Source organism: Furipterus horrens, unplaced genomic scaffold (assembly GCF_987537825.1).
Source record: "Furipterus horrens unplaced genomic scaffold, mFurHor1.1.pri manual_scaffold_12, whole genome shotgun sequence".
In the NCBI taxonomy this organism is placed as follows: Eukaryota; Metazoa; Chordata; class Mammalia; order Chiroptera; family Furipteridae; genus Furipterus; species Furipterus horrens.
In genome coordinates, this window is record NW_028327182.1 from 78,448,594 (window position 1) to 78,592,772 (window position 144,179).

Below are 144,179 nucleotides of genomic sequence, written 5' to 3' on the forward strand. Positions count from 1 at the left end.
CAGTAAATGTTATTTTATTGGCATAGGAATTGATAAGATAGTTAATTTATCAAAGTTAATTCCAAAGGGATTTGGGTTTAAATGCTAATATAAAACATAGAAAAATGTTCTTTAACCATAGTGTAGGAGCAGATCTTCCTAAAGCTCTTCTGAAGAATCACATCAAAGCTTTACAAAATGGACAGATTTAATGACACAATAATTTTATACTTATTCACTTCAGAAGACATCTTTAACAAAGTTAATAGAGAAAAAAATGGAAAAATATATTATGTGAGTTAGGCAAAGATTTAATAATCATAATACACAAAGAATTCCTATATACCTATAAGAACAAAGTAAATAGCACCAACCAAATTGTGCTAATTAATGACTCACATAAAAAACAAATTCAAATTTCTGATAAGTGTAAGAAAATACCTTCCACTAATGAAAAAAAAATTCATATTAAATCTGTGAGATCCCACTTTGCACCTTTTAGAAACAATGGTAACCTTATGTTTTGAGAGTGTGTAGAGGTATAACTGGGTTGGTGCAATCATCTGGAAAGACAACTTATCCATGTGCATGAAATTTAAAATGGGCATTCCCTCTGACCTAGCAATTACACAGCTATATATTTATCCTATGAAAGTAATCTCACAAATTTGCAAAGAGCTGCATGCAATGTCAAATGATATATTATTTATAATAGTAAAGAATTTTAACTGACCAAAATGTCCACCAGTTAAGACTTTGTTTTAATACATTATGACTGATTCCAAGCAAGAATGAGCAATTCTGCATTGAATATTTTCAGAGCTGAAAGCAAGAGTACAAATAGAGAGTCACATATCTCAATGTACACAAGGTACAAATTAAATAAACGAACTGTTAAAATAAGCATATTCTATCTTCTCACTTTGATAAATATACCTTCAGACATGGGAAAAACTGTGGTTTAATTTGGCTGAAGGTAGGCAAATATCAAAGATGACCAGTTTAATTTTTCTTTTGCACATCTTGTTGCTCTCTTGATGGGCCATTGGTTTCTGGGTGGGTGACAAAAAAAAAGACATTCTTAATTCATGATAGTTATACATTTATTCCATAAAATTTATTTTCCTTGTCCTTATTTCAATGAAATCACTAATTATATTGGTATAATTGAGATTTCCACACAATTTGTATTGTATTAACAATGCCAAAACTGACAGACTTTCTTGAATCATTGTAGTTTTTATGTCATCTTTTATTAATTTCAATTTGGAGCAATTTTGCTCAGCTGAGTCAGTAGCAACTGCACTTGTCCATATAAGTCTTAAAACAATACATAGACTCAAAAAAGAACATGAATTTTACATATCCTGTTCAAACCATGCAGTGGATCACATATGATAAATTATCCTTAGTTCAGAGAATATTATGGAGTATATTACTTTCATCATAAATGTTGCAATTGCTTATATGTTGATTTTCACTGCCTTTAAAAGCAATATCTACATCCATTCACAAACATGAAGAGTTGGTATCACACTTTACCCATTTAAATTTAGATATAGATATATAAATCTAAAGTAATATGAATTGTTCAATAATGCAAAATATACCTCCACCTCTCTGTGCAGCTCTTACAAATATGGTACTTCATGAATACCTCTGAAACCATGGGTTAGAACATGAAAAGCGAGAAAATGGACATGTGCCTCTGCTGGAAACAATACTTCATTATGCAAAAAGCTGTAGGTCTATGCTCTTTGCGAGAAAGGATTAGACTGGTTAATTACTCTGTCCTCCCTCCTAAGCCCTTCTGACTCCCAGATCATCTCTATGCTCTAAAGCAATGACAGTCTCTGATAACAGCAGTGGCACAGACACAGACCCTTGTATTTGGAGGACAAGAGGTGGAGAGAAACTTACCCAGAGTCTGAACAGTGTTGGTGACAAGCATGGGTGTTTATGGTTGTAATGGGTTACTCTGTGCCAATGCTGAGGGCTGGGTCCTGAGCAACAAAAGCACCCATGCATTCTTGAACAAATGTAATTTTTTGTGGCTTTGTGATACAGAGAGCCTAAATCAGGCGTGCTGGCTTCACTGGCTGTGGCAGGGATGATGCCTATTTGAAGGTGGACTGTCAGGCCAGGAGCAGCAGTTCAGCCAGCAACTGGGGTAGGGGATGGGGCCAGCCCCTGGGCGGGTAGGTTGGCTGTGGCCAGATGACATGTGAATCAGTACCCAGGGAGAGAGTCACGTGGATGGGGCTGTTACATAAGGGTTGGGAAAGAGAACATCTTGGTAAGACTATAGCTCAAGAGCTTCAGAACCCTTCTTGAGAGTGAAGATTCTAGAACATCCTGATCTGTAGCAGAGTGGAGCCTGAAGGTACCTGAGAACTACCCAGGGAGGGTTTGCCTATGGAAAGGGACCTTTGGGGAGTCCTTGAGATGTAAAGACACAAAAGGGACAGGGAGAAGGATAAGGCACTGGAGTGTTTATTTAGTACTGAGAGAACCTCTTTATAGCATATTTAGCATCACATGGTAAACAGAGCTGGGACATAGATATATTAAAGTTACTTAGGTTTATTACTAAACCATAAACTCCTTCAAGACAGGTTCCATATTTATCTTCCATTATATTCCCAGCACCTGGTGCATAGTAAGTATTAACAAATATTTCTTCAATGAACACTTAAGTGATAGACGTAGGAAATGAACAAGAACCCTTGAACATGAACATGAACCACAAACATTTCAGTCGTAGAGGTAGAAAGGCTGGTTTTGCATTTTGAAGGGGATGGGGTGGAAAAGAAAATTCTAGACATAGGCGGTCAGAAGTGTTTTCTGCCTCTAAGAGTCAAACTCCCTATGTATTAAATCTCATTACGGAGATTTGCATACATGGAGAGACTGAGCAAACATCAGAGGGACAACTATAAGAACGGAAAGACCCATAAAGTAGATCCCACCAGCAGACAACTAGAATCTCTCTAGCTCCCCCACTCTGGAATACCCCAAGTGTTTCTCGCAGTCTAATCTCATTTACTCTCAGCATCATTTGAAGCTGGCTGGCCATGGGTATCATTAAAGCTACTCTATGTGATGGGAAATGAGGCAGATGAAGTTAGAGAGAGACTTAAGACAACACCATGAGCTCAGGCTGCATTTGAACAGCATCTTAGATCTCTGAGCTCCTAGCAGGAGTGTGCGCTGGCCACCACCTCTGGCTGCCCTGAGGCATCTCAGTGGTTTCCTTGGCTGTGCAGAGCCCTCAAGAACATGGGAAGGTAGCCGAGTTAATGACTTGACAAAGACCTGCAGCGGGCCACCTCTTGCTGCTTTCTCAATGACAAGGCGCATACTTCACCTCACATCCTCCAAGCACTTGGCTTTGTACACGGTGGAGCTTGCAGAGGGCTTGGTGCTCCCCGAGGGTGGCAGGTGCTAGATATTAACATAACATCAACTTCTGTTGAGCAGAACGTGCACTCGCGCTGCTGATGAGGCGCTCCCCAGAGCTTAGAAATATGCAAAACTGGCTCACCGGCATCTTTACACCTGGCCGAACCTCTTAATGGCGTTGCTCCCCCTCGCTGTGCCCAGCAGCAGGCCGCCTTGCACAGCTTGTGCGCTCTTGCTCTCCTCTCCTCTCCGCCTCTTCTCCCGTCAGCGCCTTCCTCCCAGGCTTTTATGCAGCGAGTCATTTTTCTGCAGTTGTCATTTACTGCTCCGCCTAACTGCTACATCTGAGCGTGGCCGAACTAATGATGCAGCAATTAAGAGTGATTAGGGTTATTGATAATAAAGAGGCTTCATAAACTTGATTAAATGCATTCATTAATGAACATGTTGTGGGTGCTTGTGTGGGGGGTGGGGTGGAGTGAAAGGTGGGAAAAGCAGGGAAAAGGAATAGGCTCCATAAATGTCCCAGAACGGATCTGAAGATGACTCGGAAGCTGAGTTATTTGGAAGGAAGATCGGGAGTCCCCAGGGGCTTGGACTTGAGGAAATTGCAACAAAATTGCTGTCCAGAGCTCATCAGTCATTTTCATACAGTGTCAGTGGGAGGGGGACAAAGGCAACAAGCTGCTGAAACAGAAGAGCCCCAAGAGTCACCTGAAATTGTCCATGCTGGAGATGTGTTTTGGTCCTCACCTTTCCTGGGGGTGAGCAGCAGAGGTTGTTACTAATTAACACAAGCAAAGCTCTTTCCCTTCTGTTTCCCTGCCACCTCCGCTCAGGGACCAAGGACAGCTGCGGCACTCAGGCTCCTTTGATCATCTCTCTGCTTGCTGGGGATGATAGTGCCACATTAATTACAGCCTTTCCGTCTCTCTCTTTTGTAAGGCTTTGGAGTGCTGGACATAGAGGACAGGGTCCTCCTCCTCCATGCCACAGCTAAGAACTGTGGAAATCCTTACAGCTTGTTCCCTTCAAAGGCTTAGGAAAACCACGTTAACTCTGACCTCAACTCAGAGCTCTGATGGTTCAGAGGGGACCGTCACGAGGTCTGCCTTCACTAAGCACATACAGGTTCTTATAAATAAATAGGAGTTTCAATAAATTAAAAGATTAACAAATAAGAATAACAAGCCTTTTGACCAGAGAATCCCCAACATATGTCCCCCACACCCACTTATCTAAGGGTGGCGCCTACTAACAATGGACTTCTGCCCCAGGGTGAGCTCTGCCAGGACCTGCTAGACTAAGAAGTCACTAACTTGGCTGTGGTTACCGGTCTTTCTAAGCAGTTATACTGAATTTCTCTTAAATCGGCCAATGATTTTAAAAATGAAGTGGTTATGTCCCCTCATTTGGCTCCAGTGAGTCTGAGTGAGTGACATTATGTTGTGTATCCTCGAACCATATTCTGTCCCCACCTGGGGTCCACACCTGTCCTCCATGCAATGCCCTTTGGCCCTTTGTGTCCTGAGTCTTCCGTGGGCACATTTTGGGGGTTCCCTGTGTGGAATTGAACATGTAGGAGGCATACCACTCACTCATCCCTGCAGCAGAGCCACAGCTGAAATGAAATATTAGAGTCGTTTTTAAAAGATTTACACAGCCATCGTGTAACTGATACTGTGAAGAAAGATTTAATAGGCATCTTCGGTTTGTGAACACCATTGATTTAGCCCTCAGCCCACTCCTGTCAGTTGTAAAGCTGGTCAGGGAGTCTGTCAGTTAGTCCTCAGAGTTTATTGAGAAAGCCCTGTGGTACCTCAGGGTTCTGAGAATTGATAATAATGAAAAGAATCCCTGCATCTCAGGACAGGATGGTCCTTAAATTTCATTTCATGTTGAATCCCTTTAGCACATCCCTGTCATGTAGTCCCCACTCACCATCTTTCAGGGAAGCTCATTTTGGGGGAACACAGACTGTCAGGAAGCTCTTCTTAGGCTGAGATGAAATCATCAGGACCTAAAAGTTATGGTGTGGGATTGCTTTGTAGGTGAGACCAAATAATAATGAAGTTTTCTTAATCCCTCGAGCGACTAAATTCCCTGGGATGGACATCAAAGCGAGTGCTATTTAATTCTCCTCTTGTGGGGTGAAGACTGACTGGTGGTTTTAATTTGCTCCCTCAACATTAAAGTTGTCCACTGTTCAAGGTGTCTTGAGTGGTGTCTGGTTCTTGCCTTAGAGGAACTTGGAGTCCAGTTGGGGTGACAAGACATCTCCTCATGAAGAGTCATTATAATAACAGCAATATCATATTACCGCATCAATAAAATGTAGAGCGTTCGTTATAAATGCCTAAAGCTCAGAAATAACCTTAATGTCCAAGGTTAGGAGAACAGTTAATTTATGGTTAAATCCTTTCAATGGATTATAATACAGTCATTAAAAACCATACTTTCAAATAACATTTTAAGGTAATGGGAAATTGCTTACAATAGAATATTAAATGAAAACAAACAAACAAAATGTCACGCTATCTATAAGTTTTGAATATCTATCTATTATCTATATTTAACACTGGTGATTATATATTTTTATGATTGTCTATATTTTCCAATGCATGTGAAACATTATTATTCTTTTTAATAAAAACTAAATTTATGTATTTTAATTTGTTTGTTTTTATAGTGGAAAAGAGAAGGCGAAACTGAGCTGGATGGGGAAAATGCAGCATTTATAATTCAAGCATGGAGGTAAGACTGGAGAGAACCTGGCCAGTGTTGATGGATTTCTGGTGTTCTACTCTTAAGCCTGCAGAGAAGGAAAACTCTGACTCCAAAAAACCTCCGCTGCCTTGCGGCATACCTCTTCAGGGGAAAGGCTAAGGGAGTAAACCCCGACAGAAAATCCGGAGCCGGAGTCCCTAAGGCGGTTTGACGTTGTAGTCAACACCGGCAACTCCTGCGGCGCACCTGAAGCCAAGCTGTATCGACTCCGTCTTTCCCTTGGACCCTTCAGCTGCGAAGAGAGGGGGGTCTGCTGCATGGGTAACAGCAGACCCTCCATATCACCCTGCCCAGGCTCTGTAGCTTCAGCTTCACTGGAGAGGACACTCCAGCGTCATCGCAAGATGTCGATTCAACACGGGAGGAGACAGATACCGTGTCACTCCTGAGTCGGACTGCACAGCCATTCTCGGCGGTGCAGATAGACTCTTAAGAAGCTACACCATCGTCTCTCGAGACGGACAGCTGCCGACGACTCTTAAGCCTGGAGGGAAAGCTGGGAGAGGGAAGGAACAGCATGTGACAAAGACTGTAGAGGTGATGGAGAAGAGGTGAGAAGGTCAGAAGTTCTAGGCTTTTGCCAGCATTGCAAGTGCCGGCCTGGCCAGGTGGAAGGCTTGAAGAATGTCAGAATGCCCACGTCAGGGGGTGGGGGGAACGTTCACTAAGCATTTCTGCTTTCAATATCTGAACCTCATATTCTAGAATTTGACTTCCTTTAATTTGATTTGAATTTAACTGAAATTTTAGGGAATGTAATCATTCTACACTGTGCTCTGCATTTCAGCACACCTTGCCCAGAATGCCATCACCCCTCTTGCTGCTAATATTATGCCATCTTTCCTCCAAGGTGCACACCTGGCCTCACTTCCTCCAACCACCAGCCCTCTGGTATGTTCTTTCTCTTCAGGATGCCCATCGCACCTACCCCTTATTTGCATTCCTTACCCATGGCCTTCAATTACCTTCATGCAGGACCATCTGACATATCTTGTTAACTACGTTTTAAGGCTTGGAAGAGCTGGAACTCCATCTTAAATCCTTTTGTGTCCCGACATGGTCCCACTCAATTAAGAGAGTATTAAAACTGGTTTGCTGCCTCAGATGATCCTGCCCAATCCTGCATTTTAGAGGCTGTGAAGTGAGAGATTTGGTGACTTGTCCGCACTTACCTAGTGATGGATGAGAAGCAATTCATTTATTCAACAAATATTTAGTGAACCTATGTCTTCTGGCTTTAAGATCAGGGCATTCAGTAAATACTTCTTTGTCTGTTGATTGAATGGATGATTGATTCATTGCATCCCTGAAGTGGAACCTCATATTTGACTATAATAAATGTTTTCAACATCAGTTATTTGCCCAGCACCTTAGATGCAATCAACATGTTTTTATTCTTCATATTCATCCTATGACATCCTCTAGTTTTATAGATGAGTAGATAAAAACTGAAGAGGATTCATAACTTGAGCACAGTACACACATAGAAAGTATCAGGACTAGAATTGGAATCCAGACCTTGTTCCTGCACATTGAGTGCTCTTGCCCCCATCCCATCTCCCAGACTGGCCCAGAACTGGAGGTTTGATGTGCAGATGGAGGTATACAGTGCAACTTGGCTTTCAAGGTCAAATACTGTTGTTCAGCCATTCAGAAAAGTTCTGACCAAAGATAACTACAACCTACTGTCCTGTTATGAGCTGCCCTTAGGGTTATTTTCCTCTCACACAGGGAGACCTGCCAATTTGTTCTGGGGAAAATAGGTGAGGCCAGTTTTCCTAGGTGGCTTTGAAACTTTAGCAATTAGGTTTGTAGCCTGGAAAACAATGGCAGGCAGCCTGCACTGGGAAAGAGAAAGGGAAAATTATATCATGTCAGAATAATGAGATCTGTGATTTCAGCAGTTACTGGGTCAAAGACACACACAATGTGTTATCTGTAATGCTTTACTCCTGACATCTGGGGAAATTGCATTTATGCAGAGGACACGGCTTGCTGGAACGTGGTACTCCACTGATGCCACTCAGAGCCGACAGAGTGCAGTCCCTCCTGCCAGAGCCTGGCCCTGACATTCACTAGGAGGATGGAGGCATGGCCCAGCCAGGTCACAGAAGGGTCCTTCCAGCTCCTGAGGCCCTGGCATGCCTGTTGTTCTGCTGCTGCTCCAGCAATAAGGGGACATCCCAGAATCCACACCCAGGACTGAGCAGACCCAAGCTCAGGGACCTCTTGGTGATCCTACCTGTGTGGAATGAGGTTCTCTTCCAAGCCAAGCTCTTACAGAGAGCTTTTTTTGTCCAGTCTTTCCCAGCACACTGAGGGCAGCCCCAGTTTAGATTTCTGTTGGGGACTTCCTTCTTCAGTCTCCAATTTCTGCACACAGAGGCCCATGAGCACCAAAGGAGTGAGTGTGGCTTGTGGCTCTGAGACTGATTCCGAGGCAGGGGGTTTATCGCTCTCTCATGTGCTCCTCCACCTTTCCTCCTGTCTCTCTGCTCTCTTTATCTGCCGTGCCATGATGAAGTGATTGATTACCCTGCCTCAGAGGTCTTGTGCAGTTTTAAATTCAATCCTGCCACACTACAATAAGCGGACAGAGTGTGGAGCACGCGCGTGCACACACACACACACACACACACACACACACTGAAACAAATTGGAGAGTGAGTCTTCCCTGGATATAACATTTCAAAAGATTCTTTTCTCTGACTGCAATGTGGGAACTGTTTTCTCATCTGGTTCTATCAGAGAGAACCAGCGGGTCATTAAATAGGCTTGACAGCACATCCCACATCAATCATTCTTCAGAGGCTGGCATTTTCTGTGTCAGTCAGATCTGGCACTCACACTGATGAGTAGCTTGTAAACATTTTTAGAGCAGAACTCCTTTTAGAAATGAAAATCTTACCTGGAACTCCAATGTAAAAAACATATTCGAGTGGAGAACTAATTTCCTGGACCAACTTGTCATTGTTTGGTCAGGTTCATGTCAATGTTCTCAGTGCTTCTAAAATACCTCTCAGAAGCCCAGGAGTCTGTAAACCTCATGGGAAACCTACTGGACCCATTGATGAGCCCTTAATGACCAACTGTAAAGATCAGAGAGGCTAAGTGATTGATCAAGGTTATACTGCAAGTTAGCAGATGAGCTGGGTCTATAAATTGGGTTTCTTTGCCCAGATATATTAACCATATATATGCCTGCATAAAGGGACATGGAGTAGCTTTCCCCCCTGTTTCTCTAGAATCAGCGATTAAAGTCCACAGCAGAAGATAGGAAGCACTAAACCCTGTATTTTAAAGAGAGCCACTAACAACTTGGGCTAGCACCTTCTCCCAGAGCTTCCTATGGAGTGGCAGCACTGATTCTCCTTCAGTCACCACCTCCATCCCTACCAGTGAACCTCAGGTCATATAAGGAGAGAACTGGGGACAGGAAAGGGATTGTGTACTTTGTGGGGAGTACGGTGTTAATAGTGAAGGAGGGAGGAAAGAGGAAATTCTACCCCTCTTCTCCCTACCAAATCAAGTGAGGAAGACCTGGTTATAAACATTAAAAAATTAGGATCTTATTCCTGGGTGTATGTCTTACCAAAGGACTCAGAGACCAATTCAGAGTAAGGGAAAGAGAACCAGAGATGGTGGGGCTTTCAGGAAGGGCAGCCATGCAGCAGCTTGTCGCCTCTGCACACCTTGGCAAATCCTTCTAAAATCAAGGAGACACAGTGGAGAGAGCCACCCTGGCTATATTGCCTGCATCTCACTTGAGACAGATATCCCTCAAAAAGGGACCTAGGAGCAAGAAATCTGGAAGGGAACCAAGGGTGTCAGGAGCTAAAGGGGATGGCGTGTAGCAGTGAGAGCAGTGGTGGGTCTCACCGATCAGAGAACGGTGTGGCGAGGAGGACCAATAGGATCTGCTAAAAACTCTAGCACATGCCATACTACAAAGAGTCACTCCTGGTCAGCGGCGACCAGAAGAGCAATATAATCCTGACATGGAGAGAATGATGCTCCCACAGTCGAGGCACAAGGATGTTTCCTCCTCTAGTAAAATGGGTTGCAAGTTCCTAAAGCCTTAAGTGTGCCAATGAATGGGGCAGAAGGATAACTTTAAAATGGATACAAAATTGAAGTTTAAAATGGACTTCAATTCTTTATTATGTAAATTAAAGATATGCAGAAATATTGAATAAAGAACACAATGAACACCCATCTAATTACCCCTGAGTTTCAGTAATTCTTAAAGATTAGTTGGTCTGCCTATCTGTCTATATCTATCTATCCACCTATAAATTTCAGAGTGAATTGTGCTGTCATAACACCTTTTTCCCTAAACATCTCTTACAAGTAAGGACACTCTTCTTCATAATCACAAAACCATGATCACACCTAAAGGAAATAATTCCCTAATGTCACCTTAACACACGGAAGCAGCCTATTTTAATCAGTGAACGTGACTAGAGTGTTGTGGAATCTGCTTGGGATGTCATTAAGTAATAGGAGACGAGGATTAAGCTTAGCACAGGTTTTAGGCTGGGAGTGGAAGAAATAAAAATGTTTCATGCTTTTATCCCAATGAGTTGAGACTCCCTAAGAAACTTGTTATATTTATCCTCTTTACTCTTTAAGGGAGATTAGAGTTGATGGTAGTTATTTGAGGATATTTCACAAAGGACATGGGCTTTCTGTTTCCCCCTTCCCATCGTCCTCATTCAGAGCTGGTCTCCAAGGATGGTCCCCAATGCATCACATCTCTTGGTGTTCCTGCCTTTGTCTACTCCCTCTCAAGTTTAATCTAGGATGGCCTGATGGCTCACTTTAACGGATCCTATATTAGTCTTGACAGCTTTCACTGTTGTACTTTTGTGGGTCCCTAGCCACCATGTAGCAAGTCCATATGCAGAAGCCACATGGAGAGACCACATGGAGAGGCCATGTGGAGAGCTGAGACTATGACGGAGAGAAAGGTCCAGCTGGTCACCTGCCCCGCTGAGTCCAGTCTTTCTGCCTTCTGTACCAGGCACCAGGCCTAGGACTGTGCCAGATGGGACCTTGCAGCCCAGTCCAGTCCCGAGATGACTGCAACCTCAGCTGACATCCATCACATGGAGAAAAGCAACCACCATAGCTGATCCCAGTCAACCCACAAAATTATAAGAAATAATCAAGTCACCAAGTTTTGGGCTGGTTTGTTATGTAGAAAAAGCATAGCTCTGAAAGCAAAGGGCTAGGTTTGAAAGAAGACTTTCTACAAAATACAGTCCTATGGGAATGGGAAGGCAAAGTACCCTGTTTAACCCCAGAGTTACATCTTCCTGCTTCTCCCTTCTCTTGGCCAAAGGCCCAGCTTCCATGAGCAGCAGAAATACACTTCCTTTAGTTAGCTCCAGATAACAGGCACCACATTTGGGCCTGGGCAGCCAATGACATTATGATCCAGCTGATGCAGGAGAATGATATTTGATGGTGGCAGTGATGACAGATCATGTTGTCTGTCTATAGACAACATTCCATCTTACCGGGAGCTGTCTCCAGAGAATGATGGAGGCACCTTTTCCTGCACAGCCAGGAGACCAATAGGAGCCAGCAACTGAGGGCTGAGCCCGCCCCAGGCTAAAACCAGCTCCCAGGGGCTCCTTTGATGATGATGAAATTGACTCATAGTGATGTAAAGTGGGCAGCCCTGTCCAGCAGCCGATCTTTTCGGGCAATTATTTGGAAGTAATGAAAGTGAATGCATGACATTTAAAAAGAAACTCCTCTGTCAGCAGGAAAGCTGCCACATTTTCCTGCACCTCTGAGAATACGCTTAGCTTGAAATAATGTTCATTTTAGCCAAGTTGTAAATTACAAGTGTGTTGGGGTCCGAGGGGATTTATTACCATTTGGAAGGAGGTTATTGGGCCTTGTGCATGGCTGCTGCATATGGTGCATGTTACAAAGTGGCTGTGTCGTGAAGTTTGCAGCCAGGAAAGTACGGTTCTCGCTTTCTTTTTCACTCTTGTTCTTTTTTTCCCTTCACAGCTTCTCTCTGGAGGCTTCTTGCTGCTAATGTTCCCCAGAAACACCAGCAATAAAGAGCACAATGCTGCAATCTGGTTTTCCAATTGTTGCTTGGATTTGACCGGTCGCCATTAATGACAAATGACAATGGGCCTGTTGATGAGTAGATTGGCTGGGCCCTCAGTCCCCCTGGGTCAGGGGAGGGCAGCAAAGCTGAGGGCCCTGACATGATGAGTGAGCAATGGGGCAGATCCAGACTTGGAGCCCGAGCGGCATGCCTCTGCTCACTGACTGGGTGGGAGGTGAGAAGACCACTGATAAGATGGTGGCACTCAGCTTCCTCCAACCATGCTGGCTTTCCTTTTCTTAGAGAGTCATAGACACTCAGGTCCCTGGGACTTGAATTTAAAACAACCTTATTCTCTTAGAGAAGACAGTGCAGGGATGTACTATCACTGGGCAACAAAGAGCATGCTCGCTGGCCTTGGAGTCAGCAGGCCTGAACTTGATCCTTGGTTCTTCCACAGACACTTTATATGACCCCAGAGCAATTTATTTCAGCTGCAATTTCTCCATCTGTGAAATAGAAATTAAAAAAAAAAGAAGAAAAAGAACTGCCCTCTCAGCCTCCCAGCATTGCCTTAAGTGTCACTATGAGATGATTTATTCTGTGAAGACTTCCTGGGCATTGTGTGAAGGTGTGGGTACTCAGTGGGCAGAGATAAGTAAGACGTGGGCTTCAGAAGCACTTTATAAACTGTATAGGGCATGCGCGTCCAATAGTTTTTATTTAATTGCATGTTACATTGTTTTCTATTGCTGCTTAACAAATTAAATTGCCACACCTTAGTGGCTTAATACAACACCCATTTATTATCTCTCAGTTTCTGTGCATCAGGAGTCCTGCTGTGGGGTATCTGGGTCCTTTGCTCAGAGTCTCACTGGGCTGAATCAAGGTCAGTCTGTGATCTCTTCTGAGGCTCCTGTCCTCTTGCAAACTCTTCCAGATTACTGGCAGAATTCAGTTCTTTGTGATTGTAGAATTGATGTCTCCTTTTTTGCTGACTGTTGGCTAGGCGTGACTCTCAGCAACTAAAGGACACCTGCAGGTTCTAGTCACAAAGATTCCATGATAGACACTCTTATAATATGGCAGCTTGCTGTGACAGGCCAGCAGAAGCCTGTCTCTTTGACTTGAACTTCTTTTAAAAGCTCACCTGATTTTGTCAGGCCCACCCAGGATCATTTTCTTTTAGATTAAATCAAAGTCAACTGATGAGTAACCTAATCATGAGAGATGTCCCATGCTATTCACCATTCCTGCCCGACCCCCAGGGGAGGGTGTTCCACAGGGTGTGTCCAATAGAGGGCAGGGATCCTGGGGCCATCTTGGAATCCTGTGTTGCATACATGTCCATGTCAAGACAGCCTGGATATTGCATGGGGGGCCTCAGTCTTTCTTTTGGAGGCAATGAGGACCCATGTCCTTCATTGACTTCAGTGATATGGGGGGAAAAGAACAAGGTTGAGAGCTGTGCTGCACATCAGGCCCAGCTCTTGTCCCTCTGTTTCTCTCCACTGAACAAGGTGACCCACCCGCTCCTTTGGTTACCAACAGCCCTACAAGGCAGACCTTCCCTCCACAGGCTTGGTTTAATGCTTTCCTTTGTCATCAGAGAATGTCAGAGTGGGAAGGGCCCCTGGCCTTCATTGAATCCAGCTCTTCCTATGAGACTGGAGATTTAACATAAGCTACTGACTCACAGAAGATTCCCAGTCAGTGGGTCTGCTTTGGGTCTAGGAATCTCTGTTTTTAACAAATGCCTTAGATGAATCTGTGGAACAACTAGGTTAAAAACAAACAAAACAAACCCATAAAAATCTTAAAATCTGAGGTTCAGAGAAATGAGCTGACCTGCTTACTCTGACTTGCCTGAGGTGTCCTGCTTCAGAACTAGACGTGGGGCTTTTGTAAGTCCATTTTCACATTTCCTTCCCCACAGTCCAATATTCTGTCTTAGTCCTTTGCTCTGAGGAGAGTGAAAGGGAGTCTGGGCTTGGGGCAACAGGTTGTAGCCTCAGCCCAAGCCCTGCCTCCCGCAGCCCCCTGTGGATGGCCTCAGGGGGCCCTGGTGCTTCGCCTCTACACTGTCATTGACACGCTCCAAAATCTCACAGCCATGCCAGCCCCAGTCACATCCAGAGTGGTTTGCAGGCCCAAATGGAGTTGTAGATGTGAATTATTTAGAGGCGCCGGTGGAATATTGTTGTATCGGTAACACAGACTATGAGCTTGTGGCCCTAGGGTGTCTCTTTTGAACACTCCATCACTATTTTCTCTCATAAATAATGGAGCAGCTGAATTACTCTGTGTGTGGAGGATTCATACCCTGAGAAAACAAGGTTTGCTCTGAAATTAATTTTCTGCACTAAAAGAGTGACAGAAAATCAATTAATCGCATATTATTCTATACGGAGACAGAGTAAAGGAAACAGTGGAAATGGCTCGAGCCAGACGTCAGCAAATGCCCAGAGTGGCTGAGAGCTTTGTCGGGTGCTCCCTTCAAGTGGGGGCACTTGGAGTCCACACAGCCTGCCAGGGGGTGGCTCCCAGGTCTGCCTCTGTGCTGAGCATTCTCCTGGCAACTGGGTGGTCACTCCTGTCCCTCCCAGACCCTTGTCGCCCCACCACCACCCTTGATCCACCTCCTAGGTAAGGAGATAGATGTGTGAAGAGGGTGAGGTTTCCCTCTGCTGGTGGCACCTGCCTTTGTCTGCATCCCTCAGGGGAGCTCCTTCTTCAGGTTTGCTTTCTATACTCCTACCAAAATTTCATCCCCGGTAAAAATCCCTGATGCTGCTTTTCTCTGAAGTTTGACATCCCAGGTGACTGGGTGGATTGTCTCTTGGGTGTTTGTAGCTGATCAGAGCCCCAAACAAAAGAAGGAGTCTTCAATGGTGGCGTTTCACATGATTAAGTCGTTTGGTTGAGGGAGATAGTTGTCAGGTCTGTGGGGCCTCAGGCAGCAAGGTGTCCGGGACCTTTGAGATACCTGGCCCAGGTAGGTAGCTGTCTATTCTGCTTACTTGTGACATTGGTACCTTTCTGAATAGATAAATGCTTTCTGCTCATAGCTGGGAAGGAGGCTGGACCCCTCTTCGTTGGTAGAATGTAGATGATAAAGAGGACAAAGACATTTAGGACTGTTGCTCCTGAGGAGAGCAAAGTTAACACTATTACTTAAAGTAGGCCCTGAGCAGCCAGCTGGCTCCTCTCCCTATTGTTCAGCAACTCTGGGGGGCCTACCACCGAGCTAAACACCTACTGTGCTTGCAAGGGGGCTGGTGGCCAGGAAAGGGATGAAGCTGTGATGACCTTGTGACCCACTACTCCTTCCCTGTGTCATCAGCTTGGGTAACAAAGCTACCTTCGTACGAGTAGAGGGGTCATCACAGAGGGACTCAGAGAGATGAGGCTGGACTGCAGGAAGGGTGCTTACATCAGCTCCCAGGAGGTGGGAGGATTTTTAGAATTCTAGTAAAATCTGTTTTTCCTCCCTGTACATTCCCCCCCCCCCATTTGACATGAATTGATAGGTTGAAGGCTAAGAAAGTTTTGAAGAAAACTTTTCTTGCTGGCTTGTGTTTTTTTTGCAGCTATTAGACTATATTCCCTTCCTTCATTAAAAAGAAACAAATAGCCCTGGGTGGTGTGGCTCAGATGGTTGGAGCATCGTTCTACAGACCGAAGAGTCGTGGGTATGATCCCGGTCAGGGTACATGCCCAGGTTAAGGGTTCAATCCCCAGTTAGGGTGCTTATGAGAAGGCAGCCAATCAATATTTCTCTCTCACATGGATGTTTCTCTCTCTGTCTCTCTTTTCCTCTAAAAACAATGGAAAAAAAAGTGAGGATAAAAAAATAATAAAAACATAAAAAAATAAAAGGAAACAAACGACCTGCATCCTGACATGCAGGTAGCCCCCCATGGCTGACATACAAGCAGATGTGTCACATCCTCAGATTCTGATGGGAGGCTTCAGTGTGCCAGCCACAGCTGCTGACAGGCAGTGGGTAGGGCATGCCCCTGCTTGGCTTCAGTAACTCTGAGTGTCCTGCTCCGCGGCGTCTGGGTGGTAGGCATGCTCCTGAAGTCTTGTGACAGGAGATGACAACCCTCCCCCATGTACAGTAGCAGCCAGGCTCAAATCAGACCCTGGGCCCTGAGTCGAGAGAGGCAGAGATGGGCTGAGGGAGCGCCTGGGGAACCTCCTACCCCTCTAGAAGAATACCTGCTTTTGACTACAGATTGCTTAGAAAGCCTTTTTTACCAAAAGAAATCATATTAATTGCACCATGGGAGTTCTCCACTTAAAGGAACTAGATGGGGGGAGGGGTCAATGCTCAATCTTTGGTGACGAAAAGTGCTCTTGGAGATGCAGAGTTTAGCTTCTCTTAACTTTGCTGAAATAACAAAACTCTTGTTTTATAAATATGCTTTTTAGCAAGAGCAGAGACGTAGCCTGCAGGATTCTTGAAGAACCGGTCTTCCTAAAGAGGTCACTGCTTCTAAAAGGGTTCTGCTGCCTTCTGTGCGTCTCTGAACCAGGACAGCAGCTCTGAGCCAGTGACACCTGGGGCTCCCATTCTGCTTCCTTTGCAGATGAGGACACGGAAGACCCCGTTCTTTTGTGGTAGGTTTTATGTTGAGGACCTCAAATCCCTATCCCGCAGCGCCATTTTGGTTTGGGTTCCCAGTCTCAGGTGATTTTCCATGGAAAAGATCTAGGGGAGCTAGAGATGTCCTCCCTTAGGGAGGGGACCACATACAGCGGGAATGGAGATTCAGCTCGGAGCCCCCTGCACGTGCTGCGCATGCCCCCTCCCTTGAAGCCTCCACTGGTAAGTTGCCAAAAGTGGGACTAACCCAGGTCTTCTCCGGTGGGGCAGTCGGACCCTGTTCTTTCAATCTGCCAGTGTTTAGACACCTGTAAATCTGCTCTGTTTAGCTGCTTGTTAGAAAGATGCGGCACCCAGGCCCGGGCCTCTCTCTCCCTCCTGCTGTCTTTCAGATCCCTTTGTCAGAACTCCAGGACTTTCCAAAACAGCTACCCAAAGTCATGCAGGGGGTGGAGCTAGTGAAGCGAGGATGGAGACATGTGACACACGGTGGATGCTCCGTGGGAAACAGAAAACAAACCTAGCCTTGTTAGTAGTATTGTACTTTTGAGACAGGTAAGTAAAACAGTATCCCATTTTCAGCTGAGCAAGCCAAGGTTTAGAGGAAGCAGATGGCCTGTGCGACGTTACACAGTCAACAACTGACAAGTCCACGTGGGACTCATCAAAAGGCAGCCTGACACGGGGGCCTCGTGTGGCTAATCTCTCCTGGCCTCTGAAGTGGTTCTCCTATAGGTTTTACTGAATCTTTTGATAATGCTGGTTTTGCAGTGGTGCTGACTCATGTTCAGGCCTCTCTTTACACCCACCACATCCCTTTCTGCAGGCTGGAGGGACTGACTGTGCAAAGGGGAGGAGATTTCAGGCCTTGTGACCAGCCTTGGCCTGTGAGAAGTCTCTCTGGCAAGCTGGTTTGACACTAACATGCAATTAGCGTTTAAATTCTGCAGGCTTGCCGCTCATGCTCCATCGACATTGCATTGTTCAAGACCATTTTATAATGTTTTATTTTTTTGCCAATTTTAAATAGTTTTATTTAAGACATTGCATTTTCTGCTTTACAACACAGTGCTTGTAGAATGTATTATTTCCTTTCCCTGTGCACATGTGCACAGCCAAGTATTAAGAATGCTTAGCTTTATTATAGAGCTGCTCAACTTTTAAAACTGCCATGGAATTTGTTACAAATTTGGGTCCTTCAATATTTTGTGTGGAACAATGTTAAGTCTATGCAAGAGGTTGACTTAATCAACTTTTTCAATGGTAGGCTCAGAGAAGGCACCCCCAGATGGAGAGGCTCCACCACCGGGCACTCCTGACATGCCTCCTGCACTCTGGTACAGCTTAGTGATGATTGTGTTGCAGACATTTTCCATCTCTTTCTGCTGATGTTCAAATTCTTCCTTTTCTGCAGTCAGATTCTTATCAAGCCAGTTGATGATTCCATTGCATTTGTCAAGAATCTTCTGTTTGTTCCCATCATTGATCCTGCCTTGAAGTTCTTCATCTTCGACAGTTGCTTTCATGTTGAATGCACAGGATTCAAGTGAGTTCTTGGAAGACACCTTGTCCTGCTGCTTCTCATCTTCAGCTTCATACTTCTCAGCTTCCTGGACCATGTGCTCAATGCCTTCCTTGCTCAGGTGACCCTTGTCATTAGTGATGGTAATCTTGTCCTCTTTTCCTGTACTCTTACCCACAGCAGAGACATTAAGCATGCCATTGGCATTGATATAAAAAGTGACTTCAATCTGAGGGACATCTTGAGGTACAGAAGGTATGCCTGTGATTTCATACTTGCCAGGCAGGTTGTTTTCCTTGGCCATGGCATGCTCATCTTCATAAACCTGAATGAGCACTCCAAGCCAGTTGTCAGAGTAGGTGGTGAAGGTCTGTGTCTGCTTGGTAAGAATGGTAGTATTGTGCTTGATGAAGACAGTTATGACTCCACCGGCCGTCTCAATGCTGAAGGAAAGAGGGGTGACATTCAACAGCAGCAAATCTTGAACATTTTCAGATTTGTCCCTGGAGAGGATGGCTGCCTGGACAGCTGCACCATAAGTAACAGCCTCATCAGGATTGATGCTCTTATTCAGCTCTTTTCTATTGGAGAAGTCCTGAAGGAGTTTCTGAGTTTTGGGGATATGTGTAGGACCCCCCACCAGGACAATATCATGGATATGGGACTTGTCAAGCTTGGCATTCTAAAGGGCTTACACTACAGGGTCCAGGGTACCATGGAAAAGTCAGCATTCAGCTCTTCAAATTCAGCATGTGTGATAGAAGTATAGAAGTTGATTTCTTCATAGAATGAATCTGTTTCAACACTGGTCTGGGTGCTGGAAGAGAGAGTACACTTAGCATGTTCACAAGCAGTACAAAGGAAATGAACATCCCTCTTATTCTCATTGATGTCTTTGTGCTTGAACTCTGCAATGAAACAGTTGACCATTTGGTTGTCAAGGTCTTCTTCACCTAAGTGGGTGTCACCAGCTGTAGGTTTGACCTCAAATATTCTATCTTCAATTGTGAGAATTGACATATCAAAGTACTACCTGCTGAGTCAAAGATCAGTACATGTCTTTCAGCTCCAACCTTTTTGTCTAAGCCGTAAGCAATAGCAGCAGCAGTTGGCTCACTGATGATTTTAAGTACGTCGAGACCAGCAATAGTTCCAGCATCTTTGGTAGCCTGCTGCTGTTGGATGTTACTCCTCTTTCCCTGGCTGGTTTGGCTCAGTGGATTGAGCGTCGGCCTGCAAGCTAAGTGTCGCTGGTTCGATCTTCCAGTCAGGGCACATCAGAGAAGGAAAACTCTGATTCCAAAAAACCTCCGCTGCCTTGCGGCATACCTCTTCAGGGGAAAGGCTAAGGGAGTAAACCCCGACAGAAAATCCGGAGCCGGAGTCCCTAAGGCGGTTTGACGTTGTAGTCAACACCGGCAACTCCTGCGGCGCACCTGAAGCCAAGCTGTATTGACTCCGTCTTTCCCTTGGACCCTTCAGCTGCGAAGAGAGGGGGTGTCTGCTGCATGGGCAACAGCAGACCCTCCATATCACCCTGCCCAGGCTCTGTAGCTTCAGCTTCACTGGAGAGGACACTCCAGCGTCATCGCAAGATGTCGATTCAACATGGGAGGAGACAGATACTGTGTCACTCCCGAGTCAGACTGCACAACCATTCTCGGCGGTGCAGATAGACTCTTAAGAAGCTACACCATCGTCTCTCTCGACACGGATGGCTGCTGATGACGATGATGAGACTGCTAGTGGAGTCATGACTGTCCTCATTGGCACGTGGTTCTTTGCAGCATCACCGTTCAATTGTTAGGTATCAGTAAAGGTGACATAGTTTCCCTGATCCTTGGCAATTATTTCCAGTTTTCCATGCTGGAAGACACCCATACAAGAGTAGGTGGTGCCAAAATCAATGCCAACTGCAGGTCCCTTAGGCATGGTTGCTTGAGTGTGTGCACAGCTCTCAAAGACTCAGATCAGAACACATTCCCCATGTTCAATGAGACCCTTATAATATAGCTTAAAAGAATATGACTTAATCTCAGGTTGAATAGAGGCACAGCTATATATGGAGGAAAGAACAATGCACTTGATATCTCAATGTGTAGATTTGAATCTTGAATCTGCACTCTAACCAATTGTGTGAAGGCAAAAAAATTAGCTATTCTCCGAGCTTCAATTTCTCCTACATTACTTAGCTTGTATGTATATTAAATAAGTAACACATGTGAAAACTGTCTCATGATTTGTAAAGTGTTAAATATGAGGGATACAGCTATGGAGAAAAAGAAATCAATGTAAGAAGGATAGGGAGTGTAGAGCTATTGACAGTTTTTTAGCAAGGTCATTGAAAGCCTCTCTTACAAAGTGACATTTGAGCAGACACTATAGAAAATGAGAGAGCAAGCCATGCAGATATCTGGTTGAGAATGTTTTCAGCAGATGGAACAGGTGAGAGACCTGGGTGGGAGCATGTGTGCTAGAGAAGAGAACAGTTACAGGATAGTGGCATATGCCTAGGTCAGGTAGGGCTTCATAGTCTATGGTTAGAAATTTGACTTCTTTTTTTTTCTTTAAGTATATATATTATTGATTATGTTGTTACAGTAGTTCCAATTTTTCCCCCCTTTGTTTGCCTCTGCCCAGTACTCCCCTTCCCTCCAGCAATCCCACCCCCCTTAGTTCATGTCCATGGGTCATGCATATAAGTTCTTTGGCTTCACCCTTTCCTATATTATTCTTAGCTTCCCCCAGTCTATTTTGTACCAACTGGTTATGCTTCTTAATCCCTGCACCATATCTCCCATTTCTCTCCCTCCCAGCTGATAACCCTCCAAATGATCCCCATATCTCTGATTCTGTTCCTATTCTGGTTTGCTTAGTTGGATTTTGTTTGTATTTTTTAGATTCAGTTGTTGATAGTTGTGAGTTATTTGTCATTTTAGTGTTCATAGTTTTGATCTTCTTTTTCTTAAGTAAATTCCTTTGACATTTCATATAATAATGGCTTGGTGATGATGAACTCCTTTAGCTTCACCTTGTCTGGGAAGCACTTCATTTGCCCTTCCATTCCAAATGATAGCCTTGCTGGATAGAGTAATCCTGGTTGCAAGTTGCCTTTCATCACATTGAATATTGCTTGCCAGTCCCTTCCTGCCTGCAAAGTGTCCTCTGAGAAGTCAGCTGATAGTCCCATAGGCACCCCCCTGTAGGCAACTCTCTGCCTCTCTCTTGCTGCCCCCAGGACTCTTTCTTTATCTTTCACCTTTGGCATCTCAATCATGATGTGTCCTGGTGTGGTCCCCTGTGGGTCCAGCTCATTAGGGACCCTCCATGCTTCTTGGACCTGTATGTTCATCTCCTTCGCAAAATTTGGGAAGTTTTCCTCATTTTTTTCAATTCTTGCTTCCTCATTCTGCACTGGTTGACTGTTTTTTTCCTTTTAGTTCCAAAACATTGAGCTGAACCCCAGTTTCCTTCCCTTCACCACTGGTTTTGTGTGGGTTTTCCTTCGTTTCACTTAGCATAGCCTTCACCTCTTCTCTTATGTGTTTGCCATACTCAAGCATATCTGTCAAGCCTGTGAGCATCTTTATCACCAGCGTTTTGAATTCTGCATCTGTTAGGTTGTCTATCTCTTCGTCGCTTAGTTCTCCCACTGGAACCTTGATCCGTTCCCCCTTTTGGGCCATACTTCTCTGTCTCCTCATTCTGACAGGCTCTTGTGTTTGTTTGCCTCTGCATCCCAGGTAGAGCTGTTGCTCCTGTTATGTTATAAGGAGCAGAGCCTTAGGGATTCAGCAGTACGGGGAGATCTGTTTCACCATGTTGTGGCACTGTATGTGGGGGAGGGGCCTAAGAGGGAACAATGCCACCCGCCCAGCACTTGCTCCTTTTCCAGGCACCTCTCCCACTTCTGCACTGGACTGGTGCCCCTCTACGTGCTGCCCTGGCCATTGTTCCCGGAGTGGGTGGGTCTGCAGACGTTCTAGGACCAGGGGGCCCCTTTAAACAAGTGGACTCTGCTGAGAGACTTGCAATTTCTGCCTTCACCCCAAACCCCACTGGCCTGCATAATCAGAAGCAATGAGGCTTGATTTTCCCCCAGTGCTGGGAATGTGAGCTGCGAGGTCTGGTGAGGAGCTGGGAATGCTCCCTAGGTGTCTCTCCTGACTTTTTAAAACATGTAACTGTGTTTTCTGCCAGCCTGCCACTGCGGTTGCTGCTGCTGCCACCTCACCGCATCCTCTCTGCCCCAGCTTCACCCCTCCTACCTGTCTGGATGAGTATTTATTCTTTATATCTTTGTTTGCTGGACTTCCATGCAGTTTGATTTTCTGGAACTTCTGGTTGTTTCTAATTTTGAGGTAGTTGTAGTCCTTCTTAGCTGTGGAGGGAGACACAGCAAGTCTGTCTATGCCTCCATTTTGGTCGGAACTTTGACTTCTTATTCCAAGTGATAAATAGCCTTTAGGTTCAAGACCTCACTGGACATTCCTATGATAATGAACTAGCATTTGACAGTGAGGCATGCATCAGAGGAACTAACAATCACATGAGAACTGGGACAACTCCTAAGGAAATAAAAGACTGTGGGGAACTGGTGTGTGTGTGTGTGTGTGTGTGTGTATGTGTGTGATGCTCACACAGGGAGAGACTGAAGCTTGGTGTGCGGGTGAGAAGAGAGACTGAGGAATCTATCTGCTCTTGCCTATCTCACATGCTGCCTGAGACAATCATCACCTGTCCCCCTGTAATAAATAAAGAGCCACAGTCTGGGTTTTTTTTCTTAGGGCAGTGTGAAATTAATGGAAATACACATGGGCTGACCAAAGTCTTTAGACCTTCACTTCTCTACAGGTGAAGTGGCAGCAAAGGGCACCTTCAGTGGTTCTGTGTGCTTGGGAATCTTCATTTGTGAGTTCATTTTTTTCTTTTTAAAAATATTCTGAGTGGAACGAAGACAAAAGCTTGACCCATGGCCCTTCACTAGTATCCATTACCAGGCAAAGTAGCTGAAATCCCTAGGAGTAAGAAAATGAGCTTACAGGTTAAAATAATGAAACATTTGAGAGACATAACCAATATAAAAGAAAGAAGCAAATTGAATTATACATACCCACTGAAGTAGAATTACTAGAACAGACTGACAAATATTTAAAACGAGTACACAGCAAGATAAAGAAAAATATTAGCAAAATGAAGCACAAAAAAGAAATTACACAAAAGAACCAAGTGAAAATATTAGGTATGACAAATGTATTATTGAAACAAAGATCATAATATACAGGATAAAATAACAATAATAGCAGTAAAATATAAGATTGAGAAATTCTCTCCCCAAATACTAAGGTATATGGAGAAGAGAATTAGAAATGTCAGTACCTATTTAAAGGCATTCAGAAATAAAGAACTTGATCTGCTCAATAGAAAAGCTGGAAAGGGGGGGTTATAAAACATTATAGGAAGTGAAAAATTAAAATAAGAAAGCAAATCATAATGTAACAATGCTTAAATAAATCTAAATGAGTTAAATTAAAAGGTAAATTCTCTGTCTCCTCACATCTATTAGGATGACTACTAAAATAAAAACAGAAAATGGCAAGTGTTGGCCAGAATGTGGAGAACTTAGAACCCTTGGGCCCTGTTGGTAGAATGTAAAACAGTGCATGCAGCTGCTATGGAAAACAGTATGAGGATTCCCCCCCAAATTAAAAATACAACCACCATATAATTCAGCAGTTCCACTTCTGGACATTTATCAAATAGAATTGAGAGCAGAAACTTGAAGAAATTTGTATGCCCATGTTCATAGCAGCATTATTCACAATAGTCAAAAGGTGTGGAAGCAATCCAGATGAATGGATAAACAAGATGTTCTATACACACATATAATGAACTATTATTCAACCTTAAATAGGAAGGAAATTCTGACATGTGCTACAACATGGATGAACCTTGAAGATATGCTAAGTAAAATACACCAGCTACATACCCACACGTGTACACACACACAAACAAATACTGTATGATTGCATCTATATGAGGTACCTGGAATAGGAAGTTCCTAGAGACAGAAAGTAGAATGGTGGTTATCAGGGGCTGGGTGTGGGAGGAAATGGGGAATTATTGTTTAATGGGTATAGAGCTTCAGTTTTTCAAGATAAAAGAAAGTTCTTGAGATCAATAGTGGCGATAATTACACAACAATGTGAATGTACTTAATGCCACTCAACTGCACACTTAAAAATGGCTAAAATGGCAAAATTTATGTTATGTATATTTTACCATAATTAGAAAAAAACACATTCTTGATTGGGTTCTAAAAGATCAATAATAGGTTGTTTACAAGAGATACATGTAAATGATACACGAGGGATGAAAATAAAAAAATAGATGAAAAACGTTATTCTGGGAAACATAAACAAAAGGAAAACTGGGATAGCAATCTTAATGTCTGACATTCAAGGCAAAAATATCGTGATACACCAAGAGGAACTTTATTAATTGCTAACAGGAAGAATTGAATAGAAGATATAACTCAAGATGAGAGAATTAGACTAAAGAGTTGGTTTCTAATCCTATGAAAAGGCACATGGAAGAAAGTTTCTGGGTCTGAAAACTGGCTGCAACTTGGAGCTTAGGGTGCTCTCTGGCAATGTTAGCCTGATATTAAAGTTTGACCCTAAATATTAAGCCAAAAAAACCTATTTATTTGAGGGCCTGGGGGCTAATTGAGAAGATCTGATTGGCCAAGAGGAGAAAGTGAACTAGAACTGGGCAAGAAGCCATCATGATGGGGTGAACTTGTCACCACTGGCTCCATAAACGTGCCATATGCTGATGATTTGGAAATCTGCAGGACTCTAACTGCTAGAGTCAAACAAACCTGACAATCAGAATTAGATAGATTTCTTGTGGAGGAGGAAAACAAAGTATCGCTTATCAAGCAGCTACTCTCAGGTCATGTGGAGGATGAAGGCTGAGATGACAGACAGGGTAATGGGCCCAGAGATACACATGGAGACCCAGACCCAATGTTCCTGGCTGTTTCATCCCATGACACACTCATTAAGAAAAGACCTCTCAGTAAAGGAGGAAGACGGTTTCACCTGCTGGCCAAGTGGCTGTAGGCATGGAATGAACATCAGTGGACATTCTTCCTTTAGAACAGCGGCCTAGGTATAGCCATGACAATGGATGAAGGAGGCGTCCAAGACCAGAATGGGTTGCGGAAACTCTCTAAATGGGCAGGAAGGGTGTTTCCTCTCCTAGTGACCATTGGAAGTGGGTTCACATCTGCTTATAAAATTAGAATATGGTTAAAAGAGTGAAGGAACAGACATAGTTCAGAAGGAGAGCTCATGTTGATGGTAGATAGTGTGAGACTGTCAGTCTGCCCAGGTTTTCCTAGGTTCTTTTGCAGTGCTCAGTCTGGTGCTGTAAGAAAGTTAATCAGTGGACTCATTAGGGTGGCCTTGTTTCAGAAGCAACATCTATGAGAAGGGGTGCTCCTGGGGCTAATTATACCATCAGATCTAGGATTTGCTTGTATCATTTTCAAGGAGAATGCAAATATAATAAGCTATGGATTTATTTCCCTAAACAAATAAAACAGGACACATAGTTTGATAATTTTGTTTTTCTATTTTAGGCACTTATTTGTATGAAAAAGTTTTGCAGAGAAAAAAAAAAGTCACACCTATGTGTATCTTTAATAAATTAGCCTCCTTTATAAGGTATAACACTGCTTTACATTGGGGCTGTACTGGATAACTGAATGTGTTCACTGCCAGATCTATGAGACAATGATGTCTCAAATGATGCAAAAAGCACCCACACTATAGAAATCCCCTCTCTCTTGCCTTCAGTTATGGCAAATAGGGGCCTTTGATAGGACAGGTGAAATGACTGGCCTGAAGTCACATAGCAGGCCATGGTAGGATATGGATTCAATTTTCCTTCCTCTCTAGGTGCCCTTGAGTTTTAACCGCTGCATTATTTTGTATTTCTCTATTTAAATTATGATCACCACATCATTTAAGACCTCCATTTATATATAATATCTTCATTTATAAAAAATAAACACAAGAAAACTCTTGTTTACACTGAGAAGTGGGTAAACCTACGAGACACATAGAATGTGTCTTGGGTTGGATAATGGGCTGAATAAAGGTAGATTTTGACAGGAAGCAGGCTGGCTTTGAATCACCCTGCTATCAACCCCTTGTGTCTATACCATGGAGCCCCCAGACGCTCTCTCTGACACTTACTAATTAGAGTGATTAATTAATATGTCATTGGCCTCTTATCATGAACCCAGACAAGATTAGTAATGATGGGACCATGGAAATTAATTTATAACCATGTACATAATTTTCCTTGACCTGGCAGCCTTCACAATTCCCTTTTGAAACTGGGAAACAGGAAGTCTGCAAGCAGGGCAACAAAGGACTTCAGGAAAAGGCCAAAGTTGAACTGGGAAGAATCCCCTGGATCAAACAATGGTCCCATAGATAGGGGGACTTGAAGGAGTTAGAAACTCAAAAATAAAGTCAGTCAAAAAACTAAAGGATTGCCCCACCTCAAACTGAGCAAACTGTATTCAGGGTTTTAAAACCAAATTAAAACCTAAATTATGTCACTCAAGGGTGCTGTGTATGAGTTAAAGGGACTGGGAGTCAGGAAACCCTGCCTCTAACTAGCTGTTTACTGTTGTTCTCTCCAAGCCTCAGGTCTATTCAAGAAGGGAAAAGGCAGTGGAGGGCATTCTTGAGAGTTATCCTCAATTCCTTGCTCTTCCTGACTCTCCTCTTCTATTCTCTAAATCACACAGATTCACTTTTGGCCACTTTTTTTCCAGTTCCCCACTCCCACTGTCCCACTGTCCCACTGTCACTGCCACTGCCCTACATCAGGCCCTTGTGGTTTTCTATTTGTACTCTTGTAACAGCTGCCCAATGAACTTTAAGCTTGTAGTTTTTCTCCAAGTCAGTCCATTCTCTACACTAAAATAAAAACAGAAACAATAATACTGATAATGATAATAAAATATGTTGCACTCTTTAGCAATCCAAGATCTCTTGGTTCTTAAGCTCCTACATATATCATTTTAGCAAGACTTGGCCATATATTTCCTTCCATATCACCACTGCCTTGAAGCATCTTAGGCTTTTTCAGGAGACAGGCTTCCCTGGATTCTGCTCCCAAACCAAATGTACTTTCCTTATTAATTTTTTAAAATTGGGTATATATAAAATAAAACATCCCCAAAACTTGCCATTTTAACCATTTTTAAAATTCAATTACATTTGTGCTGTTGTAAAATCATTACTATTATTTGTTTCCAAAATGTTTTCATTACTCCAAACAGAAACTCTATCCATGAAGCAATAACTCCCTATCCCGCCCCCCCCCTTGTCTATGGTAACCTCTCATCTGCTCTCTGTCTCTATGAATTTTCCTATTCTAGATATTTCATTTAAGTGGAATCATATAATATTTGTTCTTTGGTGTCTGGCTTACTTCAGTTAGCATAATGTTTGCAGAGTTTACCCATGTATTACAATTTCATTCCTTTTAGGGCTGAAAAATACTTCATTTTATGTATAGACCACATTTTGTTTATTCATTTATCTGTTGATGGACAAAAAGACTTTTCACCTTTTAGCTATTGTGAATAATGCTGCAATGAACATTAATATACAAGTATCTGTTTGAGTCCTTGTTTTCAGTTCTTTTGGTTACATCCCTAGGGGTGGAAAATCTGAGTCACATGGTAATTCTTTGTTTAACTTTTTGAGGAAAACCAACCTGTTTTCCACAGCACCTCCATCATTACATTCCCATCAGCAATGTATGGGTGTTCCAGCTTCTTCACATTCTAGTCAACACTTGCTATATTCCATTAAAAAAGATTACAGCTATCTGAGTAGCTGTGAAATGGTATATTGTTGTCCAAGTTTTGGTTTTCATTTCCCTAATGACTAATAATATTAAGCACCCTTTCATATATTTATTGGCCATTTTTATATCTTTTTTGGGAAATGTGTATTCAAGTCCTTTGCCCATTTTCTAATTAGGCTCTCTTTTTGTTGCTGAACTGTAGGAGAATTTTATATATTCTAGATTTTAAACCTTTATTACATATATAATTCATAACTATTTTATCCTGTTATGTAGGTTGTCTTTTCACTTTCTTGGTAGTGTTCTTTGATGCACAAAATTTTTAAGTTTTGAGGAAGTCCAATTTATCTCTGTTTTCTTTTGTTGTTCATGCTTTTGGTGTCATATCTAATCTATTGCCAAAACAAAGGTCCTGAAGATATACCCTTATGTTCTTCTAATAGTTTTATAGTTTTAGCATTTCTATTTAGGTTGTTGATCTATTTTAAGGTAAGTTTGTATATAATGTGAAGTATGATTCAACCTCATTGTCTTGCATGTGGAAATTCAGTTGTCCCAGCACCATTTGTTGAAGAGACTATTATTTCCCCATTATAGGGACTTGGCATCCTTGTCAAAATTCAGTTGGCTATAAATGTATGGGCTTATTTCTGGATTTACAATTCTATTCCATTGGGTTATATGTCTATTTTTATACAGTACCATGTTGTTTAGATTATTATATCTTAGTAGTAAGTTTGGAATTGGGAAGTGTGAGTCTTCTGACTTTGTTCTTCTTCAAGATTTTTTTTTTTTGGAATATTTAGGGACTTTTGCAATTTTATATTAATTTGAGGCGGCTTGTTATTTCTGCAAAAAAGGCTGTTGGAGTTTTGACAAAGATTGTATTAAATCTGTTGATCACTTTGATTAGTATTGACATTTTAACAATATTGTTTTAGAATTTATAAACATGGAATATCTCCCCATTTATTCACATCTTCTTTAATTTCTTTCATAAATTTTTTACAGTTTTTAGTGTAAAAAAATCTTGTGAATCTTTGGTCATATTTTCTTAGGTATTTTATTCTTTTAGATGCTATTGAAATGTAACAGCTTTCTTCATTTCTTTTTATATTGGTCATTGTTGGTATATAGAAAAACAACTTTTTCTTTGTGTTTGTCTTGTAACCTGCAACTTTACTGAATTTATTTATTAGTTCTAGTAGCTCTCTTTTGGACCACTTGGGATTTTCTATATATAGGATTAAGCCATCTTTGAATAGAGATAGTTTTACTTCTTTTTAAATTTTAATTTTTTTTTCTTGTCTAATTGCTCTGGTTAGAACTTCTAGTATTATGTTGAATAGTAGTTGTAAAGCTTGGCATACTTGTCTTGCTCCAAACACAGAGGAAAAAGCTTTCACTTTTTTTACTGTTAAATATGACTTTAGTTATGGGTTTTCAAAAATGCCCTTTATTATATTGAGAAAGTTCCCTTCTATTAGTGGTTTTCTGAGGTCCCTAGTGCAATTTTATGCTAATGATGAACTTACATTTTCCCTTCTGCTTAGAAATTTACCTGCCCTGATCTTCTGGATAAAGAAATCTTTCCTCAGGTCTAATCCAAATGTCACTTCCTCTGAGCCCCCATTAGCTGTCTGTAATTGAAATATTGTCTCATAAACATTTGCTTTTATGACTGTGCTCTCTGGTAACCTGTGATCTCCTTGAGTATGGAGATCACTCATTTTGTTATCCCAAGGATCCAGGACAGTGCTCAGGATATGTTTGCTTGGAGAATGTTGGGTGACTAACATTCTCTGGCTTAACATCTTCTGAGCATTCCTCAAGTCTCTGGCTTAGTTCCCCCCCATTGGCTCCTGCAGGGATAGTCATTCCCTTCCTTTGACATAAGACACTGCTGCAAAGGTTTTCTGAGAGCCAAGGTTAGCAGAGTAGAGATGGCCTTAGATGTTTATGATACATGAACACCACGGCAGAGAATAGCCTCTCATTCTGCTCCACAATTAACACATTAAGCAAGTGGGAGGTAACCACCAGGTGATCTCTCATTCCTCGATTCACTCTAATTCATATCTCCTCAAAAGCTTTGGCTATGCCAGGCCACCAAACCATTTTCCTCCCTCATTGTTGAATCAAATCAAGCCAGTGAGTACTACTAATTGGCAAACACATTTCTAGGAGTTCTGGAGGCACACAAAGAACTTCACTTGACCTTGTACCTTCCTTCCTTCATAGTATTTATAATAGGCCAAGAAAAGAAAGTGTTCAGGCCAGGTTATGTTTCAAGAGGACTATTAGTTTCTTTACTTTATTTATTTTTTAATCCACAGTTGAGGATGTATTTACTGATCTTAGAGAGAGAGAGAGGAGAGGGAGGGAGAGGAGAGAGAGAAACATATATGTGAGAGAGAAACATCGATCAGTTGCCTCTTGTATTGGGGAATGAACCTGCAACCTAGGTATGTGCCTTGACTGGGAATTGAACCTGCAGCCTTTTGGTGTATGGGATGATGCTCAAACCAACTGAGCCACTCTGCCAGTGCTGTATTAGTTTCTTATTGCTCTTATAACAAACATAAACTTAGTGGCTTACAATGATACAAATTTATCATCTTATGATTTTGGAGGTTATAAAGCCACAATACATTTCCCTTGGCTAAAATCATGGTATTCACAGGGCTGTGTTACTTCTGGAAACCCTAGGAGAGTGTTTCTTTGCCTTTCCAGTTTCTAGTGGTTGCCTAAGTTCCTCTACTTGTGCCAGCAATTGCATTATTCCAACCTCTGCTTCTATCATCACACCTTTTCCAACTCTGACCCTCCTTCCTCCTTCCTTACAAAGACACTTTTGATTATATTGTCCCCACCCAGATAACTCAGACTAATCTCCCCATCTCAAATCCTTAAGGTAATCACATCTGCAAAGTCCTTTCTGTTATGTAAGGTAATATATTCACAAGTTCTGGGCATTAGGACATGACACATTTGGAAGGAGGTTATTTACTCTATCACAAGGACAGACTGATCTTTTGACGACCAAAGAAGATGCCTTGCCACAACTCCCATGGTCGAGTTCCTATGGCAAGTCATCCCTTTATCTCAGGACCTCTACTTTTGATAAAGAGGAAACTGAAACCTTGGGAGAGAGAAACTTCCTCAGATCACTTAGCGAGAGGTTGGCAGAGCTCAGCCTAGGATCAGGCTCTCTGATCCAGAATTCAAAGATTTAGTGACTTAGTGATTGAGCAGAGAAAGCAGGACCAGAGAAGGAATGGTGAAAGAGCCATTGCCCACAACCCTCTTTCTCTGGATGCACAAAGCCTCAGCCATTCCCATGCCAATGAGCTTATCTTCAGACTCTGGATAAATTTAGCTCCTTCAATGAGAGGCTAATGCATTTTGTGATTCTGTGTCTTCTTAGTGTCCTTAAAGAATCTTTTATTTGCCCCTTCACCTTTAGTTCTATTTCAGCAGCAGAAAGAACTTCAAATCTATTATTCCATAAATCTTCATGAAGTTCAAACCCATGGGGATTTTCTTTTGGACAACAGAGGACCTTCAGGGATCTTGGAAGGGACCGGCACTCAGGAAACCCCTACTCCCAGCTTGCTGAAGCTGACAGATTGCATTTCCCGTTAGCTCAGCCATTAGCTCCCACCTTCTGTCACTTTGTGCCCACACACGGCCTCCCCACAGACATCCAGAAACCTGCCTCCTGCCCACCCTTGCCACTGCAGAGTTGCTCTCTGCTGGGAGTGACACCCCTCTCTGCTTGCCACGTCCCCCTGTTGTCTCACACTAACTCAGGAACTTGTGTCTGGGGCTGGAATTTTGTCGTTGCTATGGAAGTGGGAACCAGCTCAGCCTTCCAAGCTCACAGAGTGTCCAAAAACACACACGGCATCTCGCGCTGACACACCACTGACAGCCTGTGATGACGGGGATGTACTTTTGAGTGTCATCTTGACAAGGAGCAGGAGCCTCTATCTGCCGGCCCATCCGCCTGGCCATCTGTCTCCCAAGATTGTCTGCACTTGCCTGGCTCAGGTCCTGAGCCTCCCTTGCTGGGGGGTGGGGGGGGCCTTATCCTTTCAAGGCCTGGCTTCTTCCAGGGGGTGAAAAGGAGAGAGCCCCTTGTCAGTGGGCTGTTCTGCTGGGAGGAGGTGGGGAAAGGAGGGCTCTAGGGGAAGCTTAGGGTCACTTCTTGGCTTCAGCAACTCCAAGGCCATGGTAGGGCATTCAGCTGAGTGGCAGAGGGAGGGGAGCCAGATCTCCTGCCTTGTTTGCGGCCTGAAGCCACAGCTTTTGGGATTTCCTCGGCTCTTGGAAAGGCAGCCCTTTGGGGAGGCGCCAGTATTTCCAGGTGGTGCAGGGAGGGCTGCCCAAGACACGTGGATTCCTTTGCTTCCTATCTCCAGTTCTCTCTGTGAGGAAGGGATAGAGGAATTCCTGGCTTTGGTGGACTTCCAATCAGCTAATGTCACCAGCTTATCCACCCATCAAGGTAGGGAAGGGGAGTGGGAGTGTCAGGTGAGAAGAAGGCACGATGGGGAAAGGACAGAGAAGATAAAGATCTCTTAACATTTAGTGTTCATAGACTTACCAGATTCTGCCTTGCACCCTAGCTCTTGTCCCACTCCCCATTAGGACATGGAGCAAGGCTTTCTGTCTCCAATAATGCCTGCCACACCACTTCTGCTGGGAAAGGACAGACGAGCATTGATCACGGGGTCAACCCCCTCCTCAGCCAGGGCTTGCTAGTGCCCAGTTCTACACTCTTTCTCCCCAGTCTACCAAGAACTTTCAAGGCCAGATCCATCTGTGAGTGGCTTTGGGGGACCCTGTAGTCTTCTATATTTAGTCCACTTTGAGATAATTTATCCAGGATAATTTCTTCTCTCATATTCCTTTCTTTGACTCCTCTAACTCATGAATATGGGTACTAGGTTTCAGTTTTGTGCATCTTACTCTTGCACAGGTTGGCCAGTCATGAAACTTCCTTGCTGTGGTTGCGTGGCCCCTGGCTGGGAGGTGCTGGCTTCTGTGTGCCCTGGGGTCAGAGCCTGGAAATGCAGCCGTCAGCACTGCATCTCCAAGATGACAGCTCTCCTTCTGATGTGGGGAGGCTACCGGCTCCAGCAATTATTAGCTGATAAATATTTGGCTTGTGTCTCCTCCTAAAATAATCCTCACACACGATGACGGCTGTCAGCCCTGGCTCTGGGATCTAAATCCAGCCTCCTTGTCTACATCTGGTACCAAGACTCTCACATGATTGGTGGTCTCTCAGGGAGAAAATGAAATGTGTTAATAAGCTGATGGAATTTAAAGACTCGGATGTGGCAAAAGGTAGGAAACAATAATTGAGAGAAGCATTGCTAGGGCCCAAGCTATCACTGTACTGTTCAAGCCTTTGGGGCCATGGCCAGGTCCTCTTGTCATCCAGCTTTTGGACAATGCAGGATCATTCCCTCAACAAGAACAAAGCAAATCATAGCCCTAGCTCAGTGTTTCTTAAAGTCGACCCACAGAGCACTCCAGAAACTGTTCACAGGACCACCAGCCACAGCAAAACAGTGCCTCTAAACACCACATATACTGGGGAATAAAGAGTTAAATAGCAAAACCTCAGTAAGACAGCTAAAGACAGAAAGATAGTTGATTTAAAGAAACAGAAAAGGAAGAGCAGGCAGGAGTTTCTAAGTCTTCAGACATTGTCCACTTAACATTTCTTGTGTCTAAAAATTTTCCATCCTGATTTATTGGAAATTAACATAATATCTTATAATTTAAAGAAAATTTGAATAACCAGTTTTGGGACTTCCAAAACGACTTCAAGGAACTTCTATCCAAACCGTTAGTATTAAAATGACTTGATTCCAACTATTTTCAGTTTTTATATCTCTCTTCCAAATTTCAAAAATTTGGAAGAGAGAATTATGTTGGGCCTGTTTCATTTAATGTCTGCCTCTCACCAGTCAGCAATGGCTCAGGGTATATAATATTTCCCACAGAAGGGAAGGCCTTGTGGGCTGTCGGCTTCTTGAGAGGAAGCTATTAGAGTTAGAGGTCTAAATATCTCCCCCATGTGAGACAATAAGGCATTTCTACGAGGCAGCTGAGGTGTCCACAAGCATGCTGAGACAAGCACTTTTGCAGAAAGTGCTTTCAGATTATAGATACATGGGAGGAATTTCCTTTGACTGCAGAGATCTGTGTGCAACGGGGAGGAATAGAAAGAGCTGAGATTCTGCAAATATTTATTGAGCACCTACTATGACCCAGATGCTCTGTTGCAATGTATTAATGAAAAAAAAAGGGATTCCTGTCCTGTGGGGCTTGTATTCAGTACAGTGGAATTACATTGTTTGATGACTTACTAAAGGTCTTGAGAGCTTCCTAGTGCCTGTGTGAGGAAGAACTGCACTGAGTAACAAAAGAGAAACCTCTTTACCTCACCCCGCATACCCAACCCACCACCAAGTCTTATCAAGTCTAACAAGCCCTTGAATCCATGTCCACCACCACTAACTGAATCAAAGCTGCCATCATTCTCAACTCAGCTGTTTCACAATCCTTCTACCTGGTCTTTGAAAATCCTCTGTCTTCCCTTTGTTCATTGTTTACACTGTAGCCCAAGTGATTTTCTTTTATTCAAAATGAAAACCAGATTATTTTTACAACGTACCCTTGGTTTAAGCTCTCCAGTGATTCCCCGTTGGTCTTAGGATGAAGGCCAAATCATAGCTTGGAAGGCCCTTTGTAGTCCAGCCCCTGCTTAGCTTGCTAATCTCATCTTATACCACTGTCTCCACTTCTCTGGGCTGTGTTTGTGTGACCTCAGGACCCTTGCACAAACCCTTTCTCCTATCTTGGATCCTTCTCCCTCTCTACATTTATTAAACACTACTCAGTTCTTCATATAGTTAATTGCTTCTCAGCCAAAGGAAGAAATAAACCCCGATATAGTCCTCCTCCACATACCCCGCTTAGTCACATGCTTCCACAGAGTAGGAGAGGTTTGTAATTATCCATTTATTAGTGTGGTCATTGGGTTCACGTCAGATGTCAGTATCTCTTATCAGGTTGTGAGCTCCCTAAATGTGAGGACCTTGGCTATTTTCCTCACCATTGAATTTCCAATGCCTAACAAAGGAAAGAATGGCTGAATGAATTAATTTAAAATAATTTGTCCCCTATGAGAGATTCTGTCATCATCCTTCCCCCAAATTGCCACTTTTCCTTTCTAAAAAGAACTTTAGAGAAACCTAGAGGCCCACATTATTGGCATACTCCCCAATATAGCCATGTACTTTCTAACAACCAGGAGGAAATGGGGCAGTTTAGAAGACATAATTATAGACACCTAGTGGGTAACCAACAAACACTTGTTAAAGGAATTTTGTACTGAATTGCATTCTATCATCCCAAATAGGTGTTTGCTGAGGCCAAGAGTCCACTGAGGGATAAAACTGTCTTAAGTGTTGGGGCCTTCAAAGGACAGGGAATCTGTAATGCAAAATAGGGGGAAGATGATGAATGAAAGAGGCCTAACCATAAGCAAACATCTAGCAACTTTCAAATTAAAAGACCTCTGACCTCTTTGTGAATTCACCAAATTACCTTGTTGATGCATCTGTGCAGGGGAGAAATTCCAATGAGAAGAAATGCGCCACCCTGTATTTGGAGCTTCACTCACAGAACTGCCTGCAGAGGGGCTTGCTTCCCAGGTGGATGATGGGAGAAAGGGGGTTGAGGGAGTGGAGTCGGGGGATAGCAAGGTCCAGCACTCTATGGCCTCAGGCAAGTCATAGCACCTTTGAGCCCTGGGCTGTCTCCTCACGTCCATTTAGCATTTTGATTTAGCATTGTGCAGCTTTGCTGGGAATCTCTATTGCAGCATGTTGACTTATCGCTCATCCCAATAAGTTCCCATTCTCTCTCCTCCTGACAGCCTTGCCTAATGTACTTATTCATTCAATTTAAATAAATCGAACATGGGCCTATGACAGCCGATAAGTGAGTCACACAAGAACAAACAGAAGAGAAAGCTCTGCAAATAGTCAAATGTCAAGTAAGAATGGAAAACTGTCCCCACAGCTTCAACGAACCTTGGATGTCTAATATTTATGGCCAATTGATGTCATTAGAAAGTAAATAAGCCCTCTTATGCTGCATTACATAAGATTAACTGCAAGCAATGGAGTTTAAATAGCAGAGATAAGTGCAGATGGAAATAAACCTGTTTAAAGCTAGAAATATTTGATGGGCCTCCTTGCTGCTTTTAGGATAATTGATCTGTATATCTGTATTGAATCTCACCATAAAAGCTTTGAAAATACTTGTGGCAAAGCCTGTTCAGACCCAAAGCACATTTCTTTCTCTGGGGCCACCCAGCCACAGTTAGAACCTCTTCAAGAGCAACTCCAGGCCTGGGAAATTGCAAAAAGCTGGGGAGAAACAGGAGTCCTCTGGCTGCAACCCCCATCCAAATTTCCGGCATAGCAGCTAAAATTAAGTGGCCAGGGTGGTAGGGGTTTGAGCCTGTCATGGGCGAGATAACTGAAGGAACTATGAAGGTTTCTTTTGGAGAATAAAAGGGTGGAGTGGGGCAGGTGAGGTGGGAGGAGGCTAAGTTACTCCAAGTGCTACCTCAATGCTCAAATTATTCCTGGGAAAGGACCAAGTTTCACTTTTTTCCTCCTAAACTTCTAATCCTTAGATACATCGTCCTAGTGTTTATGACTAGCATGAAGCTCTCATCACAATTAACTTATTGCACAAGTTTAAAAACATCTGACTGGTCTATGTTGTGTGCAAGAAGACAAGCCTGCTGCTCATGAGCCTCATGTTGTGTCAGTGACCAATTGCTCTAACACTTTGTAAACTCTTACTTTCAATTTTGTTCTTGTTGAGGCCAGATAACAAAGGGTTTGTGGACCATCGCCAGTTTGCACATCACCCAGTGAGCTGCACTGCTGTGGAAGTCTTGTGCTATCTGTCCCCCAAGGATGGAGAATTAAGAGCAATACACAGAAGAAAAGAAGACCAATTTTATCCCAATAGGACAAAGGATTTCCCAACAGTTGTGACAGATACAAATCTCAACCCAGACATTCAAAGGTGCAAGAAATTTAAATTTTAAAACTTTGCTATAACAAAACAATGCTATCATATTATAATACCACATTGCTTGGGCTGAAGAAACTTAAGCATGGTCCATTGGAAGCTTTGCGTACCCACCTTGCCCCGGGCAGGTAGAAATTGTGGATAGTTTACAAAACAACAGAGGCTAGAGTGGGGCTGGAGGAGCTTTTGCCTGGATGACCATCATCTGTCCGCATTGGCATCTGTTGAGATGTCTTCATCCCCAACTGACTTTCGGTCTTTGGTCCAGGCAGCTTTCTGCAGTGTCTTCCTTGTCTCCACCACCATGTCTTGTCACATTTCCTGACTCCCTGTGTCATATTCCCATCACTGTGACTTGATGGAGAACTCTCTAATCTCTGGACTGGAAAATTTTATGAGGTCATCTGAGGCCTGTCTGCCTGCTCCCACCACCCCCACATTTCCCCCTGCATTGCCAGGAGTTAGAGAGATCTTGGGATCTTGCTGGGATTTTTGGTTCTATCATAAGGGTGGAGGGAGTTGGGATAGGGGCTGGGACACATGACTTTCTGCCCTCACTCTATTCTGATAGGCCTATCATCATTCCCAGAATTGGCCCCAGTGGGAGTCCCTTCTCAGTGACTCTCCAGCATCTACATGTTCTTTTTTTTCTTTTGGACTCATGGCTTCCTTCCTCTCAGTTTAAGAAAATGTATGTATGCATTTATTTTTTGGTGAGCATAACCTGGTTTGGACTTATATTCTTTTAAATCTTTGTCACATGACCTAGACATTGCCTTTGAAACTTTAAAGTCATAATTTGACTCTTTTATTTTGTCTTTTGTCTAGTCCCAGGAATTCTTGTCACCTTGAGGCAAAGGGTATACAATAGCCTTGGCTGCTATCTACTCGGGGGAAGAATCCCAAGGTGACAGGAACTCTTGGGACTAAACCACATTAGATAATATATCAAAAAATCTTCACACACCACAGTCAAAAGTTAAGAGTGGATAGACTGGGCTGCCTTGCTGAGAAAACACACTCACCATCTTTGAGACTTCTGCGCAGTAGCTGGGCCGTTAGTTTTTTGAGTCGATTCAGGCACTGGGTGGCTCTATAACTTCATGCCTTTGAGGTGGGTAAAACAGAGACTATGGGGGGAACCTAAGGCAAGAAACCACAAGAGGGTCCTTCTGACCAGACTGGGGCTTGTGAGCAACCAGTGCTGGTCAAACCACGGCTGAGGACTAGGGCTGGGGTCTGACCTCCTTCTCCAGGGGGACCATTTCTCCTCTGCATCCAATGTACCTATGTTTGGTTCCCCTTCAAATTACAGATTCCTAGTGTGGGTAGATTTAAGTGTATCTGTTTATTGTCCTGTGGTACCAGGCCTGCAATTGGCACTCAGTCAGTGTTAATTAGGGATGGAGATGGCACCCGATTTCCTTTTGTAGGGATGACAGTGATAGACACTCATCCTGATGGTATCATCTATATGACTCAGGTATCACTTAGAAAGATCGATAGCAGAACTGAGCCGCACCTGCTTTGAATGTGTTCTGTAGACAGAAGATTCTATTCCTCCTCTACCACCAGCATGTGGCACTGTGCCCTGCTCAGAGCAACTGTACAGGATGCAGCCACACATGTGAGACAAGATTTGAAGTAATGAAAATAGTTTCTTTCGTTGACTTGTAGGAAGTTCACTGGCTTGGACTGGTACCATGTCTGCAGACTGACACTGTCCTCTCTATTGGTTACAAACCTACTTCCCTGTTTCAGTTTAGTTATTGGCTGGTTATATTTGAAGATTAAATCAGTAGATTATCTTCTTTCTTTGTCATCTCTTCTCTGCCCTGATGGAAAAAGGAGGGGTAACTATGTTCCTTGCATATTATATCTGCAGAACACACTAGGGAGCAGGTATGTCCTTCCACAGAGGATCAACAAGGAAGCTTACTAACAACACAGGTTTCCAGATCCTATACCTGGAAATTCTGATTCACTCACCCTCGCTGTGTGCCCTAGAGTGTATATTTTTCAAACATCCCCCAGATGATTATGTTATGAAGTGAAATTTGGAGACAACTATTCTATGGGACTCAGAGGATTCTTGTTGAAACCTTTATTCAGGGGTTGTTTTCTTAGAAGCCCTATTTTCAGGATGAGAAATTCTGGGATATTTAGAGAATTTGAAATTTGTAAATAATAATACCCTAGATTAGGTGCCCTGACCAGAGGCAGGTAAGGATGTCTACCTGACCAGTGAGCTGTTGGTGCTCACTGCTGACCTGAGGGGAAGGGAAGCCTGTTACCTGGGGGGAAGCTGTGTACCCACACTGGGAATCCTTGTGCAGGTTTTGAAGGAGACAGGAAGAGGCAAAATGCAACCAGGCTCTGGGGACCATAGGGGATCTGGTTTAGTGTTTTAAATCCAGAGATAACCAGCCTACCTCTGACGAATTATTCCTGGGAATCTTATATCCTGACTACTCTATCTAGTGACAATTTCAGGGTACTTAGATTTTAAATATGTAAGAAATAGGTTGGGGTGTTTCTCTTTGGAAGCTTCCTCCCAAACAATTCAAATGCTCTGAAAAGCTCTGCAAGGCCCATTCCTCTTCCGATGTTCTAGTGCTCCAGAGGTTTTCTGGTGGCAGAGCAGTTGCGCCCGGGTTTCTGGAGTCTCTCCTGCATTTGACATGTGTAAGGTTTTAGTCTTTTGATGTGTTGGGGTACCCATCCCATCAAAGTAAGTTTTTCATAATTTTACGAACATGTTAGCATAATCGTGGCCCAGTTGTGTGTGTGCTACTGGCCCAGGGAGGCGTAGCCCTCTGCAGAGAAATGGGGTCCTAGGCAAGTTGTGGGGTGTGTCTGCAAATGACCAGAACTGTGTGTAAGCGCACATCGGAGGGACTCAGACAACTCTCAGAGCTCCACCTTGCCCCTGGTACCGTTTTGGCATGTCTACTGGGTAGCATCTGCAGACCAAGAACATGCCACGGCATCGTTTCTACCATGATTTCCATCATGAAAACATTTCTTTGATCTTCCACTGTTGCTTTTGAGATGATTAATCTCAGCGTGGCTGTGTGCTTAGGCTCTCGATAAAGGCAGGTGCACGTGTCCGTGCGTGGCTCTCTCAGGACTGCTAATGTAAGCGTCTGTTTTACAGCCCCAGTGACAGCTGTATTGTTCTGGCAGGGTTACAGCTCTGACATGTGGAATCAATCTTTTTAACCTGTCAATTAATCAGCGGGCAGCTGTCAGCCCAGCTGAAAGGCCTGAAGGACAGTGCCCTTTCAATGGATTATACTGGGGGCATGGCGAAGTAAAATTGAACACTTCAAGCTTCAAGGAACTCTTGCTGCATTCAAAGCCAGGCTTCACTCTCACTTAACGGAAACAGGCGATGCCTCCAGCGTGCGCCCCCTCCCAAGGAGGCTCTGTTGAGGAGATGGGTAAAGAGTGGGGAGCGTGTTCCGGTAGTTACCTTAGCAGGTTCAAGAGATGCTTAAAGGAGAGCCTCCAGGGTCCACCCGGTGACCCTCACTTATGCCTTGCTAGGTAGAGCTGATTTGTTTCTGGTGTCCCAAGCAAGCAGTGGATAATGGGGTACTTGGTCTGTAGGAGGATTTACAGAGTACCCTTTAGAAGGAACCTTGTTTGTCAAGCCAATGTTGATTAAGCCCTTCTTATAGTTGGCGTATTACCCTGAGTGCTCAGAGGGAAGACAGAGCAGAATAAAACAAGGTTTCCTTCCTCCATCATCTTATATATGATTGGAGAGACACCAGCAGAGAGCTGCATAAAAGGATAACTAGTAATTGCGTCCTCCATTGACAATAATTATTATTTGTCAAATACTTGAATAAACAGATGAGCATATGCTAATGAAACGAGGTGTCACTGAAATAAAGTTCTAAGCCATTTAGAAGAGGAAAAGGTGCTGAGAACTTGAGCTGCTGATGAAGATTTCTCCAAGAAAGGGAGATGAACCATTCTTTGAGCCTACCCTTTTTTTCCCTGCTGTTCTTGCTTGTCATTTCATAAATTACTATTTTTTTCTATTCTTCCATTTCTTTATATCTTCTACAGATATTTATTTAGCACCTAATTTTGGCAACACCCGGTGTTAAGGTGCTGTGGGGAATATAAAGATGATTCAGATAAAGTTTCCTTTAACAGGAAAACATCAAAACTGCCATCACTCTCAGTCCTGCAGAGAGGAAGACCTCTCCTCTTGCTCACCCAGTGAGTGAGTTTAGGAAGCAGCAAGGCTGTGAATTATTCAATTTCTTCTAGACCCAGGACCATTTATCTGGCCATTAGTATTTTGTTCTTCATAGATCCTGAAGTGAGAACTGGACTCCTTTTGCCCATGTGACAGGAGAGGGCTTGGTATTATAGGTCCATCAACTGTCTCCCATTATCACAACCTTCATCAGATAGTGAATATGATTTCTGTCTAACCCAGTATGCTTTTGAGCCAGACAGGTCTGGGTTGAACCCTAACTGTACTTGCTAATTGTGTTAACTTGGGCAAAACTCATTTTCTGTCTGAACCTTACATTTTTCATTTCTAAAATGTGGATAAATGATGTTCAGCTTTAAAGTGGTATTGGGAGAACTGACTAAGATGATGAATGCAAAAGACCTAGCAGACTGTTGACATAGTAGACACTGAGTGAATGATGGGTTCTTTCTATTTTTATATGTATTCTTTGAAGGGAAAAAAAATGGCCGATTTCATCAGTATCTCCTCTACTGCCTCTTTTGGTGATTGCTTCATAGTACATGCTCAGAAATGTTTCAAATTTGTATAATAGAGTGGTTTGCAACTCTAAAATCTCTGTGTGGTTGCAATCTCTCTAGGATTCAAAGAATGGGCCCCAATTGCAGGACATGCTCTAGCTCTAAGTCACGCTGTTGTTGATTGACTTAAATCTTCAACCAAGGTGTTGGCTAGAAGCCACACATTACCTTAGCTGTAGATAAGAGCAAAGTGGTCACAAGAGCACCCAGGCCCATTGTGGAGCATTTGAGAAAGGAGTTTAGATCCCACTAACCACCATGATAGGAACATGATCAGCCCGCACAGTGCTCAGCATCTGCTCCAAGGCAACACACCCCCGCCCGTGGAGACTGGCATCTGAAAGCTGTATTTCTGGTAGGATGTGTGTCTGCACAGTCCAGTGAAAAAGGAGCTGGACAAACCTTATACCTACCAGGGAAGCTTATATGCCATCCTGACTTGCAAAAATGAAGGTTCCTTTCAGAGGAGCACATCGCTAAATGATTTTGTCAAAATGATTACTTAAAAGCACAATGGAGTTTCTCGCCTGAAGGACAAGCAATCCATGGTGCTTCTGTTTTCTCCTCTTGCAGAGTAGGGTTGATGAGGGAACTCCCTCCCCTTCAGAATGTTTGATGATGTAACTGGATGTGTTGCTGGATCCAACCACTATAGGCCAGGTTTTTACACTTCTCAATTATACCATACATAGAATTTATGTAGTATACATAGAAGTATATTATAACTCTACAGTAATATTTTCATGAAGATTCACTTGTTGTGCCTAGGTAGATGTACTCACATGAATGAATGATGGCTGTTAACAGAAGCATAGTTATTAGATATAATATAGTATGTTATCAAAAGACTTGGGTTTAAGTCCAGAGTCTGCCATTTATTAGCTCCATGGTCTTGAGCAGTCATTAAGGCTTTCTGAGTCTCAATTTATTAATTTGTAAACTTGGAATTATTGTACAGAGTTAATATGAGGGTAAAATGAGATAATACATAAAAGTACATTGCAAATCTTAAACTGCTAAAATAATTAGAACAACTAATACCATTTTATTGTGCCATCTAGCTCTGTTGCCCTGAAATTGGATACAGTCAAGAAAGCATTCTGAAATGAGGCAAATTTCATATTTGGACTGAAGTGTAAAGCCATTTGCTGAGAAACAAGGGATTTAATGAGAGTAAAATTCTCAGCAATATCAAGATTTTCTCTCAAAAAAGTTGGAAAATTAAAAATAAATAAGGAAGAATTGAAGAAGTGTTGAAGGTAAATAGGGGAAGAGAGATGAGACTGGAGAGTAAGGGAAGAGAAAGATCGGCTGAGTTTTTACTGAGGCAGCTTGCAGAATTTTTCTCTGTGTGGGAGTGTGGTATCTGTTTTCATAATCTTAGTACAATGTACCTTCATACTATTTAAACCTCTAGCCTAAACTCCATTCTTAAAATTTGTATCAGAGCACATGAATGAGTTGTTACCTCCACAACAAAACATGAAGATGTTTTAAACATGCATGAGTACTCATGAAATGGTAGATATTGTGTTAGGTGCTAGATTTTGCAACAGCGAATATAACAGAGTCACATCCTCAGAAACCTCCTAGTGCAGTGGGTGAGACAGCCATACACACCCATTAATTCCATGTAGTATTATGTGTGTGCAATGACAGATGTATGCAGAAAATGTAGTGCAGGACAGCAATGCGTGTGACCTGGGATGGAGAGGAGTGGATGGCTAGGAAGGGTTTTGAAGAAGAGACAGGAAATTAACCAGGTGAGCAATGACTTTCCAGGAAAATGGTTGGAAATATCTGAAGGAAACATAATTTGATCAGTTTGGACCCTTTAAAGACCTTTGTATAAAAAAGAAACAACAAGAATTATGATCCACTTTAGGTGTACTGCAGGCCATTGTCATGGCTTCCAAATCTTGAGTTTCCATCCTTGTGTGTGAGACTTTCAGGGGAAGGGTGGGGCTTGGTTCCTCATACTGGTGACCATGGGAACAGTCTGAAAAGGTTGGCCAGTGAATGAAAATAGATCGTGAGTTTAAAATGAAAGGATTAAAAGATGATTGAGACTAAGATAGCTCACTCCTAATAGACCATGCTCAAAACAACCTTCTCAAAATTCAGCCCCAGTCTGGCTAGGGCACATTTTGATTTCAATTCAGTCTAACAGGTCAAAAGAAATAAAGGAAAAATCACGATCAAAAAACTAACACTCAAACAAAGTGTATTTTCTGGGAACCAATGTCTGTTTAGCCTGGGCCAGTTCAAGCCATACCAACCGAGATCCTGTGAAGATGTTGCAAATGAGATCCTTTTTCCTACTCCCCACTAAGAAAGGGATCTGCAGCTGGTGGTGAAAAAATGATACGCCTGTACCCAGTAATGAGTCAATGAGGCCCATGTTGCTGTACCAATTACAGAAAAACTCAGCAGTACTCCCTACCCAATCTTTCCTCATCCCCTGCTTACAAAATAACACTGGGCCAATAGGTTCTCCAGACAAAATAGGTGTGGGAAGTCAAATGTATGGAGGTCTTTTCCTTCCTTCCTCCCCTCCCTCCCTCCCTCTCTCCCTTCCTTCCTACCTTTCTTCCTTCTCCCCTCCCTTCCCCACTCCCCCTTCCTTCCTTCTTTCCTTTTCTCTTTTTTAAAACCACTCATACAATAATGATCATGTTCCTTCTTGCATTGTGAAACCCAACTCTTTAATGAAAGGGATTAATGATGGAGGGCCCCATGCTTAAAAAGCTTTCACTTCTATAAATATTGTTTTATACCTCAATCACCTTGGTGCTCTGTCTTTGAACTGCTGATTAGACATGTAGAGTCCAAATAGGCTCCCCTTTCTTTCTTTCTTTTTTTGGTTTTTATTCTTTCCCCTCAGAGTGTCCTTCATTTTTATTTTATTTGGTTTTCTTGTTCTTTTAATAATCTCAGGTACATAGAGCTGAATTAATTCTGCTTCTCATTGTGCTACTCAATACTGATTTTTGTTCTGTAAATTTTTTGAAATATAATGCACATACAGAAAATTGCACAACTTATAAGGGTACAGCTTAATGAATTTTCACAAAGTTAACAAAGTTAGCCAGTACCGGATAAAGAAACAGAACCTGATCTGAATCTGGGAAGACTCCCCTCCCATTCCTTGCAGTCACAGTCCTTCTCCTGCCAGAGAAACCATTGTTCCGCCTTTCAACACCCAATATTAATTTTGTATGCCTTTGAATTGTGCATATACTGAATTTTACATTGTTATCTTTTTCTGTTTGCCTTCTTTCCCTGAACATTATATTTGTGAGATTAATCCATGTTGTTCATTTTTTCTCATTGCAGTGTAGTATTCAATTGAAGGAATATAACAAAATGTATTTATTTATTCTACTCTTGATAGGTTTGGGGATGTTTCTAGGTTAGGGCTATTATAAGTAGTGCTATTATGAACATTCTTGTAAATCCTTATGATGAACAAATAATATGCATATCTAAGAGAGGAATTGTTGGGTCTTAGGGTATACATATGTTTAGTTTTTGTAAATACAGCCCAAGTGTTTCAAAAGGGTTGTATCACCAGCAATGTAGGAGACTTTAGGTTCTTTGCCAGCACTCAGTGCTGTCTTTGTCATTTTAGCTTACAGAGTTGTTCTGTGTGGGTGTGTTCTCTGCCCCTTGCTACTGTGCTCCATCCACCCAGAAGTAGAATTCAACACTTAAAAGAAGTCTATCTATATTAATGTATGTACATATAGTTAATTTCTTCTAACTGATGCATAGTGTTCCATAATATATATGCATTCACCATATTAGTCCATTTCCCTAGTGGTACTCTGGAAGCTGTCTCCAATTCCTTGCTACTTTAGTGAATTATGATTAAAATGCTTGAAAATTGCTAGATTTTCGAACATACATATTCTTACTTTTACTAAGTACTGTCATATTGTTTTTCAAAGCAGAAACATTACTGTACATGCCCACCAAAAATGCATGAGGGTTTCTGTTTCCCCACATCTTTCCAAATTTATTATCTGATTTTTAAGTTTTGAACATTTGGATGGCCAAGAAGTAATATCCTTCTGATACTTAAATTTACAGTTATTTAATTGCTAATAAAGTGGAATATCTCTTTATGTATGTTAACCATTTTGATTTTCCCTTTTGTGATTTGTCTGCCTACTTAAATACCTTTTCCATTGTTATATTGGGTTCCCATTTTACTGTGTTTGCTTGTGAAAATTGCTTATATATTCTAGACAATAATGCATTGTTAGTTTTAAGCATTGAAAACAACTTTATCTTATCTCCCTCCATTTGTCACTTTGTCTATAATGTTCATGGAATAAAAATACTGCATTTTAATTTGCAAAATATTTTTATATTATGATTTGTGTGTTTGAGGTCTTATTTAAAAAGTTCTTCTGCACCCCGTATCACAAAATCATTATTTTACATTTTAAAGTCATATTAGTAGTTCATCTTTCATATTTCAGAATTTAATACATCCAGAGATTTCATTGTACATAATCTAGATCAGATATTTAACAGGTTTGCCCTTCCTCTCCACATAGTCATGCAATTTCCAAAGAACATCTATTCTGTTTAAAACCCTACTGTTTTCCCACTGGGTTGTGGTAATATTCTACCATATGTCATGTCTCCATATGCACATAAACATATTTTTGAACTCCTTATTGTTTTCCAGAGTTCTGTTTGTCTGTTTCTTCTACTGTACCACCTATTGCAATTGCTCTTTTTGTTATCCACATTGACTTAGCTACTTATGAACCCTATTTTTTTATAGAGTGTTAAATAGTTACTAGTCTGTCAATTATTTTTTTGGAAGAAAATCACTTTATTTTAATTAATTCACAAACATTAACATCACAAAAGCTGGTTTAAGGAAGCCACAAAGCCATTTGCCCAGCCCCAAACTCAATACAACCTCAATGAACTTCTATGTAGTAAGTACACTCTCTTCCACTGCAATTCTGAGGCAAGAAAGCTATTAATAACAGGAGAGGTTTAACTGGTAGTTTTATACTTTCACCATCAATTATATCTTTATACTAAATTAACTTGGTCATGAGAGATGATTCTCCATTTCTTCATTATGAACTTCTTGATTAGGCTAATCCATCTGCAAGCTTGCACTGTTTCAGCACCTCGCTGAAACCCTCGCAAAGCTTAAGGTCACTCTGGTTCTGTGCACACTCCAAAAACTGTTTCGTCTCATAGTGGCACGGGCCAAACCACTGCTGCCGGTGTGGAGGCTGATTCCCTGAGGCTCCTGGTAAGTGATGTCGGGCCTTGAGGTCTCGGTATTACTCCCTCCGCTGAAGCCCCCAGTGATGGCATGACCTGTTGTGTGGCCGACAGCAGAGCCCACAGCCGCACCAGCTGCAGTGGTTGCCATCTGGGCCATGAGACCAGGCTGCCGGGGGGCAGCAGCAGGTGAGCCAACTGCAGATGGTGGAGCTGGTGCTGGCGGCCGAGCTGCTGTGCTGGCCTGGGCACGGCTCTCATCTGAGGTTCCCGGCTGGCCGGAGGGGCGTTGCGGGAGGTGCGGCTTCGGCTTCAACGCGGCATCGCAACTGCTCTATAGCTCTGCGTCTGCAAGTGCGAAACTCCGAGATGACCCCGGCGGCTTCTGGACTGGGAGAGCGGAAAACAGCAGGCGGGCTGTCCGCGCGCGACCAGTCAGCAAACAGGCGGAGATCTTCTAGTCTGTCAATTTTAAATTCTTCTGAAATATTATTTGAAAGTGCTTTGAATTTTACACTAATTTGCTTAAAATTTGCATCTTTATTATAATGAATACTTTGCCTGTGAAAAAGAGGTACACCTCTCCCTTATTCTTATTTTTCACTAATTCTTTATTTTTAAAAATAGTTCTAAGTTTTTTTTCTATAAGCTCTTGTGTGGTCTTTGCTAGTGTAAAACTGAGATATTTTGTTATTTCCATTGCTGTCATAGTTTTCTTTCTGTCTGAAATTTAATAATGCTGTGGCCAGTCTAAGCAAATAAGAGAGAATTATACAGAATCGAAAGGCAAAGAACTAGTTTTTTCTTTGGAGAATATATCTTGTTCATTGCTAAACAAAGATCGAATCAGGTATGATGGAATTTCCAGAGCAAGGAGAAGTGTGGGCTTCCTCCTACCCTGTAACTTTGAATTAGTCTGGAAAGCAACATTAATTTAAATTCAAGATTTCAGAGTCCTTTAACTGTTCAATAACAAATATTCAGAGAATAAAATGAAATTCATATTCTCCTGATAACAAGATATATTGTTCTCATTTTTTTTAGCTTTTCTCAACATACAAATGATTTGAGAAGATGTTACAACTTGTCAAGAGTTAGTATGACTCTTGGATGATTTTTCTTTTGTTACCATCTATTCTTGGTCTACAGTGAGAACTACTACAATACTGTTTTTCTCCACCCTCTTGTACTTTTCCAGGTTTTGAAAACTAACTTAGCCCACCATCCCCACCCCTCCATTTATTCATCCCTTGGGCTTCTCTCCCTCTATGTATATATGTCTTTCCCAGGACACCCCGCCCCCTCGGTACTGAGAGTCTTGGTTACCCAGCGCCCCATTGTTGTACTGTTCACAACAGTCTCTCACCTGTTTTCCTAATGGTCAGCTTGGGTCACTCTGTGATACTCAGCCTCTCCCTTTTAGGGTCCATTTCACAGGGCACATTGCACTTACTGTGCACCCGGTGAACTCAGGTCCTCCCTCACCTTTACTTACTGGATTCAGGAGAGAAGGGAAATTTCAGTGAGCTACTAGGTAACAAGCTGTTCACCCTTCCAGTCAATGTATGCTGAGTCTGACTACATTCTGGGTTTGTTGGTTATTATTCTAGCAGGGATAGTGGTGTGGGTGGCACGTCTGTATGGTGGGCATGAAGTGCTGAGGGGAAGGAACGCAAACATCACAGAACTATGACTTGAGTTCTTTGCTTAGATTTTACCTAGTGCTGAAGTACAGGAGTTAGAGTGTGGCCACTGATCTGACTTTGCTGCCTTTTAGTTCAGACATGGGATTCTGTCCTTTCATGCCCTTTCCTCCCCTTTGAGGGCTGTTTACAAACCTTTGTGGAGAGTCAGCAAGTTCTTTGAATGTGTTTGCACCCTCTTTGCTACATGTAGTTGCTATTCACCCCAGGAAGAGGGTGAAGGTCAGGCAGGGAGAGAGTGCCTTAAATCATTTTAGTCATCGGCGACTCAGCACACTTGCAGTTCTGAGATAGTTTAAATAGTCTTTCTTGGACATGAACTTAGGCTGGCAAACCTACTTCAACTGTGTTCTGTGGGCTGTGGGCTTGGGAACTGCTGAAGCTGTAGTTGGGCTATGAGAGAAAATGAGAGAGAGGGGGTGGGGGGTGGAATTGGGCAGAAATGATCTGTGTATAACATAGTTAGGGTGCCAAGTGTGCCCATTTGACCTGTGGCTCAGAGCCCTGTGAACAGCAGAGGCTTCTCTGGAATGTACTCCAACACTTCACATGGCTTGAGTAACTACCGACCAAGAGAACAAGTGTAAGGTTTCAGTTCAGATCAAGTTGGTCTTACTTGATGAGAGAAGTAGTGGGTAGCACTTATTACTCATGACTCTGATAATTACAACATAAAAGCAAGCTTGTGTGTTCTTGGACAAGTTACTTAACCTCTCCATATTTCAGTGTTCTTATCTGTAGGTTGGAAAGAACAATATTTGCCCTACATGGTTATTCTGAGGGTAAAATAATTCAATTACAACAGTAACTATTAAATGCTTATGGAAGTGCCTATCATTTGTCAGTTATGTAAAATACATGATCTGACTTATCAAGTTAATCACTTTGTAACTTATATAAATGTCTAATCAGTATGTTGTACACCTGAAACTAATATAATATTTAAATATAGTTTAAAAATAAAAAAATGAAATAAATGACATGATCTGAATTCCACAATGTCTTTGTGAAGTATCTTTAAGATTCGGGCTCAGAGAGGCTCAATTACTCGCATAGCCAATGAGGGGTATAGGTAGGATGTAGACTTGGGTTCTCAGCCTCAGCTCTTTCAACTTCGTTGCACATCCAGACTTTATGACTCTGGTGACTTTTGGTGGCAGCTGAGCCCGCACCTTCATTTCTAGGACAGTTCACACTTTCTGAGAATCTGCCCCAGGTCACTGTGCCTGAGGCTACATCTCTGAACATCTTGTCAGGCCAGCAGCAGGGAAGGTGTGAGAGGAGACCTAGCCTGCTGGTTCTTTTTTCTCATGCTGACAGTGCTCCCCCTTCCAGCAAGATTCTCTCTGCGGAGGGAGGGAAGTATCAGAGGCGAGTAGGGGCCAGTTTTCAGAAAGGCCAGGGCTCTGGGAAGTAGCTGTTGCTACAACAGCAGCAGTTTAAGAGCAGCCCCTAAACTCTGAGTACAAGGGAGGTGAAGTAGAGGGGGAGGAGGTGGTTATCAGCTTGAGACGCATAATCTTGAAAATTGTGACATTTCCCTAGTCCCTGCCCCCTAATGTGCTATAACACTGGTTGATCAGCTACTGATTTGCTTCATGTGAGAGATTGGATTTTACTCCACCAAACACTCTCTAGCCTGAATCTCTTATTTATACAGTATATGGGGCCTTTTACATTTTGTGCTCCTGTTTAGGAACTCAAATTTCTCTTTTCCTTTTGGTTCCTGGTGATGAAGGTCCCAAGGGCAGAGATCATCCCCACCCCACCATGCTGCCTACTCTATTAGTGTGCTAGTGCCGGCAGGAGACGAGGGGCAGGGGGTCCTTTATTTGATTGTCCTACCATTTATGTGGCTGTGTCTTCCAAGGCTATTATCTTTGTTTAGCACAAATGGAGAGCAGTTAGTGCTCCTGGTAATCTATCTCGGAATCAAAAAGCTATGGAGACAGAGACAGCCTCCTCTGCAAGCCTTTATCTCTCACTACCGTCGTTTTCCCAGCTGGGAGCAGGCGACAATCCTGCTTCCAATATGCTGCTCAATGATTTCAGATGATTGATCTTTCCGAAGTGCTTTTCTGTTTCTTGCCACACAGACACAGATAGATTAAGCAATTATGGATTATTTCAGCATCAGATGGCCCAAGACAATTAGTCACAAGAGAAGCAAAGAAGTGGCCCTGCTTGTTTTTGGTGAGAGGGAGGCTTTAGGAGGCATTAAAGGTGGGAGCGGGAATATATTCGCCCATTGGGATGGAAAGTGAGGACACAGCGCTCAGGGGCAAAAAGAGAAAAAAAAAATTTATACAGGGACAGCAGTTAGAATTTTTTATTGTACTGTGGAATAAAGAAACTTCACAATCTTTGAATCAAACTGGCACTTCTGAACAGCATTCCTTTAAGGGAGATTAGATTGCTGGTGGTTCTTGGAGGGAAAAAAAAAGTTGCGAGAGGGAGAGAGACTGAGTAGTGCATGCAATAAAAGACAATAGATTAGATAGTCTCTGAATGGATCCGGGGCTCTAAATCACTCCCGGGCCTGGCTGCCGAGGCGCAGACTTCCCGAGCGGGGCCTTCATGTTTTATGGTGTCGGCGGCACTCTGGGGAGTGAGTTACAACCTTCCAGTCAGTGGGCGGCTATCTGTTATCCTACATGTAAACAGGTATTCAAATCCGGACTCCGGAACCTTCGCCTCGGCATTTAATCATCCTGGTAATCTAACCCCCGCCCCGCCAAGGTCGCTGTTTGGATGGCGTGACTTTCAGACTCTTCTCTGGCACTGAAGGCAGGAGCAGCCGGGCTGACAGCCGCCCGACTCATCAACCGGGCTGACAGGCCCAAAAATTAACTTCGATATTTTGTGTGGAATAATTCAGTGGCAATTGGGCCAGATGATGGTCTGTAACCTAAATTCAATTTACATCAGAGGGAAGCATCAGAGCTAGTCACCTGCTTGCCAAGAGCACCTAGCAATCTAGTGAGTGTATATATATATACACACACATCCATCACTTCTATTAATATGTGCTAGTGTAATATGTATGCAATGTATTTGTCGAGGCACTCATTGATTATCCGGGGTCCTGTCCTTTCTTTCCACTTTCACTGCCTGTGTTTCATTCTCTCTAGCTGTGAGGGGCAGACGGGCAGGGGAGGGGTGTCGGAGAGGGAGGGGGAGTGTAAAACGTGCCATCGTGCTCCTTAGCAGTTCTTAAAAAAGCCTGGGGGTGAAAGGAGACGTAGCTCTCATGTTAACTTTGGGACTCTGATGACTTCTGTGTGATTCTGTGTCGGGCAGGGTAGAGCAATGGGCAGTGCATTGGCAGCAGAGACTGATTGGAGGAGAGTGGAATCCTGGCTGCATCTCTTTCCAGATGTGTGGCCTCATTGGCTCACTTTATCTCTTGCAGCCTCGATTTCTCTATTTGGGAAATGGGGACAATTGTTCTCCTGGTGCCTGCCCCTGAGTAGGTGTTGGAGAACGGAAGCTGTTGCTAGTCTGCGAGTCGTTGGAAAACAGAACCCTTTGGATCCTTCCTTGCTTGCCCTCATGGCTTTGGAAAGGCTCCCCCTGCTGACTTACCCTCCACGAGGCGGGCACTGTCACATCATTGGAGACCAGTGCTTCCTTGGAAGGAAGAAGTAGTGGGGTTAGAGAGAAGATGCCTCTAAATTAGTCACAAAATCATGATCATCAGGACTGGAGGGAACTTGGAGGTCAAGGACTCTCATGAGGGCATTTTCCAGAATAAGACCTGGAGACTCAGATCGCTCAAGTGGCTTGCTCAAACCCTCCCCTTGTAGAACCTGAGTGTCACCAACATGTCCTACCTGGGCCCATTTGCGGTGCAGAGCCATCACCCCGCTTATGCCCGGGGAGGGCGCTAGGGACTTGGCCTTGGGGCAAGGCCACAAGACTGGCAGTGGGGCTGTCTAATCATAAGGTCCTTTCAGAGGAGGGTTAAGCCAGAGCTTTTATACTAAATTCCCCTCATTTGAATGTGATGCTCTTGTGACCTAGTGACAACACTTCCATCAGCATTGACTTTGGTGCTGTAGGTGGAAAACTTTATAACTTGTTTGGGAATTGGGTGAAGTTGAGGGGAGAGGATTGGTTCCAGAAGAAAAGGAGAGAGAGATCAAGTATAAGCAATCACCTTCAGGTATCAGCATATAAAGTATCTTGTGTGACTTCCCGCTGTCCCTTCAGATGGTCTCACTATCCTCTTTGCATCCAAACCAGAGAATCTGAGAGGTTTAGGAACTTGTTCCAAGTCATGCAGCTAAGAAAGAAATGGTGGAGCTGGGCTGTAAATCCGTGTGTCACTCCAACTCCAGTGCTCTTGTCTGTGACATCTTGTTGCCACCAAAGGCAGATTCTGACTGGATTTACATTCATAATCCTGAGCCTAAGTCACCAATGAATGTCTTCCTGGTGAGGCCTAACACTGAAATGTTGGAATCCAGTGGACCTTGGCAGTGCATGGAGGGCTGTTTGCCAGACGTCTGGATCTTATTTGTTCCCTCCAGCCTCCTCAGGAAATGCTCTTGTTCATTTAAATACAGACGTGACTATATTTGTTGGGGACCACGTATTTTTTTCCTTTAAATAGGAACACCATGTGTGTAATTTTTTTTTTGAAAAGGAAAGCCCAGGGATTGTCTGCATCAGGTTATAAAATGATCCCAGGGTCCATTCCTGGCTCTAAGCAAGTTGAGTATACATCACCTCGTTTAATTTCAGCAATATCATCAATGTCAGTGCGTATCCACCGGCTGTTGGCTATTGGTCATCCGGACCTGACACAAACTCAATAAATACTCCATAACCCCTGACAGCCGCTAGCAGATTAGCCTGAAATGAGCGATTGCCCGGCCAACACCTGCTGAACCAAATCAGCCCCGTGACGGATGGGCCTGTACTGAGCTCTGACCACGAGTGAGATCAGTGGAAGAATGATTTTATACTTTAAGAAAAGAATTAGAGATGGTGGTGGCTGGAGTGATTGGAAAGCTTTCAGAGGGGGCCATTTTTCTTCTCTTTCTTCCTCTTCCCCGGACAGATCCCCGGCTGCAGCTCTCTTCCCACACCTGAGACCATTTTACCATCTATGCTTCTGGAGGAACAAAGATGTGGGAGCTGGAGGTGGCTCAGGCCCGAGCTGGGGGCTGCTTTTGGTTGCTTGCAGGCTGTGCCACACTCAGGGGAGGCAGGGAGCCACCTCAGAGCTATGAGGGCAAGGGCTGTCCATCTAACTTCACAGTGTAGAGGGACAGCCGTTCAGGACTGGGCAGGGGCCAGGGGACCCACCACCCAACTGAAGGGAAAGCTGAGGCTGAGGATCCAAGTTGGGCCCCCATTCAAGTATAAACTTTTGGGCTTCCTCTTCTCTTGGAGCAACAGGCCTTCTAATCTTAATAGGCTGCCCCCATTGTATTGTCTATATTAGAACACAGGCTTTGTGGAACAACATAAAAGCAAAGCAAAGCAATCCTTTGTTTGACTTCTTGCTCTTTTATTTAGTAAATTAAAGACTGTGACATATGAGTGACCTGGCAACATTTTAGCCTCAGTTTTCTTACATGTACAATGTGATGGTGATCCAGTTTATCCATTCTTCTAATTTCGTGAAAATCTGTGTTTTAATTAAGCCAGACTTTGGTGCTCAGAACATTTGTACCAATCTCCTTCAGAATTTTAAAAAATTGAATAACAGTTCAGCGTTATGACATCAGCTTACACTGAAGGATGTTTTTAAAAACAGACCTGTGAAACTCTTTGCCATGTTTACAGAAAGGCTGCTTTGAGGATGTTATTCACTAAATCACAGGGCCCTTTCCATGCGGATCTGAGGGAGGCATTTCTGTCTGGTTTCAGTTCCAGGAACTGTTATGTTTATCTTGAGCGAGTGTTTTGATTTTATGTTATGAACTCTGAATTGTGTAAAGGATCCTGTTTTCTTTTGTGTTGGAAACTAGAAGACTCAGAGCCAAATTGGTGGCCTATCTCTCACCAGTGTGTTGCATTCCAAGTGTGTCTGTGTTTTGGTATCAATTTTATTTGCTACTCATTTTTTCTTTTTGCCTCAATTTTCTTATTTTATATGTATTTTCTTATTTTATTTTATTTTTCAAGATTTTCTTTATTTATTTTGAGAGGGAGGGGAAGGGAGGGAGAAAGAAAGGGAGAGAAACATCGCACGTCCCCGACTGGAGCTCTGGCCTGCAATCCAGGCATTTGCTCTGACAGGGAATTGAACTGGTGACCTTTCAGTTCGCAGGCTGGCACTCAATCCACTGAGCCACACCACCCAGGGCTATTTTCTTATTTTAAATGTGGGGTTTTTTTCTAAGCTACCTTAAATTATTTGTTGGTCCCAGGTAGGGGTGTAAGGAAATCAGGAGACGGATATGGCTGAGAGACAGCGTCTGGACTTTTTACCCATGGGCTGGGGCAGCTGAGTTGAACACAAGGGATCTTCAGTAGCAGCCAGAATGCAAACACAGCTTTCTAATAGATGAACAGAAAGGGTAGCTTCCCCCCTATTAAGTAAGGGGCAGATGGTTCTGCTCCCCATCCGTCCAGGTAGCCTCTGCCAGGAGAGGGAGCTGCTGACAGCCCCTTGGCCCCTCTCACTCACACCAGAGGGCCCAGCCAGGTGAACCCAGCCCAGGTAGTGTGGAAGGGAAAGCTGCACAAAGGGCAGCTCACCTTCCTCCCTTCCCCAGCACAGGAGGAGCAGCAAGCCCACCAAGGGTCTAGCTGTTTCCGGCCAGATCACCAGGGAATTCGCAGTAATATAACCCACAATGGCTCCTTCACTATCTAATGGTGTCTTACCTGCCTGCTCATACTTGCCTGGGCTTCTCTTAGTGATTCTCTGGGAAGGACCCTAAGCCCCTCCCTTCTCAAGCCCCCAAACTCTTCTATTTCCCTCAAAGTTTATTCCTGACCCCAATGCCCTATTTCCCTTTCCTACATGAGTCACTTCAGCTCTGACACCAGGTCCACGTTCCTTTCCCTTTTTACTCCCTTTTTCTCAGCTTCTGAACATTTGAAAGGAGCCTTTGGGTTTTCTTTAGTTCAACAAAGTCAGCCTCAACAACAGTGGTGGGCTCGCCATGGCTCCCAGGTGGCTTCTAGCCTGATTTTGCTCCACAGTAGTCAGTGATTCTTAGCACTGGCTGCAGATTTGAATCGTGGGGAGAGCTTTTGAAAAATACTAGTGCCAGGGACAGCCCAGATCAACTGGAAGTGATTCCTGTGTGGCAGGGACGTGAAGGTGGGGAGAGGCACTGGGCAGCTGGGGCTTTTCTGGAAGGCTGTGAGCCATAGCGGAAGGGTACAAATGGGGAACTAGTAGAGGTTTAGTGAAACTTATAAGAATTTGGGGAGTTGCTTATCCCATGAGTGAGAGCTGAAGGCCTGTCAATAGTCCACAGCTGTCAGTACATCCATACCGCAGCTTTGGGTGCCCTGTTGTAACAGAACCCACGGGCTGTTCAGTTATTAGGGGTCCGATTGCCCGCTGCCAGGAGCATAACTCTCAATACCAGAGTTTGGTGAAAATAAAAAGAATTGTTTATTTAATGGTTATATAGATTTAGGTTATTTGCAGATTTCTGCCATTAAGTCTTATTTTCTTTAAAACACCCACAAACACCTAGTTCTGCCTCCCCCTACCAAACCAGGCTAGTTTTAGAAAAGTCAGAGATACAGTCTTCCTACTTCGCAGACACAGTTCAGTTTTACCAGCAGCTCCCAATCATTCGATCCTGATTGGGGAGGTTTTGCCTGTGTTGCGATGCCCTCCAGCTCTTAATGCAGAACCGTGTGGAGTTCCCAGCCTCCTTGTAAACTGCATGGAGTTCTCCCTTTCTTTTCACATGGTGTTCTCCCCTTCCTCTCAAAGCCACATGGTGTTCTCTCTTTCCTCTCAAAGCCGCATGGTGTTCCCCTCCAAAATACCTGCCGCCTTATTTTTAAACCCCTGACGGCATCCTGTGCTGCAGTGGACAGGGTGACTAATTGTAGCCACTTGTAGAATTTTACATAGGCCCCATAAGCTTTTCATCACTATTTTATGGTTAAAGTCCCTCCCATCTCTTCCGGGACCCTGCTCTGTAACACTGTGAAGAGGGAGGTAGAATGTGGAAGGGACAGCAGAAAAGAATGTAAAGATCTCTCCATGAACACTGATTCCCAAGATGCCTGACACACCTCTGTGCCCCAGGTAGTTCTTAAAGGAGAGGGGGTCGGCTCCATACTGCAGTGAGCACATAGCCATTTTTACAGCAAGGCACTGACTAGGTTGCTATTGGGGGAGGAGGAGGGGGAGATCTCAGAACATTATGAGCTTCTGGAAAGGTTACGGGGTCTATTTTCCTTCCTCAGTCCAGTCGCAGCAGCCTCTGCAGGCACAGTACTGCCTCATTTATCTTGCATTGTCAGGGGAGGATAGTGTTCCACTTACGTGAATTCTCCTGAATTCCCAAGCTTGTTCTTTCTAGGCCCACAGTTTCATTTACTTTAGGTGTTCTGCATGGAAGGCTTGCTAAAATGCATTATACACCTCCTTACCTTTTTAGAAACACAAGAGAGTTGAACCCCTTCTTGGTGACCCTGCCTACTTCTATGACCACCCAGCACCCACTCCTCTATGCACTTCCAGCTTTGTCCATTTGGTCTGCCACCAGGCTGTCCGCTGTCCATTCTCCCTGCTGTTATCGAGCTATTTCTAACGCGTCACTCTTTCCTCCTCCGTACATCTGATACATGCTGCACCCACTTTGCAGAGACAGGGAAACCACATCTCTGAGACTATTGGACTTTTATGTTAAGCAAGAGTGAAGAGGTTTGGAATGAGAAGTGCCTTGGTCATTCTAAGCAATGAAGCCCATGAATTTGGTGTAAGCCTGTGTAAGAGTTATTTTAGGTGTCCAGGCTTTCTCTGCTTGTACACAATGGAAGTTACTAAATGTCAGACTTCAAGATAAGTGGGAGTGATGCTATCGTGGGTCTGAAGAACAGTATAAGTATTTTCCCCTGACTGTTCTTTTTCAGGAACATCATGTGTCTTATCCCACTAGCCGGATCCCCACATGGTATGTGTTATTGCCTTCACCTGCCAGACTACCTGTCACTAGGTTTCTTGTCTATAGGTTTCATGAGCCTGGACTTTGTCTGACAAAGGACCCTCCCACCCAGAAAGAAATGAAGATCAAAAGCCCCTTCAGGAATATGTCCAGGTCTTCAGGCTCAGAGAAAGGGCTCTAGCGAAGAGCTGTCAGACTGAGACAGATGCAGTGACATTTGGAAAGTAATTTGAAGTACCAGAGGACCATGGATATTGGATGGTTGGCAAAAATGTCTCCTCCACACCTGCTGTCAGCACCAATCAACCACTGGTCTATCTTCCTCCAGAGAGAGTACTGCTCTCACCTACGATTTGGTGCCTTGTGGGGTTATATCATTTGGGCTGGCAGCTTGGGTGTGTTGCTGGTGAGAAATATTAGCCTGAAGGTGGGTTCATCTATAAGGATGATTCTGGGGGTTAGAAAGTCCAGCTCTGCTGTTTTTCTGTTTCCCAGAAAAGGTGGGGGCTTGAGTGCTTCATTTGTGACCATCACTGTCATTGGAAGTTACCTGTCACCACCATATGTAAGCACTATTTATTCTCCCAATCATCCTACTATGTTGGGGTTATCAGTCCTGTTTGAAAGATTCGAAGCTGAACTTAGGTAAGGTATTTTATCTGAGGTCAGTCAATTAAAAGCGGTGGAGCTGAGATTAGAACTCAGGTTTGCTGTTCAAATTCATAGTATTTGCCTCCTTTCTTGTGACTGGGCCTGGGTGCTGCTCTCTGTATCATCAGTCTACTTAGATGCTCTGGCCTCACACTCTTTTTCTTGAAGCACAAGCAGTGGTGTCTGGAGCCTATTGGGTTGATGGCAGGCCCTGAAAGACAGAGATCAAGGCCAGACTGTCACACAGATGGGTCAGGCAGACATTTCCATGGAGCTCAGGGACTCTGGTGACACTATTGTTCTAGAATTACTACTGCTCCTATCCTCTGGGATGCCTGAAATCTCCAAAGTAGAGTCGGAATCCTCTGAATTTAAGTTTCTTTCTTTAAATGCAAAGATATAAATCACTCTAGACAGGTACTACTTTAAGCTGTTACCACTTATTTGCATCCTAGGGAAAAGAAGTTTAAAATTTCTTTCTGGAGAGCAGATTTTTCTTAAAAAGGAGGGCACATGGAAAATGTGAGCAATGTGGGTTCAGGTTATCTGATGTGTGATGGAAAATGTACGGAGGAGCAGGCTGGGGGCACCAAAGGCAAATTTATTTCATTCAAAGCTTTATCAGGGACTCACTTGGGGACAATGGTGAGGTTAGTGATCAAAAGACACCATAGTAAGTACATACTTGGAGTGTCCCCCTCAAAGCCCAGAAGACATGGTGATAGACATTTGGCGGGGAGCCAAGTGGTAGACTGGTGATTTTGGAACCATAAACATTAATCATGACCATGGCATCTTGCTGAGCCCCCTGTTTCCTGGATCCATCACCTTCTATTCAAAATTTAAAGAAACCTTCCAGTACTGAGCTGCACCTAGAATAAGGAAAGGGTCAATGAATGTTCATTCATCATTCTACTCCAGCTATATACTCACATGGATGGACGAGTGAAAACCCATGAGGACAGAGGTGATCCCATGTGCGTTCAAGCACAACTGTCCCATACATATGGCTGATAGAAGAAAAATACTCCATGCTGACACATGTCCCTGTGAGAAGGTAGAATCACCTGGCCCCACTGACAGAGCTAAGAAGGCTTCTCTGGCATTCTTCAAGCCCCATATTAAGAAAGACCATCTCTCTCCACCTGGTAAATAAGAAGAAACAGAATGACTGGAAGGGGCTCAGGAAATCTTGTTGTCTAAAAATTATATGCTTTCTGCTTCACCACCTCGCCATACCTTGCCCTGCCATGGCCCAATGCCCCAACTCCTCCTCCTGATATCTTAGCCTTCTTTCCCAGTCAGAGCCCCACCTATGTTTTCTGCCTCATCTTCTCCTCCTCTCCTGCACCATACCCCTCACTTCTAGTCTCTCAGTTGTCTCTTGGCATACAACATGCATTTGCACCTCTTCCCCTTTGCTAAAGGAGTCTTCCTCTCTCGGTAACTCTTTCCCCTGGATGAGCCACACCCTTTGTTTGGGTCTGAGCCTGATGATGGAGTTTACTTGCTGAAATCTCAGAGCACTCATGGTCGGCACTAGTCACCTAACACTTGAGATTTGTTACCTTGGTTTGGTTACCTTGAGGGCAAGGTCCATGTCTTACATGTCTTATCTGAAGGACTTGGCACGGTGCCTGCACCCAGAAATTGCACACTAACAATATGATTATGACAGTCAATGAATCTTTAGCATTCCAGGACGTATTTTTTTCTACAGAATTTCTTAGAGGCTATATAATTGCAGAGTTTCCTACCTATTTACTGGAGCAGGGGCCCTTTCCTATAGACCTATTAGCCTCTGAACACGCCATCAGTGTTGTGTTGAAATCACCTTGTACCAGCTGGTAAGAACCCATTGTTAAATTATCAGGAGTGTTGAAATCTGATAGATGTCATATTGGTACCTTGAAATTGGCCCAGAGTGGGAATATTTACACCACAGAATTGCGAAATGCTACAAACCAGGGCTTTTTACCCCACAGAACCAGTCATTAAACGCTTACCAGCATGCTATTGACACCAGTGTTCTAGTACAGCGTGGGAAATACTGGATTACAGGGACTAAGAACAGAAGGAGGTGGAAGTGGGATGGAAAAAGGAATAAAAAAGAAACAATTTATCTGACGGCTGGAAAGGTCATGGGATCCTTCTAAGAACTTTCCTAGGGGGGAGGTGCACAGCATCGCTGGTGGGCCACAGAGGTGATAATGAAGATAATCAGATCTAACAAATGTGAGCCTCTCGCTCCAACTTAATTTGTTCCTTACTGTCTTACAGAGCGTGCTGCCAATTAACCAATTAGTAGCTAATTTAATTTCCTTGTCAGGGTTGCAGCAGCAGGTTTTCTGATGTGAGTGTGTGAGCTTGCCCGGGCAGTGTGAGCACGCTTTTTTGCATGTCATGACCGTCTGGCCTGCCCCGGGGGCCATGCATCTTCAAGGGGAGAGAAGCTAGACTGTTTATTCCAAATCTGCCACCATCTGGCAGAATGGCCTTGGACAAGTCTCTTACCTCTTTGGGTTGAGTTCTAGGTCCATTTCTATTGAGGGTTCCCTGTGTCATGGCCCTTCACTGTCTTTGTTAGTCTTACTTCTGGGGTCCCAAGGGAGACAGGTCAGTCCCCAGCTGAATTTCCTGCCACATCCACTCCCATAGGGCGCATACCCACTTCAGATACAATAACCCATGGCTTTGGAACTGGAGTGTCCTGTAGGAAGGTGCCCCTCTGGAGTGCCGCCTGTTCATTCTATGACAACTCAGAGAATTGAACGCTCGGTGCTCCAATTTCCTCCTTCAGAAACGGAGAATGTACTGCCCTCTCTGAACTGCAAATAGGATCATCTTGAAGCAACCTTGAAAGGTTAAAAACAGACTAGATTGGGAATTAATTATATACTTTACAAATGAATCATTCATTCTGAAAAATGATGCTTGAGAAAGACATTTGCCTAAGTGAAATAAAAATGTGAAGCGATTTGAATTCACTGTTATTATCCACCCAGTAGGTGCCAAGGGGAGTCTCATCTTCTTTCTCTTCTGACTACACCAGGTTGGGGCTTCATTACCACTCTCCTGTACCTGTATGTCCCCTGACTGGTCTTTCCTCAGCCATCCCTCACATCCAATTCGCCTTACCCATGGCTTTGCATTGTGTATACATTTATATTCAGAAACACTCAAGTTACAGCCCCCTCCACTCATCATGCTTTTATTACTCTGCCTACCTGGACTCTTTCTAGAGCCCAATTTGAGTGTTGGGAAAAGTTCTAGATCGGGAGGTTGAACTGTTCAACGTGGGGCTTTTACAGTATAGTAAGAAGCAGTTCCAGAAGAGTCAGAAGTAGTAATCTGTGAAATAAGGAGTTGGGCTAGGGGACAACACCCTAAATGGTGTTCAGCTGCACACAGGTGTGCAAAGGTAGAGGATACTACTTTACTGTGAAAAAAATTGTGAAGCAGAAATTCTTCGGCATAGACAAAAAAGTCATGCCCTAGTAAATCACTTTGGGGCTCAGATTCTCTCAAAGCACAGACACCACAAGTATCCTGGTCTTACCAATTCATGGACCCTCTTGATGTGCTGTCTTGGTAGGCACTTATAGGGTGGGGCAAAAGTAGGCTTATAGTTGTTCATATGGAAAATAACACAACAATTTAATAAGTAATAACATGAGTAAACTCTTTCACACAGTCATAACTGTAAGCCTACTTTTGCCCCATCCTGTATTTTTATAACTTCACTGATATGGAATTTACATATCAAATCTACCCGCTTAAAGTATACATAATGTTTTTTTAATACATTCAAAAGTCATAACACCATCACAACAATTTTAGAACATTTTTATCACCCCTCAGAAAAAACCAAAACCCATTAGCAATCACTCCTCATTTCATCCTTCCCACTGTACTAGCCCTATGCAGCCAACTAACCTACTTTCTGTCTCTATAGACTTGCCTATTCTGAAATATCATATAAATAGAATCATATAAGGTCTTCTGCAACAGACTTCTCTCACTTAGCTTATTACTTCCAAGGTTTGTTCATATTATTAAATAGATTAGTATTCCTTTATTGATGAATAATGCTTCATTGTATGAATTTATTACTTCTTAAAGATCCATTCATCAGTTGATGGACATTTGGGTTTGCATGAAAGCGAACTGAAATTTTCATAGAAATTATGTTGAAACTATAGCTCAATTTGCAGAATAATGCCATGTTCATAATAGTAATCTTCCAACCCATGAAAACAAGATGTCTTTCAATTTATTTAGACCTTTATAATTTATTAAAAGATTTTTTGTAGTTATCAGTGTATAAGTCTTAATGTTCTGTTAAATTTATGTGTAGGTATTTTATTCTTCTTGCTGCTACTATAGGTGAAATTATTTTCTTAATTTTATTTTCATATTGCTTATTATTAGTATATAGAAATACAATGAATTTTACATATTGATCCTGTTTCTGTAATATTTAAGAACTTATTAATTCTAATAGTTTTTCTTAAATTCTGTAAGATATTCTATGTACAAGATCATGTCATCTACATTAGAAATACTTTTATTTCTTTCTTTCCAATTTGAGTTCTTTTATTTCATTTTATTGCTAATTGCCCTGGCTAAGACCTCTAATACAATACCAAACAGAAGTGTTAAGAGCTGACATGCTTATTTTTCTCTTTCTTTTTTTTTTTTAGAGGAAAATATTCAGTCTTTTGCCATTGAGTATGATATTAGCTGATATTTGTTGTTGTTTTTATTTTATTTTATTTTATTTTTAATGTCCCTTATGAAGTTGAGAAGTTCACTGCTAGTCCTGGTTTGTTGAATGTCTTTATCATGAAATGGTATTAGATTTTGTCAAATGTTTTTTCCGTGTCTATTGTGATGTGGTGATCATATGGTCTTTTATTAACATGATGCATTGCATTGAAAAATTTTCAGATGTTAAACCAGCTTTGCATTCCTGGGGTAAATGGCATTTGACTATGATGTATAATCTTTATTATGTTGGATTTTGTTGAAAATTTTTGTATTTCTATTCATAAATAGTACTGGCCTATAATTTTCTTGTAATGTCTTTGTGTGGTTTTGATAAAAAGGTAATATGGGTCTTGTAGAATGAGTTGGTAAACGGCAAATAACTATGTCTTGTAAATGGGGCTCTTTTAGGGAGCTGACAGGGGAGACTGAACCCTCAACCTAGGTAGGTGTCCTGATCAGAAATCAAACACGTAACCTTTTGGTGCACAGGATAATGCTTCAACCATCTGAGCCACCCGGCCAGGGTTGGGGGTGGGACTTTTTAAGAGGCTCCAAACCTGGTCTCCAAAGCACCTCTGGTCATTGTGAAGCAACTGGTTTTCAAGGCAGGTACAGAACTGGGAGAGGGGGTAGGATTAGGTCAAGTTACAATGCCAAAATCTCTGCTGTTCAAATGTCCTTTGCCACTCCATTTCAACCTTGACATCATGCCTTTTGAGAGTTAGAAATGGCTTAAATACACTAACAAGCAGAGGCTTTATAGTAAATATAAGCAAAGGGGTGTTTTTGGCAGTGAGTGGCAAATAAGCCCTCTAAGTTTTTCATGGGAACCTTGTGTTCAGGACTATGGACACCAGCCTTTTTCTTTATGTTCTTATTTGTCAGTTCTCGTAAACATTACTATATACAATCATGTTATTTATATAGTACTTTACATATGCTTGTATATTCATTACATCATCAAAACTCAAGCACCCTGTGATTTTAGATGAGGAAATCTTGACCCCCAGAGGTTAGGGCTTCTCCTCAAAGTCACACAGCTGGGCTCTGACATACATTCATAGCAGGATTCAGCCCTAAGGTTTCTGACCCAAGTTCATGACTCTCCCACAACGCGGTCGTCTTTGCTGAAAAAGGAGTGAAATTGAAATAAATTATTTTCTCCCATTAGGAGAGCTGCTGAAATTGTTTGGTGGGGAAGGAGTTGAAATGAATGGCTTAAGTGAGGTTTTTCCACACCATCTGTGGTTTCTTTGGCTTCATGATAGGAAACCCTCCTGGATCACCCTGCTTCTCTTGAACTCTTCTACTGTTTCCTCCGCTGGTGGCTGCTTGTCTGATGCTTCTTAATCCTTGGCTTGATTTTTTTAAAAAATTAACCTTCTTTTCCAAAAAGTGAACCTCCTTCTGGACCTTCAAAAGGCTCCAAATTCACTTGTAGCCTCAGGGTCCCTCTTGCTTGCTGGGCATTTTTATTTGGAAGCCCCCTTAGAAGGAGAGCCTCTGTTCTTGAAAGCCATCATTTCAAGTCACTGAACACACATGTCGCTCTGGATCAGAATTCAGTCCTTAAAGAGGCATTAATTCCAATTCTCTTGTTGGTGCTCTTCATATTCTGTTCACTCCAGTGAACTTCAACCTCACAGCTTTGTAGCTTTCCCACCTTCCATCGTTCTAAAGTAGTTATTTTGTTTTATTTTTAAACATATAATGATGGAATGGGGCCCTTTTTTAGAGGATTTAGCAAAGCAATAGTGGGTTGTTGTGTTTCATGTGTCTGCTGGGGAGAGGGATGGTCTCCCCAACCCCACTCCTGTGTTCCCTTTCACTGCCTACCCAATCAAATAAAACCTCAATGTGAATGTTTGTCCTCTTGATTTTTTTTGACTTCATTTATATTTAAACCTCCAAGGATTATGCCCAGTTTGGGCTTCTTTGACTGTGAAGTCCCAGAGGTCAGGGACAATAGGCAGCCAACACTATTTGCTGAATGAATAAATCTTTTAAACTTATTTTGCCTGGAAAAGCACACAGCCACATGCCACTCATAAGTATAGTTTAATTAATGCTTCTGATTGTAATAGATAAATTTGGCCTTGGATGCAGGGTTTATATTGAGAATGCTTATACAGTGGGGTGGGTTTTGAAAGACAAAATTTTGTGGAAGGAGGTTTGCGCATGTTCTGCTCAGCTGGAATGAGATTAGAAATTTTCTTTCCTTTCCTGACATTTATTGATAGTTTCTCTACTGTAAAATGTAGGATTTAATGAGAAGAGCCCCCCCCAACTCTGCAGTTCTCACACTCTATATAAAGGGGGGAAGGGGAGGGAGTAGCTGTTCCACATGAGGTCAGGAAAAGGCCTTTGCATAACCCCCAATTAGGATTGATTTTATAGCTGGGGCACAAGTTTTAAACAATGTTAGTTTAGGAAACTGAGAAGTCAGATCATCTATTTCTGGTCTGGTCTCATGTTTTCCGTCAGAGCCTTTTCCTTCCCCTGGGTGACTCCACGCAGGTCCTAAGTGCCCAGTGTTGTCCCTGCAATGAGGGCCTGAGGTTTTAATTAAAAGTTTATTTTTTATTTTTATTTTTATTAAGGTCTTGATAAATGAATGCTTAAGGTGTTTATCTTCCCCATGAGGTATTTTCATGGGAGAGGAGACCTCTGTAAGAGAAGCCTCCATGAGCGATGGCTGAGCCTGATGATTTTGAGGGAAGAGCCCCCTGACTTTCTCAAATCAAGGCTGACCAAGGGACTAACTGCCTGGCCCATCACTTGACAGCCCAGCATTCTGGGTCTTACTTGCCTTTTTCATCCTTTTGCTTTCTCTCCCACCCCTCTCCTTGAACCAATCTGACACTCACTCTGGGTGCAGAGGGCACTTGGCACTGCTGCCCCTGGCTCCTGTCACTCCTTGTCAACTCCAATCACCCTCATTTCGTTTCCTCTCCACAGTCCATTAACAGCAGCTCTCAGAAGGCTGGGTGGTTACCTGACCCTTGGCCTCAGGTATCATGTAGCCAGAGAAGGATTCCTGATGAAAAAGAATGAGCAAACCTTAGTCTCTCTCAGCCCCCTGTCACCTCTGAGGAAATGATTCTTGAAAGGGTGGATAATCCTGAGATGTTTTATATATACACATATTTTTAAGTTAATTCTGCATACTGCTGTGTTGGTGACATTTCCTTCAAATTGCAATAACTAACCTGTCACAGGCCTACAAATGCTGACAATACAGCACCAAGTGGGGTTGACTTAATAAACCTCATTTACATTCATTTTGATTCACTCAAGCGTTGAAAAACATTTCACAGAAAAAACTAGGAACCTCTCCAAGATGACATGATGTTTGCTGATACGATATGAACAGACTTAATAGGCAGCATATATGAAAACATGCACTTCTTAGGTTAATAGCAAACTCAGTACATTATTTTTTTTAAGCATTTAAAAATTATTCCTTTGAATGCTTGGCTTCTAAGCTGTGAAATGTGCCAACACTTAAGAGTCTTTCTGTTGAGAATGTAGCTAAGAACATAGTTAACCTCTCCTTTGAGCTGTGAACTTGGAAACATTCTTAACTTCTCTGTAACTCAGTCTTTTCATCTGCTTAATGAGCGTCATAATAATACTTGTTAACCTAGCTGTATTAGTCAGTTATTATTGCAATATGTAATGCTGTATAACAAATATTCCTAAAATATAGTTGCTTTATAACTACAAGCATTTATTTCTCATTCATAGGTTATTAGGTACCTATGATCCTGTTAGGATTGGACAGGACCAGTTGCATGGACTTCTAGGCTGTGGATCGGATTTAGGTCTGCTGTCTGTGTCTTCTCATTCTCCTTGGATCATCAGCTACCTGGGTCATGCTCTTTTGAAGGTAGAGAGCAAAAGCACAAGAGCCAAGTTGAATCACAGGAGCTTCTGCTCACGTCATGTTTCTTTACATTATATTAGCATAAACCACATTGGCCAAGTCCAAAGTCAACAGGCAAGAGGATATATTCTTCCCCTTCTCAGGGTCACAAAAAAGAGAAAAGAATTGAAAATACCTACCACCCCATCTCACCAAGACCTTTTTTAAAAAAGGAGAGGATGTCTTGGAGAGCTCTGTAAATTGTAATGTCATGCAGATGTTTAGTCTTGTATGACAGTTCTACATAGGGGTGCTTTCTCCCAATCCGATTATTGTCTGGTTGCTCGATGTTTTTATGTGTGGCCACCATCTTCCTAGTCACCCAGGTCTGAGACATTGTCACCCTGTCCTGCTTGGTCCTTTCCCTTTTATGCCATTTGAATCAGCATTAAGGACTCTATCCAGAGATAATTTCATGCCTGCTTCCTCCTCTTTATTTTCTCTGCTTCTCATCAGTCTCAGCCTCTTCTTACCTATCATTGCTTCCTTAACACCTGGCTCCTAATTGATTTTCCTGAACCCAAGTTCTTCCTTCTCTAATTGCTCCTAAACACCACTGCTAGATCCAGCTCCCTGTTGTATAGTGTTCATCGGGCCTCGCATTGGAGCAAAGACAGGTTCTTGACTAAGTGATTTACTGAAGGAATGCCCTCAGGAGAAACCTCTAAGGGCAGTGAGAAATTCACAGGGGAAGAAGATGAGCTGAGCTGTGGTTTCAGGAAAGTCTGGCCTCAGCCTGACTGCACAGGGAACTCTGGAGGCTGTTCCATATAGGAGGCAGGAAGACTGGGCTGTTTACCCCCCTTGGAGTTCATGATTGGACACAGGCCATCCCTTTGCAAAAGCACAGGAAATGCTCTAGAGGAGGGTCCTGGTGTGAGCCGGTAGACAGGTCTCCTCTGTGCATGTGTGCATGTGTGAAAGGAAACTACTTGCCACAGGGAAAAGGCACCAGAGAGGAGTAGGCAAAACAATTCCTGGAGCCCACAGGGGCTAGAATTAATTTGTTTCCTCCAGCCATTTTCCATATCTCTGTGTTTTTAAAATTCTACTATCTGGGAAGTTTCATTGAGTTTAGGGTCAACACTTCAGTTAATTTTAAAACTCTGCTATTATATTTAAAGTGTATACAGTCCGTTTATTCTCTGAATATTCCTTTTTGATATATCTTCTCTCTCTTTTTGTCTTAATTGATCTTGCCTGAGACTTCTATATCTATCGATTTTTCTCAAAGAATTACCTTTCGGTTTGTTAATTTTCTCTATTTTATGTGTTACTTTCCTTATGATTGCAGTTCAACTTAACTGCCTCTCAGCTCGCACGCTGCCTTTGATTGCTGTGCCTGTGATTCTGGAACACTTCATCCTTGCCAGCTGATGCAATGCTAAACTTTGTCAGTAGAGGGCGCAGGAGGGACACTGCAGGAGGAAGGGGCTTCTCTTCCTGGTTCCAGTACATACCTCTTCCTATACAGGGTACTCAGTGGAGCTCACTCCTAGCAAGTTTTGGTCGCACTTCTGCAGGCGCTTTCCCTGCGAATTCTGTGGGTGCTCCAGCTGGCCTCTAGGGCATGAGTTCAACAGCAACGACCAAGAGCAGCTTCCAGAAGTCTATCATCAACATTTCAATGGGCAGATTCTTGCCCACAAGGAGTGGCACCTCACCCAGTAACTGTGGACCAGCTCTGGCTCAGAGCAACCCAGCAGACTTATCCACAATCGAGTGGATTGTAGTCACAACCTCTTCAGCAAGGCATGAATCTCAAATCTACAGTCTTTGGTGACAGCTAATTGATCACAGTGCTCCTTGGAACAGAAGAGATGGGCAACCTACTAAAGTGTTTCTTGGTCTATGCAACAGAAAAATCTGTAAGTCTGGCCAAAAACCAGACTTGAGTCACCGATTTCCAGATCTAAGTCAACAAAGGACCCAAAGCCTCTTGATTGAATGGGACGCTGGATCTCTTTGAGGAAGGATCCTGCTGCATTTTCACAACGTGGGGCTATAAATCTTCTTTCAAGCTTAGTTCCTAAGGCCCCAAGGCCATTTACTGGAGTGATTGTCCAATACGCAAACCTTTTGGAGTTACTAGACACTGTCTAGGAATCAACACTAATTCCTGGGCATCCAAAGCATGACACTGACCCACTGTGGTGGGGCTATAGTAATCAAGTAATAGATGGACCCTTAGCTGAAGCCTCTGACTCACAGTGGGTCTAAGGCATCCACAGACTCACCCTGTGGTTGGTTTCCCCAGATCTTGAATGTATAACCGTAAGACATGTATTTGGAAACTAAGTGTCCCGCACATGGACTCTCAAACCCATGGGATGAGAGCTTTTATGGTTGAAAGGGCTAAATAGAAACCCCTGGAACTTCTCCTCCATGCCATGTAATACATCAGAAGTGATATTGCGTCTCTGGGAACATTTCAGAGATTTATGCCATCATCCAAGTACTGAGAGGAAGAAGCAGGAGTGGTAACACCTAGCACATTCCCTTTTAACTCACCTGTTTGGCCTGTGCAGACACTGGGTGTATATTGGAGAATAACTGTGGACTGTCATAAACTGAATTAGGTGGTGATTCCAAATGCAGCTGTTGTCTCTGTGGTACTTTCACTGGAGCAGATCCATATAATTCCTGGCATTTGGAATGCAGTTACTGAGGTAGCTAATGCTTTTTTCTCCATACCAATTTGAAAGGACCCCCAGCAGCGGTTTGCTTCTACTTGGCAGTGCCAACAGTACGTCTTCACAGTGCTCCCTCAGGGCTACATCAGGCCTCCTGCTCTCTGCTGTAATATGGTCTTCAGGGACCTTGATCATTCAGCATTCCCAAAACACGACACCGCTCACATTGATGCTGACTAGGTAAGGAGCAGGGAAGTAGCAAGCATTTTAGATGTCTTAGCAAAATAGAGGTGCTTTAGCAGCACCCCAGGGGCAGCTTCTTTGCTCTTCAGCTCCCTTGTCTGGGGTTTCTTGTTTGTCTATCCAGGTCTGTGGTTCTGTGCCTGCCAACCTTGGCCTGCACATGATGACACACTCTGGTCCAGGAAACACAGAGGACTTCTCTGGCATCCAATGGCCTGTGACCAGCCCTTCTCTAATGAGGTCTGAATCCTAGCCTTGAGGAGGGATCCCCTACTGTGCTTTTTTTCTGCCTTGGGTGTCTCTCCCTCAGACCCTGGGCATTCTTTAGAGTCCTCTTTTTATCCCCACCCTAGTAGGTAATTTCTTGCAAAATAATAATTGTTTTTTTAAGCATTTCTTGATCAAATTACTGTTTTTGTTCTTCTGACTAGATCAGGAATAATATACTTATTTGTAATATTTCCTCTTTTGTTTCTTTAGATTTAATCTGTTTCTTGTGTTGAATCCTTGTCTTTTCTGTTTTTAATATTTCTTGATTTCTAATGAATTTATTTAAATTTATAGATTTCCTTTAAAATACTATTAGATTTGTACCATAAATTTTGACATGTGTTTTCATTATTATTCACCTCTAAATATTCTTTATTTCATTCACAATGATTATTTAGTAATATACTATTTAGTTTCCACATGTGAAATGGATATGGACAACGGGACAGGGATTGACTATGGGAGAAGGGGTGAGCGGGGTGGGGGGAAGCAATGGGGAAAAAAATGGGACAACTGTAATAGAAAAACAATAAAAAAACTAAAAAATGCTTTGTTATAATTGATATCAAATTTTATTGCATTATTCCCCAAGAACTTACATTTTTTTGGAATTTATTGGGTTTTCTTTATGATTCAATATTTAATTTAGATTTATTAATGCTCTCTATTGCTCAACATAACACTGATTGTCTTCATTTGGGGTAGAGTTGGTTAAGTGCTAAAGGTTATTATTTTTGTTATTCAGATCTGCTTGCTCTGTTTCTGGGAAGGATCTGCTGCAATCTTCAATGACAATTTTTGATTTATTTCTTTTTCCCTCTAATTTATCTCAGTTGTTGCTTTTAATATTTTGAGAACAAATTGTTAAGTGTTTTTATGTTCAAAATGCTTATATCTTTTTGTTCTTTAGTTCCTTCATCAGTATATGATAGCTTTCCCCTATTCGGGACTTTTTACTTTAGTTTTAAATTCTATTTTGTTTGGTATTAAAAGTACTAACCCAGATTGATTTTTGTTAATGTTTTTGAAATAATTTTGTTTTTTCAATTGCTACATTTTTTTACTTTACCAATTTTTGTTCTAAGTAATATGTTTCTTATAGACATTATATTGTTGGATCACTTTTAAAATTTAACCTGAAAATTTTATGTTTTTTATTGGTGAGTGTATTAGTTTGCTGGGGCTGCCATAATGAAATACCAGTCTGAGTGGCTTAAACAACAGAAATTTATTTTCTCAGAGTTCTGGAGGCTGAAAGTCCAAGATCAAGGTGTTGGCCAGTGTGATTTCTTCTAAGGCCTCTCTCCCTGGCTTGCAGATTTTCTGCCTCTTTGCTGTGTCGTCACATGGCCTTTCCTTTGTGCTTTGTCATTCCTGGTGTCTCTTGTGTGCCCTGATCTCCTCTCGGTATAAGGATACCAGTGAGATTGGTTTGGGGCCCACCCTAACGGCCTCATTTTAATCTAATTCTCTCAATAAAGGCCCTATCTTCAAATACAATCACATTCTGAGGTACTGAGGATTAGAGCATCAACAGCATATGCATTTTGGGGGTAACATAGTCTATGACAGTGAGTTAAATTTACCTCTAGTTATACTAATGACTTTTATATTAAGATTTACTGCATCTTATTTCATATTTTTCATTTCTTCTGCTATACTCCCCATCCCCTTTTCTGTTTTCAGTTCAATATCTTTTATCTTTCTTTAATTCCGAACAATAAGTATCCTCATTATTTGCTTTTTACTGTAGGAATAGCATAGACAGATATGCATTTATGAAAAACATATGTAACCCACCCAGATATTCACTGCCAACACCAAGAAATAAGAGCACCAAGTACATTTCATGTCACATCCTGCTCGCATGCCTCCTAGAAATGGTCATAATTCTCAATTTTGTTTTAGACATTCTCGATTATAGTTTTTCTTACCTCTTAAATATGTATTCCTCAACAACATATTAATTAGTGTTGCCTGATATTAACCTTGATATTAATGGATTAATGCTGTATTATTTTCTTTAAAATTTATATTTATTTGGTTAATCCTATGTTTCTGAGATCTACACATGTTAATAATTAAAGTTGTCATTCATACCTTTTCATGGTTCTGTATTCCATTGTATGAACATACCACAGTTTATTCATTATACTGTTGATGGATATTTGTTTTTTTCCCCCAGGTTTTTCTATAAAGGATAATATTGCCATAAACATTTTTTACATATCTCTTGGTATGTGAGTTTGAGAATTTTTCTAAGATATGTGCTGGAGGTGGAGTTGCTAGGGTGTAAATTATACTCATATTTACGTTTTCTTTGGTGTGTTTCATGTCAAAGTATTTTCCAAGTGCTTGTAGCAGGTGTATCCCACCTGCAGCCAATGTGAACCCCCTTTGCTCCATGTCCTCAGTATCACTTGACATTTTCAGACTTTTCTATTTGGTTCATATCTTCGTCATTGCTTCAAAAGTTTTTTTTTTTTTTTTTTTTCCTTGCACTAGTCCCTCCTTCCAATTTTCAGTTATTGATACTACCTTAAGACATATTTCTTGGCTTTAAAAAATTTATGTTTCCCATCTCTTGCTTCTTTCTCAAAAATGTCTTCACCTAGCCCTTCCAACTTCTCAATCACTTTCAGATATAGCTATCATAGAAATTATTTCATGTATTTGATTCTTGATTTCTACTATATCGTATTTTCATATTTGTATTCCCACTTGGTTCTTTCTTAATGATTTTTCATTCTTGTTTCACAATGCTTCCAGCTTCTCTTATGTTCTTAACTATGTCTATCATGCCCATTTGAACTTCCTGAATCTGTCTGCTCCGAGCATTTGGCCTCAGATGGCATATGTCGCTCACTTGGGTGTCTTTCTGGTAAGTGGTTGTGTTAATCAGGGCACTGGCCTGCAGGCTCAAGCTTCTTTGGGGAAGAGCTGAGGCTGCGCCACACTGTGCCTTTCTCACTGATGTGGAGGAGACAGGGGATGAGCCACAAGGTGAATGGACTGAAACCCCACAGAATTATTGCTGATCACTCCCAATTGTCCCCATGTGTATCAGGAAACTACTCTGGTCAGTGTTTTGTCTTCAACTTCTTAGAATGAAGTGTGCTGGGATGGGGAGTTCAATGCCTGAGAGATGCTGCTCAGTCGGTACCTCAGTCCCAGCAGTACTTTGGCACTGTCCTGTTATCATCCCGCCCACAGACCTACAGGGGGTGGGGATGAGCAATCTTTACTTTGAAAAGTGTTCCATGTAATTCTCCAGGTTGATTTTGGGAGACAGAGCTGACATTCTGAGCTAATTTTCTGCCTCGGTGAAACTGAAAACTTATTTTAATATTCCAATTTTTGAATAGTTTCTTGCTCCTGTTTCACGAATGTAAGCTCTTCCCTTACCCTTTTAGAGTGATTCATTACAGTTGTTATTTTACTTTTGAAATTTTCCCCTCTTTCCTCCATTGTTTTCATTTATTTCAAGATTCTTATTTTTGTTTTGCTTGTTTGTTTTAGTTTTGGTTTTGTTTTTTCATGGTGAGGATTTCGTCACACCTCTGGTAATCATTGAATATCAGTTCATCATGAAGGGTGATAGGAAGCTTTCTTTGCCTGCCTGGGGCTTGTGGGTGGCCGGTTTCTGTGTAGACTGATTGGGCTGTGACCCAGCCATTTCATTTGGGGATTTCCCTCACCAGTTAATGTCACCAAATGCAGATATTTTCTCTCAGGCCCATCAGTTTTCCAGGGAAGAATTTTTAAATATTCTGCCTAGGATACATCATTTTGGCTGCCAACTTTTGGAGAGCTGAGATGTGCATTGGGGGTTCAGTGTTCTATATGTCAAGTTCACCTAAGCCTCCAGTGTTTGTCTGCTGTGTTCAGCTCCTGCTCTTGTCCTTGTTATCAGACTCTGCCTGGCTTAGCCTCTAACCACAACAGTCATTCGCAGACTTTAGCCTGCACTAGAATCATTTAGAGGGCTCATGGAAACACAGATTGCTAAGCCTCATCCCAGAGCTTCTGATTCAGTAGGTCCAAGGTGGGGTCTGAGAATTTGCATTTCTGACAAGTTCCCAGCTTGAGACTGCTGCTGCTGGTCCCAGGGCCACACTGTGAGAACCATCACTATAAAGTAACTCTTCAGATTCTTGCCATAGCAAAGAAGAAGCCATCTGGTTACGTGGCTGGAAGAGGGCATCTCTGAGCCTGACTGCTTTTTTTAAAGACATTGAAACAATCCTTCTATGTTCAGTCCTGCCCTGCACCCCTGCTTCAGAGGTATTTGGTACCTCCAAAGATTCCTGAGCCTTTTAAGGGTAAATTGTGAAGTAGCCTGGCTCTTGGGGCTTTACTCTTGATGCTAGTCTAGTTTTTTGCTTTCTCATCTGCTATTTTATTTATCATTTGTTTATTCCCTTCTCTACTTTCAAAACTTCGTTGACATGTCTTGTTAACTGTGATATCTTCTGTTTTCTTTGTGGGTTTACTGAACCCATGCAATGTCATTAGTCAGAGCCAAGCAGAATAAAATGTATGTATTTAATGGCGGATGAATGAACTTTGACACAGTGAAGAAAACAGTCATGGGGAGTGACACGGGATACTGCCAAAAATCATTGAAATGCCTCTCCACCTTGTTCATGTACTATCTCTTAAACTTTCAGATGCAGATACTGAATTATGGCTTGAAGCAACTTTCAGTGTTTAATTAAAGCCCAAGGTCTGACTGGTGAGACTTGAGATGAATTTCACTGTCTCAGAGACAAGTTGAGATGTGAACTTGAATTAAGAGAATGAAGCAGTTCCCAAAGGTCACAAAGGAGCTCAATTCAAAAAGGAAAGGATGGAAGAAAATGGAAGCCAATATGTGGCATGTTAGTTACCCTTGTTTGTGATTGTATTCCATTTTAAAAGCTAGAAAACTTTATAACAGGGCTCTGACCATAGATAACTGGACCAAAAGTTGATTTTTGTTATTTTGTTGACTTGAAAGAAATGTGTCTGTGTCTAAAATTGTCTGTGAAACCCAAAACTTGGTAACCCCCCCCCCCCCCCCCAGTTAAAATGGTTTTGTGCTTGTGAATGCTGGATATTTCCATGCAATCAGTTATCTGTAAGTTGAATAATTTAATTTGCATTAAGGCAATTCACTGTGAAAATTGACAAAATGGATGAATCATTTATAATGTGATAATAACAGTTAATACCCTGGGGCACAGAATGGGCAAAAATATGCCACCTCTCTCTACCTTTATATAAAATATTACTTTAACACATTTTTATTTCCATGATAAACAAGTCGTATTGCCTCAAAGGTAGCCTGTCTTTCTTCTTCACTCAAAATGAAGATTCAATCTGGGACAGCAAATGATTTGGTCAAGAATTGGACCACTCCATTGAACATTAATAGGTGGGTCTAGCAAACTGCTATTGAACTGATTTTTGATATTCCATCAAAACTCATTTCTGAAGAATGCTTGTCATCTTGAGCTTCATCCTCTGAGCCTACCTCTTTCAGAAATACTGCCCATTTTGGATTTTCTCTTTGTTATTCTGATGCAGATGATGGCTGGGGGAATGGTATGTGGTTTTATTGTGGCTGTTGGTTTTTCATTCTCTGAGATGTTTTCAGTCAAAAACTTGAGTTGCTCACTTGCTTTTTTCCACTTCTCTCCCTTCTTGTCTCTCCCTCCTTCCCTTTTCCCCCTCAAGAAAACCAAGGAAAATTGACAAGCAGCAGGACAGGGGAAATTGAGCTATATTATTTCTCCTTCGGGAACCTCACTTTGCTGCCTTATCTGAAAGCTATCGTTTTCTACATCTCTTGGCAAGAGTTCTCATCGACCAGTGACCCCTAAATGCCTATGCTGATCAATAGCCCCGGTATCTTATTGACATACACATTGACAGCTCTCACGGAGCACGGGAATTAGGAATGGCAGCCAATTGCAATCGTTCAGGCTGCTTGAGAGGCAAGGAAGGCCGGCGTTGATATTGACACTGTAAATGGAGACAGTTTACTTAGCACTCAGGGAGGTGCATTTGTAAGGAGACCGCTAGACCTCATTACTATTTAAGGGCAGAGGCTTTTCTGGCAGCGCACAGAGCTTGCTTATATCAAGCCTTCCCACTTATAGCCTGGTGAAAGAAAGCCTGAGTCATTTGCACCCCCACAAAGAGACCCATCAGATTGGAATTGAATGTTAGAATGGGTGACACAGGATTGGACAACATGAGGACTTCGGTTAAGTCAGATCCTCAGTTCCCACTCATGGATGAGTGGCAGTTTATCTGTCTGAGAGGTTTTGAGCTCCTCCTGTGTTCTCCCTGAGCAAAGGCAAAATCAAGAATCACAGGTTCTCAGGGCAGGAAAGGATTTTGGATTTTAAAGTTCATCTGCCTCGATTTTCTACTCAATGCAAGAATTCCCACACCAACATTGCATCGATGTAGCTACCCTGCGTTTTATTGGTTACCAACAGTGACATGGGACTTGCTAACTTAAGAAATATTTCATCTCATTGTTTGGTAGCTGAAGCAGTAAGAAAGGTCTTCCTTCTCTAGGGCTGAAATCTATCTACCTATAACTTCTTCTACTTGCTCCTAGGTTGACTTTCTGTAGCCCATACTAGAGATACTAGCTTGGCATTTAGCATTCTTCATCACTTATCCTGTCAATAACTCCTCAGGGAGGCATTCTCTGACCTCCACCCCTCTTTCCCATTTACAGATAAGAAAACTGAAGTTTAGAGAATTTAAATAATCTGCTCAAGGACACATATCTGGGATCTAGTGTGGCTGAATTCCATATTCTTTCTGCAATGTGGTCTTGTCTCCTTGCACCATGCAGAGAGTCTGGTCTGATTTTCTTTTCTTTATCTCCTTGAACAATAGAATTCATTTTCAAAGAATCTCATACCACTTCTGTGATGTGACTATTCTGGTTCTCAAAAAGTAGTTATTTTATGTTTTTCCCCTTAAATTGCCTCTGGCTGAGTGCTTTTTAACTCAACAAAAATTGTCAGCTGGTCCATTTCACTATGCAGCATTTCTACCCCAGCACCAAGTTCATTCACACTGTGACCAACCTCTGTCAGTTCTCTGCCCCTTGTACATCCTTGTCAACAGAAGGCTGGTATAGCTTGCTCCCCCATCCTGTTATAGGGTCAGTAGTCTAAAACACAGGCAGAGCAGGATCATCATAGCTGGGTCAGTCAAGGTCTCTGCCAAACTCTGGAAATTGAGGGCAGATTCTTATGTCAGGGATAGGATGCTAATGGGATGTGTGTAGGGAGACTTAAGTAAGTTCTGTGTGTCAGGCTGCACTGTGGACTCTACCCACTATAAAGTAATTGGGGCTGGAAGGAGCAGAGTGTAGAGTGGAGTCCAGCTGCTTGGCTGGAAATTTAATGGGACCTTTTCTGGGAACCTGTGCCTTTGAGCTCTGGGGAGAGTAGAAAAGCCCTAGATTGCTGTAGTCTCTAGACAGAAGAGGATCATAGAGCACCCTAGCTATCCAAAGGAGATTGAAAGGAGGTGCCAACACTTCTGTCCTTGGACACAGGGTAGGAGTGGTTTTTCTGAACCTTATTATGAAAATTCAGAGGCAATGAGTGGGGCCAGAAATAATTAGTAAAAGTATCGAGAAACAAATTTTGAAGAGAAATTATTCCCAGGTGAGGGGCTAGTGGAAGTTGACTATTAATGGGCTCTGCTGGCACCATTTTCAAAATTAGCAAACTATGGTTTGAATGCTGGTTCTGAATATGTGACTATATTGACATACTGTCTTCTAAAAAAATTGTAAGTAAAGGATGCCACTGACTACTTTGATTACATATTGGAAAGCTGTAAAGAGGCTAGACAAGGGCAAAGACTGATGTTCATTGCCCTAGGCTAGACCATCACCACCATCTATCAGAACTATTCCAACACCTAATGTATCTTCCTGCCTTTCAGCCTTTCAGTTTGTCATCTGACTGTCCCACACTTACAGATTTGGATTATGTCACCCTCCTCCATTCTCTACTGCATTCAGAATGAGGTCAAAGTTTTCCACCATGACATTCGTGATTCAGCATGGTCTGGCCCAACTTCTAAAAAAATGTATTTTTCAATTACAGTTGACATGCAATATCATATTAGTTTCAGGTATACAATATAGTAGTTAGACATTTAGATACCTTATGAAGTGATAATATCAGTAACTCTAGTACCCATCTGACATCATACATAGTTATTACAATATCAATGACTATGTATATTCCTTATGCTGCACTTTATACTCCTATAACTATGTTGGTTTTCCCAACTTCATGTCCCAGATGACTCAGACACCCTGTGGTTAAGTCACATTAAACCAGTTGCTTGGCTTTAAACATGCGCAGTACTCCCATGCCTTTGTTCATTTCTTCTTGCCATTTTCCTCCATGACAGGCTCTTCTCTTTGATTTTTTGCCTATCTAATTCCTATTCATTAGTTGAGACTTTTCCCGGAAGCTTTTTCTGATTCTTCTCATTAGAATGAACTCTGCCTTTTGTGCTCCTACTTTGTGTATATACCTCCTAGAACATCAAAATCACCCTGCTGAACATTGTGGTTAATTGTTTTTGCATATTTTTGCTAGATCACTATAAGGGAAGACTGTAACTCATTGGTTGTGTTCTCTCTAGCGGTCCCAACAGAGTGCCTTGCACATAGCAGGGATCCATTACTAGGCATTGATGAGTAGGTATTGGTGCTGGTTGTATCCAATTAATATCTTGGAGCTCTGACAGTAGGAGAGAAGTTTAGTGCTCAGCAACATCCACACCCTCTACTTCTTTGGGGGCATGTATAGCTAGACTATTGTTCCCACCTCCCCAGTGGTTAAGAACAGCCCAATAGGATATGAGAAGTGACAAGGGCCACTTCCAGTCCTGCCACTAACAACCTGTCCAGTATGAGCCTCTCTATCTTTTTCTGTATCAAATGCAGAAAGCACCAAGGACCTAGATATGCTGGTTTGTAAAAGGAAAGGAAAGCTACAAGATGGAAGGCATCTGAGCCTCCACAGAGCTCCCTGTAAGAAGGCCTCCATCACTGCCTCACAGTGATTCTGACCTATGTGAGAAATAAACTCTCATGGTATGAAGTTCAGAGAATTCAATGTGATTTAGGAAGCAGCTAGCCTACCCTGATATGCTGACCAGTCACACTGGCAAAGCTGTGTGGGTGTGTGTGAGTAGCTGGAAGGCCGGGGCACCTGTGCAGCTGGCTTAGGGAAAGGAAGCTACAAGTTAAAGTCAAGAGTGATTTTTCATTCAATGGAAGGACAACCAGAGCTCTTCCAAGATAATTGCCTTATCTCTTCAACATTTTGGATATGAAAAGTTTTTAACTTTCCTGCTCACATTGGTAACTCACCTCTGAAGGCACTTTGGTTTTCCAAGGGCTACCTAATGCAACGTCAGAGGAGGGTATGTTGTAGCACCCTGGTGGTTGAGAGTTTAGGCTCTGGAACTACATTGTCTAGGTTTGATTCTTGGACTCCCTACATGCCAACTACATGACCTTACTTCTCCAAATTTCCTCAGCTATGACATGGGAGCAACAATAGTCTTTACTTCATCGTATAAATTTAGAGCATTCAAGATTAAAAGAGATAATAGAAATTAAACATGCCACTGCACTTGAGATAAATACTCAGCAATTTTTAACAATTTTATTATCATCATTGTTATAGGAATAGATGCTTCTGAGATGGCCTGAGTATACAGACTAAGATGAAACATTTATTTTTGTTGTCTGTGTATCAAATATCTTAGCTTGAGAATAAACTTTATTTGGGGGCAGCCATAGTCACCATTGAGGCAATGTGTCTGTCAAGCCCTCCAAAGTCACTTTCATGCATGCTGCTATTGAGGCACACTTTCCTCTGTCCCACCTTCACCCAGTTCTGAATTTGAGAAGTGGATATTTTGAACCCAGTCACAGGACTTTACATTTGCCCCTTTATGTTTTATTTGATTAGATTCACCCTCTGTTCCAGCCTGTCAAGATCATTCTGCATATTAGTACTGTCTTCCAATATAGTTATTACTCACATTGTCTTCCCATCATTTGAAAATCTGGTAAACTTCCCATTTATGTCTTGGTCTGAGTAATTGAAAAAGTGCTAATAAGGACAGAACTAAGGACAGAGCTCCACAATATATCTTTAGAAAGTTTTAGATGCCTCCCAGTACTATTTAGTAATTCCCACAGTTATAAATGCATCTAACTCTGGGATTCATTCATTCATTCATTCACTCACTCATTTATCCATCTATTTGTAACCTTTTTCTGTAAAGGGCAAGATGATAAATATCTTAGGCTTTGTGGGCCATACGGTCTCTGCTACAACTACCGACCTTCCGACCTTCCGTAGTTTTAGTGTGAAATAGCCATAGGCAATATGCAAATGAGTGGGTGTGGCTGGGTCCTGATAAAACAATTTAGAAAACAGACAAAGTGGATTTGGCCTTCAGGCCACAGATTGAGGTCCTTGATCTACTGTATCCCTCTTCACACTTCAGCAGAGGTTAAGTGTTCAGTAACCAGCAGCCTGATTGAGAGCACGCTGGAGAAGAGGCCAGGTGTAAGAGCCCAGATGACTCATGACAGTTACAAATTGACCCTCTTGCTCTATCTGCCCTACTATTCCCCTCTTTATTTGTAATGTCTAATGCTGATGTTCCCCCAGTAAGGAAGAAAGACCACAGGCCACCCTGTGTCATGATTCTCCTTCTATAGCTGCCAGACTCCTGGCACTGGAGGCAAGGACTCCATCTGGCCACGGTGGATGCCCAAGCTCACCAGAGATCCCCCAGACGGCCCCAAAGAAGGCCACTGCTTGTGAGGGCTATGGGGTGGAGGCATGCATTGCAGGGGTAGAAAGTGCCCAATTAAACTTACTTTGATTCCAACTTCTGATTCTGGGACAGACTTTTTCACCTTTCTATGACAGAAGATCCAATTATTTCATCATTTGGTTCTCAGACTTATTTCTCATCTAATAATACCCTTAATCAGTCCATTCCCCTCCCATAAACATTTATATTCAGGACTCAATTTCTGGCTATTCTGACTTTTACTCATTTTTTTGTAAGTTTATCTCTGCTCTTCATGCATATCCATTTTAACCTGTCTTGTATCTGGCCTAGAGAGCCAGAGATGCTGTTCCCTTCAGGTCTCCATTTCATTCTCCTCTGCCTTTCCAGCTACCCTTTATTCAGGTTAGTTAAGAGAGTGGTACACGTGTGACTATTGGGGTGGGAGCGAGAAAAGGAAATAAATGCATGGAAGGGAATATTGAACTTCTAATGCATTGTAATTACCAAATGATCCTATCTCCCCTGTGATGGATCCCAATGGGATTTATTGCCATATTAACAGTGATTTCCCCATTGCATTACTTAATGAATAATGTCTGAACTAATAACCCACCAAAAAAACAAACAAACCAGAAACAACACTATAACTCCCTTCATTGTAATTATTATTTTTTCCTAATGCAGTGGTTTTTATATAAATACTGATGTCTCTTTACTAGGTTCTTGTATAACTACTTGCTTAAATAATGGGCCCCATTAAATCGCCATCAATAGTAGCATGCCATATGCTAGTGTTTTACTGTTATCTTCCACTGTATGGACTTGGGGTTTCAGGCAGGCTTGGGGCCTTGCAGGTTGTGCCGTCTTCCCCCACCCCATCCTACTCTACCCACCCATCCCCCTCACAGCTCCATGCTACCCCCCCCTACCTGGAATTGATGGCATTTAGAGAAGCAGGAAGAGGGCCTCAGCTGTGCAAACACAGTGCTTCTGTTTATTTTGTTAGCCTCCGAAATATTTGTTGAGAGTTATTCGAGCAGAAAGGCTGAATGGAGATCATTGCAATGTGTCAAATTAAGGAGTGCTTAATGCCTGCCTAATCTCTTGGTAATTACTGTTGTGGCCGCGGAAGGCTTCTGAGCCTGGTAAGAAAGCTAATGATAGTGAGAGACACGCGGCTGCCCGGGCATCCGTGGCATTGCCTTTGCACAATTAGAGGCCCCACTCAGATCTGAGAGGCTGAGCCTGTGTCACTTAGAGAATGGATTGGCCTTTGGAGGGGAGGGATCAGACAGAAGTGTCAGCCTGGGTCACTGGACAGGGGACTCCTTCAACTGGGTGTCACCTTCCTGGTGGTGTTGTATAAGATGACAGCCTCCTGTGTATATGTGTGTGTGCATGCATACACATGGATGTTGTGCAAGGAAGGAGTCTGACCTCAGGATGTTCAAGGAAAGACAGACCAACAGAGAGCTTTCTGATTTTCCTGTCTTTGTCCACCTTTGTGTCATCCATTTTCTCCTGTTTCCCTGATTCTCTCTCTTTGGTCTAATTTTCTTTCTTTCTTCTCTCTCTTTATCTCTCATGCTCTTTGCCTGCCTTTTCCAGCTCTTCTCTCTCTTTCTCCTTGTCAATCTGTCTGTATCTCTGGCTGATCTATTGAACCAGCATCTACTTCAACCAAACATGAATTGTTATAGAAGAAGAAAATAGTACTGAATCAGATAAAGAAGAAATAAATAAAAGCTTCAATTTCCCTGAACTTTGCTTAAAGAGAATGGAAAAAAAATAGGTATTTTAAAAAGTCAGTAATCAACTTTACATAGAAACAAGTTGGAAAGAAAAAGAAGTCTATGATATGCAGATCTGTAGTGGAAAAATTGTGTGAAAGGAAATTTGCATTTCAGTGATCAGTGACTGTCCCCGGAACTACTCTTTAATAATACAGATTTCTAATAAGGAACTTGGATCCTAGCTTAAGGTGCATTTGGAGCTTCAGGGACCTGAGAGTAGCCCTCCTCGAGAATGGGTCAGCCAGTGTGGGTTCTGGTCCCAGTTCTGTCACCCACTGGTCCAATGGCTTTGAAGAAGCTATTTTACTCATTGGTAAAATGGGGACGGGCTTAGATGGCAGTGTGGTGTAAGAACCAAAGGAAATATGCAAGAGTGCTCTGAGAAGAACAGAACACCACAAATCAGTCAAACAAACCATCAACAGAATTAGCACAGGTAATTGGGGGGCTCACAACTTGGGGTAATTATTTAGATCATCGGGTGGTGCTGCCTTAGTCAGAAGCTGTTGCTTGGTGAGTTTGCTACATTTTGTACCAGAGCGGCAGGGAGGGGATAGAGCTCTCTGCCTTCCTTGATACTTCTCCAGCCACCCTTGGGGTCTCAGGGGACCCAGGGCTCTACAGGCACTTGCAGGTCCCCATGTAAGGAGGCCCTTAAGTGAAGGGGGGGGTGTTAGAAGGTAAATATGGATTAAGTGGGAGTGTGGAAGAGCTAAGAAAAAGACACAGAGCCCTAGTCGCTTCTGAAGGGATCTTGAATGTCACGCCAAAGGGCAGGGAGATAATGTCTTGTCGTTCCATGCATTGCATCTTGCCAATTTCCATTTGGTCATTAAGGTTTGGAGTAGCACAAAGGAGGAAATCCTGAGACCCATCGGTGCTTCTGGAGACTCTCCATTCTGTGTGGAGAGAGGAAGGCTATAAACTGAGTGACTTCCAGGGATGATAAATAGTCTAAAATACGAAAGACACCTAATCAAAAATCAAGGATGGCCTTCTTCTGGAACAAAATTCTGGGCTATCGGGTGTAGAGAAGCCTTCTGAGGTCATCTCATGACCCCTCGTTTTTGGAGGAGAAGCTGAAGCTCAGAGGGTAAAAGAGCTTTGATTAGCAATCGCCTAACTTCTTCTTCTGTGGAGTCTGTGTCAAAGGTACCTCACCAGTGAGAGAAGCTGTGTATAGAGGTGAACCTCTTTAGATTTCCTCATAATCAGTTGAGAGTGTGTCGCTTTCCCAAAGGACAGTTCTCCTAGTAGATCAGCCTCTTTGAACATCAGCCTCAGCATCTAATTGGAGAGAATGTATCAACTTGGCAGTCTTGTAACTTCAGACTCTTTTGGATTTCATAATAGATCAGATTTCAACTTCTTCCACAGATGTGATGGGAAATTCAGTCTTTTAGTAAGATCCAGAAAGTCTGGCCAGGACCGTAGGCAAGCATGCTGGGCCAACGATGCTTCCCAGTGGCCAAATACTAACTTGATGTTGACTTGAGAGGTGATCTTTCTCTGCCAAGAATGCAGGGTGGGGGCTGTGCAAGGGGAGAGTACAGGGGAAGCCAGGTTCTGTGAGGGACAAGGTAGAAAGGACATGGGATTGTGTTGGCATTGGGTAGAGAGAGGAGGGAAGGGCAGATCAGGGATGGAGGAAAAGGGAGAACACAGCTTACAACTGGCCAGCTCTGTCGTGGAGCTCAGCAAGCAAGAGGTGCATCATTACCTGTCAAACGGCAGTTTTAATCAGCTGTGCTCCTCAGTGGAAGATAGATTTAATATCAAGGCACATTTTCAGAGCCACTAGTTTAATTATGACAGGTGTCTGCAAACTGGACAACTCTGCTCTCAGGCCTGAGTGACAGCGTTTCATTCTTCGGGCCCACGCAGACTCGGAGTGCTTCACCAAAATGAGCCTCCGTTAAAAGTCGGTGTTTTTTCCCTCGTCTTCCTTTTTATTGCCCTCTCTTTATTCTACTGTACATGTCAAAAGAAGGAAATGGATAGAAAATTGTGCTTCAGTGGAAGAGACAATAATTTACCTTGCCCATTAGAACTTATCTCATTGGGGCTTCCAGCAGCCAAGTTCCTGGTCAGGCGAAAGCCATTATTTCTCTGTTAACCTTTCTGTGAACATTTAGCACCATGTCTACAGTAATTGCCTGCTGGCGTTGTGTTTGGCTTTTTTGGCAGAGCCTCCCAGACTCAAAAGATGGCGAACATGATTACTCTGATTACGTGGGCGGGAAAGTGGGGGAGGTGCTGAGAGAGCGTAGAGGGCAGGCTCAGAGGGGTCCAGAAGCCCCTGCTTCTCAGCCTTCAGCCAGGCTCTCTGCTACTCTGTGCATTTCCTGAGTGACCATCCTTTATGATGTTCCTCTCCTGAAGTGGCCCCGCATGCTTGCCCCTCAGCCTGATTGATTAGCTTGCTCGCACTAGCTGAGTGACTAGAGTGGGTGGGGCACTTGGGCTCTGAGACTTCCATCCACAGGTACAAATGGCTGGGCTAGAGTCCTCGTGCTCTCCATACTTTTCCTGTTTAGTTTAAATGGAAGAAGCTTGAAAATAAAATGTTAGGGGCCCTCAAATTAAGATGGATAAAGCAGAGTTTTCTGGTGGAAACATGGCCCACTCTCTTGCCTCAGAAGCTCCTGAGATGCTCCCCAAAATTGCACGTAATGGTTTCTGAGGGCCCACCCAGCTTTACCCTGGGTGACTCTGGAAGCTGGGGCCCTCATCTAAGGTGATCTCCCCCTCAGAGGTAGCTGATTGGGTAGAGAGGAGACAGCGCAGGAGCAGTGGGCAGGACACAGGAGTTAGATTGCCTGGAAGGGAGGAGAGGATGCTGGGTCAGGGCTGAGGACACGTTTTATTTCTCTCTGGTTAGTTTAGATCTAAGGCCAGCACTATATCTTACCTGGCTTCTCCTCTCACAATCTCTGTCAAATTGCTTTTGCTTCCCCTTTTCTTTAAAGGATGGTGAAGCAAGAAAGAAGTGTGGCCCGGACTTATGCCTGCCCAAAGAGCGAGGGACAGGGGAGCCCAGCCTGATGCCTGTCGTGTCGTGAGGGGCTGCTGAGCTGGGCTCCTGCCTGGTGTACAGTGATGCCTACTGCATGGCCAGGCCATGGACAGAGGGAGAAGGAGAGGGAAGCATGGGGGCAGGGAGATGGAGAGGGAGAGAGTGCGGGAGAGCTGAGCAAAGAGAAGGCCAAGCAAAGGCATGGCACCTTCCCAACTTTCTACTCATGCTTTTCCTGGGCCACCCCAATGAGGCAGCTCCCACCAGCTGTTTTCTGCTTTCCTTATACCAGGTCAGAACCCTGCCTGAGGTTTCTAACCTACTCCTTTCAAAGGGGAAATCAACCATCGATTTTTGGAGACCCAAAGAGGCAGATACGCTTCAAGAAAAACCTGGTCTGAGTTCCTCAGGGCCAGCCAGCCCTTTCCCAAATGTTGCTGAAACCAGACATGGAAGCTTCAGAATATGTGGGATTCTTTGGTTTTTCTCCCTTAAAAACAGAGAGTTTGTGTGAGGGAGGGTGGAGAGGAAGCACGTGCATGGCAAGGGAGTGGTGAAATCACATGCTATGAAAACTGACCCTCTGACCAAACTTGAGCCCATGTGTCCGGCTGCCATGGCCCCGCAGATCTCTGCCAAGTCCCACACATTCTGGGGAGGATGAAGCCAATTTGTGTTGTGTATATTTGCTGGTTTATCCACTTACTCACAAGCTCAGTTATCAAACATGGAAAGCAGATGCTGGCTGGCCCGTCCTGGGAGGAGGAGGTCCCTCTCTATCTCTGGCATATAATTGTATGGAAGGGAGGTTCCCAGGAAGCCTTCGCCTATTTACCCAAGACATCCTGACTTTCTGTTTGAGGAGGTGGGTCTGCCTGTTCCTGGGGAATCCCTTCTCTAGGAGTTAGGATATAGGTACAATGGGATGTGGGAACAAGGGACAGCAGAGAGCACTGGGTAGAGTGACATCTCAGTTCATCCCTATTATACACAGGGCCTGCAGACATTTTTCCTTAGGTGCCTGGAGAATACAACCTTCAGGTCAGCCTTGGCAAATACAGCACACCCTGTCTGCTTGAGGGTTGACATGGTATTTGGTGGCGTTTGCATATCGTCGTCGTCGGCAGCCATCCGTCTCGAGAGACGATGGTGTAGCTTCTTAAGAGTCTATCTGCACCGCCGAGAATGGTTGTGCAGTCCGACTCGGGAGTGACACGGTATCTGTCTCCTCCCGTGTTGAATCGACATCTTGTGATGACGCTGGAGTGTCCTCTCCAGTGAAGCTGAAGCTACAGAGCCTGGGCAGGGTGATATGGAGGGTCTGCTGTTGCCCATGGCGTTTGCATATGCAGTGGACTTTACCAATATGGTTCCTGAAGCAGACAATGGTAGGGTAAGGGATACCTCGTGCTCATCCTTGCCCATTAGCTGGCTGTCGCTGTGGAATGCCCTGGCCCATTCTGCTAAGTGCTGCCCTTCAGAAACCCCCCTCATAGCTCATACCGATGGATTCCTCCTCCTTCTCCACTTAGCATCGGTCTCCTCCACACTTCAGCATTTGCTTTTACATAGTCAATGTCACACTCCCATGATTCCCTATGCCAAGTCCTGTTCCCTCAACTAGATTGGAAGCACAAGACCAGGACAATGTCCCACTCTCTCAGCTCCCCCAGCCTCTATGGCCCCTCGTACAGTGCCTGGGAGGGACTGAAGCACATAGCTACACCTGTTAGATTTAATTGACTCTCTTTAGAAATCCTCTTTCAATGGGGTGCTGTTTACACAGCATTTTCAAATGTTCTCTTGCTGCTGCTTCAGTTTCAAATTGTCTAGCTTCAACCAGTCTTCAAAGGCGTGAGCACTAGCAGGGTGCAGTTTACCGGGCAGCACCCACGTAACTGAACAATCCAAGGGGTCTAGCTATTTGGAGTATGCAGAATTTACATTTCCTTCTCTCCTGATTGCCAAGAACAGAGGCTTCCTAGACACTTGAGCGGAGAACTTATAAATCTTCTAGACACTGTGGAATGGGGCTCATGGTTCCCAGGTCTTCGATGAATATTTAAAAACCATGTCTGCATACCTCTCACATCCTGTGTGAGGAAAACCCAGAAAGGGGTCGCATTCCTCTGTTTCAGCCCCCCTTCTTAGTGGGGAAGAGTCGCATCTGTTTGTTTTTATCTATAGAAACTATTGAGAGGATGTGCTATTGAGTTGTGCACATGAGACAACCAGACAAAATACAGAGTCCATATAACAAATTATACATATAAGATTCAACCCCAGGATATGAAAATCTGGCATTCGTAGGAGACACAAGTTGCTATGGGACAGCAGCTGTAACTCAAGAGCTGACAAACTTGGGGGTTCAAATTGACTATTTGTTTTATTGATAGTAAACATTCTCAGCTTAGAAATTGCAACATCATCTCATAATACTTGCAAGTCACTTAATCTTCTAATTGTAACAGCTGCAGCAATGCTCTATAACTGAGCTCTAATTTTTCCTCTGTTTCTTACAAAGGAGAGAAAAATAAGCAGAATTTTTAAAATGCAGGAAGTAATTAGTTTAGTGGCTAATTAGCTGAAATTATTGTGATTAGCTTACCTCACTGAAGTAGCAATGAGTTACTTAAAAGGCAGAGAGGAGACTGCTCAAAGCATTGCACGTTCTGAATTTGTACAGACCTAATCAGTGTGGGGATCATCCTGTGTTATCATTCATTAGAAAAGGGTTACGTATATCCAAGTTTGCATTTTCCAGGGTTTAAACCTGTGGGTTTGACTGTTTCTGGGTTGCTGCTACAACCAGGACGGTATCTCTGGGTTTTTCTCACTCGTCTGCAGAAGCACAGCGCTGCCTGCGTCCCCTGGGCACACGAGGGGTCTGTCATCCCCAAGAGATGATCTGAGAGAAAAGGGTCTCGTGGCCAATAACTTTGGAAAATACTTGCCATTTCTCTTATGAATAGTATCAGTACACATCACTTACTAAAGAGCTACAGTAATGAAAATCTGTTTGTTTAGTTTAACTCAGTGTTTCCCAATCCAAATTGACCAAGATGACTTATATTTTTGATATATTGCTCACTAATGGAAATATAGCTAATTAACATGTTGAGAACTTTACAGTTCTATGGTTTATGGATATATGTTTGATGTTGTCAGCATTCTCCAAAACTATGCTAATTGTCTATCCCTCTCATCTGTTATATCCTCTTCCTCCACTCTTGAACTTGTGGGTCATTGGATTCATCCTCCTAGAAGTTTGTGCTTCAAAGTTCCAGCAACACAAGCTTTTCTCTCCTTTCCATCCCATGGCTGTACTGATTATTCCAAGAAATTTTATAATGTCTTGGGCCTGAGCGTCAGGGATCAGGCTTGAGGACTAGGGTCAAAACGTTGTGGATCTTTCTTTCTACAATCTGATTATTATACACAATGATATGACTGTTGAAAGCCAAATGGAGCTCGTTCTTCATTAGCCTGAGATTAAAAAAAAAAAAATTTTGCTTTTAATAATGGAGAATAATATGGGGCAGTGGAACAAACATGGACAGTAGACTGCCCTGGGTTTGGTACTGATCCTACTCAACACTGACTTCACCACTGCTTCAGAATGTCGTCTGGTGTAAGCGCAACACACAATCCCAATTCTCCTTGTCTGACTCCGAAGAAATCACATCATGTTCTCTTACCCTATCTCTCTTTCCTTGTCATATGAGAGTGCACTTGCTTTGGCAGAGACTAGGCAATATCTGCAACTTTAAATGTCAAAGAGTTTGGAAAATGTAGTTGTTGTTTTTTTTTTGTTTTGTTTTTTTCAGTTTTCAGCCTTGGCAATGTGAAGAAGACCCAAGAAAGAGGTTGGAATAGGAAATGAGGTGGACTACCCATAGTATATCCAAACCTCCTTAAGCTGTAAGGGTGGTTCAGCTGGGGCTTTTATGCTGCCTTTTCCTTCCCTTTTCTAAACTCACCCCTTCTTGTGGGCCCAGGGTCTTGTCCTCTCCAATTCTTTCTACTTCCTTCTAGAATTTATGTTTGTTTTTCCATACAGGAATGTTGCCCTGGCACTATTCCCTCTATTCTCTTTACATGATGCCTTACAATAAATCTTTATGCCTTTTATGCATAAAAGTGTGATCAAGCATAGTTTAAAATTATACCACTCAACAAAGCAAGGCTTTCAAAAAGAATGTCTCACTATGAGCTTAAGAAAACACATGATGATTTTGAAACCAGAGCTGGACCATGGTATCTGGAGCAGGCAGAGAGATGTGGCAGAGACTGGCCAGAATGACATTAATGCTCTTCTTCTTCCTGGAGTCATAGGAAGACTGCAGTTCCCAGCCTTCCCTGAAGACAAGGAGAGGCCCTCCAACTGGGTTCTAGTCAGAAGAATGTACCTGAAAATGTACACGTCCTCCTTCAGGCCTGAGGGTAAAGTGTCACTGTCCCTCTTCCTTTGTTTCCTCAGTTGCTGGCTGACTGAAGGCAGAGGTCCCATGGAGGACTTTGGGGAGGTCTTACAAGATGGCAGAACTACGCAATAGAAGGCACTGGATCCCTCAATGACCAAGAAGACTTTCTGCTGACCTGTTGATTAGACTGCAATGTGAATGAAAAATAAATTTAAATGTTTGCTAAGCCACTGAGATTTTTTGGTTGCTATGATATCAGAGACTGTGATTAATCTGGATATACAAGTGTAGTGCAAGGCGGTCTATCCGTATGGCAGCTGTAAAATTCTAGCTTAGTGCATGTAGAAAACAATCATTCAATGCCATTAATGTCTCCATACAAGACTTAGGTCAATGACAAAAACTGAACACCAAAAGGGGGATATGTTTCAGGTACCTAATCAAACACAGTCATTTGAAATTAAGGAAATCAGATAGGATCAAGAAGACAAAATGAAATCTATACATGCCTTCTTCAGGGACATTATCTCTCTTAGTTGTATGCACAGCCTTGTGAGGTCGATACTGTTATTACCTCTTATCACCTATGGGGCGATGGAGGTTTAGAGAATTTTAACCAGTAGTCCGAAGTTATATAACCACTAGTGATAAAACTGGAATTCAAATCTGGGCATTTTCATTCCAAAGCCTGAGTGTTTAGTCATTATATTTTGTGTCATCAAGGATTCTAGCCTGGTTTGGCTTTCCACAATAGTTTAACTCCTGGAGGTTTTTTATGTGTTCTTTCTCTAAGGGTTTCCCAAGTGACTAGTTTCATGCTTGGTAGAGAGCTCAGAAAATGTTGACTTATTGAATGCTTAGTGTGAATTCCCTCAGATCTAAATCTAAGAAAACCCAAATAGGAATGCCTTTTTCCCACAAATAGGCAAATCACAAAAGGACAAACTAACAGACAAGGTATATATTAGGTTGTTCCAGAGTGAACAGGTAGCCATTCTTGACACTGGATGTACACAGACTGTCACTCCTAAGTGACCAGCATGGGGTGGTGCCTGGAAGCTGGAAATTGTAAAAGGTCCTCCTGAAGTAATATGTGGGGAGGGGGCTTGTTCACTCTCGCTGGAGCCAGTTAAAGCCATGAGTCTGTATTTCAAGTGTCTGGTTCTAGATTTTCTTAGTATAGCCAAGTTTTCATAGTCATTTTTTTTTGTATTAAAAAGCAATTATTTTTTAGGTTTTGAAAGTAAAATGTATTTTATTGTAGAAAAGAGTAAAAAACACTCAGTTTCTTCACAAAGAAATAGTAATTATAGCATTTTGTTATATTTCCTTGCAGCTTTCCTGATATATGTGTATATAATACAGGTATTCTTATACTGAATATACAGCAGTCTTATTTTCATATTATAGGCTAGGTATTTTCCAACGTTATTAAATATTCTTAAAAAACATTGTAATGGTGGACTAATAATTCACCTTATGCATGTAACATAATTTAAATCGTTCCTTATTTTGGGGATTTAAGTTGCTAAATTAATATAAATAATGCTATATTAATGTAAATAATGATGTGATGAACATCTTTGCACATTTATCATTGTGCTCTTATCTGACTTCCTTAGGAAACTTTCTTAAAAATGTTTTTACCAAGAATAAGTTACAAATATTTTGAGGGCTTTAATGCATATAACCAAGTGCTTTTCAAACATGTATGAACACATGCTTCCACCAGCACTGTACAAAATATTTATCTCACTGTACCCTCATTATTCATTTATTAACATGAAGTTATAGGACCTCCCACCTTTGGGATGTCGTAGGGTTAGCTCTCATTTATTCACTCAATAACACGTATCTATTATACTTGACATGGTGTTAATCCTAAAGCTTCTCCCAGGGCAGTATGTAATACAGTATCTTCATCTTCACACTTTGTATCAGATCTGGAAAGAAAGGAAGAGATTTTTCTTTGAGTACTATTTTATTTAAACATTTTATTTATTTATTTTTAAAGAGAGGGAAAGGGAAGGATAAAGAGAGGGAGAGAAACATCAGTGTGTGAAAGACACACACATACATATGCGGCCCCGACTGGGACCAAAACTGCAACTCAAGCATGGGTCCCAATCAGGAATCAAACTGGTGATCCCTTGTCTTGCAGTATGACACCAACCAACTGAGCCATACTGATCAGTCTAAAAGTTGTGTCATGCTTCTCAAAATGGGGTGCACCTCTGTCTGGGGTAACTTGTACATTCTCCTCTACCGTTATGGTATCTTAGTGGAAATGTTTGGGCAGTCATTGGTTTTACAAGTGATATGAAGCCAATAAAGGCTTTTCAAGAAGAGGTGTGATATGAAAAGAGAAGGGGGACACACCTGGATGTAGGGAGACCAGTAGAATGCACCTGCAATGGCTCAGGATGGAAACACCAGAAATAGGCTGGTGGCATAGAAAAGTAGAGAAAGAATGGCATTTAAGAAAGATTTTGGAGGTAGACTTGATGGCTTGGTGGAAGAAATGAAGGAAAAGAAGAGCCACAAAGTGTCTCCCAGGCTTCAGATGTGTGTAGCTGGGAGAATGTTGGTAGCATTACTGGTGAGAGAAGATTTGGAAGAAAGAAATGCTACGCATTGCAGGAAAGAGGCCACAGGGGCCAGGTCTCTAATGAAGGGGCTTAGGCCTGATCCAAATTACTTATTCAGTGTTCCTTATATTAATATTTAATAAAGAAGATATAGGGAAACATATTGCTCTTATTACAGTGATCACCACGAGGAATACTGATTACATAAAAAAAAATTATCTGAGTAAGGTGCTTCCAGCAACAGTTATTTGTTCTGAAAGCCCAGAGTCCTTGTCATATTTGCAAAAACTGTCTCTCTGTGATCAGGTTACCTCCTCATCCCTGCACAGGAATGTAATCCTGTAGATATGCTATCTTGTGATTTTTATCAATCCCCATGACCTTTACATAACACATTGAAAAGCTATGGGACAAAATAGGGATAATAGCGTAAAAGTGTTCTGAAGGTTAACGTAGTCAGGGCTGCTGAGAACCAGGACACGAGGGGGTATGGCACAGTCAGAAGGAAGACGGCTCATTCCCAGAGGGGAAGCGCCCTTCACTGCCTGAAGGCTCTGGCATGAAGTGAGTGGAAACAGGATGCAGGATATTTCCACTTCATGAGCCTGTTTCTAGTGAGACTTTCCCATCTAGTTCCCCAGTGGAAAGCACAGAAGTCAGAGTCGTGGGCTCAATGCCGCCTGAAGGCCCTTTAGTCATTTCTCTCTTTTGGGTCCTGTTTCCATATCTGTGATGTGAATGGGTTCTTTCAATTCTAAAGCACGGGGGATCTCCAGAGCTTCCACATGCCCCTTGGTAAACCCAATACAAGTCACAAAGGAAATACTGGGGATGAAGCATCACTGTTATTCAAATGAGTCACGGGGAGACAATGTCTTTGGAGCTAGACCCAGCAAGAGGAGTTACTAGACTTCGAGTCAATGTGAAGGTATTCTGGTGTCCGTTTGTCCAGAATCTGATCAGCTCCCTTCCCGGCACCTGGGTGTCCATCTGAGCAGAGCGAGGATCTCTGTGGGTTCTATTACTGAGAAGTTTCCTTTGCCTGCTCCCCCTGGGTGATACTTGGGCAATCAGCACGTGTCTTGCTGGCACAGTGCCACTTTAATTCAAATCACCACCACTGAAGCCACCACCTCTGGAGGAAATGAGTTGAAGGTGCTCCATCCAGGTTCTAGAGAAGGGTGTCTCCCACACTCAGCGAAAGGTGGTTCCTGGGAAGAAAATTTAGATGATAGCCCTCCCAGGGTTTTAGGTATAACCCAAGAGAAGAGTAGTGAGAGTAGTCTGATGACTCAAGACCCTGTAAAGCACATTCTTCAGCCTGGTAATGGAGTGACTGGTCCTATTACTAAAACCAGGAACAGAATTATTCTGGAATCTCCATACAGAAGACACTGGGCTATAACATCCTCGGCAATAGCCGTACAATGGACGTAGTGATGAAGGTCATAGGGAATTTCTTCATAATGATGATAATAGATAAGCTGATGGTGTCATCCCAAAGAACAGTTCCATGTAAGAGTTTTACAGATGCCATCATCAGATGGACCAAAGAAGGTGTGCTCTGCTGGTCCTCTTCACTCTCAGGCACTTACCAGCACTACATTTATCAGGCAAACAATCCATACCAAGGAATTTTTTTTTATTATTATTGAGGCAAATTCTCCTTGGCAACAGTATCAATCCTGTTGTCTAGTGTATAGGTTAGGAATACTTTTGGTTTGAATTAACCTGAATCCCATTTAATAGTAGCTTTATGATATAAACATATTTATTCTTTACTTAACAGGGAGTTCTGAAGATAGCAGCCTCATATTTCAGCAGTTTCAGTTGGTCATAAAAACAAAAAATAAAAAACTCAGACTCTTTCTTTCTTACTCTGCTTTCCTGAGAATATAGCTTTTTATTTTTGTGTTTGGGGCCTCACAATTGCAAAACTGGCTACTGTGGTGCCAAGCATCACAACCATATTCAAAAGCAGTATGAATTAGCCAACTAGCTTTCTCCTCATAAAGCTCTATTTATTAAGAAAGTTCTGCTTTTCTGACAATCTCCCAGAAGACATCCCCTCCAATTTCAGTGGTCAGAATGTGGGGACATGGGGTCATTCCTGTCTGCAAGGGGAGCTGGGAGAGGTCAAGAGTAAATTGTTAAGAATGTCATCTGTATAGCCAAAACAAGACTAGCTTCTACACCCAGAGAAATGCCTGAGACAGAAGCTTTTCCTTTGCTGGAAGAAGGCTTCTTTTATTTACCAGGACTACAAAGACCTTTACAGAACGAGCAACAAACTATAGCTGCCTTGGACAAAAATCTATTTAAGCTTAAAATGCAAAAGCATTAGCTGCTCAGAGCCGTCACCAAGGAGAGATAAAATACGTCTGCTCTCTAAGGACCTGGGAGATGCTTGCAGTGTGATTATTTTTTTGGCTGGGAAAGCTGCTTAGCGGACAGAAAAAGGAACGTACCTGAACATTTATGAGTCGGCTTTTCAAAGACAGCGACCCATCTTCCTTTTCATCCCTCCCCCTTTTTCCTTCCCCATAAGGGAACACTTAGCAAAACTAAATAAATTATCAGCCCCGCCATGAAGAAAGGCTCTCCCTGGGTAATGCAGGGAGTCTTGAAGCCATAAAGGCAAACACCAGACAGAGCTCAGGTCATGCCCAGGGAGGCAGCGGAGGGAGAGGCTCCAGAGCGTGCCCACTGACAGAGGAGTTCATGGAGCTGCCTTGTCACCTTGCTGCTCTGGGGCCTGGAACAGAAGCCATCCGGGGCTGCTATGTGCTGACCCCCCCAAAAAGGGTGGCCCAGGTGTTATCATCTGAGGCCTCTCAGAACCATGTGGTTGTTGAGCAAGAACAAAGCGCTGTGTGTAGTGAGCTGAGCATGGGGTGTAGAGCTAGCAGTCCTGGCTTCACCACCTTCTTGCTGGCTGATTTCCAGTGAGTCATTTAACCACTCTGAACTTTGACTTATCTGGAAAGTAGAGATAATCATAGCAACATTGACCTCTGCTATAGACTGAATTGTGCCCCCTCCTCCCATTTATATGTTGAAACCCTAAACCCCAATGTGGCTGTATCTGGAGATAGGAGATAAAATTAAGTGAGCTCATAAGAGTTGGACTGTAATCCTATAAGGTTGGCAGTCTTGTAAGAAGAGGAAGATAGATCTTTCATTCTCTCTTTGTCACCTTAGAGGAAAGGCCATGTAAGGACATGTTGAAAATGGTAATTTACAAGCCTCACCAGGGACCAAAACAGCTGGCACCTTGATCTTGAGCTTCCAGCCTCCAGAGCTGTGAGAACGTACATTGCTGTTGTTTAAGTCACCCCATGTGTGGCGCTTTGTTATGGTGCCCATGCTGACGCATACAGGCTCCTCGAGTGCTTGAAAGAGCAAGTAACAGGGAATGTGTGAAGGGGATTTGCAAGCTCCCGCACTCTGTACAAATGAAGAAGGTCATTATGCCGTGTGGCCCAAATCTCTCAGTTAGCAAGTGAGAAGTCTGAGGCCACCAGGTGGTAAAGGGCTCTCCCAAGGTTGGCCAGCTCTGAGGTCTGTCTGGAGGCTGTGCCCTTTCCCCAGAGGGGCGCCCATGCGTGCCCTGAGGAACGCAAACAGGCCTCACCCGCCTCACACCCTCCCTGGGCTGCAATTGAAGCTCAGTTCCCTTTTTATGTGAAAACACACCAGGACAGATACTTCCTGCACAATTTAGTCATGCGCTCCTCCTGCGAGTTGCACGTCTAGGAGTTTTAGAGAACAAGCAATCAAACATGACTTTCACTTTATCAAATCAATGATCCAAAACCTTAGACCTATCTACAAGATGATCTAAGTGTATGCTTAGAATAAAAACATTTCTGTGAGGGTGGGATCTTTAAAAAAATGTTTTTTCTATTTAGTTAATAAAATTACATGTGTGCTCTAGAATATGCATATTCTGTCCCCTGTTTGAGTGGGAAGAAAACTGATTAAAAATATTTTCTAACTCTTCAGTGCCTACTCCCCAAAAGAACAAGGCCAGAGGCTAACCCCTTTGGTTGCACCTTGGCCTTGGCCAGCCCAAGGGAACTAAGGAAGGAAGTGATGTCTCTCTGGAGATCCTCCAGCCTCCTGCAGAAGTTTGGTGGCCGAACTCTGGGCAGCAGAAACTGGGGCCTTGAGAAGTGCTTCCTTGTTCATGGGAGGCTGGGCACAGCTGTCTGGCTGCTGGCTCATGGTGGTGAACTGGGAACGAGAGTTTTCAGCCTGGAGCCCGCACGTGGTAAGGGATGGCCAGGGCTTGGCCTGGACGGGGTGGAAGAATAGCAGTCAGTGCACAGTGTTTACACAAGGTCTCCTTGTTCCTTTGGACACAGTATTTATTTTAACATCCGCTTTTTTATTTTTGTCTTCGACTGTCAGGGAAACACACACACACACACACACACACACACACACACACACACACACACATGCACCAACATGCTTTCCAAAATCTCCTTGTAAGGAGAAAAGCATAGGTAGGTTACAGTTTCTTTCTGAAAAAAATTTTTTTTAAGAAAGCCCCCCACACTCTTCACAGTATGATTTCATAGGCCATGCTAATTATTTTCTAGGGCAAGCGTAATAAAACCCAGGTGATTTGCCTTCAGCAGTTTCTCCTTATCTTCACACAGCTCTGGATCATTTACCCACATGGCAAGCAATTACCATGAGGCCTGCAGTTTTTACCAGACATTCTTTGTGGGAACCCGGCTAGAGTCCACAAAGGTTAATACGCTTCTGCACTACAAAATCTGGGCATTATCTTGTGTATTGTAAGACATGCCTGTGACACATTGAATTCAGACGATTTACAAGATCAGCGAAACAGAAGGGGTTCCCATTGGGAGCTTTTTCCACTAACGATTTCCTCATCAGAACGTGGCTCAGTGAGGCGTGCTGTTTGGCCTGGGCTTCCTGCCTGTGGGGGCCGGGCTTGGCTCTCTTGCCTGCCCTCTCTGCCTCTCCAGGAGAGCTGAGGAGTTTGGGGACCTACATGCTGGCAAGTGTACATGCCCAGGCATGTGCTCCCTCTGGGAAAAATAGGTTTTGTTTCTTATAATTATCATATAATTTATTGAAACTAAGATCCACATGTTAAATGTGCCATCCATGTACAGGAATGACTAGAAAGGCAGATGTGGGCCAAAACACTGACTGGGATGGGTACGCACATTTGCTGCTCACCACTGGGATCTCCGCTCAGATGTGACCTCCCCCAAGGGGTTTTCCCTGACTGCCTGTCCTGCAGTGTTCTGCCACTCTTTCCCACCCTCCCCTCCCCCACGGGGTCCAGTCCTCCTCACCTGGCCCTTTATTCCCTGAAATGCTTGCATTTATGTGTTACCCTAGGATCTGACCCCACAGGGTCAGTGCTCTGGCTGTTTCAATCACCCTTCAGTCCTGGAGCTGACGCAGTGCTGGCTCCGCATAGGCCCCAATGAATATCTGTTGAATTCTCACATATTTTGTCTCCGTACCTATATATGAGCACACATGGTAGGTGTGCGATAGTGCTGAGTATCTTATTCAGCATCTACTTGTGTAAGGACCCATCAGTGATTTGCTCTTATTTATGGATTCATGTATTTGTTCATTGTAGCTTTGACACATGCGCCCACACTGTCTGCTGAAGTCTCTACGATAGTTTCATGTAGTTCTTCAGGACACGGTTTTGAGAGCGCCGTCTGAGGTCAGTCCGAGAGAACCCAGGAGGTGGCTTTCTGACCCCTCAGGCTAAATTACAGGGTAAGTGCAGTCTAGGAGCCTATCCTGTCACTGCCGTTGGAGAAGCATAAGCTGGACGTGCTGAATGAGGGTGGTCCCCCAGAGGTCACTGTCCCTTATGGTTTCGGGTATTTCTGTTCAGTATCTGCTTCACCATTTTATAGAAGTGGACATCGAGGTTCCGGGAGATGAAACAGCTTAAACACCCAGTTGGCTAGCAGGGGAGAATACTCCGTGAAGAAGTTCTTTCTTTGATTCAATGTGGATGGATTTTGCGAGTAGATCTCAGTGTGGCCTTTGTTTATACAGCCAAAGAAGAGAGCCCTGCTAGCTTCTCTCTGGCCTGTTCCTTAGGGACAAACAAGAAGGAGTGGCCATACAATCAGTCAATGTCAAAGTCAAGGTCAAAACCCAGATCTTGAGGTTCCCAGGCCAGTGTTTCTAGGGACATGAATCTTAGTGATCTACCCAGGGTGGCACAGAGCACCCCTTCAGGGAGCCGGCCCAAGGGGTCCTCTCTGCTATTTTTCTGGCTCTGCTGCCTCCAGCGCTGCCTTCCCACTGGCAGCTGCCCCCCAAGGAGCCCTTTCCATTCCACCTGAGCCTCCAGTTGGCTCAAATGCAACTCCTGGCTGAAGCTGGTGTAATCGGTAACAGGGCCAGTGGGCTGAGACTGTCCGTAGACCATCACACAAATGCTTGTTTCCTGGTTGTTTTGCTGTAGGAAACCCTATTCCATTGGGCAGACAGGATCTACCTGATGTTCAGAGCACCCCTCCCCTACCCCACTCTACCTATTGGCCCCTCTGGCTCCCTTCACTCTTCTGCTTCTCTGCTTCTCACGCACCCCGTGGTCAGTCACTCCCCATTGCTCTCCTCTCCCCTGGAACGCCCCTCCCCATAAGCTGCGGCCCAGTCCCAGCCTTCAGCACAGACTCGGACACTACCTATTCCATCAACACGCCAGCTCCCTCTGATCTCCCTCTCCAAGTTCCTACAGCAATTATGATTTCTATTACCCAATCCTCACGTAAGGATATAGCCTCACAGGCTGTTGTCTGTTATTTGACTTGGATCGCCCTGTCTTCCCAACCAGATTATAAGCTCAAATCATGTAATATCCTGGTCCCCCATAAGAATCTATCTATTGACTGGATGAAACACAGGTTTTTGTCTGTTAATTTTTGTTCATAACAGATTACAACATATTAATATGCCCTTAGCAGTCCTAGTGGGATAAATTGGTGGCAGGTTAGCTTCTAATGTTTCTCACTGTTAGATTTGGGGATATAAATTCAGACTACTTCTCTCCACATCACCTCTTCTCTAACCTTTCTGTGAATTTCTATGAATTATTCATCAGCCACACCCATTTCTGGCCTGGAGGTATCATGACTTCTTTTAGCCTCTGCTCTTCCTGAAAGGAAGTGGCTTCTAAGTTCCCGACATCATTTTGATGACTACGGCAACAGTCCTTGATGTCACAGGCCCCTGATTATAATTTCGTTGCTGGAACTGGTCATTGAGAGAAACCACTCAGGCCAGTTGGAAAGCAGCCTTCACATTTTTTTCCAAACAAAAGCAAACCTGCTTTGACATCAAAGGGGGTACTGGGGAACGTCAGTCTGAGAGGTTTCCGTTTTTATCAACAAGCTCTCCAAACTTCCTCCACATTTAAGAGTCTGACGATTCCTTTTAAAACACAGATCTGACCCCACAGAGGCCCCAGGAAGACGGTTGAACATGAAGGCTATGGAAGCAGGGGTTTTAACTTCACAAAAGTAACAGCTGGTAAGACTTGAATGGAAAAGCTCTTGGAAGTCCAGGAAAAGAACGTGTGCATGACCCTGCATCCGGCAAAACTCCGCTGGGATGATGCCCATCTTTGGTTAATTAAAAATGTACAAACCTGAAAGATTAAAAAGAAAAGAGAAAGAGTGCCAGCCTAGAGTGATGAAATCTGAAGGACTGGCACTGTGTTCCTCATGGCAAGGTGTCTTTCCCTTCCATCTGCACCCCAACTGCTCCTCTGTCTCCTCCCAACCCTGGATTTGCCCCGGATTCAAGTCATTTACAAGAGATGGTTGTCGTGGAGCATAAAGAAATAATTAAAAAATGTCTTCAAAAAGCTGGCAGCATAAAAATCCCGGGCTCTGTCGTTTCTCTGTTTCTGCAAGCACCAATAGATCCATAATTCTCACACTTAATGTAATTCCAAGGCATCTAAAGTGATTTACAGTCGGTTTACTCAATACTTTCAGCTTTATTTAATGTAACAGTTATGGCACATAAAAAGTTTATTGAAAATCCTTTGGGAGTGCGATTGAGTAAGAAAGAGTCGTTGCTAATACCATTACAGGAACAGGAAGAAAGGATCTCGGCCTGTTTTCTCTGTGACCTCTATTGTTCTGTGAACGAGGGTTACAGAGGGAAGGGCTTCTCTCCTTCCCGTCGCCTGCATGGGCCCGCTACGGAGCTGCCATCTTGGCAGTTTCTGGGCAGCCCTTTCAGGTTTGACTGGTGACTTGGTCAATAGCCCTTGGTTTAGATTGCCCTGGAGTCTCTATTATTAGGCAGAGTCTAGGTTCAGAAGGGCCTCCTAAAGGGAAAAGAAAACATGATCATTTTTTTCTCCTGTAAGGCTGCCCTGTTCTCTATTTTTTAATAAGCCCCACTTTCCAGTTGGCCCTTCTCCACAGAGTTGAGTCCAGACCCCTGGGGTCCCCCGCTGCTGTGGAGGTGAGGTGGGGAAACGCAGGCAAATGCACTCCAGACCCTTTCACGACAATCTGGGTTGGTTACTGCTATGGAGATGAAAGCTCGTGTGGTCCCCATGCTGTCGGTGTCAGGAAGGAAATAATCTGTTAAAATAGTGCTTTTCACCACTGTCTCAAAATGCTTGACATGTGCCCACAGAACCTCCCATTGGCTATAAAAGAAAACAGAAGGCTAGAAGATAGCTAGGGAGGCAAACCCGAGAGCCTGACTCCACAGTGTCTGTGAGCTGCATGAAAAAAACTTCTTGTCTCTTGATGAATAACGTCATTTCCTGTGTCTACTCTGCACTTTGACTGCTTATATTTGGGGAGTTTAAGGAGAACCTTGGTGATGAAAGAGTAGACCTCGATGCAGGTGAATACCAGCATTTAGTCTTTCCTTTATTTCTCTATAAAACATGCACCTAAGTTCTAGCCATGAGGCATTTCTTTATTTCTTCTGTGAAAGTAGCACAGTATTCTTAGTTTTTTCTCTCTCCCCCACCCTCTTTTTATTTTTTTTTAAAGATTTTATTTATTTATTCTTAGATAGAGAAGAGGGAGAGAAACATCAATGTGTGGTTGCCTCTCACATGCCCCCACTGGGCACCTGGCCCACAACCCAGACTTGTGCCTTGACTGGGAATCGAACCTGCAGGCCAGCACTCAATCCACTGAGCCACACCAGCTAGAGCTCCCCCACCCTTTTGCTCTCTCTCTCACACTTGTACACACACACACACACACACACACACACACACACACTTCTATTACCTGTCTAAGCCCCTAGCTAGCTTTGGGAAACAAGGTATTCCATACTTATAGATTTCGTGACAACTGGTTTTTCTCTTCTATACACAAATTTAAATAACAAAGCAAAACAGTCTCAATAAATATAACTTCAAATTGAATTATCCACTTTCATTTCTGTCTAAATAAAGTACTTTGCACTAAACATATTTAAAGATTTCCCTATCATCTTAAAATCATCAATGAGACAGTTCTTTCACTGAGCAGTAATGCAGTGATGCTTTCAAGATCTCTTACAGCTATTTCTCCCGAGTCTAAATGGCTTCTCTTGCCTTTTCAGTTTCCATAACTGTTTCATACACACACATTATTTTTCAGTTTCTTACTTTTCTTGTTGCTTTTAATTTTGTTTTCCTTCTAACTTTCTAATCTCAGTTCAGAGTAAGACACCATGCAAGCACATTCATGGTGATTTTGTGATATGTATTTTAGTTTCTCAGAGGTATTTTCCTCCTTGCCTCCTGATTCTTGCCTGTGCTCCTAATATTTGTTTCTATCAGTTAAGTGTTCAGTGTATATGTGATATATGTGACATAGTACATTGTATATATGTATGTGTGAACTACATATAACATTTCCTCATACATGTATATTCTTGAGAGTTAGTTTCAAAATTAATTAACAAAATTTCTTTCAAAAATTGTGTATGGAGAGGGATTTGTGATTTCCTTGCTATCTCATCTCTGTTAGAGAGGTATAATGTGACTTTGGTTCATCCTTAAACCAAGGGGCGCTATGACTTTGGTTCATCCTTGTAAACTCTCAGTGATGAGTCTACTTCAGATACAAAGTCCATAGGACCTAACTTCATCATTGGTTTTACCTGTTTGAAAGTCATTATTGATTGAAAACATTCTATCAGTGTGTCCCAGCACTCTGACAATCAAGTTCTGTGGTGCAGATGTCTTCTGCATTACAACAAAACAAAACAGATGCAGTTTGCCTTCCAGTTAGGAAGCACATGCCAAGGAGAGTGGGCTTTCCTGATGGTGACTACTAACCAGTCCCAGCTCTGGCTGACACGCTTCCTGGCCTTGCTGTAAGCCTGGTAAATACTGCACTGTTCCTGGGTTATTTCTTCCCGCCTCTACATCCGGAAGTAACTTTATGAACATATAAAGGTATAGCAAGATTCATTGTCAAGTTAGTATCTGTCTACTCAGTTATCTTCATACCTGCCTGTTCTTCATGTATTTTAGTCGCTGCTGTCAAAAAGTCATTTTCCTTGCTGGAGGACCTTACATGAATCCAGATAACAGTTGGAGTGACAGGTTGCAATGTATAGTACTCACTAAGTCTGAAACCCTGTGGGGTTCATCAGAAAATGTCGGAAAATCGGTCTCTGATAGACACTAACTCCTGAGTGGTCCAGTACTTTGAAAAGTGCTTTGACATGTGTACCTAATTTAATCTCTTGCAACAACTTGTTGGGTAGGTATTATCACATTTTACAGTTGCAGAAACTGATCCTTAGATAAGTGATTCAATCAATATTACATTGTCAGGAAGTGGCAGAGCTGGGTCTTGAAGCTAGATCCAGTAACTCAAACTGTGTGCTCTTTCCATCCTGGGGAACTATATAGTCCCTTAGTCTGCACAATAAAGAATGTCATCCAATCTACTGTGGGCAGCTTTTGGCAATATTCAGGTGGTGAATATCTAGATTTGATTCTTCTCTACTCTCAGAGCTCATATTTTATTCCCTGAAAGACCTTGCTCTCAACAAAAGCTACTAAAGAGTTATTCAATAATGGATGATGTTGCCAACAGTCCCAGGGGTATTTTATTTTAATCAGGAACCTTTTAAAGACCCCAAAGCCTTTAAGATTGAAGTAAGTAAGGGCCTAATGGTGGAGAGAGAAGAATAAAAAAATGGAGAGAAGGCTCTCTTCAGCGCCAGTGACATTTCAGCATCTTGCTAGAGCCAACTTTCTTGTAAGAATATCTTAACCCTCACCAACTTGCTTGACACATTAGTCAATGTGGACTAATGTGAGGCCTTTCTGGCTGGGGTAGTTGGACAAGCAGCCACTAGAGGGCAGAAGAGAGCTGGAACCACTGGTTAGACTAGGAAGCTGGCTAATTTATCAGAAAGGGTAGAAAGTGTAGATATACCAGAGAGACTGCAAGGAGACTGCCACATCTAGGGAACTCTGTGAAGCTTCTCCCAGGCTAAACCCTTCTTCAGACCCTCAACTGCTGGAAACATTGGCTGCTGACAGCTCGGAGCTGCACAGTCACTGAAAATTACCCTGAGCAGCAAGAAACTGCTTTGTCCAAGGTTATGCCTTCTCCAGGGGCATAGCCATGATTGACTAGTGGAGGGATCCAATGGCCTGGTCCCCCTGCATTAGTTTGGGACAACTCTCAAAGGCCATCCAAGATCCAGAGCTCCAGGACTGGCTGAGGCCTCAGCTGTGGATCAGTTTTTCCCTCTCTCCAATCCTGTCTTTCTGACTTCCTTATAGGGCTGTCTCCTTATAAGGCTTCTAATAAACACACACACTTCTCTGAATCAGTTTCCAGGGAGCCCCAACCATGCCACTCATCTACATGGTATAGAGAGGGTTGACAGCCAACCCAGAGGAGTAAGGGAGTGGACCAGCTTTCAGCCTGGAACACGCACACAACACAGGCAGGGGTCCAAGGTCAGGGCTAGAGGCAGACACATGGAGACAGATACCAGGCCAGGTTAGGCAGGGGCTGGGATGCAGTTAGAATTCAGTCCGATGTCCAGCAGAATTGGGGCCACAAAAGCCAGAACCAGAAGGAAGAGAGTGGGCCAAGGAAAGAAGTAAAATCATTTCAATACCACTAAAGCAGAATTTGTTCTATTTTGATGGAGCAGATGTGAGGGTACAAAGCCTTCTCCTCTACCCGCCTTTTCACTCACACCTGCCAACACTGAGCAGCTGGCAGCACCCATCACCTCAGGGTCCCACCTAAGTACTCTGTGGACTTGCATTGGCCGTGGTTACACTTACTGCTTCTGGGGTGATCCCCAGGCCCCTTAGCTAGAATCACACTGTGCATTCAGACATGCCCCCAAACACCACTTCCTATGAAAACTTGGCCAAAGGAGAATGGCAGAAAAATAGAGTTGTATTGTTTCCAGGCTCATTCTCCAATTTCCCTGAAATTCTTTTTAAACCTGAAACATGTAGGCCATTGCCTATTTTCAAGTCCATAGCAGGATTATTCTACCTAAATAATGGAGGGGCCATGCCTTTTAGCTTCAGCAGAGCCCCCTCCTTTAAGCCTCCCATTGTTAAAGATACAGACTCCTTCAATCGCAGGCAGCAAATCCAGTGATCGGGAGCAGGTACCAGAGTCTGGGGCCTCCGCAGGGAGAGGACTGAACGGCCTATGGATTAATGTACTATTATTACATTACTCTTTAAGCTTCAAAGGTCTGCCAGGAGGGCTAAGCTCACTATCTATTCCATGACATTTTAAGAACAAATAATGCATTAATATATTTAATTTGAGAATAAACACATACATTACAGGCAGGGGATTTTGTCTATGCTGATAAGGTACCAAATGACCTTTCCAGAGCAATCCCAGCACGCAGAGCCGGAAAGGGACGTGTTCCAAAAAACCTTTTGTATCTGCCGGCTGTAATATGTGGGCTTTACTGCGGCTTTGGCCCATGTGGAGCCACAGCTGCCACGCTCTTTGGCGATAGAAGCTTTCGCTATAATTACCCCTTCGACACTAATCTGCAGGAACACTAAATCTTGTTGCCTCAAATTAGTTAATCAATTAAGTGTCAAACCACAAAATGCTGGAGATTTTGGTTTCGTATTTATTATCTTGTCAGACACTTCCTCCCTCAGCCCCTTGGCTTCATCTCTCTTCCCCTTGCAGGGGAGCTGGCTTTTTAAAATGACCAGTCACTCATTGTTTATTTCTGGCTGATTAGCAAGACAGTTGACAATACATAAGCCCAGTGCCCAAGACTGGAGCGGCCCTAAGACTGACAGCTTGGATAGCATTCAAGCAAAGTTGGGTATTTGTGTAGTGCTTTTCCTGGGCTTACCTTAGACGAGCACATTGCTGATGAGCCAGCGTCTTCTGCTGTGTTCGCTAAGGTCAGCCATCTTGGAGTTTACATTAACTGATGGAAGGCCTTGTTTATTGTTACGTCACTCTTGTGAGCAAAGGACCGGCAGCAGTGTTTCTAGAATTTCCTGGTCAGGACCTCTCTTTCTCCAAGGCCCTTGGCTCCCCCACAGCTGTGTATGCACTTGCTGTAGCTTTGGACTCCAGAAGGGCCAGAAAATAGCTAAGCAAGCTGCCCAGGGCTGTGCCCAGCGCTCTGGATCTGGTTGCGCCAAGTGCTCTGGATATGGCTGCCTATACATCCCATTCTTTCTACTGACATGATCCCTTGAAATATATCCCGTGCACTTCAGCCCACTCTCACCATCTGTCTCAGTTAGCCACATAAATGCGCTCACCCTCAAATCTCAGATAGGTACAAACAAAATAACAAGATTGCTGTAATTCTACTCGGTGATGAAAAACGCAAGGAAAGACATGGGCCCAGTATTTCAGGAGTGTGAGATTTGTGCACTGAACAATAAGACAAGTTAACACAGGGCATCGTGCCCATGTTAACTTCCCGAGCTCTGCACTGCGCGTATGTGGGCGTACAGATGGAGCTTTCAGTGTCGTCACCAGGGCAGCAGCTCTCTCCTCCAGACAATATGCCTTTTGCAGCTTGATAGGTGGAAGGGCTGCTCCCCTGGTTCCAAAGGGCAGTACGTGGATTGGAATCTGTCCATAGTGAATTACATTCGTTTCAAACTTTGGGGAGTTAAACATTCTTTCATTCTGATATAATGGTGATGGTTGATGGTAATTTTTTTAAATTTATTGATTTTTTTTTTTTTTCAGAGAAAGAGGAAAGGTGAGGGAGAGGGAGAGAGAGAACCATTGATTTCTTGTTCCACTTAGTTGTGCATTCATTGGCTGGTTCTTGTATGTACCCTGACCAGAGATCAAACCCACAACCTTGGCATATTGGGACTATGCTCTAACCAACTAAGCTAGCTGGCCAGGGTTAGTAATTTTAATGCCTGGATTTTTGCCAAATAAAAAAGTCGACAATATTATGTTAAGTGCAGAAGATATTTTTTCATATTTTTATTTTAAAATTTTGCTTCTCCATGAACTCCAAAATGTTGAATCCAAGAATGTAAAATTCCCAAATCTATGTCTTGATCTAATCTTATTAACTCCCTGATAATAGCTGAGGAGAGTAAAGACAGAAGTCAGCGTGCATTTGCCAAGTGCCCACCTCCAGCATTCTTTGACCTTGAACCCCTTGGTGACCCACAGAGTTGAGGACAGTTAGGACATTGGTTCTATTGGTGCCACCCTTTGGCCTGCACTAGAAATTTCAGTGAAAACATGGAGGGGACTACAAAAATATTTCAGTTAGAGAAGATCTTAGGCATTATTGTGTCCAACTCCTTAGTTTTGTAGCTGACGAAACTGAGACTCAGAAAAGGAAAGGATTTTTCCAAGAGCTATAACCACCCCTCCTTGACATGGGGGTCAACATCTGTCAGCTAACACTATACTGGGTCCTGGGCAGAAGATCCCTGGGCTCCTCTCCTCTTGGGCCCTCCACTGTCTTCAGCAACAATTCTGTGATCAGATGCAGGCGACCCCCAAAGGGCCTCTTTGGGGTTCCCCTGGTCCAAGTCAGATGACTCCTGAGAACTCAGGTTAGTATTGGTTATTACAAAGGCCTGGATTTAGAGTTCAAGAGATCTGTATTCAAATTTTACAGCTTGGGCAGGTAACTAAATCTCTATATAGCTGCCCATCCTTGAAACATGAACACCAAACTTACCTGGCAAGCTGTTTTCAGGAACCTCATGATAGTGTGTGGAAATCACCTAAAGCAGAACAGGTATGAAAAGTAGAAATTCTCCCCCTACACTTCCCTTAGCCCACATTATTCTTCAATAGGCCAAGAAACTAGTGGTTGGAGGAGGGAACTGTTGACACTTGACAGGTCTTAGCGATCACCTTGCAAGGATCCTTGTGAGGTTAACCAGTCACACTACCTGGAAGCCCTAAAGTGGCTTGATAGTCTAAATAGTAATAGAAAAACCAAAGCAAGATGGGCGACATGCTCGAATCTTCATTGGATGTTGGGCTGTTTAAATAATATTATCTAACCTGTGTTTTAATACAGCCTTGAGGAAGACTTTTTTGAGTTGGCTGAAAAATTCCCTCTGACTTCTTATGCCATTCATGGGCCTCCATGTAGCCTTGAAATTCCAGCATCATTCTATGTCTCCTCCCATGTGAACAAAGCAGGCAAGGTGCTCTGTGAACGTGGTGTGTCTATAGCCTAGAAGAGACTGAATGGGCCAGTCAAGTCAAGGCTCCGTGGCCAGCCTGGTCTTATACATCTGCCCATTTTAAATGCAGTTCTTTCCTCAATCCTTTAGACCATTCCATTGAGATTTCTCCTTAACAGATATAAAACACCGTGAAAAAAATTCCTGTAGCCAGTGGGTCTCCTCCAGGGGGTTTGGGTGGGTGAGTCACTCCACTATTTCCTTGTCTCCCTGCCTGCCTGCAAGACACGCTGCTCAGGCAGGGCTTTTGTTTCCTCAGGTTGTGATTTACGCGGGTGGACCCGGGCAGGGAAGAGTCGAGTATCAATTTCGCTGGGTTACCGTGTTAAATGACCGATGCATGGATGGTTATTGCTGCCTCGGGAGCAAATGAAAGCCCTTCGCCTCCCTGACACCACCGTCCCCCCTCTCTGCTGATGATCAGTTAAAAATGTAAATAAAAAGACTGCACTTTGGAGAGAGTCAGCTCAGGAGGGGGTGGAAAAATTGCAAAAGCGAAGTTTATTGATCCCCTGGTCAAGATTGATGGCACAATAAGAGCAGGAGGCGAAGAGTGATTTTGCTTTTGAAAACGTTGATGAATAAGCACTCAGGAGCAACGAATAGCTGGGCTCACCGAATGATGGACGGTGGTGGGGGAACAAGATGCATTTTTATAAATGGGTGAAAGGAGAGGGGGACTTATTAAAAAAATGAATGACCACATGTGGCAGGGATATGCCAGTAGGGAGAAGAAAGCCATTGATTTATGTGTACTACTGGCATTTGAAAATTCAATAATAACATTGACAAATGAGAGGCAAACCTGGCCACAGGATAGCACTGAGCCTGGAATGGAGAGAGAAAATGCCAAGGTCAGAGAGAAGGGACAGAAAAACATGCTTATGTTGGAAAGCCTTTACATTAACTCATCTATATAAAGACATTAAGAAAAATCCCTCCACTATCAGGGCGGGCAGGCAAGGGGAGGGGATGGGAGAGGCATACAGCAAAGCCACCATGCCAGCTCTCTTGCTGCCTTCAAAGAAAATGTATCTGTCTTGCTGGCCATCGGATGGCTGGGCTCCATCGGCCAAGGTACTCTGCTACCAGAGTCTGAAATAAAAGCACCCTCATGACTGGGTACAGTTTCCTGTTGACACTCACATTCTGCCCTGAGCTATTCCTCACTGGGTTCCATTGTCAGGACTTTATCTCTGCTGCCTTGTGGCTGTTGTTGTTTTGTCCACAACAATTTGTATACAAATTGTCTCTCTGATTTTGGGTCCGGAGCTCCCTGAGGACAGGCCATTGTCTTTTGTCTCCATAGCTCTCCCAGGGCTTTGCAAAGGAATAAGTGTAATACTCCAGTATAATAGCTGACCATTTCTTTGACTTAGGCAGACTCAGTGGTTCCAGCTCCTCTGCGTCTCCCTGTTCCTCTTTCTCCATTTCCTATTCAGTCTGAAATTTTTTTTTTTACTGAAACATCTTTCCTTCTGATCTCTCTCATTCATTCATTCATTCACTCATTCTGCAAGTCCATATGGGGCACTGGCCCTGAACTAGGCACTATGCTAGATAAAAAGTATACACATAATCCTTGACTTGAAGAGTTTGGTAAAAATCTTCTGTCGAGCAGTGCTGACCTTCAGAAACAATGTGTACCGAGCTCTGTGTGCCCATTACTCCTTCCAGTCAAAAGGGCTCTCAAATGTCATACTAGTGCCTGCCTTTCTAAGAAATCTCTCTGTGGGCCATGATGAGCTGCTCTGGACATGCTTTTATTGGTAATATTTTATCCATTCCTCTTCCCTTTTCTGGCTCTCCCTAACTTTCTACCAGTTGTTATTCAGCCACAGAAAGACGGTGCAAATATAGCAAATCTGAGACAATGCTCCCTGACTGCATGGATGTATACATGCACACACGGGCACACGTGCACGCACACAAAGGCACTCATGTACACACACATGTCCCTCCCTGTTGATTGTGCCCTCCGAAACAGCTGGCCTTTGGCCTGTGGTCTGCACCAGCCTTGTGGTTCTGATGGCCACTGCACCTACTCCTCTGCCTTTTAACAACCAGCTTCCTGACCATGCCACAAGCTGAAAATGTGATTCTGTGATTTTAACATTTCAGCCACTTAATACATTCTCTTTTCTTTTGTTCCTCGGCTCTGCCTTAAATGGCAGAGGCGTGTGAGAGGATAAGTCCTCCCGGGAGAGGGCCAGTTGCCTGTCAACACACTCTCTTTGTTCATTCCCCACTGTTGCCGCTACTCCCCGGTGGCCTGGGCTGGTTCCTATGACGTCTTTTCCAAATGCTACAAGGTGAGAGGGGGCTTGAGCAGAAGCTTAAATCCTGGCTAATATTCTATTGGAGAAGTCTGGAGCTGTAGCCTCTCCAGGGGCCTGTCCATGGGACCGACTTAAGGGGACGGACTGGCCATGAGGCCCAGGTGTGGGTACATGATGCTTTCTTAGGGCCCCCATAGGTCTCCATAGGCCTCTAGCAGGTCACTGAATTTTCTAATTTAAAAATTTTATTAACTTGTACAATACAACTGTGTCTTCTTTCCTCTTCTTTGCTTTCCCCTTTTCGCTTTAGGTCCTATTGGCAGATATGGGTCATGGAGGGAGGGCATGGAGCTGAGGGCCGGAGTGCTGCGATGGGCAGACTGTGAGAGTCAGCCCAAGGTTTTGTCAGCATCCTTGTGGCTTCCCAAGCCAGTGTGAAGAAGGCTCTTGTGTATCTGTTCTTATCAATCTAGTGACCACAGCATAGCTATAGATTCACCTGCTTGCTACCCATTCTTTGAGAAAACTCTCCTTAAGATGAGCCACTTGACTAGGTCAGTGAATGAAGCAGGGATCTTGCTCCCCTGCACTCACTGAATGGGGGCCAAAGGGTTAGAAGATGATTCACAAATAAGCAATGAACTGTGAGTCACTAATGTATCCCACAGGGCCTAGAACAGAGGTGGCACCTGGTAATCACTCAACAAATATTTGTGGAATAAGTAAATGAATACAGTACATTAGGTTCTATAACAGAAAAATGAAAGTATGCACTGGGCATATAGAAGCTCAATTTTGCTTCTTAGAATTAAAAAAGGCTTCATAGGGCAGATGGCCTTTGAATTTCACCTTAAAGCACGGATAAAACAAGAGCCCTTTGGTTACAGGGAAGGATGATTGGAGGGGTGATATTGGAGTCAGAGAGACAACTTTATAGAGAGCTGAGATAGGGGAAAGACAATGAGCAACTGACCTCAGTAAAAGTAATACTTATTGACTTCTTTGAGCACGTGCTATGTTAAGTGTTTTTGCACTGACTGTGCGTGTACTTTCAACAATACTCTCCTTTGATCTTCACAACATTACTTTTGCCGACAAGGACATTAAAGCTCAGAAAGAGTAAGCCACCGCCTGCGGTTGTGCAGATAACGAGCTAGAGCTGGAGGTCAGTCTGACCCAAAGTCCATGCTGTTAAGCACTAGGCTGGGGCGTTTCCACAAAACCTAATTCTTTGGAAGAAGCTAACTTAGAAATTGCCACGTTGCTTGGCACATAGTAGTTACTCAGTAAACATTTGCTGAACGGGTAGTTAGTGGTTAGTTTTATGAGTCTGGGAGATCGAAAGGCTTAGTTATGCTATTTTTCTTGAATTACATTCCCAGGAAGGCGGTAGGGGAAGTTTGTCTGGGTAGAATCCTGCTGGGCATTAAAGTGAGCATGAACCCTGCACAAGTTCACCTTTAATCCCAGAAAATAATCACAGGTCACAAAATACTGGAGCTGGAAATTACCTCAGGGGACTTCCTCGGTGGTTTCCAAAAGGTGTTTCTGTTTTACCAGGGAGATATCTTTCTCCAAATATAATCTATAGCTTACCCAGTAGGATGAACAGAGGTGAATGGGCTGATCTGGATGGAGGTGGGTGGGGTGGCTGGAAGACTCAAGGCTTCCTCAGAACCCCACCGTAGATGCTGATTTTTCTCACCAGAACCTTAGGTAACGCACACAGAGTCTGAAACCCTTGATTGCGGTCAAGTCCTGAGGGGAAATTGAGGGCTAGAGATAGCACAGAGCTGGTAGTGCAACACCTGGATTCAGGTACAGACCTTTGGCCTAGTAGATCATAATTATTTTAGCCAAATTAAATAAGGACATGCATAGGACAAGGCACTGTTGAGCAAGTTCCCAGGATTTGATGCCATGTTGGCTTGGGAAATATTAGTTAGAAGGGTCTCGTAAAGATCCCAGTTTGTTTTCTGCATTTTTTTTCTGGCTTCAGCTCTCACAGTAAGGCACGGAGCAGGGGTCTGCTTATTACTGAGGTGCAGTAACTCTCCCAGTAGGTGTTGAGGGACACTGAGTAGGACTCTTTAAGGGAAAGAAGTGCCTCATTCAGTTTTACGTTCCCTCCAGCCTAGTAGATTGCTAAGAATTAGAGCTTGTATTTGTTGACTGAATAATAAAAGTTTGTTTTCCCTTAAAGCATTGCTTGCTATGAGGCTCCCATCTGTTTGGCTCTGATGAATCCTCCAATTTTAGCCCCTCTCCCCACCCCACCCCTGCCTAGGCCACCCTTTGTTGACATAGATAAGAATTGGGTTGGAGTGGAGGGAAGGAGAATGTAAAGGTGAGGAGGCCAGGCCACCACCCTTAGAGTATCACCACCCCAGGAATAATGAGACAGTGAGCCCAATCCCAGTCAGTTTTCTGTAGGAGCACATTCAAGGTAAGAATATTTCCCTAATAAGGATATTAATAATGAATTGTCTTCCACCAACCCTTTTTCTTCTAAGGGACAGAGCAGACCAGTGGCCCTCAGCAGTTTCTGGCCATGACATTACTCTTCTTGGCTGCCTGGGCATTCCAGCCCAAAGTGGGTGCTGCCAGAGGGAAGAAAAGTGAGATCTCAGTTTTCTGAGAACAATAAAGGTGGGAATGGGGCTACAGGAGGGGGTGGAAGCTCCCTCCTACTTCCTTGGCCATTTCCTGAGTAGGCCTGGGAGTTTGGTGTGATGTGAGTTTACTATGCAAACTACTTCGACGCCAATTTGCCTTGCCTTCCCAAGGAGTGATGAAAACTCTTTTCCTCTAGAAGCAGATCACACATCCCTCCAGGCCAGCTCTGTGACCTAAGTGCTGAGTGGCCTCAACCATATCTCTGAGCCTGGGTATCCTTGTCCAGAAAGTGAGGGTAATAACACTCACCACACAACAACGTTGTAGGGATTACATGTCATTAATGACTGTGAATTACTGTGCAAGCTATACTGAGCCATATAAGTGAAAGAATCATTTACTAAAGCTGTTGAGGCCAAGAAGAAGTTTCCCTGTCATTTTGTCACCATGTAAGAATAACTTAGGAGCCATAGGGAAATATTAGATCCAGCGGTGTCCCGTTCCTGCAGTCATGGTGGCTTGCTTTCCTCATGAGAACATTACCTGAGTAGACCCAATTGAGTGGTCTGGCTCAGGAGCTTCGGGTCTGGGTGGTGAGGACAGGCAGATGCTCGATCAATGTTTGTTTTTCATCCTCTGTTTGTAGGTGGATGGTTGGGACCTCTCATTCCATATTGCATGAGTCATCAATGGAAAAACGTGCGAGGTACCTGTCCTCATTTATACAAAGACTTTCCTTCTTTCCTGAGGTGAGGGGTCATGTCTAGATGTGGTAGGTGGAGAGTCTGGTTTAACTTAGTTTATTTCTGATCTAATCACTCTGTTGGCAGAGGATCTGTTATTTGTCAATTGCAGTCTTCCCACTCAGAGCTGCTACAGTCCTTGGACCCCATCAGAGCTGAGGAAGTGGTGGGACAAAGACAGATAGCCAGTGGGACAAACAGTCAGACAGACAGACAGATCAAGGCTGCAAAGTTCCAGTAAATAAGTCTGAAAGTAAAATATACCTCCCTTCACTGCTTGGGGAGGTTGTTATGACAATGAGCTTATACGTACTATATTAGTGAGTATGGAAATGCGGCCATAGTGATATGTGTTTTACTGCTCTGATTTATGAAGTCAAAGGCAAGAGAATCACAGATTCATGTTGTCTGCTCCCCTTCCATTTGAACGAGGGTACAGAGGCAGAGCCCTGGATGAAGCTGTTTCCCGATGCCTTGTTTGCCAGTGTTTCTTCACTACTTGTTATGATCTCGATGTGGATAGTAGCTTGGGATATAAAGTTTGAGAGATGGATAAATAAGTATTGCTCATTTTCCTGTACATACCATAAAATACCAACTTCAGATATCAAGTTAAATAAAAAGAAAGAAAATTCTATAGGATCATATGATATAAAACGTTTAACAAGGATATAAATGGCATTTTTTTCCTTGGCAGTCCTAAACTGTAGCAAATCAGAAGATTAGCGTGGAATTCCATTTGATAAAGACATACTCTTTCTTCTCAAAGGCTGGATAAAATATATCAGCAACTTGATAAGGGTGGAGAGAGGATAGAGAAAAAAACAAAAAATATTAATAAAATATTTTCCTTCAGGTTGAGTTTCTGGCTTCAGCTCAAGGCATCTGAAATCCTGATTCTACTACGTATTTCCCATATGTGCAGGGCAAGGTATTTAACCTCTGTCTTTCCATGTTTTCTCATCTGTAAAATGGAGATAAGAGGAAAAGTCATTGTCTTGTAAGGAGGATTAAATGAGTGAATGCATGTAAATTATATAGAACAATGCTTGATTCATCAAAAACATTCAACCAATGGGAGTTCACTGATGTTATTTCAATGGAATGTACCACTTGACCGTGAGCCCCAGGGGTGTGCCCACCTGATTCACCATCCTAACTTCAATGTTTAACACAGTGCTTGAGGCTTAAGAGACCCCTAATAAATATTTGTTGACTGAACAATGGGTACAGTTTGGCTCAATGGAGGTTGTCCAGATTACTGAGTTCATAAAACATCCCAAGACATAATTTGGGATAGTGAAGATCAAGTCAGTTCTTCTCATGCTAATAGCAGCTTCTCTACCTCAGCAATGAATGAGAATACACACAGAAGCTTAGGCCAAGCAGACCAACAACCTGATTGTCAGCATGGCAGCATCTGAAAGCTGATGAAGTGTAGACTTGTATGCAGCCCATTGGGGAGTCAAGGAATTCAGAAAAAATGCTAATGGGGCATCAGGGGTCCATAATGCATATCCATTCGAGCTATCTACTCCCCCCAAACTCCAGCTGGCAGTATTTCTAGTCATGTTTTGGTGAGGGCCAGTGGTCAGGGGACAGGGGCTGCCACGGGGTTGTAGGGTGATGGGAAATGAAGTGTCTCTTTCTCTGAGGCAGCTGGGCTTATTTTAATGGGCAAGGTCAGCAATGAAATGACCAGGAAGAGAAATTGCTGCCATTATGCATCAGTTGCAATCTTATATCAATTATTCCTTGTACCATTCCCTTTGCCACGGGCTGAAGCAAACATGGCCCTAATCAGTTTTACATCTCCGTTTAATTTTATTGGAAAGAAGATCTGGCAATGCATCACAGAGGCCGGGTGTGACATGAAAGGTGACCCCCCGCCAACTTAATGGCACCATACATAACCCTTAATGAAGTCGCTATCTTGTCCCTCTTTTGCTGTCTCAGCCCCATGATTTATGATGGCATCATTTTGCTTTGCCCTCTTTTCATTTCAGCTTTGACAAAGTGGATGAAACAATTATCTTCGTTATCGGCCGGAGCAGCAGAAATGTGAGAGTTGGATTTCTGCAGGTGGAAGGCCTTGGCTGGGGATCAAAACCAATGGTGAAATGTGCTTAGGAATTTTTTTTTGTCCTCTTCCCTTCTTTCTGTGATGATGGGTTCCTGAAGATGGATTATGTATCCCATTGAGCAATGTGAGTCCTATATCATTGTGGCAAGAAGTAATTTCAGAAGAAGGGAAAGCTGCAGATAGAACAGAGCTTGGGATTTTGCACCTTGTTCCTTCTGAGCTTTGTATATTTGTTTTTCCATGCATGCCCAGGTCAAGTTCTCTGTCATACCTTCATCTTACACCCACCTGCATGAATGCAACATGAATTTTCTATATTATACATGATACCTTGCATGTCTTTAGTCTAATTAAAGGTTATTTGTTCACTCATTATTCAATCAACATTTATTGGGTATTGGGTACCTTCTAGATATTAAATAAATTTAGGTGCTGTGGAAATAAAGAGGAGGAATAGTTATAGATTTTAATATTAAGAAATGGTATATTCTACCAATAAAAATAAGCCATGAGTATTAAAAAATGTAACATAAGATGGAAAGGGATTTGCACACCAAGAGCTATAGGCACAGGGTACTGTAATTGTTCAGTGAAATAAGTTTTTTCCAAAACGAAGAGCTGAAGCTTAAATGGGGAACAGGATTTGAACAAATAAAAATAAAATGCATTTATATCTATCATTTTTATAGGCAATACAGATGGGTAGTTAAATAATAAATAGACCAGACTTTGGTAGTATTTCATATAACTTTGCTAAAGTGATATAGGGGTTGGGGTAAAAAAATTAGGATATGCTTTGTGTTGGAACAATGGTGAGCCAATAAGCCAGTTTGTGCCTCTTGATGTCCAGTTGGAAGTAAGAATGGAGTTAGTGAAGGCTGAGATGATCACAGAGGCTGTAGCTTCAGTTGTTTGGTTTGGCTTATGTGTCTGTCCTGTCCACCCCCCGCCTCCCCAGTTCAGGGGCCAGGCGTCTATGGCAGGAACTTAGACCTGTGATGTCATTTGGACATGCACACATAAATGCATGCTGTCATTGCCTGGGCTCCATATTTTCTGAATAGATAAGCTTGCGAAATCCAACCCCAAGTGTCTTTCTGTCCATTGTATCTGACTCAGGGAGAATTGCAAAGACTTTTTACTTACTTATGGGTTCTGTGAAGTCCAGAGATAATTGCTCAAAGGTTCTTAAATCAATGAGACTCTCTTCGTAAATACCACCCAAGTGAGGCTTCTGTTATTAATGGGGCTGTTAAAATGGTGAGAGTTTTTTCCACAGCGTTTTTCCTTAGGTAGATGGAGAGCTGTAATGCTGACATGGTTAGTTGGGGTCTTCAGTAGAGCTTTCATATAAATCTGCATGTAAATAAATGTTAAAAATACATCATATAAATTGACATATGTGTATACAGAGAAATCATCTCCAGAATAGTCAATACACAATCCATTTTGTCTCTGCCTCTCCCCTTCCCCCATTCAGTGTGTAAGGAGTGAGGGGCTGAGGGAGGAAAGCAGGTCTGCATCCTGAGTCTATTTTCTAAAAGTAGCACATATTCAGTACTTAACCTGAAGCTAGTACGTAGACATGATGGTTATTTAAGTCTATAGTTAAAAAACACTAGAGGAAGCGGTGTGTAAGCCAGGGTCATACTGCTCCATATGCAAGTGAAACATCAATAGCCAGACTGTGAGCACACAGAAGGGGATGCAAGGGTGGCATTATTAGTGCTCTTGTCCCCACATCCAACAACTGGTGCAGACCCCACCCCCACCCCCACCCACGTAGCCCACTCCCAGCAAGAGTGCCTGCCCTGCCCACAGGGGCATATTCATCACTACCTTTGATGTTAAAACCTGCCTGCAATTTTGCCGCTGATGGATGCCGTGTAGAATGAAGAGATTCAAAGGACAACATATGTCCGGGGCAAGGTACTTAACAGCAACAACAAAACACCCGGAGCTTTTTCTCCTTGTTTCCCTTGAGGCAATATCCAAGAGGAGTTGAAAGACCATTTTCACCAGTTCTTCTCTTTATTCCTGTCAAGTGGGGAGTTGAAGGGCCGGGTGACCCAGAATACAAGCTTGTCCATCATGCGCAGCACCACGTGCCCGAGGACCGTCCGGAGGCTCCCCCTGAGCAGGCACTGGAGGATGGTGGGATAATCTCTGGGAAAGAAAACAAGATAGTTTTTGGCAGGAGTTGGAGAAAAAGGGAGGCGGGAGAGGGGGAACCCTGCAGTTACTTCCTTCGATCTCAGTAAATTGGAAAGGTCTTTCCCCTGATTCCTGCTGATATTTCCTGATGGAAATTTCTTCCATTGACAGAGATGCAGATGGAGTTTGCCGACATGGGACAGCAGACACACTCTGGGATAATGAAAAAATGCCCAAGGTAGCCATATGCTCAGTGGCAGTTTGTTAGAAGGAACTCCAGTTGGGTGAATACATAATAGCATTTTTGGCAGCATTGACTAAGGGGGATCCTCTGTATTCTCTATGTCTTTTTGCATTTTTTTTATTTAATTTGTGTGAATTTTGCAATTATAGTTCTATTTATTAACATTCTCAATAATGTACACTCTCCTCCAATCCCGAGATTTATTTTCAAAACATCTGAATGACCTGGGGCAAGCCCAAAATCAAAGAATGGGTTCTATCTTCTACGGCATGTCCTTAAAATCTTTATTGTGACATTTCTTTTCTCTTGTTTGAAAATGTTTTATAATTAACAATGATGCCATTAATTATGATAGTGATAATTAATATTATTCTTATCATGACAGCAAGTGTTTATTTAGCATTTATAGCTTCATGTGGACATTACTATACTTGTTTCACAGTTGTAGAAACTAAAGCTCTTCAAGGACTTTCCCCAAGGCAACACAATTAATAATTATCAGATTCAGGATTAGCATCTAGGTCAGCTTTATCCAAAGCTTCTGTAATTCCATGCTTTCCAGAACACCATATGTCTGTCTATCCTGGGGATAGGATTGGATGGCAAGAGTAAGTGTTTGGTTGTAAAACATACCACTCAGAGGCAACTGCATTTCAAGTATAGATTCCTAAGTCAATTCATAACCGAAGGCTGCCAGGTTGTCAAGACAGTTTTCTTGAAATACATGTTTTGTTTTTATCATGTTCCTTTCTGAAATAGGATTTTTGTTTGTTTGTTTTAGTAACCTAGGCTTAGACTTTACCTAAATATTACTTAATTCTATTTATTTATTTAGATCTGGGGTATTAAGTGACCACGCCAAGTTTTTGGGAGGTATAAACCCAACACATGCTCGTGGCCATCCAGTGACCTGACTCCTTTCCTCTGAGGCACACAGCAGAAATACCATGATGGAAACACCTTTTGGTATGGGGATTTGTAGGAGAGAAAGAAGGTCAATTAAAGGAAAAATGTTCTGACCCAGAACTAAACCAGGACCATTTGGAACTCTTCGTGCACAGTGAATAGTTTGCCTCAGGCTTACTGATGTAGACATAAACTGAAAATGTGCACCCGGCCTGAAAAATGTGCTCTGGATGGAGGCTGGAGCAGCTGAGGTGAGTGATTTTTCTTTCTTTTCTAACACTGCAGTCAATGCCTCGTATGTATCATGCAGGCCACAGTATGGGCCAAGGTGAGCTGGATGGACCACACAGTCAAGGTAAGAAGTACAATCTGTCAGGCTGAAGGTAAGAGGCTCATTTCGTAGATGAACTTGCTTCCTTCTTTTGGAGATGTTAATAAAAAAACATACACTCTGGTAGGACTTTATATCCTGATTTCACTTTCCCAGTGTTCCAGCTCATTCTCCCACATCTATCTCTTGTGGTGAAACATGGCGTGCTCCTAATTAAGTTAGTCTAGTTCATTCCTGAGTAGTAGGAAACATGTATAAACCCAACTTCTCTGGTCAGGCCCTTGATTTACCAAAGCTGCATTAGTCTTTTTCCAGGGTCAGCTAGGTTGTCAGTTTTAGAGTCACTGATACATCTAAGGGGTGGAGCTGGGGGATGGGGTGGTGAAGAGGGAAGAACTATGTACTTGATGGGACACAAAGGGCAATCCAACCATGCCTCCCAAAAGGTTCCTTTCTGATCAGGGCACCAGAGGTGGGGCTGTGACTTAGAGGAAGGGGCACAGCCTGAGGTTGTGGCCTGAGGCTTGCCTGGATCCTTCCCGTTGCCACAGTAGAGCTCAGTGGCTGAGGGATTCCCTGGCTGTGTTAGGAGACCTCCGGCAGCCACACCCCTTTTCTCCTCGTAGGTATCTTGAGTTCTGAGAGGAGTAACGAAGAGCAGAGGCCACCTCCAAAATAGGTGGAATGAGCGTATGAAAGGGAGTCTTGCTCTCTCTCTTGCCCTAGTTTTTCCTGACCTTCCACCAGCAAACCTAGTTCATGCATAGGTGCTTAGTACCTTTGATGGGTTAAGTGTACCAGAGACATTTTACCACCAGTTCCTCCTCTACTTTTACCAGAGCTTGATTTCATTCATTTGTTTCCTCTATAAGTAGAGATTAAGGAGAATATTGAGCCTCCACATGGGCACATCAGTTCAAAGCTTACAACCAGGTTGTTTTTGCTGTAATTGCCCAGACCCTGCTTCTTGTGCTCTGATTTAGCACCCCCTCCCTTTTTCCTCTGTGAACCCATGCCAGGGCTTACCTCTGGTAAAGGATTTGTCCTCAGAGCAGGTAGCAAATCTGTTCCCTTGGCAGAGAGTGGAAGCCATACCTTGTGACATTCTCCTGATAACCCAGCCAGGCCAAAGGGCTGCCAGCATTTCCGCAGGGGGTGGGCATCACATATGTAAACAGAAATTGCTCCCCTGTAGGAAGCGGTTTCCACTAACATTGTTTGTCACCTCTGAGAAGTGCAAGGAGGATGAGACATTCAGTTATGGTAGGAGGGCAGGAGGGGGAATTAGATGGAGCTGCTTTCTTGCCCTTGATGGGAGGGGATGCCAAGGCACAGAAGGCCAAAGGGACCTCTGGAATGCATAAGTGGGGCCTTTCTGCCCTTCCCCACAAACTGAGGTGTGTCCACCCATCCACCAGGTGGGCATACCTGTGATTAATTAGGAAATCCCAGTTTTGAGTTACATATTGAGGAACTCTGACATCTTCTAATTAGATAAACACATTACTGTCATGTTCAGACAAACAACAAATTAGTTCCAGGCTCAGTGAGGCAACAGAAGTGAGCAGGGCTGCTCCTGGAGTTGGCATCCCTGGGTGCTATGGTCAGTGGTCAGATCCTGGGCCAGGCCAGCGGGCTGGCTTCCTTCATCAGGAGCCCTCCCGGGTACTTCCCCACCACACCTTTCCTGGATGAGGAGTACGCCTGCATGATGGGGAGGTACTCACTCTGGGCAATAATATTTCTGCACCTGTGACTTCAGGGCTGATTGCAGGTGGGCCTATGTCTTGGGCCTCAAGGGCTGGGCCATGGACACAGACATGGACTACACATGAGCACTGACTCTTCTTGTGAGGAGGAACCTGGGGCAAGGTCATGTTTTTCTTGATTTACCCCCTGTCCCTGTCCAGAGCCTTTTAGGCTAGGCTCCAGGACCTAATTGCTCAGAGATTGAACAGAGAAGCTACAAGATTTCTTATAGTTTGCACACACTCTGGAGACAAGATTGCTTGTCTTTCCTTCCCCATTCCAGCATCAAAATCTGTTGGGCTCATGTGCCCCACACTTTAGGCTCCATACCAGACATCTGCTGTCTTCTCAGTGGTACCTCTGAAGAGGTTGTGAGGAAGAAATCAAGGACAGAGGTGGTGTTCCTTTACTGGGCCTTCTGCTGCTTGAGGGGCACAGTACATATCATAGCAGAAAGTAGATGGACCTGGAATAAAATAAGCATGAGTCTGAAGCTCAACTCTAGTGCTTAGATACTCCATAGTTTAGATCAGCTACTCAATTGGAACTTCACTTATTTATAAAATGGGGGTAGCAGTATCTGCTTAGAGAGAGAGTTATGGCACTAAAAAAGAAAACTGTTCTTCTCATTTTAGGTGCCCTACCTTCTCCTCTCCCCTCACCCCACCAACATCCACTCTCTGGAAGACCACCTTTGCCCTGGGCAGCTCCATGTGATAGCTTCTTAGAGATGTTGAGAGACTCGGGGTCTGATTAGAAGAGGCAGTAACCAGGACTGTGATAGTAAAGAGACAAACAATGGCAAATAAGCATATGAAAAGATACTCAACATCATGTATTATTAGGGAATTGCAAATTAAAATAATAATATGAGTCTGTTGCATAACTATTAGAATGGCTAAAATCTAAAACACAGATAACACCAAATGCTAACAAAGATATGGAGCATTAGGAACTCTCATTTGTTGCTGATGTGAATGCAAAATGGTACAGCCACATTGGAAGACAATTTGGTGGTTTGTTGTAGAACTAAACATACTCTTAACCATACAATCAGCAACCATGTTTCTTGGTATTTACCCAAAGGATTTGAAAACTTCTACAAAAAAATCTGCACATGCATATTTATAGCAGCTTTATTCATAATTGCCAAAACCTGGAAGCAACCAGGATGTCCTTCAGAAGGTGAATAGATCAATAAATTGTGGTATATCATGAAATATTATTTAACGATAAGAAGAAATGAACTAGTGAGCCATGAAAAGACACAGAGGAAACTTACATGCTTATTACTAAGTGAAAGGAACCAATCTGAAAAGGCTACATATTGCATGATTCCAGTGATGTGACACTCTGAGAACGACAAACTTGGAGACAATAAAAAGATCAGTGTTTGCCAGGGATTTGGTGAAAGGGACATGAGTGTGAATAGGTGGAGCACAGAGGATTTTTAGGACAGATAAAGTATTATGTACCATGTTGTAACAATCAACATATTTGTCAAAACTCATAGAATGTACAATGTAGAGTGAAACCTAACATGAACCACCCACTTAATAACAATGTATCAATATTGGCTCATTAACTGTAGAAAATGCATGACACTAATATAAGATGTTAATCATAGGGGAAACTGGGGCAGGGAGAGGGACTGTATTTTCTGCTCGCATTTAATAAAAATCTAAAACTGCTCTAAAAAGTTTATTAATTAAAAAATAAAAAACACCAACAACATAAAATCACATACCCAGACTCTCAGGCCCTGAAGCGATGCAGGGTCGTAGCGGGCTCCCTAGCAGGGCTCCTTGGACCCCAGTGACTGAGACCTGAGGGGACTGGAACAGGCAGTGAGGTCAGCAATTTTGTAAGTAGATTTAGGCTTCAGGTGAGTCTGGGAGATGGTTGGGTAGTTCAGATTTTGAGAATCAGATGAAGATCTTTTTGTAGTATCTTGCTCCCTTTGCTTCTTCTCTTTCCAGGGCCAACAAGTCCTAACTGCATGCTGCTCATGTTCCTGAGCACAACTAAGCATGAACTAAAGAGAACAGGCATCAGGATGAGCATTCATCACATGGGCTGTGTGGTAGCCCAGATAGGAGGTAACATGTGGGAAGAAAGGAGTGTTCAAAACCGCTAGTACAACCTAATCTCCCCAATAATTATTACTTAGAACTATTTCTCTTTACATATATATCAGACACTTCTTCAAATGTTCTCTTTATGTGTCATGCTATTTGCTGTATATATCATAAAAATATAGAACCTGCAGGCTGTACAGGATTGGTTAACCTTTCCTCAGACAGCCGAGTGCCCTACTTGTGCTGCACTTTCCATACAGTCACCCCCTGCTTGGAGTCTGGGAATAAGTTCCCTCTTTTTCAGGGAAACCTATTCTATTTTTGGGCAGCTCTCAAATGAAAACATTATTTCTTTTTAGATTTCTGGCCAAGATGGAGGCATAGACAGACATGCTGCATCTCCCTCCACAACTAAGAAGGAATACGACTACCTCAAAAACTAAAAACAACCAGAAATTCCAGAAAAATCAAACTACATGGAAGTCCAGCAAACAAAGATATAAAGAAGAAAGACTCATCCAGACAGGTAGGAGGGGAGGAGCCGGGGTGGAGAGAACGTGGTGCAGTGGCAGCAGCAGTGGCAGCAGCAGACCGGTGGAAAGTGCCATCCTACATTTTAAAAAGTCAGGAGGGACACCTGGGAGCGTTCCCAGCTCCTCACTGGACATTGCAGCTCACGGCTCCAGCACTGGGGAAAATTAAGCCTCATTGCTTCTGACTGTGTAGACCAGTGGGGGTTGGCGTGAAGGCAGAAACTGCCAGTCTCTTGGCAGAGTCTGCTTGTTTAAAGGGCACCCATGGTCACAGACCCACCCACTTGGGGAACGACGCCCAGGGCAGCAGCTGGAGGGGCGCCAGTCCAGTGTGGAAGTGGGAGGGGTGCCTGGAAAAGGGGGCAAGTGCTGGACTGGCGGCATTGTTCTCTCTTGGACCCCTCCCCCACATACAGTACCACAATGTGGTGAAACAGGTTGCCCTGTACTGATGAATCCCTAAGGATCTGCCCCTTACAATGTAACAGGAGCAACAACTCTACCTGGGACACAGAGGCAAACAAACACAGGAGCCTGTCAGAATGAGGACACAGAGAAGTATGGACCAAAAGGGGGAATGAATCAAGGTTCCAGTGGGAGAACTAAGCGACAAGGAGATAGCCAGCCTCACAAATGAGGAGATAGAGAACCTAACAGATGAAGAATTCAAAACACTGGTGATAAAGATGCTCACAGGCTTGACGGATATGCTTGAGTATGGCAAATGCATAAGAAAAGAAGTGAAGGCTAAGTGAAATGAAGGAAAATCCACACAAAACCAGTGGTGAAGGGTAGGAAACAGGGGTTTAAATCAATCATTTGGAACATAAGGAAGAAAAAAAAACAGTTAACCAGTGCAGAATGAGGAAGCAAGAATTGAAAAAAATGAGGAAAACTTCCCAAATTTTGCAAAGGAGATGGACATACAGGTCTAGGAAGCACAGAGGGTCCCTAGTGAGCTGGATCCACAGGGGACCACACCAGGACACATCATGATTGAGATGCCAAAGGTGAAAGATAAAGAGAGAGTCCTGAGGTCAGCAAGAGAGATGCAGAGAGTTGCCTACAGGGGGTTGCCTGTAGGACTATCAGCTGACTTCTCAGAGGACACTTTGCAGGCAGGAAGGGACTGGCAAGCAGTATTCAATGTGATGAAAGGCAACCTGCAACCAGGATTACTCTAACCAACAAAGCTATCATTTGGAATGGAAGGGCAGATGAAGTGCTTCCCAGACAGGGTGAAGCTAAAGGAGCTCATCATTACCAAGCCATTATTATATGAAATGTCAAAGGGACTTACTCAAGAAAAAGAAGATCAAAACTATGAACACTAAAATCATAACAAACTCACAACTATCAACAACTGAATCTAAAAAATGAAAACAAAATCCAGCTAAGCAAACCAGAATAGGAACAGAATCATAGGTATGGGGATCATTTGGAAGGTTATCAGCTGGGAGGGGGGAGGGAGAGAAATTGGGAAATGGTGCAGGGACTAAGAAGTATAATTGGTAGGTACAAAATAGACAGGGGGATGTTAAGAATAATATAGGAAAGGGTGAAGCCAAAGAACTTACATGCAGGACCCATGGACATGAACTAAGGGGGATGGGATTAATGGAGGGAAGGGGGTTACTGGGCAGAGGGGAGCAAAGAGGAAAAGAATTGGAACTACTGTAACAACATAATCAATAAAATATTCTTTAAAACACAAACAAACAAAAAAAGAACCTTATATTTTCATAAAATTTTACTGTTTTTAATATACAGTGCTAATACTTCCAAAAAGATGGGTAGTTGAAAACCATCTTTTTTTTTTTACAGTTAATATGGCTCAAAATTTCAACTTGAACAGTCAGAGTTCTTCCCTCTGTTTTTCCTGTTTTCTGTCCATGTGGGCTCTGGCTTTGTCACTCATTTTTCAGAACAAAAACACTGAGAGCCAGTGTTACAATAGTAACTGTCAGCATCCGGCAGTATTGAGTATAAGTAATCAAAGGAGTGGAAAATCTGGCTGAGATAAGGATGGCAGAAGGGATTCTGTGACGGAGAGCCCCAAGGGACACTGGGAGCTCCTGGGTCCCCAACCCAAACTTGGTTTTCTAAAACTGCCCTTTCAAATAAAAGACATCTTAACAGAAGCCTCAGAAAACAGAAGGCTAAACAACTTCCCCTGGACTTGGCCCATTATGTCACAGGTTAACACTTTCTAACTGGGTTTCTTTTAGAGCATCATCATTTTAGGGGTTGGGCACAGGAGTATGTTGACAGTAGTCTAAAGTAACCGTCACTCAAACCTGAGCTAAACACAATAAAAACAAAAAAACAAAAAAGAAAAGTGAGATTCAGCCAAAAAGAAAAAGAAAGAAAGAAAAAAAAAAAAAAAAAGAAAGCAAGAAAGAAAGGGAGCGCACATTATCAACCAATAAACCCAATAATCCATTAGTGACCAAGGTTGCTGAATAATATAGTACTTTCTCAGTGCCATCATTTATACTGCAGACTAGAGAATAGACACGGTTATTAGAGTGAGGGCTACTGGATGACACATGATGCATGACCGAGCAGCATTGATCTTCACACAACAGGAAGGTGTCTAGACCAGGAGACGTATGGCTCTGCGATTCAGAGCAGGGCATATTTCATGTGAGGCCTAATGGAGTAGTGGAGCCGGTGATGGATGGGTTTGCCCAGTTGCAGTAGCAGTGCAGTTATAGCAGTGCTAATGTCTGACCTCTTCGGAACCTCGTGTCCTTCATTCAGTCAGGGTGACCTCATTTAAAGGGACAGAGAATGAGACAGGGAGATGGGAGAGAGCTGAGTGAGGGGTTAGGGAGAGAGGAGGAGGGGGCTGGCCAGGGTGAGGCAGGCAGGGATGGCTGTGTAGGAGGGACTTAAATAGAGGGGGATGAAAGAAAGGAGGCAGGGCAAGAATCATGTGAGAGCTAAGCCTGACATTTAAGTCCAAAACAATTTGGTAATAAAATAAATGAATAAAAAAGGCCCCTTAGTGCTTCTCTGCTTCTTCTCTTCTCCTGGGTCCAGCAGTATGTGGTTGTCCTGGGAAGCCTGGGGGTCCCTGCAGTGGGGGGGTAGATCTCCATCCCCAGAGGAAAGAGTCAAGAAAAGACGTGAAAGACTAAATGTGAGAGACAGGTCTGGTGCTAATGGGGTGAGGATATTCTGTGAGCAAGTCTGAGTAATCTGCATCGATTATGCAATAGTGAGAGAGCCTGCCTTCCTCCCTGCACTCCCCATGCCCTGTTAGATGATGCTTAATGCATCCTAATGACACTCTTGATCATTCCTAGGGAAAACCAATGATTCATGCTACAGCCAATCCAAACCCAAGCAGCTTTGGTGGTGGTGTTTTCTCTCTCACTCGCTCAATAAATTTCTTCGTCTATTTAAGTGTGGGAGAGACAGGCAGGACTTCAGTGTAGCTTCTTAGCTGATATTTAACTAAGAAAAAGACACTTATCATTCTTTGGCCTTTTATTCTGCATTTGCCATCATTTTTAAGTTATTCCTTATTTGGCGTTGACTGGTTGAGACAGAGTAGTGAGGGCTCAGGCTCTCCTACAGTCCTGTCAGTTGTGGAATGAAGCGAAATGCTTTAGCCACTGATATTTCGTTCAGACTTTCTCATTGCCACACATTCACCCTCAGGCACAATAAACACACAACTCTCTCCCTAAAAGACATTTCTGCTACCTCACAGCCCACAGCAAGACCTTAGCCAAGGTAATAATTTGATTTACTACTCCATTGAGTACTAGATCTGATAGGGCATTTATTCAGTATTTGTACATGTGGGGTGGTAGTTATTAGGACTTAGGACATTTGAAGTGTCAGGGATTTTGAAAGTTTCTTTATTACTTTGGTCTTTGTTTATTCCTCCAAAAATTGTGCATAAAATTATATCAGTGCTACACCTAAGGTTGTTCTTAGTAATCATTAACTACCAAGGCATACATAAGCTGTCAGAGAAGACTGTTGGAGGTTGAGAAGAGGAGACTCTCATTCAGAAGTCAACAAATATTAACAGAGGGCCTACAGTGGGCTGCACTCTTTGTTCTGATAAATCAGAGCTCCAAATAAATGGATCTTCTGTATATTAAAAAGACAAGCATCAAACATCTTATCCTATAGTAAATAAATAAGCCACAAAGATAATTCATGTTGTTGGGAGGAGAGCAAAAAGGAAACCAGCATTTTGAGCACCTACTTTATAACAGGCACTGCTCCTGAGAGTAATAGGTACCATTTTACTTAAATGACAAGAAAGACACTGTGTCACTGTGTCCTTTTTACAGATGAGAACACTGAGGCTCAGAGACAGGGAACACTTTTCCCAGGGTCATATGGCAGATAACCAAGAAGCAAAGCTAGAATGTTATGCAATTCTCTTTGACAGAAAACCTGCTTACAAAATTAGAAATCTATTTCACATCATAACTAGAATAACTTCCTGGTGGATTAAGTGTGAAAAATGAAGTCTCTTACATGGAAATATATTTCTTAGTCAAAGGCACACATGAAAAAGCAAAACATTAGTAAATGTGATTATATCCAAAGTCAACTTTTGCAGACTTTGCTTCTGTCCAAGATTGGGTAACAAGAACTGGGTACTCTCTCACTTGAAACAACTGAGAAACCAGACAAGATATATGAAAAATAGGTCTGTAGGTGCTGAGCATCAAGCAAAGAAGACAGGGGTCCCTGAGAGATGGAATATGAATGAGCTCAGTCCTGTCAATATCCCAGGTTATTGCCTGGAGACCATTTCCAGGCTGTGGAGCAGTGAGGAGGACCTAAGCAGAGCACAGTGGTCTCCTGAGTATCAGGCAGAGAGTTGGGAGTCTGGAGAGGCCACGGCAGCTCAAGTTCGCTGGGCAGAGTGGGAGAGGAGAGAGCTACACAGCTAGAGAGACCTCCTTGAGTGTTCACATGTGTGAGAAAACAACCTGAAAAAAGACCAGAGCCGGAAAAAGAACCATCTGGAAAGGTTAAGAGGAAACAATATCTGTTTTAATGAATTTTTAAAGTGGTTATTTTTCAGAACGTTAAAGTCATTGCAATATTGAAAAGTAGAGGTCTTAAAATTCACATTATTTTATATTTAAATATTTTATGTATACCCAAGTCAGAATTTATCATAATTTTTTTCCTGTCTCTAACAGCAACCAAATGATAAGACTATCTTCAAAATTAACTTATTTGCTTATCCCATTTTCAACTGACAAAAGGGTATAATTGCCTGACCTCAACCCTTTTTGTGCCCAGGATGCCAGCGGCAGGAGAGCATGGTAGCACCTGCTGGGCAGGGACAAGAGCAGGAGGCTGAGAATCATCCTAGAGAAGCGGGGAGACAGAAGGAGGTGGGACCACACAGGAGCTGAGGCTTCAAACAGTCACCAGTTCACGTTCCATTGTCCCATCTGACTTTACTTACAAGACACAAATTTCAAGAGGGTGATTACAGAGCATTACAAACACAAGGTTGCCTACAAGAGCATGGTGTCCTGTGTGCTGGTCACACACCTATGAAGATGGCCCTAAAAAATAGTGTCTATGCTCAGTGTCTGGAATGTAGTAAGTACAGTTTTAATTCTTACTTTTACAAGGTGTTCAACCTAAAACCTCAGTTGCGCCCAGTCCCTGGTAATAAGCACAGACTCACAGACGGTGGGACTGGAGCTGATACCGCTGCTCTGCCCCTGGCCGCAGCTCTGTGGAGCGCTGATTTTGTGAGGAGCGCTACCCGATTTCTAGGCACAGGAGCTCACAGCCTAATTAGGAAAGGAGGCAATTATCTTACAAGGAGATAAATACTAAATACAAGAGGTGAGTTGGAATACAGAGGGAGTTATAGAAGCTTTATCTCTCAGCTATAGGGTGATAAGTGATATTTAAGCTGAGTCCTTACAGGATAAGTATCATCTAACTAAGTCAAAACAGAGGGTGGACTTTGGGAGTAGTAGGTACAAAAACCCTGACACAAGCTATAGAAAAAAAGTGGAACTGGGAGAGTTTCACTCTGACGCATGAACTGGTATGTGAGGAGTGGCAGGAAAGGAGGAGGGAGAGGCAAGCAGGATCCAGACTTGAAGGATTTTATTGGTATTTTTAAGGAGTCTGTGATTTAGCCCCATGACAACAGGGAAAGGGATAAGGAGTGTGGAGTGTAAATGAAATATTTAAACATTTTTAGAAAAAAAAAATGTGTCATGATATTTTAATCTTAGAAAGATTTCTCTGGGGTCATCTGGGTAAAATGGAGTGGTGATTACCCAATTTCTGCCTCTAAGGATCTTATGAAAATGACCAATAGTTAAAAAAGAAAATAAGAAAAACATATAGCAGTGCCAGGGTGTAGGAAGAATGTTGCCTACAATCCAGCATGTAAGTTCAACAAAGTTTGAGTAAATAATGATATCAGATCTAATAAAACATATATCATATCTCTTAATATATACAGATTCGTGTACTCTCTAAATAGAAATACATCTTCCTTTGAAACATACATGTATGTTTATAAAAATTAATCCTATTCTTGGCCACAAATAAACCTTCAATAAATTTCAAAGACAAGAAATTTCACACATCCCACTCTCTGTCCATGATGCAAAAATTAAAAAATTCTAATAAAACTATATATATAAACAATCATTTGAACATTAGAAGGAAAAAGAAAAACTACTTTTGCACAGAATTAAATAAAAAGCAAATTTAATCTACAATTATAGACTATTTAAAAAGTAACCAATAAGTATGGATGCATTTGAAAAATCAGTAAAAAAAATTATCTTCCACCAAATATTTTATGCAAAAATATTCAATGGATATTCAAGCCATTTCAGAGCACAGGAGAAGATAAAAAGCTTTTAAATTGACCAGATGTCATAATGTTGAACCCAAAACATGACAATTAATACTTTAGATATGAAACCTATATATAGGTCAATCTCACTTGTAAGTATAAGTGCAAAGATCCTTAAAATATTAGCAAATTGTATCCAACAAAAATACTGAAGAATGATTATGGATCACCAAGAAAAAATTATTCCAGAGATGCAAAGATGTTTTACATTAATCTATTTTAAATAATATTCACCATATCTATAGTCAAGCAAAAGTATAATGTTATCTTAGTAGATGCCTCAGAGGATTTTATAAAATTTAATTTCTATTACTGATTAATTACAAACATAATTCTTACTAAACTAGAAGTGTGAAAATCCTTTAATATGATAAATGACAGGCATAATTAAGAAAAGTCAGAATTATATTTTCATTTAAGACTAGGGTGAATGAAACATCATGACTATCAGCATTATCATTTAACAGTATTTTGAGAGTTCCAGTAATAGGACAAAAAAATATGAAGCTTAAATATTGGAAAGGAGAACCAAAAAATTGTAGTAATTTACAGATTATCTTCTTGATAAGCTAAAAAAAATCCAGAAAAAATATTTGGAAAACTATTAGCATTAGAAGGTGTTTAATACAATGGCTAGTACAAAATAAATATACAAGCGTTCATAAATTTACACTAAGATAACCTACTGGAAAATTTATGAATAAAAATTCCATTCATTTAACATCAGAAGCATAATTAATTTTGTGAAATAATCACTTGATCTTAGCCAAAAGGCCGAGAAGCGATAATAATTTTGTGAAATAATCAAACAAAAAATTTGCAGCAGTGACATGAAGAAAATTTCACATTCCTATTAAAATATATAAAAAAAGACTACTTAATAAAAACTTATGAAATGTTCCTCAATTGATAAAAGAAATATACATTTATGAATTTAATGTAATTATAATAAAAATTTAAAAGAAATTTGGGGGAACATTAAAGAATGATACTTAAATTCATACAGAGAACATGAAGAGGAAACCAAAGATATTTTGATAGAGAAGATATGAGGGGTGATTCTTGAACGTATTAAATTGCAGTATAAAAAGCTAAAATAATAAAAACAGAAAGGGAGAGGCAGACAGACATAGGTCAGTGAAACTAAATTGAAAGTCCAAAATTGACTGAAGTGTATTTGAGGAGTTTTGTGTATGTAAAAAATATGGCATTTTAAATCAACGATGAAAGAATATATTACTAAATAGATGATAGGAGGATAACTGATTAAATATTTGAAAATATATACCTTACAGCCCATTTTACAACATAGTCCAAAATTGATTCCAGATGTATTAAGCCATTAAATGTCAAAATTTAAAAAACATAAGTAAGTGTAGAAAAATAGAGCTGACTTTGTAACTGCTGTGAGGGAGAAGACCTTTACAGGCATTAAAGCAGGGAAAAATACTGTAAGGGAAAAGGTTGACAAATATCATTACATTAAATTTAAAAAATTTAAATTTAATATATAAAATAAAAAGCAATATGGTTTGGAAAATATTTGGGACATACACAATATCCCTAGCAACATCTTTATAGAAAAAAAATTAATGGTAAATAAACATCAAATATATAAGTTCTAAAAACCAATCATTAAGAAAAGCATATTCAAATAACTAATAAAATATGAAAGTATGTTTAAATTAACTTGTCATCAAAGAAATGTAAATTAAAATGATCATAGTTTATTTTGCCTATGAAATTGGCAAAATTAAAAAATAGTTAACATGGGAAAGTTTTATGGTATATTGTTTAGTGGAAAGAGTGGTATCAAAACAATATATATAGTATATGATCTTAGTTTTATTTTGAAGTGTAAAAATTGAAGATGTTAACAGTGATTACCTCTAGAAAGGGGACTCATAGGCCATTTAATTTTTATCTTGGTGTTTATCTGTGGTTTTAACATTTTCTGCCATAGAATGTATAACTTTTGTAGTCAGGAAAACATATTTTAAAAATTTGCATGGTTACAATGTAGAGAATGAGTTAAAAAAATATAAACCAAAAACAGAAAGTAAATGGGGGTTGTTGAGAGACAAATAGAGGCAAAAGCATTGAAGATCAAAAGGAAACAATTTATTCTAGAAAAACTAAGGTCATTAATGGTAGGTGGCAGGAGGGGAGGAGAAAAGGGAAAATAAGGAGCTAAGTATGGTTTCCAGCATTTATCTGGGCCATCAGGTGGAGTCTGAAATACCTATTGGCCCTCTACCAACAAAGAGGTTGCAGTTCAGAAGGAAGATCTGGCTGAGATATAGCTTCTCTGTCTCTCTTTCTCTCTCTCTCCTACCTGGAAGACATCAACGTCTAGATGACTACAGGAGCCAGGATGGCATCACCGAGGGAGATTTTGCAGAGAAGAGGGCTGAGAACTTTGAGGAACATCTACATTTAAGGGATGTAGTAAACAGCATGAACAAGTCTGAGAGCTAAAAACAAAGCCAAGAGAGTGGAGTTATGGAATCCAAGGGAGGAGAAGATATCCAAAGTCTAAGAAGGGGTGAGAACAGTGCAAATATTGAAAGATGTCACCCTTGATTGCTGAAGACATGGGTCCAGCTTGGGAGTGGCTCATTTCTGGTAAGAGACTGGGGTCAGTAGCATCAATGCTGCCAAGAGACCAGGAAAATGAAGTCACAGAAGTACAACACTAAGAAGGCAGTTGGGATTTGGATACGAGCTAGTTAGATGGGGTAGTAGGACGGAAGGCTGTCTTACATGCATTGAGCAGTGAGACAGAGGTGAGGAAGTGGAGACAGGAAGTGAGATACCTCTTTTGAGAGTCTTGGCTGTTTATGTGGTGGAGACAGATGGTGGAAGCTACAGGGGCCAACAGGATATTTCTATTTCTAAGCTGCATTCAACTTGACCTTATTTTAATGCTCATCAGAGAAAGGGGCTATGGAGAGGAGTGTTGTTGGAATGACAGTGGGGAGCACAGGGGAGATAACTAGCTAAATGCTCTCCTAGAGGAAAAGCAGAAGTGGAGAAGGTCTGTGCCTAGCTGGAATGGGCTTCATCTCAGACGCGATGGAAGAAGGCTGGGAGGGTGTGTGTTGGGGGTTGGGGTAGCAGTCTTACCTAGTGAAAGGAAAGGACAGAGAGAACAGTTGCTTCCCAGAGCATATTCTCTACATAGTTTGTGCTTTTTTTTTTTAAGGTAAAGAGTTTTTACAACTGAGAGAAACATCATGAAAGCCAGGGTCAGCCATTAATATGGCTGCCAGCCCAGGACTCTCACAGAAGACAATGGTGCAGGTGTTTAGGGTGTCCACTTCGTGTATATCAGTGGTGCTCATCCTGAGCGTTTTCACATCCCTCCCTACAGCATGGCAATCAAGGATGGCAGCTTTTAGGGTTTTCCCTCTCCTACTCCATGTTAGATCAGGGATATCTGTTGGCTTCCACTTTCATTGTGAAGAAGGAGCTGAATTACAATAGTTTATTGAGCAAGACCAATGATAGAGCACAGTATGAAATTTGAGAAGATTTAAGACACTAATTTCACTCTCTGGGAGAAGAGTATTTCCGGCAGAGAGAGTAGCAATGGCCAAGGCCCTGAGAGGTGAGAAGGTGATTTTCTGGCTTATTGGAGGAAGGGTGAGAAGGCCAGGGAGGACAGAAGGCAGTGAGGGAGGTCCAAGGTGAGGTCACAGAGGGAGCAGATTACAGTGGACTTGGGGAGGGAAGCCTAGGGTGGCAAAGGGGGTGGTGATAAGGAGAAGTCAAATGCAAGCCAAATCTTGTCCTAAATGATTGGTTGATGGATCGGATGCAAGTTCTGAGATGAGGCCAGGATGGTGCCTAGGACGTTAGCCTGAGTAGCTGATTGAATGTTGGTGCCATTAGTGAGTTGGGAGAAGGTGAATGAAGTAGGTGAATCTCTGGCAAGACTGAAGAAGAAATCACATGCAATATAAAATTAAACTAGAGATACTATAGGTAAAATAGAAATTTTAGGAGAAAATTTTTAGCAACAATAAGTCAATATATTAGTAAACTAAGGTAAGATGAAATATGTTTGGAAAAGAATATCAAAACTGGTAAAATGTACATTAAAATATGAAAAAATTAATAACTAGTTTTAAACTTGAAATAATTTCTATTATTGCTGCACCCTCTAAGTCTATGGGTATTTATGTATATGTGTATAAAATTCAGACATGTGGACTTCCGGCCAAGATGGAGGCTTAGACGGACACGCTAGGTCTCCCTCTACAACTATAGTGGAATACAACTACTTTAAAACAAAGGATAACTAGAAATTCCAGAAAATAAAGCTACACGGAAGCCCAACATATGAAGTTATAAACCAGCGGTGCCATTTGGGCAGGTAAGAGTTAAAGAAGGCAAAGCTGTTTGCGGAGCGGCGGGGCGGGGCGGCGAAAAATCCTGGAAGTAATCAAGCCCCTGGCGTGCGCGACTCCAATCAAGCCCCTGGCTTGCGCGACTCCGGGCGCTGGGGAGCAGCCGCAGCATCGCCTTGAACAGTGAGGCCCAGGGGGGCGGGAGGACGGATCCCGGTCTCCTAGCTGAATAACTGTGTGAATCCATCTTGGACCCCCGCCCCCACAGAAAGCACCACAGAGCTGCGAAATAGGTCGCGGACAGGCAGGCCCCGGCGGTCGCTGATTTGTGACGCGTACGCAGGCACTGCCCCCTGCCCCCGACAGCCGGCCCAGGAAAACAAAACGCATCTGTCAAAATGAGGCAGGCAACTATAGAGATCCCGGTAACACAACTCACCAGACAGCAGATAGAGAACCTGACAGATGAACAGATAAGAAACCTGTCAGAGGCTCAGTTCTGGGCCATTGTCATCAGGTGGCTTACAGAATTCACAAAAGAGCAGGAAAAAGATATGAAAGAAGCGAAAAACTTTCATAACGAAAGGAACAAAACCACATACGAGACAGATGGTGAGGAATCCAGAGTCCATTTCAACAAACTGGAATATGGAGAAGGAACAAGCAGTCAACCAATGCAGCGAGAGGAAATGGCAAGCAACAATGAGAGGATCAGAAACCTCTGGGACAGCTATAAAAGGCCCAACATAAGAATCATTGGTTTGCCAGAGAATGAGGAAGATGAACTAGAACTTGAAAAATTGAGTGAAAATATAATAAAGGAGAACTTCCCAGACTTGGGGAAGGGAATAGACTTGCAGATCCAGGAAGCAAGGAGAGTTCCCAAGAGACTGGACCCAGGGAGAACCACTCCAAGACACATTATAATCAAAATGTCAAAAATTAAAGATAAAGAGAGAATCTTAAAAGCAGCAAGAGAGAAGAAAAGAATTATGTACAAAGGGGTCCCAATTAGACTATCAGCTGACTTCTCAAGGGAAACCCTACAGACAAGAAGGGACTGGCAAGAAATATTCAAAGTAATGAAAATCCAAAACCTACAACCACGAATACTCTATCCAGCGAAATTGTCATTCAGAATAGAAGGACAGAGAAAGTGTTTCCAGGACAAAATAAAACTGAAAGAGTTCATTAGATCCAAACCACTGTTATATGAGAAGTTAAAGGGACTGGTTTAAAAAACAGAAGCTAGGGAGATGAAACAAAGGCAAACGAAACAGGCAACGAGAATGGAAAAGGAACTGTGGGTAAGGGAAACATAGTGGGGGGAGGCCAACAGGGAGGGGGAGTGGGGAGAGGGAGGGAGATGATATAGGAATTGGGGATCATGGTAGGAGGGAATGGAATAGACGGAGAGAGGTTGGGAGGAACTGTAAGCACAACTAATGGACATAATCTAAAAGGGGGGGACAACTGGAGGGAGGGGGCCACCGGGTGGAGGGGAGCAGAGGGAAGGGAAAGGGGCACAAATGTAATATTTTAATCAATAAAACACATTAAATCTGAAAAAAAAAAAATTCAGACATGTAAGTACATATCTCTAAACCTAGATTGTTTTATATATGAATTTTACTACTTTTAAGAGACAAATAATTTTATGTAATTTTTTAAAAGAAATCAAAGATGAGAGAAAACTGCCCAATTTATTCATAAGGGTAGAGGGAGGACACTGGATATTTTCTTCTCATCATCTTAAATACAGAATCATTTCACCTCTAAATGTCTTGCACAGCTTCTCACAGGCCAGTGACATCTACAGTTGTATTAAAGGTTTCAGGGTAATCCTGACTTCCTACAATGATGAGCTGGATTTTGTGAGACTTGCAGAAGGAAGGAAGGCAGGTGGGAAAGCTCAGGGCAGGTCTTGGGAGGTGTGTGGAGAAAGGGTGGGATGGACATTTCCCTGATACATTCTTGGCACCAAGGACAACTAAAAACAGGTCTGTTCTATCTCCAGAAAGCCTGTAGATGGAATCTATTTGCTGGGTTTTTCTTGTTGGAGATTCCTGATGAAAGAGTTAGTACAATCCTTTCCTCCCTCAGGTGTCCTCCCTTTCTTTGGCCAGAAGTGTTGTTGCTGTTTTGCAGAACGCATGCCTGGAGTCTGTCCACCTGGTCGTAGGGCCTTCCCTATTCTTTTTGTCTGGATTATCTGAGGTCCCTTACAGTCATCCCTGTGACTGGTGTTGAGTGCCTTTCCCTTGGAACTCTTCAGTCACCTCTCAGCTGAATCCCTGAGACACCAGCTCCTTTCATTATAAAAAAAGAGTAGATGTTGGCCTCTTTCATACCAGCTGGGTTTATTAAAAAAGCTGAGTGGCAAATGAGACATGAGGAAGGTCTGGGGAGTGACCTGAGTGGCAAAGGAAAATCTCTTTGCCCTTTTAAAAGGTAGATGACCATCTGGCTTGGCAAAGACACTCACTTTACATTTCCACTCGTACAGGACTGAAATCACTTACCATTAAGTCCAATTTGAATAAAATGGTAGTAGACATTTAGGTAATATTACAGGGCAATAAATGTTTAAGAACCTTAGGGGTATGAGCTTTCCAAATGTAGTTCAGACACAGACGCTAAAAATACTTCATATGTATATAATACACACACACACACACACACACACACACACACATATATATATACATATATATATGTATATATGTATATATATATGAAAACTTTTTCAGATTTTGGCTTTTGCTCAACATAATGGAAGAATTTCCCCCCTCTCACTTTTTGTTCACATTTTGAATTGTTTAAGAATTTCCTGGCTACAGTCCCCTTCTCCTCCCCTTTTCCTCCATTCTTTCTTCTTTTCTTCCTTTTTTTCTTTAAACTACACTGGGCAGAAAAAGCATGAGGGAAATGTAGTTAAAATTCAAAATGCTTCCCCTTTATCATTACCATGAATCAACACAATAAATGAGCCCCTTCAGAGCACGGTAATAAGAATTTGATAAATCATCAGCCAAAAATTAACTAGATGTCAAAACAATCTTTGGGAAGTGTGATGGATTAGGGGTGATAGCAGCAATTAATCTCCCAGCATGAGTTCACCAGAGAGACACAATGTAGGGAGATGGATGGGGGGATTCAGGCCGTGCAAGGTCAGGACTAAACTGAAAAGAGTGGGTGGAGGCTGGAGAGGGGGCGGGAAGGAAGGAGAGGAGAGAGAGGGAGAGAGAGAATATGAGAATCCTCTGAGTCTGCAATACCCAGGCATCCAGCAGCTGAGCTAGAGGTCAGTTACACGCCTTTGAAAAGCGCTCAGTCTCCAGCTGCTCTCTGATGAGGCAAGCATTTTTCCTCTTGCGCTAATAAATGCCACAAGTCGGCTCATGGGGCTCAACACATGGCCTCCAAGAGTGGAGACTGTGGAGGGCTTCGTTTACAGAGAGGGGCAGCTCCTTGTAAACAGCAGCTAGGAGGGAAGGGGTCTGGGAGGAGCAAGCAGGGGAGGGAATCTGCAAAAAGCTAGACCAGCGACAGGAGCGCCCCCTCTGGGATGCAGAGTTCTACTCTGGTGGTTCCAGGGCATAGCCCAGGGAATATGGATGGTTCCAGGGAAAGAGTAGGAGGGCCTCTGCAGGCACCAATCCCATAAATCTCCCTCTCATTGATGAAGCTGCCTCTTTTTATTTGCTTTTTTTTTTTTTTTTTTTTTTTTGTCGAGTTCACCATTTCTGAGGAAATGGCAGTTTGGGAAGAAGATGCAGAAGAGGGCCTGTCCTTACCTTCTAAGCAAGGCTGAAATCCTCAGGTAGGGCCACACCTTCACATTCTCCTGAGCCTGGACTGGAAATGTAGGCTGAACTGAACTGGCAAGAGCGGTGTGGGTGAGTGGCAGTAAGATAAGCAGGAAGGAAGAGAAACTGAGGGACATGGAATTCCACTTAGCCAGTGGGGAGATCAGATCTTCTAATGTCATGGGAAATGTTTCATACTCATGCCCCTATAGGTCCTATTAAATGGCTGCAATAATTGGAATGCTCTGGGTCAGGCTGTAGTAGCTGGCATTCCTGGGTTCTTTAATTCCCTTGGGAAATCGAATTCTTTTGGATCCAAGATTCCTGTAAAATTTACCAGGCCAGGCCTTTGCTGCTGTTGCTCTTAAGTTTATTAAGTGCTCCCTGGCTAGCTTCATAATAATCATAAAAGAATCACAATGCTGGGCAAGTGCCTATTGTTTTTTGTTGTTGTTGTTGTTGTTGTTTATTTAGCTCAGTGAGAATCCAGCATCTCCCCCAAGGGATCCTTGATATTTCTTTGGGACATATCTTCCTAGGAAGTAACTACAGAATTCTAGAGGTCAGCCATAATGTAATCTATTCAAAACTCTTCAGTTCTCACGTTAGCAAAGTTAGGTCAGGAAGTTTCAATGATTCCTGGATTTCACTCAACTGCTGATAAGGAAAAGAACACCAGTGGCCTCGCCTGGCCCAGCTGCTCATCCTCTCAGCTTTGCATCAGAAGGCATATCCATCTTTAAATCCTCTAGCTCTGATATTGGGGTGTGTTTGAGGTTGGATGTATTGGGGAACTTGGTGCTGTTTCTAACCCAACTCAACTCAAATTCACAACTGTCTAGAGCTGAACATTTTTTAAAGCAAGGACTTAGTGCTCTCTAGCTTCCAGGAGTGAAGGATGGTAACCTGGTCTGGTTTTCAAGATAATGAAGAAAAGTTGCTATAAAACTAACCTCTGGAGGATGGAAATGGTTTCTTTGCTGCTGGCCTGAGCTAGTTAATTTCTGTGTGTGCTGGTTTCCTCATCTGTAAAGTGGAATCTTGCGAGGATCCAATGAGTTTTATGAGCAATGTCTGCTATGACATTCTCTGTTAAGTGTTGGTTTAGGTTCTTCTGAAGTTGAGGCCACTGTCCACTCTTCACCATGCCATGAAGTCCTGGTTGGCTCTAGACATCACGGAGTACCCCCTGGCTCTTGTTCTAAGACTAAGAGCTGATGGGAGGAAGTCTCCATGATACCAATAAGGAGGCTAAAGATGCTGGCACAGGCCAACCAGGACACCTGGCCTCTGCACTTTGGCCAGTCCTATGTGAGAGGCTGGGACTCTCATCCTCTTTGGCACATTATTCTTGGAGGACTGCCCTGTTTTCTCCCCTTATAGGCTGCAGCACCAAGGATTTGGTGTCCAACATTAAAGCACTATTCTGCTTTTATACAGTCCTTTACCCTTTTTCAAGTACTTTTTCCTTTGCTGTCCTTCTTTCTTCATGAGAGATTTGATTAGCCTAGGCCAGCCATTCATCTCTTTCTTTTTCCCGTAGCCAGCCTTGATGGGAAAGTTTCTGGAATCTTTTGAAAAGCTGGAAACATATGCCCAAGTTATTAATTTTTCCTGCCATCATATTGTTTCAAATGATCATAAGGGCTGTGAGTTTAGAAGAACTAGTCGTTTAGAGAGGCCCTGCTCTTCTCTCTCCAGTTTCTGAGTAGGGGGCAAGGTCAGTGGGTTGCTCTCTCCAAAGAGAAGAGAATGTGTGAATACCAATAGTTTCTGGAAAGTTGAAGCTGCTCTTTGGGGCTGATGCCCAGATAATCCATAACTGTTTTTGTTTCCCTTTGCTCAATATAGCATTGAGAATTTCAGCAGAGATTTTGTGCCTTTGCTGTAAATACTTTTATAAAGACTGACAGACATCCACACATTCACACAACCCATACCCACAGTTGTGCATTCAGGCACTTATGCATGGTCACATACACTCACACACTGACATACTATAGGTGCACGTGGTCACACTCACAGAGAGAGGCACATAGTCCTCACACACACACAAACATAAGTATGCACTGACACACACACAAGGTAGCAACCCAGAGAGGAAACACACTGGAGGCTTTGCAGCATTTTCCACCTGGCTGGGTCTTGAGAAAGAGGGGGTACGCTTCTTGAGATCAGGTATTGGGTATTATCCCTCATCCGCTGGTTCCACACCCTAGATGCTTACTAACTACCCTTTCACTGGCAAGATCAAGAATTGATTCTCAGTGGGCAGATGTGTAACCAGAGATCAGAATCAGACCTGTTGAGAGACATAGTATTATGGGTTGAGAAAGTCACAGGGAGGGTGTCATGTGATGACAGAGGTGCAGACTGGAGTGTTCCAGCTGCAACTAGAGGAACACCAAAGATCGCCAGCAAGCCACTGAGGCTAGGAAGAGTCAAAGAAGGACTCCCCTGCATGGTTAGAAGGCTCATGGCTCTGCTGTTACCTTGATTTTGGACTTTTAGCTTCCAGAATTGTGAGACAATAAATTAGTCACCCAGTTGTGCTTTGTTAAAATAGTCCTGGGAAATTAGTTCATGTGCATAATTTGAGGTGAAAAAAAGATGTATTTAATATTTCACTCAAATTTCATATTTTGAAAATCAAAACAAAATTCTCTGTTTTGAAAAAAACAAGCATCAAAAATAAGGCACCACGATCCTAGGCTGGTCCGTATAAGTAGAAGACAACCAGCCTCTGCTCAGATCTGCCCAGTTCTGTCATTTTTCTGGCACAGAAGCTACAGTCCTTGTCGTGGCCTCTGAGGCCTCCGAGGCCCACTTGGCCTACCCAGTTCCTCTCTGTCCTCGTTGCCCACTTCTCTCCTCCTCGCTTGCTCCACTCCAGCCACAATGGCCTCCTTGGACACGCCAGGCAAGGTCCCGTCTCACTGCCCTTGTACGCATCCTCCCCCTGCCTAGAATGTTCCACCCCAGATGGCCTTCTGGCTCCCTCCTTCCAGTTTTTGCTCAAATGTCACCTTCTTGGTGAGGCCTGCAACCCCTAAAAATCACCCTGCTTCCAATTCTCCTTACTTTGTTCTGTATCTTTCCATAGTGCCTGTCTCCTTCTGACATACTATGTAATTAACTTACTTTCGATGTGTGTGGTCTAAATCCCCATGAGAACGTTAGCTCTAAAAGCACAAGGATTTTTGGTTGTGTGTTGCTGTTTTGTTCTCTTCCCAGTGCCCAGACTAGTGTATGCAATACACTAGGTGCTCAATGTATCTTTTTGAATGAATGGAAATTTTCTCTCCTGTGTACCAAATTTTCATGGGTGTTCCTTTCTGGGAAGGGTCAGAATTCCTGGAGATTTCATTTAGGTTTATCTGGAGGAGACAGTTTTAAAAACTAAGAAGCACCATTCAAGGCAAATTATGGAGTGAAATGAGAGGCTGCACAGACCAGAGGATGGAGCCCTGAGCTGGGGCTTTGGTGTCTCATCTATAAATGACAGATGAGCCCACCTACTGCCTACTACTGACTCCATGGAGACTGTTGGGAGGATGAAGGAGATGATGCATTTAAAAGTGCTCTGAGGTCCTTAAACAAAAGGCATGCTAGGGAAATGGAGTGTTATTACATAAACTAAACCCAGAAGTGTATCAGGGAAATAGCTGAACTGAATCGCAGCCAGTCTCAGAGCAATTTTTTTCCCTGAGAAATGTAATAGAACAGCCTACAAAGCTATGATGCAATTTTCGTTCACATTTTCTTTCTTATCAAGTGTTCCTACTTTCTAAATTTTAGCATGCAGGCCATCTTCTTTTCTCCTAGACAGTAAACGGACCCACAAAAGAATTCTTTGATTGGACTGAGAGTGAGGAGCTGTGCAGACCCCTGGGCCATGAAAACGGCTTTAGCATTGTTCTTCTTTTACAATGGTTCTTACTATAGGGAATAAAATGTATTACTCAGAACAAATGGCTATATATTTAATTATGTCAAACCCTGAAGTATTTTTTGGTTCATATTTCAAGTGTTTTTGTTGAAGAGGGGATATTGAGAGTTCAACTATATTATATCACTTCTCGTTAAGGACAGTAAATGTAACTTGAACAGTAGTTGCTGAGGTCAGAACTACTTAATACAAGCCCTAAATACTATTTCCTTCTTCCTTTGCCTAGTTCTCAGGCTATTTAGTGCCCTCTGCTGTCTGGAGGAAGCCCGGTAAAGCTTTGGTTAACTGCTTAGCTTACACATATCATTCAAAGACAGCTTC

General features: G+C 42.8%; 1 long non-coding RNA gene and 2 pseudogenes across 1 annotated transcript; 1 reads left to right on the top strand and 2 right to left on the bottom strand.

Annotated features, from left to right (window-relative positions):
• Nucleotides 1-18,097: 18,097 nt before the first annotated feature.
• LOC149996469 (heat shock cognate 71 kDa protein pseudogene) lies at nucleotides 18,098-37,716 on the bottom strand (annotated as a pseudogene).
• A 9,378-nt stretch (nucleotides 37,717-47,094) lies between these two features.
• On the top strand, nucleotides 47,095-91,082 carry LOC149996470 (uncharacterized). Its single transcript, XR_016507439.1, has 2 exons — nucleotides 47,095-47,165; nucleotides 90,909-91,082. It is a non-coding gene; the product is annotated as an uncharacterized LOC149996470 (long non-coding RNA).
• Nucleotides 47,328-47,790, bottom strand: LOC149996471 (coiled-coil-helix-coiled-coil-helix domain-containing protein 2 pseudogene; annotated as a pseudogene).
• Nucleotides 91,083-144,179: the final 53,097 nt, after the last annotated feature.